This window comes from Ceratotherium simum, chromosome X, assembly GCF_057802395.1.
Source record: "Ceratotherium simum simum isolate JZ-2026a chromosome X, ASM5780239v1, whole genome shotgun sequence".
NCBI lineage: Eukaryota > Metazoa > Chordata > Mammalia > Perissodactyla > Rhinocerotidae > Ceratotherium > Ceratotherium simum.
The window spans coordinates 123,686,617-123,830,795 of record NC_141940.1 but is presented as its reverse complement, the minus strand read 5'-3'; the positions used below and the strand labels follow the sequence as shown (position 1 = coordinate 123,830,795).

At 38.3% G+C, this 144,179-nt stretch overlaps 1 long non-coding RNA gene across 1 annotated transcript; it reads left to right on the top strand.

The window, feature by feature from the left end:
* The first annotated feature begins 24,497 nt into the window (after positions 1-24,497).
* LOC147912024 (uncharacterized) lies at positions 24,498-116,783 on the top strand. Its single transcript, XR_015550659.1, has 4 exons — positions 24,498-24,532; positions 26,915-26,986; positions 92,204-92,428; positions 116,695-116,783. It is a non-coding gene; the product is annotated as an uncharacterized LOC147912024 (long non-coding RNA).
* The last annotated feature ends 27,396 nt before the right edge of the window (positions 116,784-144,179 follow it).

The following is a 144,179-nucleotide window of genomic DNA, read 5'->3' as shown; positions in this document are numbered from 1 at the left end:
GAAAATGATGCCATGTGAAGTCAACCTGAGGGCAAGAACACTCAACTTGTTACAAGTGTCCTTCCCTTCCTGGAAGCCCCATTTGACAATTTGTCTTATTGAAGCAAGCAATTAAGTTAATGTTTTGCTCACTCAGTACCTTCATAGCATTTTTTTTTTTTTATCCAAAACCAGGACTCAGATATTTAATTTTTCTATTCTTCTTGATGTTGGTGTTATTACTACCATTATTAGCAAAGACATTACCAAAGCCTTAAAAGAGTGAATGGGTCTGGTATTTTAGATCAAATACTCAGTTATATAAAAATAATTTTTTATTTTTCGGAAGCCTACATAAGCTAAAATTTGAGTCCTCATTCTGCCAGATGGCAGACAATTAGGCTGCAGCAAAATTCTAGATAAACTCACTTCACTTTCGGTACATTAAATCATTTCCTGCTCTCTTTCTCCCCTTCACTGAGATGGCATCTGAAATCCTAGGCTATTTATAATCCTTATGTTGGGGTCAGGCATGACTTCTGGTCATTGGCTTATCCCTACCTTGTCTTCAATTCCCAGTCATTGGTTGGTCCCATGCTGAACTGCAATAGAATTTTCTGTCCCATCTGAACCAGCCAGTATCTGGTTGCTTGTCCCAGCTCTATCGCAGCTAAAATTGACACCATTTCAAGAATCGGAATTTTGACTGCTCTCTCTTGTCTCTCAAAGTCTGTGGGAAACATGGTGGATGGTCGGGGCTTGTCCTTGCCTATATAGGCCATTTCTTCTCCTTTGCTCCCAGAGCATACCAGAGAGATCTGGATGACCGACAAATCCTCGGCCCCCCTCCCCAGGATGTGAGCACGTGTTCCCTCTGCCCTAGGATCCCTGAGTTCACATGCAGGTTCAATCATCTTGTTCTCCCATCCCTGGTCTAAGGGAGTCAGGTGACAGCAGCCTCTCTTGGAACTGAATCAGCACCTCATTTTCTTGTTCCCCTCTACTTCTCTGTTTTGTCTCCAGCATGGAGTTTTCTCTTCTCTTTTATGGGAAGAGAAAAGAAAAAGAATGAAGGAAGAAGAGGAGGAGAAAAATTGACTCAGCACTGGGCTTACTTTTCCTAAATCCTTTTGTCCTACATCTGCATTGTTGCTTTTTTGTGCAGAAAACAAGACTGACATTTTCAGACTCTGGTTCCAGAACAATAGTCTCCCATTTGGGCAACGGCAGCCCCCTACCAATGATCCCAAATGGCGGGGATGAGAAAAAGTGGAGTTTCGGCATTTTGGGGAGAGGACTTTATGGGCTCAAGGAGAAAGAACACAACCTGTTCTATTTTTCATTCTTACTGTATGGGCATTCTGACCATATCAGCTACAGGATCATAAGAGAGGGAGACATGTTCCTTGCTCCATGGAGCCAAAGAGAGTCTGAAATATGTGACCCCTGGAGCAGACTAATAAATGGGCAATCTTTGTGACTAATATTATTTAAATACATTTCATGGTGTATTTTGTGACAGTGTAGAAATGTAATTTTCTTTTTCCCATTATTTTATTATAGTTTTTAATCAAAAGTGTAATACATGTTGCATGCATCAAGTCAAGCATTATGGAAGTGTACAGAGAAAAAGTAAATACTCCCTTATACCGGACCCCCACCCCCAACTCCTCCTCCCACAATTTTCTCTATGGCCACACAAAGGTCGTTGTCCCTTCGCACTCCCAACATCCTCTATCTCCTCATCTGATCTATTCTTCATAGAAATTATAACCGTTGACATACCATATACATTTTTATTTATTGTTTTTCTCTTCACACTAAAACCTGTCCTCAGTGAGAACAAATCGATCAGTTTTGATCATTGCCATATCACCAGGCTGGTACACGGAGGGCTCAGTAAATATTTACTGAATGAATGAGTTGCATTGCATTTATATATTCATTTTTCCAGAACTGACTTTTTTAAATGTAACCCGTGACACACAGTAGATATCCAATAAGTAGTTATTACTCGATCTGTGGTATGTAGTTATTATAACTTTGCGAGCATGTTGTATCAGGTGGAGAAAATGGGAGGAATTGCTGCAAAGAGACATCCGTGGTTATCTGTGGTTTTTAATATAGAGAGAATAAGGCATTAAACAATGGATGCGGAAAGGAAATGAGAAAACGATTACGTATTTATCTGACTTTCTTGTGTGACAATATTAATGTCGATGGTGCTCACTAGAGTTGACTTTTACTGAGAGCTCATGAAGAAATGCACTGTGTCAGATACTACTGATACCTGCGTGCTCAGCATCTCACATATGTTAGAGAGTTCAGTTGTCAAAACAACCCTACAAAGCAGATATTATTATTAATTCCTGAGGCTTGGGAAGTCTAACTGACTCAGACACACAGAGAGGGTGAATGATGTCAAGTTGTTTTGAGAGCAGTCTGGCCCTGGGACCTCTTTTCCTAAATCAAGAACTATTTCTTGAATACAGAATAAGTTCTGGATACAGATAGTGTTATTGATTCTCATGGGGTTGCATGAGTGAGTCTGAGGCTGATGGCCACGTATTTTCCAATTGAAGTAAGAGGTGGGGTCTTCAGTTAAGGATGGATTTGGGGGTTTTGAAGACAAATCGTTCGAAAGGATTCCAAGAGTCTCAGAGAGGGATACAACACAAGGGACAGAACAGATTAGGGCAACTTTGAAAAGTTTGAGGGATGTCAGCTAAATCCCTTCAGGAAATATGCCTGCTTGAGGAGTTATAGAGAGATATACAAGTACCTGCAGACTTACCTCAAGGAGAGCCAGGAATCCTGTTCCTACTTTTGGTAAAACCAATGATACAACTGCTAAGATTCTGTGAATAATGACTCTAATTTTTTTTTTATTCTTATTTGAAGACGTGGCTAAATGTTTTATCTTTAAATCATCCCAGAGCACTTTGCAACCAGTCTGTATATTTCTTTTCCTGGATGATAACGTTATTTTGTTTGGTTTGGTTGGCGTCATTGGCCTTGGCTAACGTCTGTATTTCAAGCTCTTCTTCATTTTCCAAGCTTCCCTGACTACTTAGCCACATGGTGCATTGTTTCAGCTCCAGTCCCATTAATCAGGCTCTTGCCAACTTTTCACAGCTTGGGAAGAATTTTTACTCAAAACATTCAAAACCAGCATTTCACGGAATTCAGCTGTGGTTAACAATGGGCGGCCTTGTTGGTGGGGACCACATTCAAAGTTAATGGGCTTGAAGGTGCATTTCGGTGCCTGTTGGAACGCGTGGGAGCTGGAGCCCGGGATGCTCAGTTATCAGCAGCTGAGGGTGCAATTAGGTTGATCGGGGCTGGCTCACCAGCCTTAGAGACAGCTCTGCCAGCTCTGAAATGTTCTCAGGGCCTGGGATGGGGGAGAAGCAAATGCATCTCCATACGGACTATTGTGAGCAGTCCTCATCAAATGCAGGGATTCGCCATGAGAGGAAGACTGGGGATTGTGCCACTGGAGTTTTGTGGTACCCTCAAACTGAGGTCACACTGGCCTGATTTTTCCCCCTGCCATGGAACAAAGCCCTCTAATAAATTTATTAAGTCTACGTTATTTGCAATTCATGTGCTCTTTGGAAAGCAAGAGTAGATTATGAAGACGATGCCTTCTTTACACAAAAGATTTGAAGCAGGAGGAGGAATCTAGGTAGAGGGCAACGACAGGGCCCTTCTAAGTCATGTTATAAGCACTCCAGGTAGATTTTTATACAAATCATGTGAAATACCCTCTTTGTCTTCATACTTTGGAAAACTATATATTTTTGAAGTTTCTGATTGTTCAATTCAAAATTATATTTTACATACTGTGATGTAGTATGTCATTAATTTAAAATATCTCAGCAACTTACTGATTAAGGCATCACTTAAATTTTCTACCACCATAACCATTTCATTTTCTGAATTCTACAGATGGAATTGTTTTCTTAATTAATAGACTTTATTTCTTAGAGCAGTTTTCGGTTTGCAGAAAAATTGAGCAGAATGTACAGAGTACCCACATACTCGCCTTTCTCCCTCCGGCCAGTTTCTTCCATTATTAACATCTTGCATTAGTGTGGTCCATTTGTTACAACTGACGAACCAATATTGATACATTTTTGTTAACTGAAGTCCCTAGTTTACGTTAGGGTTTTCACTTTTTGTGTTGTTCAGTTCTGTGGGTTTTACCAAACTTACACTATCAGGTATCCACTATTACAGTAACATACAGAAAGTTACCCTGCCCTGAAATCCCCTGTGCTCTGCCTATCCATCCCTTTCCACTTTGTCCCAGTCCCTAGAGACTGCTGACCTTTTTACTTTCTCTATAATTTTTTAATCTTGTACATTTTTGCCATCCTTGCATCTTCTTTTATCAAAACTGTGTTTATTTTCCTGAAATTGACCAACACCGAGAGGTTGTGACAATAGTTTTCAGTTCGGATCATATATTTAGTTGTGATATGTAACAAGATTTTTAAAAAAACACTTTCATCAAATGTTAATGGACTCATTTGTTTCTTTAATAATAATGAAAATTATAAAATATTCCTAGACAAAAATGGCAAAAGCATTACATAAAGAGTATTCTAGAAAGAAAATATGTTATAGGTTATTTATGATTTAAATTTAAGGAAATACATTCTGAAGGACCTGGATGAAATATGGTTTAAAAAAATATGTGTATGATCCATTATATGTGTCATTGGCTTTTGAAAAACACATAATTCTAATTCACCTGAGATGAGAAAAATGTTATATTCAGGCACTTATAATTGAATGACTGATGACTCACAAAATGTATAATGATTTTAAAGAATATATTTACATACCTTTGCCTTTCCTGAGGCCGTGAGTATGGGTTGAAGGAAGGGTAATCGTGTCTCAGAATAGGAACATTGGGAGTGAGGTCAGCCTGTCCTTGCCTCTGAGTCTTGCCTTGAGAACTCTGTTGGATGCAGTCCAGCTGTGGTGTTTGTGTGTGTCAGGGGTTTGAAAGCTTTCCTTTGCTCTTCCAAATCCACTCTCTACTCTTCTCCCTGCCTTGTGCCCTGATAAAGGTCACATGCTCTTGGTAGACTGGCAGTGGTGGAACCCAGATACGCCCCTGTGAGGAGAAGTCGATATTACTGACCCCATGAGGATCCGCCATTGCTGTTGCCCTCCATGGCTCCTCTGTGCATAGAGCCCTCATGTGGCTGGGGAAGACATCCACCTGGTTATCAAGCCCCTCCTCTACAATAAATTCCCCCTGGTGAGCCTTGACATAGGGCATGAATATATTCATACCCTGTGCCCATGTGACATATCCACCCACACACCTCTTCTCCAGGCATCCTTATCACAATCTTCCAATCTTGTGTTTCCCAGAACCTGAGCAGCCAGCCAAACCAGTAGACGCTGCCCCCTACATCGCTTGAGATCCATACCTCAGGCCGTGTTTCCTGCCAAGCAAAGGGGACAACTAGATGTATTGCTTAAAGTCTTGCCTGCATGCAAGATTCAATTCAGCTTGTGTTTCACCGTTCCCATTTCATAGGGAAACCCTACTGTGCATGTCTACTGTCAGGATTTGGGGGTGGAGTATGTTAAAATATAGGTTTTATTATTATTCAGGTATGCTCAGGCTATCAGATCAGGAGACGATGGCCATGGAAAAGATAATTTGTTACTCACAGTACCCTAGAGAACAGAGCACGCCATGCCGTGCAAGGCCATACAGGGAAGCACCAGGGTTGGTCAGGAGGGGGTGGGGAGTGAGCGGAAAACATGGACAAGAGCCTTTATTGTGGGAAGGAATGGGTGAGGTAAGCAGGCTAAGCAGCTTTCAGATGGGCTAGTTTGAATAATTTCACCAGGCTCTGGGGTGTAGAAGCCACCCCTAGTTTTCTGACACCTGACCCTGGGATGATTTGGATAAGGAAATAGTGGCCTGGAGTGTAAGAGCCCAATGAAGGAAGCACTTGGGGGGTAGGTGGGAAATGGGCTCTGGACTGTTAATTTGCATATGAAAGGTGCACTCCTGGGTGAATCATTGTCTAGGTGAGTCTAGGATTTGGCTAGCCCTGGGAGGGGCAGTTCCTCCAAGGTCAGCAGGACCCCTAGATGTCAAAGCATCAGAATACAGAAATTAAAAAGGTGTGATTGACACCTGGGCATCAGATGGCACCCAGTTTATGACAGCTTGCGTCTCACGGCTGCTTGCTGTCTCATGACCAAGTAGGTATTCGGGCTCCACCAGGATTCTGTAGAGAGCCAGGAGTGGTTCTCAAAGGGATAAAAACTGCAGGCAGGAGAGAGCGTGAGTTGCTTCTAGACACCATTGGGGCTTTCCAGATGCCTGATTCAGCATCCTTACCTGCAGCGGAGCAGTTAGAGGGCAGAGGACAGTCTGCATGGGAGGACTGGTGGTGACAAGCAGAGAATATCAGAAGAACCATTAGTGTAGCTCTGATGTCTTTCTCTCTTGGTGCTCTGCCACTCAAGTCTTACATTATCAGGAGAAAGAATGTGATTGGCTCAGCTTGGGTTAGTTCTTTACCCCTGTACCTAATGGATCATGGTGTTGGAACACAAATTGCTGGCCCAGAGAGGAACACTTTCATCTTTTTTAGTGTTTCAGAAGATTATATGAATATGGTGTATCCTATGTCCTATATCACAGGAATTAGCCTTTTCTTGTATATTTGATTTTTAAAAGTTTGTAACAATGTCAGTGTTCAGTGCGGCCATCTTCTCTTCTCCATCTTCCAATGTACCACCCCTGGGGCAGCCCATGCTTCCTTCCACTGGGACATGGCCCATACTCTGGAAAAGGGCTATCCTCTGTGTCCACCACACCAGTTCTGATTCCCGCATGCAAATCCCCCATCCTCTCTCTGCAGTTAGAGTTGAGCATATGACTAAGTTCTGACAAATGGAATCGAAGGAAGGTATGGAAGCCACTTCCAAGCCTGCCCTGGAATAAGGTCCCACAGATTGCTTCACCTCTGGTTTCCCCAGCTTTAGGGACCTGGGAAGTCAACGTGTTCTAGGGATGACAGGTGGTAGATGGAGAAGGACCACGTGAGCATGCTATGAGCAAGAGCTACATCTTGGTTGTGTTGAGTGACTGAAATGTGTGGGCCCAGGTTTGTTACCATAAGGTAGTCTATCCTGTCCTGACTAATCATACTCATCATTGGTATATTTGTGAGTTTTTATCTTTGTATGTTTGGCTTTTTGCTACTCTACTGTGAGTAAGTTGAGGATAGGTTTTTGGGTTACTGTTCCTAGGAACTTATAAAGTAATTTTCTGCTTTTCACTTACTAAGGTCACAGCAATATTTTAGGGAGTAAACCTAAAGTGGAAAGAGTAATGATTAAATATGTGATATAGATATAGATATATAGGTATACATATATAAATATATATATCACACACACATATATACATATATATCTGTATGTCACAAAGTAGGAAATACATATATATTTGGAATACAAAAAAAGAATGAAAGTAGTGCATTCTTTGTTTGCCTATTCATCTATTAGCTTTTCCTTCTTCTGAGTTTTTCAATGATTTATTTCTAGCTTTTTTTTTTCACGAGAAAGATTCGCCCTGAGCTAACGTCTGTGCCAGTCTTCCTCTATTTTGTATGTGGGTTGCCACCACAGCATGGCCGCTGATCAGTGGTGTGGGTCCACACCCAGGAACCGAACCTAGGCCGCTAAAGCAGATAGCACCAAACTTAACCATTAGGCCACTGGGGCTGGTCCTATTTCTAACTTTTTCAAGCTTAGATTGGATTTAACTAACTGTTAGATTAAGTTCCTACATTTCTAAGGAAAACGACATTAACTGTAATAGATGTTTACAAAGGTAGTGAACAGCAAATTGGAAATGTATTGCCATGTGCGTGGCAACTCAGTCAGCAGACTTGATTGCAGCCTGGATGTTGAACACATCCCACATGGGTCATTGTGGTAATGAGGCCCTGAGTAAAACAGGTGATTCTGGAGGAAAATACATGGATACATATCTTACAGGGTTTAATCTTTATAAGACATCTTACTTTTGCATGACATCTGTGACAAGACGCTTTTTAGCAGCTGTAAAATCATCAACAATTGTCTGTTCTGGGGACAATAGCAAAAGAGGAGGCTCTGCTGGAGAAAGGAAAGTTCAGCTCCTTTAAATGGAAAGACTGACTTAGACCATTTTTCCTGGACCTTCATCCTATCACAATGGCAGGGCTTGTCTTACGTGGGAGTGACGTCCCCACAATGGGACAGGAAGTGTCGCTCACTGGACAAGGAGAATGAGGTAATGAGATTAGGGCGATCTGGCCAACCACACTCTATGTCTGGCTGAGAGACTAGCGGAAGGTCAGATGCGTGGAGAGATGTAAAACCTAGCCTCCCGCCAACTCCACTGGGGAGCAAAGATCAGACCATCTTACAGTCGAGAAATCAGAGTGCCATGGTAGTCAGAGAAATATCCTGAGTTTACACTGCTAAAAAACTCACTGCATACTTTCCATATCACTAAAGAAACAAAAATCAGAAAGAAAGACTCAGATAGACACCAGACTCTACATAAGACAACATATACAATGGCACAATTTAATCCAACTACTTTTTGACAGTAAATATAAATAGGATCCCTGTTAATATAGAAAGACAATCATATCAGATTAAAATCAAGTGATAAGTTATCTACTAGAGACACACTGAAAACAAACTGATCCAAAATTTTATTGAAAAAAAAATGCAGTACATATTAGGGAGAAAAAGTTAGTATTATAAAGAACGAAAGAAAATATAGGTAAAAGCCCAAAGCAGTGAATGGTAGGGGAAGTGTCCACAGCATAAATAATCTCTGACTGTGTTTCACCATCATGACTAAACATGTTAGAAAAACGAGGAGAAAAGAGGGCTTTGACACACTTCTCAGACCTCAGAAAGCATGGCAACAAAAATCCAAAAAGTTTCTGGAAGAACCAGATAAAATAATTAGCAGGAGTTAATACTGTGGGGGGGTCAGAATTGGCCACCTCAAAATATGACTCTTTTCCTTGATTATTTTCAAGAACAAAAGACTCTGAAAGAAACTTTGACCTCCCCCTGACTAACTGCCTAAAAGAAATTTAAGATAGAAGGTCTGTCCCCAGGACAAGCCATCACCATAGATAACCTTGAGTACTGATAGCCTGGGAGGGTCCTTGCTAAGCCCATTCTTATAAAAGTTCTGTTTACCAAACATTTGCTTTTCCATCTCCATGTGAATTGCCTTCCTCCCCTTTGAAGTCCCAAACCACTACCACCAACATCCTCCTTTGTCTTTAGCTGAAGATAGTATTTAAGATGAGAACCTCTGCCATTTTGGCAAGTTGCTCAGTTTTCCTGAGTCTCTCCCATGTATACATATTATAAATCTTTGCTTGATTTTCTCCTGTTATTCTGTCTCATGTCAATTTAATTTGTAGACCAGCCAGAAGGGCCCAGAAGGTAGAGGAATTCTCTTCCTCCCCCACAATACCCATGTATACACAGCCAAAGTTAGGCAGGCCACACCTTCCTTTTCAGGACCTACAAAACATTTGCAAAATTTGTCCTTATATTTCGCCACAAAGAAAACCCCAATAAATCAAAAAAAAGAGCGGTAGTAGATGCCACATTTTATGACTAAGGAACAATAAAATTAGAACTTAGTAACAAAAAGATGCAATAAAATCCTAAGTGAGTGTGTTCTTTTAAAAACACTCTTTAACAAGAGTTAAAGGGGACATTTAAAATGTAATTGCAAGCTATTTAAAAAATACTGCTAATGGACAGAGTACAAATCAAAACACACTGGAGGCCATCAGTGGTGAGCTGAGAAACATTTCAGCTGGTTCCCTAAGTATAGATCCAGCAGGAGTGTTCTTTGTTTATTTGTCTATATTAATAAGTAAGACAAACATAAAACAGTGGAAATGTACATCAGAACTTCACTTGTGCATCAGTAGCTGAGCAGTTTCTTTGTTGAATTAGTTTATAGATTTTGAATACTGGAAGATATTTCCTCTATTTTTTTGGTGTGTGTTTGTGCTAGTCACAATGTAATGGCTATAGACTCAATACTCTTTGGGTTAATCTGCACTATTGTCATTTTCTCCAACATTTTCTTAAGTCTAGAAAATCAACGGAATAATACATTAAGTCCTGATTTGTAGCACTTGCTGGCTTCTGTGATGTGAATACTCCCACCATGGCCAGTTTCAAGCTATCAGTGTGGTCACTGAACCTAGAAATGGGAAGAGATGTGCAGTAGCCACTACATAGCATTTCCATCATAGGTGTATATAACCTCAAAAGCAGAGATAATGTGTAGTGAAACAATAAGAGAATTATAGGTTTGAATAGTTATTACTATGGTTTTAATACAATTTTGACTTTAAGTTTATATAATTTATTTATTTATTTTTTGATGAGGAAGATTGGCCCTGAGCTAACATCTGTGCCAATTTTCGTCTATTTTGTATGTGGGATGCCGCCACAGCATGGCTTGATGAGTGGCGTGTAGGTCCACGCCCGGGATCTGAACCTGCTCACCCTGGGCCACTGAAGCAGAGTGTGTGAACTTAACCACTAGGCCACCGGGCCGGCCCCTATATAATTTAATTTTTAATAAAGACAGCATTAAACAACAGGGTCCCCAAATGCCTGAAAATTTAACAGATCAGTGTGAGCCAACTCCAGCACATCACTGGCAGAAAGTCCAGTTCAAAATGTCCTTAGAAGAAAATTCAAAGAATATAATGTTTTCATTTCTAACCCAATAAAATAAAAATAAACTTTACAATAATTTAACTAAACAACCCTAAAAATAGGAGGGAGGAGAAATTAATAAAGTGAAAAACAAAACTAGTAGTTGGAAGATAGGAAAATAGGGTAGACTTTATAAATAAATACTATACCAGTTTCTTTGAACAAACTTGCAATGTGTACACATTAAATTTGTCAGTACTATCATTGCTCCAGTTCACCCTGGTCCTCTTGAGAGAGAAGGTCCCCCATGTGGAGCACAGAACACATAAAGCCAGAGCAGGAAGCATGGGAGTGTTTGTGGAAGATTAAGGGGATGCATTCGGAGTACTCTGAAGGGTAATCGGCTGTCCACCTGTTCTGGAACTAAAGTCGGTTTAAGTGCCGAGTATTTTGGCCTAATTCTAGGAGATGATAAAGTTCCACTATGGTCACAGCATTCGATTTGGCTCAATGCAGTTTCATCTGGCCCGTGCTGGAGCATCTCACCAGAGCATAAATCCTGCATCTGGTTCCAAGGATGTGGCAAGACCCAACTACACCAGCTGTAGGATCAGTTATACTAATCTGGCTTGTTCAGATCCCCCACGTGAGCCGACTAAATTAAGTATTTTGAGGAATCCAGACTCTGAGCAGATTCATTTATTTAGGTGCAGAGGAAAGCGGAGGAACAAATGGACCCAAGGCATAATCTGTCACTTAGTCCCAGTGCTGGGCACCCTCATGATCCAGAGCTCTACTTGGGATGTGGGTGTCTGACGATGGTTGCAAGTGTAATGTTCTCTCTTGGCTTGACTGCAGCTGGGCACCCACTGCAGACTCATGTTTGTGGGAATTCTGAGAGCAGAGTCAGGTTTCAAAGCGTCCCCTGAACGACAAACCCAAAATATCCACTGTGGGAGCCTCAGTTCTACCATAGCTCAATGTTGTTTGTTTATCTGTAACTTTGTTTGTTTGCTTTCTCAGCTCTTGTCATTAGGTTTGGGAGCTTGCTTCTCATTATCTTATTCCACAGTGAGATGGCCATATAAGCTTTGGTGATTGTTTCATGATGCTTCCAATAAATTTCTTGGTACAATTTATGATAAGCCAAGGATTAGTAGGCAGTTGCAGATGAGGACAAGATTTACATTTGCTGTCCTAGAACTGGCCTTGTAGTCTAGAAATCAGCTTGATAATTACTCATAGGGTAATTATCCTAAGGCAGGATGCATACTGCAGAACCTATAGAGAAAATCCTGTGTACACTAGTCTAAGTGAGGGAAAGAGAGAGGACAGAAATGGAAAGGGGAAAGACAGAGACAGAGAGAGAGAATAAAATAGAAAGGATAAGTAAGAATGTAAAATTGGCATATAAAGGGAAAACAATAAAATATTGATAAGTGAGTATGAGGTGCATCTTTTTCTTGGTAAAATTTTAGGAAACTTTAAACAGACTGATAGTCATGGTCTCAATAGATAAAAGTTATCCAAGATTCTCTCTACTCTCTCTACCCTCCTGCAAAGTGACAGATGAAGGTTATTTCATGGGTAATTTTTCCCCATAATATCAGGAAAGTGAAATTTCTATGCTATTGAACTTTAAAGGAACAATTAATCCCTCTGGTATTAAAACTGACCAAGGCCATATAAAAAGAAGGAATACTTGTATTAACTGTTATAAAGGTAGATTAACTCTGATATTAAAATCTGACAGAGATGAGAAAGTGAGAAAGTTATATGCATATATATGTGTCATCTCAATTATATAAATATTAATGCAAACTCTTTCTTTAAGTGAACATTTAAACCAGCAATATATTAAGAAATCATACTGCATAATAAAATAATATCTATTTTAGAAATACCAGAATGATTCAATATTAGGAAATGTATTAATGTAATTCACAACATAATTAAGTTAAATGAAAAAAAATAACTTCACTGTTTCAATAAATGCCAAAAAAGATTTTGATAAAATACAACTGTTATTTTGGATAGAAATTCTAAGTAAAATAGAAATGAAAGTAATAAAAATAGCTTCAAACAAATGCCTACATATGTCTTGGTGGTGAAAGAGACATTCCACTGGATAATATAAGAAGTCACTTTTATTATTTGCTATCACTTTTATTATTAAAGTCAGTGTGGAACTACTAGCCAATAAAATTATTTAAAATTTTGGAAATCAAAAGTAATATTGCTTGAAGATGGGAAAGCCAAACGAATTAATAATAATAATAATAAACTAATAGAAAACACACGTGTGTTAAATAAGGTAGCCATTTACAAAATAGGCATATATATGTGGATAGCTTTCCTACAGTTAAACCATATTGAATTGATAATGGAATTAAAAATTCCCTTTATAATAGCTCAAACTATTGTCAACATTCAAGGACTCAGGGAATATTGTTCCCATACATCTTTCCTGAGGAACCTACTAGTGAACAATCTTTGGACAACAGGAATTACTAGAGACATCACCTTAACAATAGTGTTGGCCATTAATTACAGAGTAACTTGTAAGACTAAAGCTAAATATGGGTTAAAATGGAGAGAATTAGTGTAATTGCCATATAATCTGACACTGTAGATATGGTATAATGATTGAAAATGAGAGAGAATGGCAATAGCAAAAGCAAAAAAATGAAGGTGTTTTAGCAATGATAATCGGTCTTAGTACCATTATACTGATACTGTAGTGTATTGTGGGATAGAGTGCATGAATAATGACAAAGTATTTTAGTTCTATCATCCCATGTCCTTGAGAATGAAGATTCTCAATGTGGAACGAAGATGTGATACAGAAGAGATTAAGTAAAAGCCTTGCACTCCTAAATTTCCATGAGGAAATATTAGTATGAACTCTCAAGTTTGATGTATACTTTTCAACTATATTGAAAATTCTGGGAAACAATGACCAACCCAGTACCAATGGCATTCCTGGCACCCAGATTTTGGTTTTGATATACCATTTCCTATTTCAAGAAGCTAGAGTTTTTTGGAGAAATGCCTGATTCTTGTTCAGGAGCAGAGGGTGCACAAGATGAAACTAGAACATCTGGACTAATCAGAGCAAGAAAGATGTCAAAGACTCGTAGGATTATGTCAAAAGGACTCAGTGACCAACTTCATGGAGCTCATACTGGCCAAAGCTGAGCCAATGTGAGCTCCAGTAAGGATAAGACTTGTAATGAATTGAAACCCATCAAATATATTTAGATCCATGAATTTATTTATTTATTTATTTATTTTTATAATTTTATTTATTTATTTTTCCCCCAAAGCCCCAGTAGATAGTTGTATGTCATAGCTGCACATCCTTCTAGTTGCTGTATGTGGTACGCGGCCTCAGCATGGCCGGAGAAGCGGTGCGTCGGTGCGCGCCGGGATCCGAACCCGGGCCTCCAGCAGCAGAGCTCATGCACTTAACCGCTAAGCCACGGGCCCGGCCCACCATGGATTTATTTATAAAGATAAAAATATAACTAGTTGGTCACATTGTGAAGATGAGAGGTAGCCAGTTTGTTAACCTTGAAAATCTAACGTGTATCTTGCTTTTTCTGTGTAAGCAACAGAATGTTAGCCGAGAGTTCCTACAGTTAAATAAATGAATAAATAAAGTGATCAAATTAGAATATCACCATTTTGCAGCCCTCAATGAATTAATGGATGTAGGCATTGAGTGCTAAATGCTGATAACATAGAAAAGAGTGAAAGCCAGAAAATATGTGCCTCCTGATGGAAGAATTTGACTCCAACTACGGTATTGCCGAATGGATCAAATCTGATTTTGGTTAAGCCTCTGAATTCGTCTGATGATTATCAGGAAATGCAAAGAACAGAACAACTTGTTTAACCACAATATAAATATACAATAAGTAATACTCAGATTGTGGTAAACACTACAATTCAAACAACCCAGGTTCCTCCACAGATAAATTGTGGTGGAAAAAAGAGATAGAATAAGCAAGACTGAAATTTAAAAACACACAAATCAAACACTAACCAGCCTACTCCCCAACACCAGCAGCATGCAAACAAAGGAAAGGATTTATGACCAGCGTGTTACCTAGCCTGACGTTTCCAAGTGTCTGCAAATCTCACCTTGGTGCAGTTCCAGGTAGCTTCTCATTCCCACCTCCATTGAATCTGTATAAAGAGAGAGGTTAATAAATCTAAACCTGTTAAATGATCAGCAGTTACCCTCAACTGTTAAGAGTGGCATTAGGATAGACAAAGGATTTGGCCCGGGAGGGAGTAAAGGAAATTTTCTAAGAAGACGAGCTCCTTTATGAAGATTCCTGTGCCATCAAAGGCATGAAAGACCAGTATAGTACACAGTGTGAGAATATGGGAAAGGAATACAACTATATTTCTTTCCTTTCCCTTGGTTTTCTGATTACCAGGAACTTAGGGAAAAGGAAGACTAAAGGGAAGTCTAATCATTCAAGGTCTTCTAAGTAACTTGGGCCCCCCGGAGAGCCCCACATAAAGTTTACCTCCCCATCCTTGGAGACTGAAAGCTGGGACCGGGTACCAATTCTCACTCAACTTTTCATTTTCTGCAAGGGTAGATGGAACTAGCTCAGGTGAGGTGGTTGAGCCTAGCCAGAAGGAGAGCCAAGCTAACTCTGTGACAGAAGTAAAGGCTCCAAGGTTTTCGTCTGAATTCAGAGAACAATCGGATGCCTGAGAGTAGCGTCCTCCTGAGGGAGAAACCATCTGCTACAGAAAAGTCGAAAGAGCACAGATCTGCCACCCAAGAAATGGCATGCCCCAGAAGAACATAAACCGACACTCCTCAAATCCAAGGGCTTGAGAAAACTTAGTGTTTCAATTACATTCGATAGCAAAAACAAGGGGAAAGGTGTTGAGAAGCATTTGTTCATGCCATATCAGTAAAAGTAATATCTCTGGGCAGGGCTACGCATGCCAAACATGGTCAGGATGCAACAGTAAACCAAGAATCTGTGAAAATGTAAGAGGCTGTAAAAATGTCGAGGAAACTGCTCTAAGAGGCTGGAAAAAACTGTGACCATGTTATGTGATCCCAATATATTGGTAAAATTGTTGTCTCTGGTAGCTTTGGAAGATAGAAAAGGTACCTAACAAATTGTTGCACTGGGACAAAGACATCTTCGTGCAATTTGCTGCAAGAATCATCTGGCCCCTGCTAGCTGCATGTGAGAAGGTACTACAATAAAAGGAAAGAATGCAGAAAAAGCAGAGCAATTTGGAGACAGAATTTAGAGAAAATATAGAGTCTGAGAATAGCAGAGTTGGAAAACAAATATGTGTCTTAACATCAGCCTATTTATTAAGAAAATGATTCCCAAAATAAGTTAAAATCCTGGGGAAAAGGTAAAATCCAAGGCACTCCCAGAAAGTTATGGCCTCAGGGTGAAGATCAAAGCAAGAGTGTTGTGTAAGGCCTGATATTAAGACTTCTGAAATGAGTAAGATAGGGCCTGGTAGAGGCCCTCAGCTGGGCAAAATAGCTACTAAGAACTTGAGGGCATTGTTCTAGCACAGCCTTACACACCCAAAGAAGCAGCAACTGAGTCTAAGAGGAAATAAAGTCTCGAAAAGAAGTACTAATTCCATTCTAGCACCAGCATGGAATCAAATTCATAGGAGACCCTCCAAAATTTTGAGACAGTTGGATTGGCAAAAGTGTTAGCAGTCTGGAATAAAAGGGCTTGACTTAGTTTAAAAGGTAAATGTGAGCCTCAGCATCCCCAACTATGTATGGGCAGGAAGCGGGTTGAGAAATTTGTTCAAAGGGCGTCTTTTCTTGTTATAGAGCAGCTAGGGAGCATGTTGGAAAAGAAAGAACGTTCCGGAAAGTAGAGCCAAGAGCACTGGAGAGCAATAGACTAGGGAGCCACTTCCAGGAGGCTGACTTAATCTAGGAGTATTTCCAACCCCTAGAGAGGGGTCCTTCAATAATTCATAGCCATTTAAATAGTGAGTTAGATTTGCATATGCTCATTTGGGCAGCTCTCCAATCTATATATTTCATGAAAAGGAGAAGAGGGAAGTTAGCACTTGTCATTTTGAATTTTTCAGTGCTTTATGAATTTTTTAAACATGTGTCTTCTTTTTCAAGTATCAGTGGTGTCATCTGGATGATGACATTAGGAATCATTTTCTGTTTTCTTTATTGTACTTCTGCATGTTAAAAAATAAATTCATGTTATTGTTAAAGAGTATAACTAATGAAAGAGAAATTCTGATTCTAGGATTTTCTATTGAAACACGTCAGACAAAAATGCAAATTATATGAAAAATAGCTACGATAACGTTACTTATTTTGGAAAAAAATTAATCCTTTTGTTGCCCCAAAGTTGAGGGGTGGAATTTTTTTTAAAGAATATGTATACACAAAATACTCTTTAGCCATTAAACTATGTGGATGCATTTTATCATCATGAGCTTATATTTCTAATATCATACTCAGTAGTTAAAAAAAGATTATCTGTTATCATATGTAACTATGATCCAGTTTTTGAAATGTGCATGTTTATATATTTGTAACCACCCAGGCAATGGTCTGGGTACACAGAAGAATGTTCAAGATCTTAAAAACTGGCTCTCCCTCAAGGAAGAAACTGATACTATTTACATGTTTTGGCTTTTGGTTTTGCATATCTGCATTTTCTAATTTTGCTACAAAAACATGTATAAACAAATGGGAAATTTTATTTTAAGTCTTTGCATACACTTCTAATTTAATTACATTAAAAAAATAAATCAACTAGATAAAATGTCATAATATTAGAAATATTCCACAAAAGTAAAACAAGTCTAATTAGATTAATTTTCAATCCTTAACTCTGCCTATTGTTAGAAGCCAATATGAATATTAAAAATTAAATAGATTATAAAAGGAAATAATTCACATATTAATTTTACAGATGAAAATTGAGCATCCCTCACTGTCAGTATGGCGATGATTTCCAAATCTACGAGCCCAACTTTCACTTCCCATTTGTGCCCTAGAGCTCCTTTTCTGATGCTTCTTAGGCACCTCTACCAGGATATCCCATAGACACTATGTGAAAAAAAATTCTTATTTTTTCCTTCCAACCCTATCACTTGCATTCTCAAGTATTTATGTATTTTCCCAAGACTATTATCTGATAATCACCATGGAGAGTTGCCATCACAACCAAGTTACTCAATATCTCTGTTGAGTAACATCTCTGGTCAGTAAAATGAGAATAATAATAATATTTATCTCACAGGATTATGGAGACTACTTAAATGCAGTGCCTCTACTGTGCCCAGAACAAGTCCTGAGACAAAATAAGCACTAAATGAATGTTAGATACCATTAAAATTGTCATCATTATTATCGTTCTCTTTGTTTTTCACGTCATGTTGAGCCTTACAAATGTGTGTATTACTCCTTCAATATCTGCTGATATTTCCTCAGGACTCCCTTCTCTTTCCCAGTACTACCTCTGCCTTGCTTCAGGCCTTTATAAATTCTCACCTAGACAATTGTCATGACCTTCAAATCAGTCTCCCTTTCTCAAGGGTCATGCCAATGAAATGTATACTTTACATTCTCGCCAGTAGAATCTTTCCAAATCATTCTGGATAAAATAATTTGCTGTTGCACCATGACCCACAGAAAACACTCAGCATGGTAAATGATACATTATTGAGATGACATTTGTCTACCTTTCCAGAATTTTTCCTGCCACTTTTCCACGTATACTTTGTGGTAGTTTTCAAGGATGGCCTGCAATGAACAATGCCTCCTAGTATTCATGCCCTGTGCCACTCCACTCCCTCCTGCATTTAATCTGGGCTGGCTCTGTGATTGATATCAATCAATAGCAAATAATGGAAATGATGCTCTGCCAACTATGGGTCTAAGTTAAAAAGACTGTACACCTTCCCCATGTGTGCTTTTGAGAGCTCTGAGGTGCTGTATAGGAAGTTTACACCACTAGAAAAGGCTGTAGAGACACCATGTTAAGAGGCCAGTAGAGAGGGAGAGATAGTGAAGTTACCAAGAGAGAGAGGGAGTCTAGCACTGCCAGTGTCCCAACTGAACATGGGCATGCAACTTGTGAGTGCACCATCTTGGATGTTCTAACCGAGTTGAGCCCCCAGATGATGGCACTCCTAGCCAACATCATGTAGAGCAGAAGTACTCAGCTGAGCTCAGCCAACCCATTGAATTGTGTTAGATAATAAAATGGCTGTTTTAAACCACAAAGTTCTGGGGCAGTGCATTACTCAGTAGCAAATAATTGAAACAAAATTGTTACCTGAAGTGGGGTGATTCCACAACAAAATATACTTTGGGGTCAGGCAGCTGGTGCAGGCTTAAAATGTCTTGAGGAATATGTTAATGGAGCATGGAAGCCCATTGAAGAAATTGTTATGGGTTCCTGGAGAAAAGATGCCCCATGTTATGTAGTGGGTGGTGGAGTTTGTAAATCCTGTAACTTGTAGTGACATAGAAAATAAGAAACGTGTGGATTTGGTTAAGGAGATTTCATGCCAACTGGTTTATTTTAGCTTCATATGATAGAGATAGAGAGAGAGATAGGTAGGTAGGTAGGTAGATAGATAGATAGATAGATAGATAGATAGATAGATAGACAGACAGACAGACAGATAGGTGATAGATAGATAAATAGATAGATAGATAGGTGATAGATAGATGATACAATTGTAGATAGATAGATAGATAGATAGATAGATAGATAGATAGATAGATAGATAGATAGATAGATGGATGTACATTCTGTAGGTTTGGGAAAATGTATTATGAGATGTATCCATCATTATAATATCATACAGAGTATTTTCAGTGCCCTAAAAATCTTCTGTGCTCTGTCTATCCATTCCTCCTCCTCCCTAATCCCTGGGAACCACTGATCTTTTTACTGTCTCCATAGTTTTGCTTTTCTAGGATGTCATATAGTTGGAATCATACAGTATGTAGCCTTTTCAGATTGGCTTTTTTCACTTAACAATATGTATGTTAGGCTCCCCCGTGTCTTCTCATGTCTGGGTAGCCCCCTCCTTTTGAAGGGGAATATCTATTGCAGTTCTCCGTCTCTGTCTCATCCTCATATGTTTATATCTGAGAGGCAGATAACTCACCTCTTTGGTTCACGTATCTTCAGATCGAGAGGAGCTGCATCCAAGTAAACCCATCTGCACCTGGAGATGATTTAGGAGACATGATATTCTAATTTAAGCCTGATCCTGATGCTGGAATGAGGTGAGACTTCGGGGTCTTGGAAGAGAATTGAATATTTGGAAACAGGATTTTGGATGCTGCTCACACGTTTCCAAAGACAATTCCCATTGAACCACACCGTCTTGTATCCATACCCTTGTGTAGTCTCCTCCTTCCTTAAATTTGGGCTCTCTCTGACCCTACTTAACCAATAGGATGTGACCGCATGATGCTGTGCCAGTCCACGCCTAAGTCTTAGTAAGGTGTGGCAGATTTTACTTCTGTGATTTTTCAATCCCTGAGCCTACCATGTAAGAAATCCAACTTCCCTGCTGAAGAGACCATAAGGAGGGGCTCAGGAGAAGGCCCTGAGACTATGCGGGAGTCCCTGATGCCTCGTCATCCCAGCTGAGAGCAGCCTTCCAGGCATCCCTGACAGGCTGCCGAGAACGTGACTACACCATCCTAAATGTTCCCGTCCAGTCGAGCCCCTTCAGATACCTGCAGCTTCAGCCAATATCACACTGAGGAAGAACTGCCTAGTAGAGACCAGCTAACCCACAGAATCATGCGAGATAATAAAATTATTGTTTTAAAAAACACCGAGTGTTGAGACAGATTGTAACACAGCAGTAAAAAGGCAATACTTGCCTTGGCTGGTGGGAAAAGCCTACTTATCACTAGTGTGCTGAAGCCCAATCTGACTCCCCCTAGAAGGAGGTGACTTCCCTCTGTGTCTCTGTAATTCTCTTGATATGTATATAGCTAGGTAGGAAGGTAGATAGGTAGGTAGGCAGATACATAGACAGAGAGAGAGAGAGATGGATGGGTAATAGATCTTTCCATCGAGATTGCAGTGATCTCTTTATAGGCCTGGCATACTCATTCTTTTTTTAAATTTTGTATCCCCACTGCTTAACACTGAGTAGGTACTCAACAGCCTGTGTTGATTGAATGAATAAACTTTCTTTCCGGAATTGTTTAGAACCTTTATGTGGCATTTTGTAAAGAAGAAACATGAAACCTATATTATAGAATCACTTATTATCAACACATGTTATGAATGCATTGAATATGTGCCATCCATCTGTTAAATGTATACTTCACCTCCACTTGAGGAACCTATAAATAGACGCGGGAGTAGGTGAGAAACTTGACTCAAGTCTGCAACCAACTTTTATATTTAATTTAATTATTACAGTCAATTTTTAACATCCCTTTTAGTTATTTTTGCAAGAAAATTCCAAATGAATTTGGGAAAATGGGAACCATAAGTTTTCTTAACTTATATCTTCTGAAGCCAGAGTACTGACTACTGCTCTGTTTACCTCTTCCTGTGCCTGGGTAGCAACAACTTATGGCATAAGAAATAACAAAGTCATTCCTTATAACATCAAAATAGTTTAGTAACAAACTGCAAGAAATAACAAAGAAGGGTTGCTATAATAATAATGTTAATAATCAATTATAATTAATTAGTTAATAATAATAATAATCTGCTTGCCTCTAGTCCCTTTGCATTTGCAAAAACAAAAATCCTACATTTTCCATGTAAGCAGAATCTTCATTAAAAAACAAACAAAAATAAAGTGGAAAATTATCAGCTCTTTAAATAAATGTGGTTGCACAGATATACACTAAATATCCAGTTTGTAGTTCTATCTCAGTAAAATTTCGTCAGCGTTATTGAGTCAATCCCTAGAATCTCAGTTCTCTGTATACTGGATCCCTAGAAATAAAGGGGAGACTTTTATTCCCCAAGGAGGATTCAAAATGTAAATCAAGCAATAGCATTGATCCTTAGACTCACAGAACCTTAGGATATATGAGCGTTGGAAGGGAAGTTAAAAGTGTTCTAAACTAAACTCATGCCACTGTGTGGAGCTTCCTATTACATCCCTGTTACATGGGCATCCAGCTGTCTTGGAACAGTTCCAGGATTGAGGACCTCCAAAGTCTGGGGAAATTATCATTCTAAGTGGCTAAAAAGTCAAACTTGATACTAAGATATGAATAGTTGGCATTTGAAAGAGTTTTTTGCCTTACAGTTTTAAGGCACAAATATACCAGAAAATAAATTATGTATACTACATGTAAATTATTTTTCAAATTAAATTATTTGAAATTCATAATGGCCACAACAAGAGGATCAGTATTAATCCAACACCAGTAGTGAAATGTGCCTGATATTTCAAAAAGTTCGAGAGGCCACTCAGACACAAGCAATGAAATGATTGATAACTTGGAAAATAAATCCTTTGTAGACTAGTCAGTTGAAAATCACACTAAGAAAACAGACTCTAAAGATGAAAATAAGAAAAATCAAACTTATATCAAAGATAAACTCACTGTGCTCTCCAGTTACAAAGAGAATGAGGTATAGATTTAAATTCCTGCATAATGATATTCAATTAAAGGCTATTAGGGATGATCCTAAAGAGAAGATTTGGAAGTCTTAAAACACATACACCTTAAGCACATTCTCGTCTGAAAGCCTGAAATTATGTCACCACCATAATATATATTTTTCTTAGCTCACAGGCAGGCACATACCACGTACTCGGTATATTTGCTGAAAGAAAAACTGAATATGGGAATTTTCATAGTGGCACCCTGAAGATGGATAAAATGAAGATGAAATAAATAATGGGACTGAATTGAAAAAGTTAACCATAGTGGTCATTTTACATTTTCAGAGGTGATGGTCTTTGTTGGCAGATTCTACATGCAATGTGTCAGCATTCCTAAGAAGGCAAATTGAGAGAAAAGCTTGGAATTGAAGATCTCTGCTGTAACACACTTATTTCTCTCAGTTTGATGCTACTAAAATATAATACCTATTTGGTTTTCAAATATAATGGAGACGTTTAAAAATCATACTGTGCTCTTCAAACTGTTTATGTAAAACTTATGTAAGTTATTCTGTTATAAATTCATTTCTTGGCCTCTTAGTTATTTCCTGTTATTTTAGTTTTCAGACAAGATGAAATTCAATCACTTAAAAAGAAATTTACGTCTAGGCCACTACACAAACCCAGAATTCTGAAATTACTTTTCTTCTTGGCTTCTGTGGAAAAATGTGTCAAGTTCATTCTTTCATATAGGTCCAGAAGTATGACCAGAATGTTGGGATTGTTATTGGCCATTCTTTAGAAGCTCCTAATATTAGACTGTGAGGTATGGACACCATCAGACTGTGCAATTTGTAAACTAGCAAGGTAAGAGGAGAGGGCTTAACTCTCATCTGAGACTGAAAAGAGCATAATTAATTCAACAGGGTGGGTGTTGATTGTGGCCACTGAAATCATATGCGTAGAAGTGTGATTTTAGCATCAAGCATAATCTATAGATACATAGAATCATCTTTTAAGTGTCTATATGACTTGTGGTCATGACAGATGGGAAGAAGAAGAAAAAGTATTCAGAAGAGAGTGTAGCTGCGTATAGATTAGTTCAATATATCGCGTGGTGTAACTGCTTTGTTCGAACATCCTGGAATTGATTTGCATACTTAGTTAATGTGCAATTCAGACATGGCAGCCACGGCTATAGACCTCCCCTCTTTTAAAGGGTTTGGATATATAACTACTGTCAAAAAATAGGATGTTCAAGGTAGCAACGAGGGTTTGAAAAAATTCATCCTGGACGACTGCATCTCCATCCTCCGTTTCGTGCCTCACTTTTTTGGCCATCGTTTACTTGTGGTGTTAGGTCAAGGAGCAGATACGCACATGAAGTAGAATTTCCATTTGAATTTTTGATTTCCAGCCCCAAACTGGAAATCATCCAAGTATCCATCTTTAGAAAAATAAATTCTCGTATATTCATGCAATAGATAATTATAGCGAACACCTCAAAGGGATGGATAATGTGGAGGAATCTTATCAATCTGACAATAAGCACAGAAGAACATAAAGACGTGGCTTTTATGTTTCAATCAGACAGCAGGAATCTTCTGACCAAATAAATTCTAAAGATAAGCTTACGTGAGTATAGTTGTGTAATACTGCAGGGGATGGGAGAGCCAGGCAAGCAAAGTACAGTGGAAGGATGCACATGAGGAGAACTGCAAAGGCCAGCTCTCTGGTCATTCTGAACCTTTTGACCAGCATGCTGAGGAGAGGTCAGGAGAGCATTCATGGGAATGTACCTGCACGTCATTTTTACCACACAGACCAGGCCATCGCCATGAACCACGAGAGCCTCGTCTCCTGTGTGCACCTGGGAGCTCAATGGCATCCACAGACTGTCCCCTTGGAAGGAAGCTAAAATGTTAATACATCAGTATTTGGCTGAAAATTTAGTCCTAATGATCACCTGTTTAACCTGCTGTATACAACAGACTTGTCAACCTGGCTAGTACCTAAATCTATATAGGGCTATGTAATTTATCCTTAGCTGAAATTGTCTAAGTTCAGTGTTTTTGATGATCTCAATGATCATTCCAAAACTGTTCTCTTATTATTATGCATAGTGCTATGCAGTGATTTTGCTTCTTGTTTTATATTTTCTTCCTAGGATTTATAAATTCATAGAATATTACTACTAAAGGTAAGTTAAGAGATCATCTCCAAATTCATCCTTTTTCAGGTAAGGAGACTTATATTCAGAGAGGCTACACCAACAATTCTAAAATGCAAAGGTTGTTTATAGCAGAAGATATCTCACTTTCTCAGACTTTGTTAAATGGCAAAAAGGTGTATTAATGGCTTTATGGGTTTATTTCCATTATAAGACTCAGGCTCTGTTTTGTTAATCACGTCTAAATTGGATTCTTTGAAGATTTTCATTAAGTTCAGATTACACACAACTCACACTAATATTTTCAATGTCAGAAGCTATAGAATATTTAAATTTCAAAACATCAGAATTCTCACATACTAAAATCACATTTTTAATGCTTTTTAAATGTTGCCTTAGAATTATATTTCATATATTAGAAATTATAGTCTTCATAAAATGTTTAGTCTTGTTTTTCATTTAACACTTGATCAGCATCATTTTTCATAATACTAAATGTGTTTAAGAATTATAAATTATAAGTTAGTGGTTGTCTTTTGATGAACATACCAAAACCTCATCTATTAATCCCTTTTGTGAGCACTTCACAATTTTTACTGCTATGAATATTTCCATGCACATAGCCGTGATTTGTTAAGACGTAATTTCCTCTTGACAAAAGTTTAGAAGGCAGGTTGTTGGGATTAATGTTTCAAGAATGAAAACAACATTGTGACACCAGAACCGATAGGTAAGGAGAGGCCTTATAGTGGGTCCCCTCTCATCCCCCTACAGTCGTGGGACCTCAGCAAGTTACTAAGCCCTCTGAACTTGGTTTTCTTGTTATTATAGTGAGTGAAGCCACACCTACCTAACAGGAATGTTACTAGGACATTTACACTAAAATATTCTATCCGGTGGCAAAATATGGCAAATACACCATTAATGATGTTTAACACTTTCTTTATGGGTCTTGACATTCCTTTCCAAAAGTGTTATGGTATTTTCCTCTCCTACCGTCCACCTGAAGTATATCCCTTTTTAAAATACATGGCTTATGTATAAGGCCTAAAATTATACCTTAACTTTGCTTTGATTTTGATTTCTTGCATTTTCTCTGATTTTATCCTTCTTAAGTGAATCAAGTCGTTATTAGGTTAGTAAAAAAAGGTAATGCATAAAGAGAATGTCCACCCTATCAATTGATTAAAACACCAGATAATATTTTAATGAAAATTTATCAGGCCTAAATGCCCATTAGAATCCCCAGCTGACATATCATTTCTCTAAACATATGAAGTAAGCATATAATATTGCATCCTAGACCTTTGGAATCTAGAAAAAAACAAGGGCATTTAAAACCCAGCGAATCAGAGGAGATGTTTAGGGGTTCACCCCTTGTGTTTGAGGAAGGTTGGAAATACTGTAATGATGGGGAGACATTGTACTGTGTCCGATCTGAGATATTGAGATCCGCTATGTATAATGGTAATTTCAAGAGCTGTGGCTCAGTGGTGTGAGTCAGCCAATTTCAGCAACTGTAAGAGCAGTGAGTGATGCTGATGTACCACGTGTGACTATCTGCTGCTTGAACTCAGAGCCACCAGGCCTGGTGATTTTTTAAGGGTTTTATTTTTTTTAGGGCAGTTTTAGATTTGCAACAAAATTGAGAGGGCGGTACAGAGATTTCCCATATACCTCCTGCCCCCACACATGCACAGCTTCTCCCATTTATCATCATCACTTGCCAGAATGGCACATCTTTTTCCAAGGATGAATCTACATTGCCCCATCGTAATCACCCGAAGTCCATAGTTTATCTTAAGGTTCCCTCTTGGTGTTGTATGTTCTGTGGGTTTGGACAAACGTATGATGACATATAGCCATCATTATAATATCATACAGAGCAACTTCACTGTCCTAAATATCCTCTGTGCTCTGCATATTCATCTCCCCTACCCTCTAACTTGGTGCTTTTTAGAAACGATATTTTTTTCATTAAAAGTGACACATGATGGGGCTGGCCCTGTGGCATAGCGGTAAAGTGCACACGCTCCCCTGCTGGCAGCCCAGTTCGGATCAGGGGCGCACACCTACGCACCACTCATCAGGCCATGCTGTGGCGGCGTCCCATATAAAGTGGAGGAAGATGAGCACAGATGTTAGCCCAGGGCCAGTCTTCCTCAGCAAAAAGAGGAGGATTGGCAAGGATGTTAGCTCAGGGCTGATCTTCCTCATAAAAAAAAAAAAAAGTGACACATGATAAAGAAATACAGAGAAAAAGAAGAATCAGAAAATCATCCATGCCCTCATCACTTTTAGAGTCTGTTAACACTTAGAGGTATTTCTCTCCTGTCTTTTATATAAGCATAGATTTTAAGGAATGGGCTTGTGTGTTTACATTGTGTGGTCATAGTTCTGTGTGCTTCTTAGGGCAGCAAAAGAATGGCTTGCACAGTGACCTCGAGTGAGTCAGATCATGTCTTATGTGCAGAAAATGTAATGGTAAGTATTGTAATTATTTTCCTTTTTTTGTTGTTGTTACTCTTGATATGTTTTCTTGTGGGAATATAAGGCAAAATATATTTATGTATTTAATTGGAGATGTATATACAGTGCAATATGACACATAGTTACTGATTTTACTCTTAAAATATCTAAGTGTAATTTGTAATCCTTTCCATGGTCCACCGAAAGTATTTTGTATTTTAATGTATTTAATGCAATGTGCCCTTTTCACAGAGTCATTATGTTTTAAAAAGATACAGAGACTTTAGTACTTTGAGGTAAGTTAAAGTAGAAAAATTAAGTCAGCAATCAAATGAATAATTACATATCCTTCCCTTTCTATTTAAATGTGTAAAAGTATACAAAGATTTAAGATTTTAACTTTAAATAAGAAAAATAAAATATTCTGCCCCAAGATGCTTGTGAAAACGACCATTTTTCCTTTCTGGCGCTGCCTTTTGGGTGGATGCATATTACTGTCATCTCTTAAAAGAACTAAATACAAAGTGGAAACTAAGTGAAGAGAAAGAAAATGCCACAAAAATTGCAAAGGAAGATTTATAACTTGAATATTATGAACCATGTTGCTAAACCTTGTGATCTCCGCATTCCTCAGTGTGTCCTTGGATGGAGCCTGACTGTGAATCTCAGACATCAAAGACTAATAGAATTGAGATTGGCTGACACATTTCAAAAGAATCAACTCTAGAGATCCTTAGATAAGATTATGTGAACAGGACACATTACCATTAAATCTGTCACTGACTTAAAAGTGTCTAAGTAGTGCTACAACATAATTGTTTACTAGTATTTTCCAGTGTGAAGGATGGAGGGGGGAAAATAGAAAAATAAGGAAGAAAGATTCCCTTGATCTTTTCAGGTAATGTGGAATGCTTGCTTTAATTGTATTATAATTCAACTGCATGTCTAACACTGGGATCAAGAGCTAATCAGATATTTGAAAATCTGGGTAATCTGAAACTATACCAAGGATGAGAAAGATGAGAGAGAGGTGGGGAAAGTCACCCAATTAAATAAGCAACACGCACTGGCGCTTCTACAAAATGCAGCATGGTCAAGATGATTTTATCATGGAGAAAATGTTCCAAAATCCAGAAAATAATTAGATCTTTGGAGGAGATATGGACCAAAATTGGAAATTATTAGGTTGAACCATATTTTTGCAAGGTCCTGCATTTAGAAATCAACTTTACTTATTTGTGATACTTGTTCAGTTGTATTGATTCAAGAGAATGGCCAACTGATTTGAAAAGCAAGTTCAAAAGGTGAATGAAACAGTTTCATTTTGTTTTTTAACTGAATGAAATATTTTGAAACCACTGTAATACAATTCAATTTTAACAAGGTTAACTTGTGTGTCTAATTTTGGCTTCACTGTGTTCTTAGGGAGATCCAGTCTTACAATTTGTAAATAGGCCCGATATGCCCATGATATGATTATGAGTCAATCTCAAGGGTAGATTTTAGAGATGGATTTAGTAATATCTATAACGTTTATAGAGCACTTCGTGTGTTAAGGTGAGACATCAAACATGAGGGACAGCCTTTAGCTGAAAGGAGGGATGAAGCATAGGCCGATGCTGGTGTTATAGGTATGAAGAAACATGGCCAAAAAAATCTTCATATTCATTGGACAATACGTCATGTGTGTATGGTATCAATAGCTTAGTTGCTTGGAGTCATTTTTTTCTAACCTAGTTGCACATTATGGTCAACTAAAGTTTGTTTGTAAAGATGCTCATGGAGGGGCACCACACCCAGAGATTGTAATCCAGTAGTGGCAGGGGGTGGGAAGGCTGGGGGACGATGCCTCTCCCTTTTTTAAAGCTCCCTTAGTTGATTTAAATATGCATCCAGAGCTGAAACTACTGCCTTCAGTCATAAGTAGAATCCAGTTCCATACTTAATGTCTTTTTCTGGTTTACTTCTATGAGATTAGCAAGACCTGGTTTGAGGTATAAGGTAGAAATATACAATTACTTCATAATATATTTTATAAATAACTTTGCATATTGCAATTTAATATCACAACACACGTAGTTTTTTCCCTGAGCATTTTCCCTGAGCAGCGACCCACAGTCATGGTCTGAAGAAAATGTTTCAGGCACCCCCTTCTTAAATTAATAAAAGGTGGCTATGGAATGGCAGAGGGCCCGATATTGACTTTCAACTAAGGATGTCAATGGGCTGGGTTTTGTTTCTTGTAAAGTGGCCAGTATGTGGTTTGGAGCTGTGATGATGGGAAATTTTGGTACTGTAAAGAAACCATCAAGGGAGAAGTCAAGATGGCAGCGTAAGCAGACTCTGAACTCACCTCCTCCTGCAGACACAGCCAATTTACACCTACTCGTGGAAAAATTACCCCTGAGAGAGAACTGAAAACTGAATAAGAGGAACTCCTGCAACAAAGGACAATCCTAATTGAGGTGGAAGAGGCAGAAACTCCCTTCTGGAGAGAAAAACGATGCCTTCACGAGCTGCAGTGCTTCACGGCCACCCAGGTGCAGCCCAAAGGTATGCAGCCCTCCCTGGAGGAGCGGGGGACCTGAGTCGGGGAGGGCCCCCACTGTGGGCATTTGGTGGACCCAGCACAATCGAGACAAGTGGCATAATATCCGACTTTGCCTGCTACTAAAACATTGGGAAGTACCCCCAGAAAAGCTAGTTCACAAAGAAATTAAAACCGGCTCTTAAAGGGCCCACGCACAAACTCACCCATTTCGGAAAGCAACCTAAAATCACCAGAAAGAAAGGTGCACGGTGCTTTGTTGAAAAGAGACTCACCTGATACGCTCTGAGGGCATCGCAGTGAGGGGTGAGACCTCTCCAGGAACTGGGACGTTGGTGGCGGCCATTGTTGTGGCCTGGTGTGGGCACGCTGACACAGACAACATTGGAGTTCTCCCTGGGGCCTGCTAGCCCAGGGTCTGCCCCACCCCCCACCCACTGATTTAATCCAGCTCAGCCAGGGCAGGCAGCCCACCCTAGGGACTGGCCCACCCAACAACAAGCCCTCAGGCAACTTGTGGGCCTGCATAGATTGGTGGCTGGATTCTCTGCAGCCTGGCGACTGAGCCCAATTCAGTGGGGCAGTGCGTGCACAAGGAGTGGTTGGAGAGTGTGGGGCGGTGGGGAGTTTGTGGGGCTCCCGCCGTGGAGAGGCTGGTTCCACTTCAGGAGGTTGGGGCGTGCACACGGAGCAGGACTGTGTTGACTGTGTGTGTGGACCTGTGGGCGGTGGGGCTTGTCAGCTGCAGAAGACTTGTGCTTCTCAAAGACCCACATAGGGGGTTTGCCCCACCTTCCAAAGCCTGAAACAAATGGGTGCTCCCATGCCTGAGGCCAGCCCCACCCAGGTGCAATCCTCAGAGAGCTGACAAGAGACCTAATGGCTGGAGGTTTATAGTAGTTGTAAGCCCCTGAGCCTAACAACCTGCCATGCTGGGGGCCTACTCACTTAAAAGAAATACTGCAACACAAATGTGGTATTAGAACTTGAGGCCAACCGTGCTGGGGCCTCCCACACATGATAAAGAGACTCGAGGGCCCAAAACAACTACAAGCAGCTGAGCATTACAACAGCTGGCCAGGAGCATAACTCAGCCTCCCTGGGCACCTACAGGGAGAGCAAACACACCACAACAGAAAGACACACGTAGCCCACATAGGGCTCACTCCTGGAATATTGAGAACTGAGGGAAGCACACTGCAGACCTCCTAAGGCATCACTTGTATAAGGTCACCTATCCAAGAGCAGGAGACATAGCTGACCTACCAAATACACAGACACAAGCACAGGGAAAGAGGCAAAATGAGAAGACAAAAGAATACATTCCAAGTAAGGGAACAGGACAAAATCCCAGAAAAGGAACTAAGTGAAACAGAAATGAGCAATCTACCCGACAGAGAGTTCAAACAAAGAGTGTTAAGGATGCTCACTGATCTGGGGAGAAGAATAGATGAACTCAGTGAGAATGTCAACAAAGAAATGGAAGATATAAAAAAGAACCAATCAGAAATGAAGAATACAATACTGGAAATGAAAAATTCACTAGAGGGACTCAAAAGCAGAGTAGAGGATACAGAAGAACAGATCTGCGAGCTGGACGAAAGACTAGAAGAAATTACCCAAGCTGAGCAGGTAAAAGAGAAAAGAATTTAAAGGGTGAGGACAGTCTAAGGGACCTCTGGGACAACATCAAGCGCACTAACATCCGTGTTATAGGTATCCCGGAAGGAGAAGAGCGAGACAAAGGGGCAGAAAATCTATTTCAAGAAATAATAGATGAAAACTTCCCTAACCTAAGGAAGGAAACAGACATCCAGGTACAGGAAGCACAGAGAGCCCCAAACAAGATAAACCCAAAGAGGCCCACACCAAGACACATCATAATCAAAATGTCCAGAATTAATGATAAAGAGAAAATCCTAAAAGCCGCAAGAGAAAGTCAAGTTACATACAAAGGAAACCCCATAAGGCTATCAGCTGACTTCTCAGCAGAAACCTTACAGGCTAGAAGACAGTGGCACGATATAGTTAAAGTGCTAAAAGGAAAAAACTTACAGCCAAGAATACTCTACCCAGCAAGGTTATCATTCAAAAGGGAAGGAGAGATCAAAAATTTCCCAGACAAGCAAAAATTGAAGGAGTTTGTCACCAAGAAACCAGTGCTACAAGAAATGTTAAAGGGACTGATTTAAGTGGAACAGAGAAGACCACAAATAGGAAAAATTATCTATTTCCATGATAAGAGGGTAATGGATACAAATGCACAAAAAAGAGGTTATATATGATATCAAAAACATAAAATGAGGGAGGAAGGGAGTTAAAGAGTAAAGCTTTTAGACAGAGGTCAAACTAAAGAGACCATCAATTCTGTATAGAGGATTACTAAAACAATGAGAAAATAAAAGCTAAAAAAATGGCAGTAAGTACATACTTATCAATAGCTACTTTAAACATCAATGGACTAAATGCTCCAATTAAAAGGCATAGGGTGGCTGATTGGATAAAAAAACAAGACCCATATATATGCTGCATACGAGACACACTTTAGACCTAAAGACACTCACAAACTGAAAGTGAAGGGATGGAAAAAGATACTCCATGCAAATGGCAATGAAAAGAAAGCTGGGGTACCAATACTCATGTCAGACAAAATAGACTTTAAAACAAAAACTTAAAAAAGAGACAAGGGCATTACATAATGATCAAGGAAACAATCCAGCAAGAGGATATAACACTTGTAAATATCTACACACCCAGCGTAGGAGCACCTAAATATATAAAGTAATTATTAACAGACATAAAAAGAGAAAAAGACAGTAATACAATAATAGTAGGGGAGTTTAACACTCCACTTAGACCAACGGATAGATCATCCAAACAGAAGATCAATAAGGAAACATTGGCCTTAAATGACACACTAGAACAGATGGACCTAGTAGATATATACAGAGCATTCCATCCAAAAAACGAAGAATACACGTTCTTTTCAAATGCACATGGAACATTCTCCAGGATTGATCACATATTAGGCCACTAAACAAGTCTACATAAATTTAAGAAGATTGAAATAATACCAAGCATCTTTTCTGACCACAACGGTATGAAACTAGAAATCAACTATAGGAAGAAAATCAGAAAAGCCACAAATATGTGGAGATTAAACAAAATGCTACTGAACAACGACTGGGTCAATGAAGAAATCAAAGGAGAAATAAAAAAATACCTGGAGACAAATGAAAATGAAAATACGACATGCCAGAATTTATGGGATATAGCAAAAGTGATTCTAAGAGGGAAGTTTATAGCAATACAGGCCTATCTCAACAAACAAGAAAAATCTCAAATAAACAATCTAACAATGCACCTAAAGGAACTGGAAAAATAAGAACAAACAAAGCCCCAAATCAGTAGAAGAAGGGAAATAATATAAATCAGAGCAGAAATAAATGAAATAGAGACTAAAAAAACAATAGAAAAATTTAATAAAACCCAGAGCTGGTTCTTTGAAAAGATCAACAAAATTGACAAACCTTTAGCTAGACTCACCAAGAGAAAAAGAGAGAAGGCACAAATAAGTAAATTCAGAAATGAAAGAGGAGAAATTACAACAGACACCTCAGAAATACAAAAGATTATAAGAGAATACTATGAAAAGCTATATGCCAACCAATTCGTCAGTCTGGAGGAAATGGATAAATTCTTAAAGTCATGCAACCTTCCAAAACTGGATCAAGAAGAAATAGAGAATTTGAATAGACCAGTCACCAGTCAGGAGATCAAAACAGTAATCAAAAACCTCCCAAAAAATAAAAGCCCTGGACCAGATGGCTTCCCTGGTGAATTCTACCAAACATTCAAAGAAGACTTAATACCTATCCTTCTCAAACTCCTCCAATAAATTGAGGAGGGGGGAAGCTCCCTAACTCATTCTACGAAGCCGACATTACCCTGATACCAAAACCAGACAAGGACAACACAAAAAAAGAAAACTACAGGCCAATATCACTGATGAACAGCGATGCAAAAATCCTCAACAAAATACTAGCAAATCGCATACAACAGTATGTTAAAAAGATTATACACCATGATCAAGTGGGATTTATTCCAGGTATGCAGGGATGGTTCAACATTCGCAAATCAATCAACGTGATACACCACATTAATAAAATGTAGAATAAAAATCACTTGATCATCTCAATAGATGCAGAGAAAGCATTTGACAAGATACAGCATCCATTTATGATAAAAACTCTGAATAAAATGGGTATAGAAGGAAAGTACCTCAACATAATAAAGGCCGTATATGAGAAACCCACAGCTAATATCATCCTCAATGGTGAAAAGCTGAAAGATACCCCTCTAAGAATGGGAACCAGACAAGGATGCCCACTCTCACCACTCCTATTTAACATAGTACTGGAAGTCCTAGCCAGAGCAATCAGGCAAGAGAAAGAAATAAAAGGGATCCAAACTGAAAAGGAACAAGTGAAACACTCACTATTTGCAGATGACATGATTTTATATATAGAAAACCCTAAAGAATCCACCAAAAAACTTTTAGAAGTAATAAACGAATACGGTGAAATTGCAGGATACAAAATCAACATACAAAAATCAGTTGCATTTCTATACACTAACAACAAAGTAGCAGAAAGAGAAATTAAGAATACAATCCCATTTACAATTGCAACAAAAAGAATAAAATACCTAGGAATAGGTATTTTGTTACTTAACAAAAAAGGTGAAAGATCTGTACACTGAAAACTATAAAACATTGCTGAAAGAAATTGAAGAAGACACGAAGAAATGGAAAGATATTCCGTGCTCTTGGATTGGAAGATTTAACATAGTTAAGATGTCCATACATCCTAAAGAAATCTTTATGCAATCCCTATCAAAGTTCCAACAACAGTTTTCACAGAAATAGAACAAAGAATCCTAAAATTTATATGGAACAACAAAAGACCCCAAATAGCTAAAGGAATCCTGAGAAAAAAGAACAAAGCTGGAGGTATCACACTCCCTGATTTCAAAATATACTACAAAGCTATAGCAACCAAAACAGCATGGTACTGGCACAAAAACGGACACACAGACCAATGGAATAGAATCGAAAGCGCAGAAATAAACCCACACATCTATGGACAGCTAATCTTTGACAAAGGAGCCAAGAACACACAATGGAAAAAAGAAAGTCTCTTCAACAAACAGTGTTGGGAAAACTGGACAGCCACATGCAAAAAAATGAAAATACACCCTTACCTTACACAATACATAAAAATTAACTCAAAATGGATTAAGGACTTGAATGTAAGACCTAAACCTATGAAACTTCTAGAAGAAAACATAGGCAGTACGCTCTTCGACATTGGTCTTAGCAACATATTTTCAAGCACCATGTCTGACCAGGCAAGAGAAACAATAGAAAAAATAAACAAATGGGACTACATCAAACTAAAAAGCTTCTGCACAGCAAAGGAAACCATCAACACAATGAAAAGACAACCTAACGATTGGGAGAAGATATTTGCAAACCATACATCTGATAAGGGGTTAATCTCCAAAATATATAAAGAACTGATGCATCTAAACAACAAAAAAACTAACAACACAATTAAAAAATGGGCAAAAGATCTGAACAGATGTTTCTCCAAAGAAGATATACAGATGGCCAACAGGCACATGAAAAGATGTTCAGCATCATTAAATATCAGGGAAATGCAAATCAAAACTACAATGAGATATCACCTCATGCCCGTCAGAATGGCTATTATTAACAAGAGAGGAAACAACAAGTGTTGGAGAGGATGTGGAGAGAAGGGAACTCTCATACACTGCTGCTGGGAGTGCAAACTGGTGCAGCCATTATGGAAGGCAGTATGGGGATTCCTCAAGAAATCAAGGATAGAACTGCCATATGATCCAGCTATTCCACTGCTGGGTATTTATCCAAAGAACTTGGAAACACCAGTGTGTAAAGATACATGCGCCCCTGTGTTCATTGCAGTGTTATTCACAATAGCCAAGATTTGGAAGCAACCTAAGTGCCCATCAAGGGACCAATGGATAAAGAAGATGTGGTATATATACACAATGGAATACTACTCAGCCATAAGAAATGATGAAATCCAGCCATTTGTGACAACATGGATGGATATTGAGGGTATTATGCAAAGTGAAATAAGTCAGAGGGAGAAGGTCAAATACCATATGATCTCACTCATTAAGTAGTAGATAATAACAACAACAAACAAAGACATAGAGACAGAGATTGGATTGGTGGTTACCAGAGGAGAAGGAAGGAGAGAGGAGGGCGAAAGGGATAATTCAGCATGTGTGTGATGATGGGTTGTAATTAGTATTTGGGTGGTGAACGTGATGTAATCTATGCAGAAATAGAAGTATAATGATGTACACCTGAAATTTATACAATGTTAAAAACCAATGTTAGTGCAATAAACAAAAAATTAAAAAATTTAAAAAAAAAGAATTTAACATAGAAGACCTGTTTCAGGAAGGAGTTACTATCATATGATGGCTGTACTATAATGTAAAATAGATGTTACAATAGAAAAGGCACCACAAGCCCATCTTATCAAAAATTCTGTCTCTCCCAGGCCACATTCTCTAGCTGGCCCTGCAAAGAGTTGCCAGACAAACATTTACATTTATAAGGGAAATCTCCATTTGTAAAGGTGTCTCCTCCTCTGTATTGGGAAGGGAGGGTTGGCCTTATCTGTGGAAACTCTTATCAGTACTGAAGGAGAAGAATGAAATCTGCATACCCTTGATTACCGTAATTTCTGTCTCCCTCCCCACCCGCAATGTGCTCCTTGTCTTTAGCTGAAGATAATATTTAAGATGAGAATCTCTGCCATTGTGTTGAGAAACTCAGTTTCCCTGGTTTCTCCCACATATACATGTTATTAAACTTGATACTATTTTCTCCTGCTAAAAAAAAAAAAAAGAAAGAAAGAAAGAAACCATCCTTCTGCTTCGTAACAAGCCAGGAATGTATAAATACTCAAAAACCAAAAACAGTTTAATATGATGTCTTAAAACAAATACCAAGAGGAGCATCTTCTCTCTGTTGCCTTCCACTTGTTTAAATTAATGTACACAGCAACGATTAAAGTAAATTAACATGCAGAAAGAGAGGACAGGAGGAAAGCTATCAACCAAACGTTGACAGTGTGTCCAGAAATGGTAGATGTATAAAACACATAGTCATAGTCACCCTGGCGCCTAGGTGGTTCTAGTCCCTGTTTAGGGAGACACCCTATGCAGTCAGCTCTATACATTCACTTATTCGGCCATTTATTAATCCATGTATGTATTTGCATTCATTTCCTATTGGTGCTATAACAAATAAACACACAGTGGCTTACAACAACACAAATTCATTATCTTACAGTCCTAGAGGTTAGGAGTTTGGAATCGGTCTCACTGGGCTAAAATCCAGGTGTTGGTAGGGCTGCATTCCTTCCAGAGGCTCTAGGGGAGAATCCGTTCCCTTGCCGTTTTTAGATTCTAGAGGCCCGCTGTGTTCCTAAGCTCGTGGCCCCTTCCTCCATCCTCAGAGCGCATCACTCCAATCTTTGCTCACCACTTCACATCCTTTTTCCACCCTTGACCCTCCGCGTCTGTCTCCCAAAGACCCTTGTGATTACGTTGGGCCCACACAGATAATCCTGGATAATTTTGCCATCTCAAGATCCTCAACATAATTACTTCTGCCAAGTCCCTTTTGCCATATAAGGAAAGAAATTCACTGGTTTCTGGGACACGTCTTGGGATATGGACATCTTTGCCAGGGGACATTATTCTGTCCACAACAATATTCTATAGGCACTTACTAAGCACTTTCTATCTAATAAGTATAGTCATTTTTACTGATTAACTTTTGAGCTTAAAAAGTACACATATTTTTCCATTTGACATTTTCTTTTTATTCTCCATAAGTAAGGTGAGAATTTTAGCACCCTTCTTTTCACTCCAATTCTTATCTGACCTTCTATCTCTTGAAGATATATATATGTTTTAATTGTCAATTGTCAAATGTTTGGGGCATCTAGATTTTGTTCTGGAAATACAGTTAGATCTTTTGTGCTTTTTCTATAAGTGGATTCTAAAACGGGAAAAATGAGAAAAAAGCATTCATGCGGCTACAGCCTGACTTTGCTGGGATCTAAGCTCTTTTGCTTGGTGAGCCCCTCCCACCGTAATAGATATTTTGCCCCTCAAAAATTTTTTTTTTGCATGTGAGAGGAAAAATTAAAAATTTTTATTTGACCCTAAATATGTGTTTTTTTCTTCTGATTTTAAAGGAAATCAATGCATTTTTGTGGGCCCCTGGAAATACACTGAGCCCCCGGGCACTGTGTCCACCATTGGCTTTGCCATTCATACCACTATAGCTACATGAAAACTGTTAATGCCTCAGAATACACCACTTACCTTCTGTAGGTTTCTCATGAACTGTGCCTAGCATCCCACGAAAGAGTTATCAGAGTTAAAGTCTCTGCACGGATGCTTTCTAGTCTTAGCATGTCACCATTTAGTTCACTTCATATTTGAAACTTAACAGTTGTCTTTCATACAATTCTTAGTTGGCAGTAGGCCTTTTTCTGGAATTTCTAATGGTCTTTGTTTCTTGTGAGAATAAGCATGTGCTTTCTAAAGCATACACTAAATTATTTATCCTTTTTGTTCATTATATGAATTTCATGGAATCCATTCCATTTTTCTTCTATTTTTTTTTCTTAAAGGTCTGTGAATTTTTAGTCCTAATTTGGACTGCTTGCTTCTCAGATGTCGTTTTTTTTAAGACTCCTGGGTTAGTTCAACCATTCCTTGAAACCCATATTCTCTTCTTTATATCTGTCCCTTGTTTTCCTGAAATATATCTTTAAGTTATGTCATCAAGAAGACTATGTAAGACCTAAGTTTTATGAAGTCTGAATATGTTTAGCCTTTGCCTCAAACTTGATTAATAGTGGGACAGGGTTCGTATCATTTTTCCTAAGAACTCTGAGATAGTGCTCTTTGCTCTGCACCCACATCACATATGAAATGTCTAAAGCACACCTTAATCTCATTCATTTGTGGAAAATCTATACTATTATATATCCCACCATTTATGAAGTTTATTTTATTCTTGGTATTCTGAAATTTCATAAGAACGTGAGTCCTTTTTTGTTTATTTTACCTTTGACCTAAAACCACATGTTTCTAATTTTATATTTTTAAAGATAATTTATTCCCTTTTGTTTTATTTTTCTAAAAGTCCTACTGGAGGGATGTAAGCTCCTTGATTGAGCAATTTGATCGCTTATATTTCAAATCGTACATATATTTATTTTTTCCTTTACATTCTAGGAGTTCCCTTACTTTGTTTTCTATCCTTCCAATGAATTATTTCCACCTTATATTTTTAATTTTCAAGAATTCTATCTGGATTTCTCATTATTCCCTTTTCATATGAATCTAATGTTTGTTAATGGATGCAAAATGATATGAATGTTGCTGAGGGTTAGGTCAGAGTGGGTGTGTGTGTGTGTGTGTGTGTGTGTGTGTGTTTTACATTCTTTTCCCTAAATCATCTCTATTTCCTTTGAGATCAGTTTTTTCTTTAATTTACCTTATCTTCTGCCTGATTTCTTTGTGATAAATGACCTTAGGTTTCCAGAAGGTAGAGTTGATTCCACTAGGTGGTTGGTGTGGGTTTCTTTCACTGTGATTTCATAATGTTCTGTTTTCCCATTAGTTTCCTCCAGTGATAGTGACAGCTGTCTAGATATTCAGTATAGATGAGGAGAGTTTGTGGACTATCTGTTTTGTTGGATTGAGCTCTTGAGGGTTGCATTTAATGTCATAGAGTTCCTAAATGATAGGATAAGGAGATCCTTTACTCTGGATTACAAAACTCACCCTAGTTATTGGTTTTCTCCAGATAGTCTTTCAACTTGTAAAGAGAGGAACCTTTTGGCTCTTTTATTTGTTTGTTTGTTTTTGTGCAGGCATGAGGAAGGAGGGTTGAGAAACTGACTACGAAATCTCCCCTATAGCCAGCCTTAATCACCCAGTGTCTTTTTCCCACCCACAAGCCTTCTTCCTCTTGTTCTCTGAGTTTGATCATCATTAGATAATGAAACATGTTCTGGAAGGTGGGTTTCACTGCTCAGTTTCTTACTTTAGTAGTCCTTCCAGAAATCTATTGAAATCTGTTGTTCAGAGTTGACTTTCTTCCACTTTTCCTTCTTTATTATTTATTCCTTATTATGGGTTCCTTTCTATTTTTTTCTTCTTTTTAAATGGGTGTCTGGGAGAGAGATACCTGTCATTGTTCTCCATCCACAATGTTGAACCAGAAAATGCTGAGAGTTTATTTTTAAATAATTTAATTTAGAAGAACTTTTGATTTCATCAACACATTTTCATACATTCAGTGCAGTTTGGTGATTGCCAAACCTAAGACACAGAGAACACAATTTGCACAGTAACCCCAGATTCCACTGACTTTTGTTTTTTCTCTTGTAAAATGAAGAGATTGTTTAAATGATATGTAATATTCCTTCTACACTGATTCTATATCCTTGCACTCTAATATATTATAATACAAGGAAACATTTAAAACACTAAATAAAATGTGTGTCATTTTTGAAATTTGATTCACAAACAAAACATATAATTACTAATGATAGCACATGTCACATGAAATATTTCCATTTTATGTCACATTTATGCTAATCACTTATAACTTGACTTTATTTTATTGGGAACAAGTTTCATAAATAAAAATATAGCCTTACTCCTGAAAGGACAGAATATAAGAATAGTTTTTGCATAGACTTTAAGAAAAATATTTTGATTTTGTAAATATGAAAGCACATCTCAACACCTACTTTTTGAACAGTTTTATTTTAAATGTGAATTGTTTTGTTTTCTCTGTCTTCTGAAATGATGGAAATGGAAGGTTAGATCCTGCCTCATGAATTCAAGGCCACAGAATTATGTACTATCTCTTTTCAAATAAAAGCAAAGAAAGTGCAGACTCTTACAATTTGGAGTTTGTATCCATTCTACTTTCATCAGATGCATTTTATATCTGACCCCTACTGTTTGCCTAAATTAGACTGGAAATTAAAGAGCAAAGGATACCTGTGGCAATAAACAGCACATTTTTGGAAGTTTGAGAAAAATAGCCGAGGAAACATCAGCTGGGCATTTTGACCTAGGATTCATTAAATCAGCCTGGGAATGGCTATTAGAAATAGACGTAATATGTGAAATAACAATAAAACAATTTGTGAAATATGTGCAACATAAAAATAAGATATTTTATATTTCATTTAATCTCACTAATAGGAAGTGACCACTCTTAGCATTTGGTATTTTTTACATTACATGAGTCCAATCTTTCTTTATTCTTTCCTTTTTTTCCTTTCTTCCAAAACTGAACAAAGAACAACCACAACAACAAAAACTCAGATCATCTTGTGCATGATATTCTGTAATCTGGCTTTTTTTAACTTAAATGCATATTGTATATGTGTTTTGAGGAGACTCCTATGTCATTAGATATTCTTTACTCTTGCACAAATTCATCATTTTGGGGAGTCTACATGACATAATGCATTGAGCCAAATGGAATACTGTGATGAATCTAGTACAGATTTTGCCTTCTGGGATCTTATGGGGGCTACAAGACATGCTAGATCATGAAGCATAGACTTCCAAGGGCCACATTCTTGTGCTACGGAAAGCAAAAGAAAAGACACTCATACCACGCAAGAAGGCCTGATGTTGTAGGTCACATCTGAACCAAGCTGTGAAGAATGGGCAATGTCTTGGCATGTATACCCCCAACACACCTGTGCAAAGGCACAAGTTAGAACATGCTAGAAAAAGAGCAAACGCGTCAATTTGACTGGAAACAACAGTCTGTGATGTCAAGAGAAGGGAAATGATGCTAGAAAGGTAGACTAGAGATAGGTCTCAGAGAACTTGGGTTCCAACAGGAGAGTTAATACTTAATAAAGTACGTAATGATGATTCATGAATAGTTTTTGATTGGCAGAATTAGCATGGTCACCACTGTGTTTCTGGAAGATGAATCTAGCAGTGATTCATCTATATAAGAGGGAGCTCACAGCAGAGATTGGAGATGAGAAGAATGAGGAGATTCTTACAAAAGTTCAGATAAAACTCACCAGGCTGAAAATCAGAAAGGGATGGTTTTGAGAAATGTGTAGATGGTAGAAGCACTATGACTTGGTAATCCTAAAAGACGGGATAGAAAATTAATCTCAAAATGGACGTTTATAGCCCAAGCTGATCTCAAAATAGCAGATCCTAACTTTTAATAGAAGACATGGGTATTAGTTTTCTATGGCTGTGTAATAAATTACCAAAAGTTTGGAAGCTTAAAACAACACCAGTTTATTAGCTCACAGTTCTTTAGGTCAGAAATCCAGCAAGATGTTGCTAGATTCTGTGCATAGGGTCTCACAAGGCCAAAGTCAAAGTGCCATGCAGTGTGGATTCTTATCTGTGGGATCTGGAGACTGTCTCCAAGCTCATTCATCTGGTTGGAAGAATCCAGTTCCTTGCCATTGTAGGGTAGAGGTCCTTGCATTGTTGCTGGATGTTGAAAAGGGGCCACTCTCAGTTCCTAAAGACTTCTCACCTGTCCCTACCTGTGGCCCCCTCTATCTTCAAAGCCAACAATGATGTATTGACTCTTCGTGTTTGCAATATCTCTGACTTCCCCTTCTGCTATCAGCCTGAGGAAATGCTCTGCTTGTAAAGGACTCATGTGACAGGATTAAATCCATTAGGATAATCTCCCTTTTAATTAACTCAAAATCAAATGATAAGTTACCTTACTTATATCTTCAGAAAACCTTTTGCCTTGTTCAGGGTGTGAAAACTTATCTTCCTAGTTCTGGGGATCAGGGTGATACCGGCTCAACACAAGGTTGATGTGAGGGAAGCCATATTGTAGAAAAGAAGCCCTATTGTAACTTTGAATGACCTCTGACGAACTAACGCAGCTGGATCTGCACCCTCCAGGAGATCTAACTGCTCTGTAGATTTTACAGCTCTGCTTGTGCACATACCTCCCAGCCGCAATAAGATGATGACTTTGTTCTTTTGAGTTCCTTAGGAAGGTGATGACCCCCGAAGAGAGAGTCTATGCTGATAGCCATCACCAATGAAAACTGAAAGATCTGGTGTGGCACTCCCAGTCTGTAACACCCAAGGGTCAACATTCCTAACCCCCGTCCCTCTAACCCACCGGCCTATATAACTGCTGTAAGATCTTCTGCCCACTTAAGATGGTTCTTTGAGATGTTAGTCGGCCATCTTCCCCCTTGCTAGCAAGCTGTAATAAACTGCCCTTTCTTTTCCACCATCTTGCCTCTTGACAATTGGCTTTTGTCTCGTGGCAAGCAGATCGTGTGCTTCATGCGGTAACAAGGGCAGGGAATCTTAGGGTGGGAGCATCTTAGAGCTCTGCCTGCCACAGCATCTCCTAAGGAGTTAACTCTAATTCAGGAGCCACTCAACATCTCTGCCACTTTCTCCTTCGCACCAGCTGTGTGGTTGGTTGTCTTTTACATTTTAATTCAAGAAACAAAGGGAAAGGAAATGCACAGGTGAGGAGATAAAGAGCCGCAATCAGGCAAAAGCATTATCTTAAAATAGTGCTCTCTTTGAAAAGTGTGGGATAAGCACATGTGCTGAGCTGGTGCAGAGTGGAGCTTGTCACGCTGGGAAGGTATTCAAAAATGAAGAAATCTGTCACCACTCAACTCATGCCAACAAAAACTTCAGACCACATCAGCAACGAGTGTATGAATTGGGTTGCAGTAATAAAAATACATAATTATAAATATAGTAGAAGATTTTGGAACTGGCCAGATCTACAACTCGAGAATGATAGTGCTTGTTGTATGGCTACAAGATTAAGAAGACAGTCATTTGAAATTTATAACAGTAGCAAGTGTAAAATTCTGAGTCTTCATGTGTGTGTATGTGGCTATAATAGAGTCTTCTGTCTCCTAGTGATAAATTAAAATCCATAGACTATCTGCCTCCATATATCTGTATTTGTGCTGATCGTGCTGCGGAATCATTGCATTTCATTGAATCTTCTTTTTGTCTTTTAATCTCCTGCTGTTCACATTAAGAGAAATGGCTGAAGTAAGTTCCATGATGGGGAATCAACTTGGCTCTATATTTAAAAAAACAAAAGGAGTAGAGAGTCAAAAAATGGAATTGATATTGAATGGAAATGGAGTTTCTAATGGGACTTGTTCCTTGAGATTATTTTTTTTTACTTTAATAACATAATACCACATTACAATGGTGAGTCATAGTATTGGAACCAATGCTATAAAGACAGCTGTCTGACGGGACAGTCAAGAGGGCTCCCCAATGATGTCGAGACAAATCAGAAAGCATGTCTTCTTTGTAATTTACTTTTGTTCTTTCTCTCTCTTTATATGTTCTACTATCTATTTTTAAACAAATATTTATCATTTAATTGTTTAGATTTTCTTGGAGTTTAAAAACTCTCACAGAACCTTTGGTTTTTCTTTTTCACACATTATGTGAAATCTCTTATAGTTCTTGTTTTGCTCAACATGGTGTATTTATTCTCAATATATTCCTTCTAGGGCCCAGATACTTTGCAACAAGCTATGGCTTTCATGACAACCGTTTATCCGTTTCAACAGTGATGCAACTATACAACTAGCTTGTTTCAAATCAGTCCAAAGTGTCCTAAAATTCCAGATATGATATTAATAATAGACCTGTACACAACTAAGGGACCATTATTTATGTTTTTAAACTTAGTTTACTGGAAGCTAAATATGTATAAAGACTGACAGACTAAAGAAGTCATGTTATCATGAAAGACATTTTTGAAAAGTGTGAATTTTTCTTCTTGGGAAAACAAATTTCACAAATAGATACAATGGAGTTAATTACTTTTTAAACAAAATGTAGATTTATTGTCCATCCTCTTTAATATGAGAATGTGGTACAATTAAGAGAGTTATATCCCATTTTAAATTTAAATCACATTGTTTCTGCTTACCTCAAATCTTGTTTTAGGCATTAAATGTTTGATAGAATGAGTGAAGAAGCGAATTATTTCAGTATAGATACTCCGTAATCTCTAACAAATTCATAGATGATGGCATAAAAGTGACATTTGCTGAATATTATAAACATACTAATCTATACAATATTTCTTAGTTGTCATGAGTTTGGATTTGAAATAAAATTCCAACATTAAATTTGAAGTAATTCCCAGGCTGTGTTCCACGTTTTGTTCTTGGCCCAAGGGAAAATCACTTTGGAATGAAGTCAGTTTTTTACTTGTGGGAATGGGAAAGATGTGTATAGGGGTATTTGCCTACAATTTCCCAAAGTCAACTTTAAAACCTCACAGGCAGCATTCAGTTAATGGCTGTCTTAGTTTTCTAGAACTAAAGCACAGATAAATTGTGAACCCAAGAAGCATGTCTTCATGCCCAGAGAAGAGGTGGCTCAAAAGCTTGGGAATGCCCTGGAATCCATGTGTAGATGCCTGTCGTTGGTAGAAAGAACAGGGAAGTGAGAATGGAGAGGGGAAATTCCAGCGCATGGAATAACAAGTGTGGAATGACAAATTAACAGTCAAATATTGCTTAAGAAATGATTTTACCCCAGAGAAAAATTAAACCTCTCTCTTCTCCAGATTCCATGGAACAGCAAAGTCCTGTGCCGTATTTCCCAATTCCTGAGACAATTATTTTTTTCTTAAAATCAGATGAAATTTGTCTTGTTAGAGATGAGACCCCAATTATGTTGTGACTGTGGCTGAGAGGAGCCCATAGGTGACCTCATAGCAAAGGGGACGAGCAGCATTTGAAAACCAAGGGGTGTGAATATGGCCATCTTGCTGGTGATCAGCACCACAGGATACTGGACAGAGCCCAGGATTTGCTTATATCCTGAAAAGATGACAGCACCTAAGGTGTAAACAGGGAGATTCAGGCCTATAAAGACAGGTACAACCATATAGGTATGCTGTGTAAATAGGAAAGCATGAGCTTAGAAATTTTAGGGTACAATCCCCTCCCCCAAACACCAGTCAATTTCAATGAATAATATTACACAATACTCATGGTTTTGAAATCACTTTGACTCTCAGTGATTATAGATTACTGACATATGTTTGTCTGTGATCTCTCAGTTTGGTCCTAAAAATTTCAAAGCATCACCCATTCAAGTGTGAACCATTGGATATGACAAATGTCTCATAAAAGATGTTAAAGTTCTTAGAATTACTGGTATGCATTGTAAGAGATGACAGTATTCTCTAAATAAGAAAGGTTTAAAATACAATCTTTGAAAGATACTTATAACCTGCATGTTTAGTAGTATACCCTCAGATTATATAGCCTCACTTTATGGGCTTACAATTAGGCTGAGGATAAATTGAGTACATGTTGGTTCTCTTTGCAGTTCTTAAATCTGCATCTGGGTTTATATATCCTCCCCCGGAGGATTCTGACATAAGCAGTGCATGTTTTCCACTCTTTTTTTCCATTTTATTTCTTCACCTTTTAGAAGTGAGACAAATCCCACTACTTCTCAGATGGAGCACAAACAATGTAGGCAGACCTGAAAATATGGCCACAGGTTATCTCAAAAGAGCTGGGTCCACACCTGTTTTTTGATGTCACCATACAGTTTGAATTTCTTATGAGTGTGAAAAAAAATGTCTCTTTTTTGGGAGAAAAGCAAATGCTGGCTAAGGATTAAGTAATGAATCCACATGAAAGCCTCCATCCAATTACTGCCATCTTGAATGACCAAATAGGTGTGCGTCCTTTAGAGTCATGGCTTAGATCTCAAACCAGCCACAGTTAGGAGTTGGGAGACTGCTGTGAATAAAGGAAAGAGAAAAGAGGGCAGTCGCATAAATAGCAGTTGGGGGGTCAGTGAGTTAAATTTCAGCAAACATTTATCCAGTAGGCATTTAAATTAGTAATTAGAACACCAAAGCTTTTGAACCTTCTCTCTCTTAGTTAACAGAAATTTACCATCACCGTGTAATTTCAGATCCCAAAACAGCCGTTGAAAAAGAACAGAAGCAATTTTTATGCATTGTAGCACTTTTGAGAAATAAAATTGAGCCAAATATGTTAATGGTGTTGAAGGACATAAACGTTTGTTACATAGACAGGACCTAGTGGGCTCATTTCCAGATGACAGGTAATGGGCTCTGTACACTTGGGTCTCTAACTTGTTGGTGAAGCCAATTTCCTAGTTGTTGGAAGGCTTCAGTTCCCCACAGGTTGCTAGACTGCGAGGTTCAGTTCTTTGTTGGATGTTGGCTAAAGGCTGCCCTCAGTTCCTTGCTGTGTGGGCCTCTCCAACGTGGCAGCTTGCTTTATCAAAACCTGCAGTCCTAGAACATAATATAGAGCATCTGCTAGCTCGATGGAAGTTACAGCGCTTTGTAGCCTCATCATAGAAGTGACCTCCCATCACCATTGCCACATGCTATTCAGTAGAACCAAGTCCCTGTTCAAGCCCACACTTGACCAGGAGAGGATTATACAAGAGCATAAATACCAGAAGGTGAATCGCTGGGGGCTGTCTTACCAGTTGGCTCACACATTTGCATTATGCCCTCCTACATTTCATGTTATGGTTTTACAGTAGACATCTCTTTCAGTGGAAGCAAATGGAACACTCTCCTGAAATAGATTGGTCATAAATAATAAATGTAGCAAGTAGATGAAAAACGCAACTCCGAATACCCTTGCATATTCCTAGAATAAGGACGTCTCTCTCCCTTTAGGATTATCTGGTTCCATGCGACTCAGAGTATATTCCATGTATCACCTGAGAACTTAAGATATAGAATCTCAGGTTTTACCCTGGAATTAGAATCAGCATTTTAGCCAGTTGCCCTAGTGACTCATGTGCATATTAAAGCTTGAGAGGTATTGATCTGGCCCAGTGCTTCTCAACCTGGCTGTACAGTGGACTCACCTGAGAATTTTTAAAAGTACAGGTGCCCAGGTGTGAGGGATTTCCATTTTTAGTCCAGGGCATGCCCTGGGCAAGTTCCTCCTGTGATTCCAGTGTGTGGCCGGGATTGAGAAGTGCTAATATATCCCAGGGTGTATTGTAACAATCGGTGATAGAAAGGAAAATTCCAAAACAGTTTTGTGTATATAATTTTTTATCTGTATTTCTGTAAAATGAAGTTACTTTAAAAATTATTTTCTTTTGTGTCACATAGAACAGTTGAGGGTGCCTTACATCAGTCTGGTGTAATTTTAGTGTTTAATCTTGATCACAAGTGAATTAAGACAAACGTTTCTGGAAATTCTTGATAATCTACCTATTTATTAAAGATTCTAAAATCCTAAGTGACTACCAACCACTTTGAAGAGGCATGTTTTCACTTCTTATTGTTGATATTACCTAGTAATGCAGAAAACCATCAAGCTGAATACAGGTCCCATTGCATAAGATGTATTGGTGCCATTCTTAGGAATTGTAAGCTGGATTTGCACTTGTCCAAGGGGCATTTAAATTCAGGTCTGAAAATTCACTCAACGTGAAGTAGTAGAGTTGCCATCAATTGATAATTCGTTATTCATACACATTTATTTATATAAATTGATACTATAGATATTAATATTCAATTAGAAAAAACATCCTGAACAACTACTCTGCACCAGTCACTCTGCTTGAGGGTTCAGAATAAAGAAGAATATTTACAAGAAATGTGTCCACTTTTATGCACCCTGCAGTCAGTTTGGTGAAATAGATATGACTCACACTATCATTTAGCACTATGTTTAATTGAACGTTGTGATAAATCCTGGGACAAAAAGATACAGGGGATCATGTGGCACAAAACTGGGGGACACAACCTACTGGCCCACAGGAAAGACTGCCCTGAGGCTTAAAGTTTAACTGGGGACATGAAAAATAAGTAGATGCCTCCCTGGTGACACAGGTGTGGCAGGGTAGAGTAAGAGGGAAGAGTTATGGATTTATATCAACATTCAGTCTAATGTTTATGAATCTCAGCTCCATTTTAAAGTTAGTGTTTTACCTGTTTTGTATTTTAATTTTTTTTCCACTGCTAAAATTTTCTTTCAGTTTTGAAAAGAAAATAAGTGGTGACATCCAGGAGGAAACCATTTCTCAAGAGTAAGAGTCTTGGGGAAATGATGCATTCAGAGAGAACTCACAGCTACGTCCACAAGGAGGCATTTGTTTGCACATTTTCCTCACCAGTTCCATGTGCCTTGGACTCAGTGGTCCAATTAGAACACAAGAGTCTTAGATAGTCTTAGTCACAAGTTGCCTTGCACTGTAGTTGTTGCGTGAATCTATGAATCTCCTCATGGATAGAGGCTGTCTGTTATTTCTTGGTCCTTATGCCAAATTCCTGGGCATACGGCAGCCTCTCTGCAAACACTTGTCAATCAAATTAGGCTCCAACCATGGGAACACAGAAATAAGTCTCAATCCAATTCACTGGAGACTCCTTGGAAACCTGAGAAAAACCATCAAAATCCTAGCATAACCAAAGACTAAAAGGGTGGCCTGGAACGATCCTGCTCCAATTGTACAGAACTTTAGGGAAGTCTCAGACATATTTTTCATAGGGAAAACACCCTGTAAAAAATATATATGCACCTTTTAATCATTAGCTAAGGGAATATTTTTTATTGCTCCCTTACTAGCTCAAGTTGGCCCAATTTAACAAAGGAAATAGCCAGGAATAAGATCAAACTTTGACTTGTAGACTTTTTAGATTAAAGAAACAGAATTCATATCAGTATTTAAAATTAAATTAGCCCATCATTTCCGTAAGATGAATATTACTTGAAATTGGAATTGTTCATGTTTGTCTGTATCTTAATATCTTTATATAGGATTTTTTCTTTCAAGGCCATGCATGCACGTGTTGCTGTTTTACTAATTAAAAGGAGATGGTCTATCTTTTCAAATCTATTGGGAAGAGAAAAAAGCTATTAAGTTCAAAATCCTTAGCAATATTTTCTTGGTCATACACACTAAGATGAATATACAGCTTTTATGTGTCAAAGGAAAAATAGCCAAGATTATACGTCTCACATTATCCCTTTCTGTCTGGAAAAAAAAATCATATGTTAGAACTTAAGAGGAGAGAGTGTGACTAGATGGATAATTTATTTAAAAATTATACATGGAACCCTAAGAGTAAAGAACAGAAACACCACCAGCCACTCACATTAGAATCACACAGAGGGCTTTTGAATATGCAGATTCCCAGGACATAACCCTGGATATTCTGGTTCAGAGAGTCTGAGATGGAGCCTAGCAATCTGTATTTTAAGAAAAAACGCACCCCTACCCTCATGAGACTTTGATGTGCTGATAAATTTAGGATCCACTAATGTAATTCCCAGTTCTCCTCTTAGAGTTGAGGAAACTGAAGGCATTCAGAGTCCATGCCTTGTTCAACGTTACTTATGCTGTTTGTTGCAAAACACAAAGCCAGGTCTTAGAATCCTAGTGTTTTTAGTTCCTGCTGAAAAATTCAATGAAGAGACATGTAATCGTCTATTCTGAGCATAACGTTACACACGTGCTATAAAGGATATAAAACACAAAGACATCTCCCTCTTCCTTTGAAACATTCTACATCTCAGCAAATGGAACATGCATGTGTACAAAAAGTTATAATGATACAATCAAATAATTAAGAAATTAGGCAAACTGCTGTGAGACTAGAGAATGGAGAACGTTTTGACTGGGATGGGAATCAGATGAGTCTTAAGAGAGAAGATGCATTAAGCTGAGTCTTGAAGCAGAAGGAAGATGTCCAGATGGGAAAATGGGAAAGGAAATATCTGACTATGGACAGAGCAAAGGATCGTGAAGCTTCCCCTGTGCTCAGAAAAGTGTGACTTGTAGCATGTGGCAACAGGAGCTGAAACAAACAAACAAACAAAATTGTTGGATGAAATGCATTTGAACAATTAGGTTATGGTGATTAAAAGCAGAGGTTGAAATTCAAGTGCCTACAGAGACCAAGGAGGTAACAAAAAGAGAGGAGCTGGTGAAGTTGAGGATGAGACTGGGAATTGTCGGGACGTGGTAAATGGGAGATAGCATGGCCCATCCAAAGCTAGTCAAAACACAACATTTTTATAATGCCCTTCTGGCCAAAGAAAACACACCTGAGGGACAGATGTAGCCCCCAGATGCCATTTTGAGCACCAGAAATTTGCGAAGCTCAGGACTAGAGCTCTTTCCTGCTCTGTATTCTCTTCCCAGGCAATGTCCACCATGCCCAAGGCTTCGACTGCAATCTACATGTTGATGTCTCCAAAATGTACTATCTCATTTCCTGATGTCTCCCCTCACATCTCTGCTTAGATATCTCAATGGCACCTGGAACTTAAACATGACTGCATGAACCAATAATTCACCTCAAAGAAGTCCCTTCCAATCCCTCCCCCTTTCTACTAGTCATAGCGTATCTATCACCTAGTCCTGCCCATTTCACCTGCTAAATAGCTGTCAAACCCATGGCCTACACCATTTCCAGCACCGTATCGCAAGATGCCATCAAGTTTTTCTTGGGAGAGGCTCTCTCTGGTCACTAGTGATCAATCCCTGCGTAATACTGCAGAAGTAGTGATCTTTGCAGAGAGGATTATGTCCCACCCTCCTCCCCCATCACCTGAAAAACTGTTTAATTTTTCACAGTGCCCCTACCCAGTTACATAGGATCTTCCTCCAAGTTACTTCTCTAGGCTCACCTGGTACTGGTCTCCCGCTCTTTCTGTCTGGGCAACAGCACAGACTTTTTTAATTTCTTAAGCACATCATGGTTAAGATGCTTCCTCTGACCAAACCTCTTTGTAAATACTGTTCCTTCTGCTGTGAACACTCTTCCTTCTACTGGAGTCTTCTTCCCTCCCTTCTCCTTCTTCAAGGTTAGTTGTATGCATTTATTAGATCTTTGTTTTAAGGTCAGGTTCCCCTAAAAGTACTTCCTGAACTCCTAGATTCAGCCCCTAGGCTACATGCTTTTTGTCAGCTAAACTGTTTAGTTTCCTTTGTACTATTTATCACAATCTATATTTTTTTTGTATTTTATCAAACTTTTTTCTTAGCATCTGTCCTGATTATTATTAATCCATGATGATCAGAATTGTGTGTGTAGCCAGTCAAAGATTTTATTTAAGGAGTTAATGAATGAATAAACAAATTAATGTGTTGAAGGATATAAAATATTCAGCTAAAAAGGAAAGAGTTTGTCTTTTATTATAAAAGTAAAGTTTTTGTACGTGTTTTGTTTTTTAACAGAGTAGATCCTGATTTAATGTGAACTTTAGAAAGAGAACTGGTGACGATGTCTTGTAGAGGGTATAGAGTAGAGGCTGGTGGGTGTTGAGAACATCCAAAAATATCTGTTGTAAGACAGAACCACAGCAAAGGCCATGGGGAAAGAGAGAATGGACAGATTTCAGTGAAATTGTGAGATTCGGTTGACAGGACTTGATGACTCTAGGGATTTAAGGATATGAGAAAAAAGATGAAATATGAATCAAACTGGCTTTCCAATATCTAGGTTAGAAATATAGAAAAATAAGTGGACCCATAACCTGAATTAGGAAAGTCATAAGAAACCCCAAGACTGGTACTTTGAATTTTCTGTCATAATCATAGCTGAAGAGATGGACCCTGCTGTATCTCACATACACCATTAGTTGTTTCTCACTCAATTAAAAAATACACCAAATAATCAAAAGCAATATGTCATTAACTTGTAATAAATCTTACTAGCACATTTTACTAATCTAAGGGGAGTAGCTTCATATAAAGCAGACTATGTAGAGATTTATAGGATTGCAGTTATTTTATTTATTTATATACATTTTATATTTGTAAGCTGATAGATACAAACAATCTTCAGATATTTCCTGTGTTCAAAAATATATGTGAACCAACCAGATAAATGTGGTAGAGTTTAGCTTAGAGCTGAAATTACATCAGTTACTTTTGAGAAGCTTTAGGGTTTTAGTCCTTGAGTTTCTTTGTAGGACACAAGGTAAGCTAGGCAAATTTTGGTTTTGTCCATGCGATGCCTATAGGCATTCAGAGTACAGAACTGGAGAATTTTATTAATACAATTAATACTAGAGAGTTAGAAAAGATAGCAGGCATGGACAGCAAACATAGACAATGAGATGTCAGAATGGATACATGCCAATGTCTGTCTTCCAAAGTCTAGAGCTGCTTTGTCTAAATGTAGCCTCTAGCAACCAGGGAGTACATTTGCATTATTTAAGATAAAATAAAATTTAAAAATCAATTCCTCAGTTACACTAGCCACATTTCAAAATGTGATTCCATCTTGGAAAGTGCAGTTATAAAACATGTGCATCCTTGTAGAGATATCTGTTGGACAGTTCACTATCCAACTCAAATAACCAGTGTGTTCGAAACTAATTTTATTAAAAGTAGCAATTACTTTCTTACTGTCAAGTCAACCTCCTCAACCCAGTAGATTTTTTAAGGACAGTTTCCATTTTTTTTTCTTGATTCCACTCTTTTGTAAAAGGTCGTTTCTTGGATCGTTAGCCTCAGATCCATGAACTTCATTCTTGTAGCAAGTAGTCCCCATCCTATAACCAGCCCAGGATCATCATCCATATCCCTGTTGTCTATAGAGGAAACAGGGTAAATATGTGTAATGTTGTGATCTTTTTTATACATTTCTTCCAACCACAATTGTTAATTATATTATTATAAGTGAATTATGTCTAAAACTTTTGCTAACCTTCTAGGCCTCATTTGAAAAATAAACATAATGATAATATCTACAAACATATTTTTGTGATAATTACAATAATAGAAAAATTAAACAATTTATATAAGAAGTATATTTTATAAATTGTAACATATTATATTAAATATGGTTAATTAATGTTACTACCACCAGTAATATTTATAATAAGTGGGGCATTACTGCTTACAGTGATCATGATGCAATTATTATTATGGGCATTGCCATTTTAATATTTTAACCAAAACTTATGTAGAATTTTCCAGCCAATTGTTTGTGATGACTTATAAAGCCTAAGTTAATTTTGGACGTTGTACATATTTTATTTTCAAATTCCCATGACCCAGCACAAACATTCATTTGTGGATTTCTTGCAATTTATTTTATTCAGGGCATAATTTTTTGATGTCTTGTAAAATCTTAAATATGCATTTCCATGGTTGTTAGAGATCTATGAATTGTTACTAGATGGTAGGAAAAACAAAACAAAACAAAATAAAATAAAACAAAGTAGCTCCTTGTCCTAATTGTTTCATGAGCAAGGTAAACACTCAATAATATGAACTGGAATAAACTAAATTGTTGCAAAAGTGTATCCACATACCACTGTGATAAATGGTCTATTTCCCAGCATGCGGAGATATGTTGAGATCCTCTAAGAGGCAGGGAAGCTGAAAATGAGAATATCTACATTGCCATCTGCCTGGTTTTTCCACTCTCAATTCAATGTATTTGAAAGGTTCTTTCCAAGGTGTATTTGCAATGCATTTTGCATAACAAGTATTCACATTTTCCCTATGATTTCAGAGGTTGAGAGGGAAAGAAAAGGATGGATAAACAAATCTTACTAGTTCCCAAAGGGCACCGTGTCTTTTCTTATTTGTTTTAACTCATTTATTCAATTACGTTTACTTGGCTTAACTCAGTCTAAAACAATTAGTGGTAACTTGCAGAAACATTTACAATAGTCTAGGGAAAAGAGATGTAATCAAAGGAAAGGAAAGGAAGGTTAGGATAATAGACCCAAGTGTGAGCACAGTGCTTGTTAGAGTAGAAGCCATCCTGCCGGATCCCCTTTCTAAAAGCGGGGACCAAGGATAATCAAGAAGCACAGAGAGTTGGCAGAGCCTTCAAGTAATTCTCCATGAATACTAAAATTCACAGCCTCGTTTGGGTGGGAACTGGGCAGCAGAAAGTATGATGTTAGCCACTGGTAAGAAAACAGTTTGGAGGGTTTTATGTTAGCAATAAAGGCCAATCTGTATGACTTCCCTAACTTTGTCACAGAGGGCCAAGTTGGCACATTCTTAAGAGAATTAAGGAGCCTGGTTATGAAAACACACAGCTTTAAAGAGTTCCTACTCCATCGGCAGCCCATCAGAGCTGCTGAAGGACCACCTTCAGACGGAAGGGATTCCTAGGGAAGAATGTGTCATTTGTAATGGAATGATTTTATAATTTATTTCCCAATTACCTACATTCATATTACAAATTAACTTATCCTTTCCCCCAATAACATATTTATGGATATATATGTAAATAATTATCATTGTTTTCCTATATTTTAATAATTGTTGTCCCTAAGAAGTGTATTCTGAAACAGCTGAAATTAAAGGTGCATTTTATGGCCCTGGATCAGAGCAAAGTTAGCCACCCACTTGGGGTTTAACCTACCCTTGACCTGGTTAGCACAGTGTTATAACTGACCTACCTAACGATCAGCAGAGAGCAGATTCAGTGTGGTACTGTGATTTGATCTCCTTACATAACTTCTCTCTCAACGTCATTTACATGCCAGTCGGGGCTTCTCTTTCAAACAAAGCAGTCGCTTTGATAATTTGGGTCAAACTTTATTTTTCCTGTTAACTAGATAATTACCTTCCTCTCTGTTATAAGTACACAGTCATGTGTAGATGCTAAACTCGAGAACTAATAGGTTACAGACAACCTGCACGAAATCCTCCGTTTTCTGTCTAAAGATCGTCAACGGTTAGCGCCGCAGAACACTGCCTGGGGGTAAATTAAAAGCAGGAACTCATTTGCTGTTTTGCAAAATCTATAGTGAAGTTAAATTTACATTAAAATCTATATTTTACATTAAAATATAGATTTTGCAAAATCTATAGTGAAGTTAAATTTACATTAAAATACGGCTTTTTCTGCCTCACAAGATTATGAGTAACTCGCAGGCTTAAATTATACAACCACAGGATTTAAAACTTCAAGCGTATAATATTTCTAAACATATAAATTAAAACTAGGATTTCTTAAGAAAGGGGAATGCTGCTTTCAATATACATATCAGCAAATTGACCGGTGAGTTTAATAAAAAGTCATATATCATTTTAACATTCAGGAATGCTGCTTTAAAGGGCATCCAAAATAAAACTACTGACTCAGAAAGAAGCACACCGCATATTGGAGTTATAAAATGTCATTTCAGGGATCAAGAATGTGAGCTGTAAGTGAAAATGATTTTTCAAGCTATAGTGATATTTTCTAAGGGACATTGATATTTAAAACTAAAATTGTAGTTTAACCCAACAACATCTTTTTTCCACATTCGTAGAAATAGCTATTTTTGAAAGGAAATTCACCAGTTTTTGGACTAATTTCTTCATCAATGTTGGGCAGACCTTTGTCAGTTACTTGAGAACCTAAAATCATGTAATTTAAAGGAATGTGTTTTTAAGATGCCAGGTGAAACCAGGAACTTTGTAAATGCAACTAGAAAGCCCTAATATTAAAAAAATATATTTTAAATATTAAAAATAAAAACACACGTTTCTAACCAATAAGATATGGTATGCAAGTTAGTCATAATAAATTTTATGTGTATAAATAACACATTTTCTTTTGTAGAGCCAAACACTGTCAGTAAATTTCTGGTCTAAATACTTTCATAAATACTTTATGACATTTTATCTGAGAACTTTCAGTATGGATTTCGGCAAAGACACATTAATCATCTGAGTTGAAATAATTTCCACTTCCATTTTGCACCACATCAAGGGCTGGTGTTTATGTCTGTTTTCCCACTAATTGCTTAGTGTCTTTGAGCAAATAACTTTTGGCCTTGATTTTGTCTGGAAAATGAGCTGTTTCAGCTAAAGGATCTCTAAGGTCATTTGACTCTGAAAATTTCTACAATTCTAAAGGATAGACGAATTCAATGCCAATGCCATTAGGACTTAATAAAAATGACAGTAATTCCCCCAGATAAATTCATTTATTAAGCGTAAAACACTGTAGTAAAGTAAGCCTTTCAGAGTTCCAGTGGGGCAGAGAGAAGAGCAAATACGTGCATCCAGAATGAAGTGGATTGTGAAATTGTTATTGCTGGTAACAGAGGCCCGCAGGCAGGGATGTAGAGGCAGGAGAAAGGGAGAGATGAATTCGAACTATGGAGATTCTTGATTGCTTTTTGGAAGAGGTACGAATTGGTTGGGGCCAAGTGGTGAGAAGCTTTGAATGTCGACTTAAGGAGTTCAAATTTCAGTCCATCCTCATAACTTTATGAGAACCACATCCTGGTTAGCATGATGGGATAAAATGCAGAGGCCTGTGCTTTAGGATGAAGATCTTAGTAGAGTTGTTTAGACTGAACCGGGGCAGAGAATGATGGGGATGGTTCTGATGGAGATACTGAAGGTGAATATCAGAGGTCCTGGGGGAAGGATGTCCAGGATCCCTGTTGTTTAATTCTTCCCGGTTACCTCTTCTTATGACCCAGCTTTCATTTTCTATCATGACGTTTTTTTTCCTTCTGCCTCTTCGGCTCTTCCTTCTCAATTTTTTTTTTTTTTTTTTTTTTTTTTTTTTTTGCAGCATCTACTTGCTTACAAAGTCCTATAAATAGTGCTGTCACCAGAGTGGCATTCTCAGCTACATTTTTACTCTTAAGACTCTGAAAAATATTCCATATTTTCCCAGTAATGGGAAATTTCTCACAAATCTCCATAGTTCCCAATAGCATATACACACCAAAGACTGATCACCAGATTTCTAACTGTGTCACAAAACTCTCTAACTTCCTCATCTTTATAGTCTAGAAACTGTTAAATTTCTCCTCTGGTTTTACCAAGGGTCCCTTGGATTAAAGATGCTCAAAATTCAATTTTTTATTTCCCCCATATTCACACCTCCTTCCACATTCCTGTGCTCGATTAGGAGCACCACCATCCACATAATCAGTCAAGCCTCAAGTCTTGCCTACACCTTCCACCTTCCCCCTTGCATTTAATAAATTGACATTTTATCATATCCCAAGTCCTGAAAACCCACTTGCTTATTATTTCTCTTATTATTTCCACTAGCTGCTTTTTTAAAATTATTATTGCAACACACTCCAAATTGTGTCCTATAGCTTTAAACTATCCCCTCACCAAATCATACTCCAGACAGCTGTTGGAGTGAGCAACACGAAGAAATTCAGCACATAAATCCCTTTGTTCAATTCCTTCAGTGGCCCCTTATTAACTTTAAGATAACATCTAACTTCTTTAGCACAGCAGAAGACATTTCATAATCCTGTCCCTGCTGGCATCTAAATTTCCACCTGTCCCTCTTTGCCTTCTGTAGTCAGATGTTCTGGTCGTTCTTAAGGACCTGCAGTTTCCCCTGTCTACCTGTCTGTGCTAATTCTCCAATTCCCCCTTAAATCTCACCTCCCCTGGATAGCTTTCGTAGGTGTACAGACATCCACACTTGCATCAGTTTTGCCCTACACATACCTCCACCAAGCATTTATACTGGTGTTTATAATTGTGCATTTACTTGCCTTTACTTCCTCCTCTCTCTTACATCCTAGAGTTCTTCTCTGTCTAGAACCCGCACTAATATGGGCACCTTCTCAGTTCTCAATTAATACTTGTGTGTGAATAAATACATAAATAAGGACTAGTCCAAGAGACTAGTAATAATCCTGACTGGGTGCTGTTGGAGTGCCTGCGAAGAAGGAGGAGAGCTCTGAGACAGACTGACACGTGACTCATTAGAAGCTGAAGGAGAGAAGTCACAGTGATGTAAGTCCTTATCTCTTTTGGGGCTGGGGTGTTTAGTTGTGCTCGTGATCCTGGCATGCACCAGGAAGAGTAAGATGTTTGGACAGATGAATATGAATTCTCCCTCCAGTAAAATGCATCCCAGTCATCTAGGGCACATCCATATGGGAATGCCCAGGAGGCAGCTGGAAAGAGAAGTCTAGAAGGAAAATATAAGACTTGAAAGAGGAAGTTACTGGCCTGGAGATGTAGTCGTAGCCATGGTGGTAGGTAATGCTGCCACGAGTTTCTAGTGAAAAGATGACTGGATAAATCTCAACATTAAGGAGCAGGTGGAGGCAGAAGAGAGAGGGTCCAGCTGGAAAGATTTTAAAAGGGCATTCATAGAGAAAGATAGAGAGCCAAGAAATTGGAGAATGACAGAAATCAAGGAGAAGTGTTTCAAATGCTGCAAAGCTGATCAGGTTAAAAAATGATTTAAAAAAAGGTCATCTGGAAAATTCAAAAAACGGTTTCACTTCTACAGTAGAAGTGGAATGTGTTTTACAAGAAGCTAAGAGTATAGGAGAGGGAAAAGAGGAGGCATTACTGATGTCAGAATGTAATTTCACAGGATTATGTGATCCTTGAATGGAAGAAGAGTGAGTGCAAAAATTTAAGAAAAGAAAATGGAATTGAGATAAGGTTCTTTGAATGCAGAAAAGTTGAGCATGTCTTGAAATTTGGGGAAAGTTAGCAATGGAAAAGTAGAAACTGAAGATGAAGGAGGGAAGTCAGTTTGTAAAAGGAGGAAAATTCAGGGAAATATTGAAGGACCAGGAGACGATGGAAAGAGATGGAGGTTTTGTGTTGATATGGGGAAGGGTTGTGTATTATGCTCAGATATGAAGGAGGGAGAAAACAATACAGGGAACATTTGATGGAATGGGTAATGGTGAGTGACACAGGGTTGGATGACGATCATGATATTAAAATACAAAATTCAAAATACGAAAGATCCATTTTTTATGGGTGAGAGACCTGTGTAAAAAAGAATGGTCTCAGGCATAAAAATAGAATTAGTTTTGTACACAAAATTAAACACTGATGATTAGCACTGCATATTCATTTATTTATTCAATGATATAAAAATTGTTAATTATTATGGCATGAAATAAGACATAAAGGGACACATGCTCACTTGAAAAATTAGTAATGTGAAGAAATGCTAGTAACTATTAGATTTCTTCAAGCACATTATTAATTTATTCCACTTGATATGATAAGAGCAAGCAACAGTAGGGAGAAATTGGCACGATTTCTATAATAAGGTGATGTTCAAACAGTATTGCATTTTTCGAAAAAGCAGAACTACATAAATTGATTTTACTTTGATGTTAAAAAATGTGTCATATTCTTAGGCATTCCATCAACTGAGAGAAACATATTTTGATTCATTATCACTAATTTTCAGGAATAATCATGAGTTAGGACAGTAATGAGATTCAACCCCTCGTTAGAAAGGAAATCAATAATGTCCTACACCATGTAAAGCTAACATGGAGAAAGCAATTAATAACATCACAGACTAGTCAGATAGAAAAGTGCTGTATGTATCGGCGTTCTGAAGAGGAGTAATAAAAATGCTTCAAAGTGTAGTTTGCAATTGGAAAAGCACAGTTTCACAGCATTGTGACGTGCATCAGTGAAACATATTTCTGTGAGAGATCAGAGGACAATAAGTAGAATCTTTATTGCTTCTGAGCAAGAAGCTACCTATTTCTAGCAAAAAAAAAATCTTTAAAACACCAGGAGTAATTTTATTCATCTAAAATATTTCCTTTATAGTAACTCTGCATTTCTAAAATTATCTTTGTGGGATGATATTACAAATTGAAATGTTAGACACATTTATGCTTTTAGTCATGAACAGAGAGACATACAGTTTAGCGTCCCAAATTATCAAATCAAATTAGAGAATCCTAAAAGTTTAGAAATCCACACTATATTAAAGATGTTATAATCCAATATCTGCATTTTGTAAACTAAGAAAGGAGACCCATTGAGATAAAGGGACTTGACCAATGTGGTGATTCAACAAACAAGATGACAATAGACTGCTTTCCATGATTCTGTCCCTAGTTTTGAAGGGTAGAGTTTACTAGTGTTTATTATGTCACTTTCAAGCTAAAGTGTGGTGCATGCATTCACTCTTTAATTCATTGAGGCACAGTTTTTACATTTCTTCTCTGTGTAAATGTGATGTTAGGTTCATATTATATCATGGATTGGTAGCAAAGTGCTTCAATGTTATCTTGCATATTTCAAATCAAGTGGATATGATTCCCTTATTAAAATCTGCCTCATTACATTGTGTAGGAAGAGAACGGTCACTAACACTTATGAGCACCTACCATGTTCTTTTAATCCTATTCTTTAAATTATGCAATTAACTATTATGTCCCAAGTTTACATAACAGAAGACCAAGTCTCAAAGAAGATAAGTTATTTACCAAAGTTTCTAGCCAAGAAAAGATGAAACTAAGATTAAAAGTCAGGGCTGTCTGATTTCATAGACAATGTTGTTTCTACTATACTCTTTAGTTTATTAAATTTTAACTATCTTGAAAGATAAGCGTGTATGAGATTAGAGCAGTTCAGGTGCAAGGGAAGTGAAGATAGTCATTAATTCCAGGCTTTATTGAGATAAACATGCAAGATAAGTCCCATCAAATAACCACTCAAATCATATAAATAAGATGTAATGAAAGATCAGGCAGGCAAGAAAAAGACAAAGAGAAGTCACAAAAAATCGTATGGTTTTACAGCCAAGATATCAACTGTCAGAATAAATGTATGCATCTACACAAAGGAATGAGAAGCACTGGAAATAGTAACTATGGCAGTAAATAGACAGTATTTTTTCTTATTTTTTATATATCTTTAAAATATAGTTGACTCTTTTAACTAAAACAATAAGAATGGATTGTGAGGTTTTTAACCCCTGCAAAAGTAAAATGCATGACAACAGCACAAATTCCAGGATGAGAAATAGAAGTAAACTATTTTCAGATTCTTATAGTAGATGTGAAGTTGTATAATATCATTAAAGGTAGACTATAATAAGTTAATGATGCATAATATCAATCCTACAGCAACCACTGAAATAAAAGGAGTTATAGCTAGTACCCTAAAAAGGAGGTAAAATGGAATCGTAAAAATGATTAAGCCAAAATGAAGCATATAAAGAGGAAAAGGGAACAATGAATAGATGGGGCAAATAGACAACAAGTAGCCAGATGATAGCCTTACGCCTCAACACGCCAACTGTCACACTAAATATAAATGGTTCCTTGGTTGGACATATTGTCAACATTCTTTGAACATTGCACTTGAGATGAGTGAATTCTGTTGTCTGTAATGTATGACTCAGTTTAAAAAATGATACCAGAAAAGAAAGAAATAAGCCAGAAGCTGAGAGGAAATATTTGCAATCCATATGGCCAACAAAAGGATTTTTCTTCAAAATGGATAAATACCTTCTACAAAGCAATGAGGAAAATTCAAACAAACCAAGGGAAAAATGAGAAGATACATGAGAAAGCATCTCAAGAAGAGGAAACACAAATTGCCATCAAATATAAGAAAAGATGCCCATTCATATTATTAATGGGAGAAATGCAAATTAAAACTATGATGAGATATCATTTTGCGTTCATCTGATTGGACAAAATCTAAATGTCCTGATGAATATGAGGGAGGATGTGGAAGATGAGACACCAGTATTGGGAGGAATAAGTTGATAATAACATTTGGGAAAAAATGTTGAGTTACCGAGCAACTTGGAACAGCACGTAATGTAGAACAAATTCCATTCAACTCCTTAAATGATTTCTGTATAGGTGCACCAAAGGCATTTGCACACATTTTATAGCATTATTTCTAATAAATAAAAATAGGAAATGACTTAAATGTCCACTGACAAAGAGAGTGGATAAATTGTGGTATTTTCTTATAATGCATGTTATACGGCTATACATGTCAACATGGATGAATGTCAAAAAATATAAAATCGAGTGAAAACACAAGTCAGAAGCATAGATTTAATATGATTACATTTATATAAATTTCAAAAACATGCAAAACTGAAAAAATATTTTTAGTGATACATATATTGTGAAATATTAAAAAAAACCTCTGAGAACTATGATCAAACATGAAAAAATATCAGTTTAATGACTACCCCTAAGGGGCAAGAAGAGGCGTGATTTTTATATTTTGTGTATTTCAGTTTTGGGCTCTATATATTCATGCACATGCATGTTTGTGTATCTGTGTGTGTCCGTGACCCAGATCAATTGTTTAAATGAATGAATGCCACAGTGAAATGAGAAATTATTAAATATTTAGTATAAAACCTAAAAAATTTCAAGCAACTGGAAGTTATAAACGTGCTACAATCATGAACTTTACAAGTGGGGCCAGTTTATATTAGTTTAATAGATGTCTTCTTCCTTGAAAATACATATTTAATGTCCCTTATTATAAAATATGACCCGCCTCTTGAATGGTGAGCAGTGTTATAACGTACACAATTCACACACTTAACGATGGTAGATCCTATGATTCAATAGTAATAAAGCACAACTGCTGAATTGACCAAAGCATAGTATCAAACAGATTGGATTCAAGGGATAGAGGAAAAAGAAAGGTTGCATATTCACATTCAGGTTCAGTCGTATAAATTGTCTCAAGGTTGAGGCAGCAATTTATGTTAGAGTTGAGTGTTGTGTGACAGCCCCCTTGAAACCATATTTGGCTGTTACTCTTGATGAGTGCCTTACACAATACAGTGGGGGTTTGTCACAGCATAGGAGAAGAAGAGAAGGCACCGGTGTTTCACTGCTGTTTTGTTTATTCCTTTTCTGTTTATGAAAATGAATATATTATATTTTAAATCCCAGTTGATAAGACTTGCTGTGTATAATGAATTCACACACACCAGTACCCCAATCCAGGCTGTTTTGACACGTCACCAGTCATTCCTTCCCCCGAGTTACCCATCCAGTACTTAACTTAGCAGAGAAAGGGAGCACGTTTAACTCATTGTTGAATTTTTTAATAAGGAGCTAAAGCCTTTATAAACTTAAGGGAAATAAAATCATCACATTTTTGTTTGCAAAATTTCTTAGTTTTAAAATGCACAATAGATGTATTACAATAGAATAAAAACATTTCAAAACTTAACTTCAAATTGGCAACTAGTAATACAGAGAATCTCATTTAATATCAAGTGCTGTGGTTGCCAGTGGCTATTCTTAATTATATTAATTTTATGTTATACATATTATAATACTAATTAATTATATCCTTCAGTCATTCTCTTTTATCTAAATATATCCTATGTTGTACAAACATCTTCATCTCTCTGGCTTTGATAATGTCACTTTGCTACTCAAGAAAAATCTCATTGCCTACAAAATTAATCCAGACTCCTTAACCACATGCTGGCACATCATGCTTTTCCATCCTCACGTCCCAAGATTGCCTTCACATACTCTTGGTTTGGATTGCTCACTGTGCCTCATATCTACCCTACAATTACCTACCTATACCTAGAATTGGTCCCTGTGCCCACACCCCAAAGTCAGTCTGTTCAAATGTCATCCATCCTTTAAGATTTGTGCCAAACACTTTCATTTTCATCAGCTTGATGGTTTCAACCTTGCCCTTCAAGATGAAGCATCAGTTGCTTTGTCTTCTAAAATGTTGTGATGATAAATTTTATGTGTCAACTTGGCTAGGCCGTGGTACTCAAGTTTTTGTCAAACACCAATCCAGATGTTGCTATGAAGGTATTTTTTAGATGAGATTAACATTTAAATCAGTAGACTTTGAGGAAAGCAGATTACCTTCCATAACATGGGTGGGTCTCATCCAATCAGTTGAAGGCCTTACAACAAAAGACTGAGATCTCCCTAGAAAAAAGGAATTCTGCCTCCAGACTGCCTTCAGACTCAAAACTGCAACAACAGTTCTTCCCTGGCTCTCCAGCGTGCTGGTCTGCTCTGCAGATTTGGGACTTTCCAGCCCCCACACTCACATTAGCTACTTCCTTAAAATCTCTCTCTTTTTCTCCCTCTCCAATCTCCCTTTCTCTCCATACATATATCCATATATATATATACATACACACACGCATTCTACTGATTCTGTATCTCTGGCAAATAAAAATCTCAAGTCATTTTTTCCTGTGCCTCTCTTGTATCGTACCTTGTTATCTAAATCCACTCTTCTCTCCCCTCTGCCCATCCTTAACTCCTAGTATTAGACTAGAGCTCAAATCATTGTCCCTTATTAGTGGGATACTTCTCAGAATCCCTAACCAGGGCATATCCCTCCACTACATGCTATCAAAGTACTTTGGCCCTGCCACTGCAGAGAATTCATCCGAGTTGTAATTCATATTTGTAGGATGGTTTTATTAATATCTGTTTCCTCCATTATATTGTAGAGTCCATGAGAGCATAATTCACATCCTATTTTAGGATAGTGTCTGCCATATAATAGGTGCTATTTATCTTTATAAAATGTGTGTGTATGTGCGTGCATGTGTATAGTATAGTAATGAATCCTTTATCGTCCTATATATTTTAATTTCTTTATAAGACAATATGCTTCATGAATTCAATATTCATCACTGATTCACTTCTCAATCCCCAGTAATGGTGTCTTTCAAGCAGGATTGGTAAAGGGACATAATAATTATAAAGAGGCTATTATGTGCTATGTACTATTCTCAAGATAGATTTTCAATGAATGCTTAGATGAAAAGATGGATTAATTACTTTCTTTGATTTAAAATTAGGTTCTGAGGTTGAGGATGACATCACATTACCCTGTAGAGAGGACTGAATAATTCATGAAAAGTAATCAATATGGGGAATAAGAGTATGGTTGGCAGCCTTCGATCAATTTAACAATTTTGAGAGTTTAAGGATATTTTATACATGCCCACAGCAACCTTAATGTTTCCAAATTATCCATGAAGATTCCATCCTAGCACATGGAGGAAAGATAGTCTTTCAAGAAGGAAATAGTGGTCAACAGTGATGTTTCCTGCTAAGGAAATACATGAGATGAGAACTGGAAAGTGTCCTTTAAGTTCAGTGAAATAGAAGACACCAGTGAACTCAGGAAGACCTGCATTGGCCCAGAAATGGGGCCTGAAGTCAGATTGGAGAAAGCGATGGAAGGGAGGAGATGGAGCTGCATGTCTGGACTATACTCTTTCGAGTAATTTGGGGTGAAGGATAGGAGTTTGTGTTAGTTAGAAGAAAATGAAACACTTGGTGAGGTTTTGCAGATGCTGTGATTGCAAGTGGAACAACCGCAAAGAGGTTAATGGCCCTGTGTATATGGGGGTGGGGTGGGGGAGGTTCTGGCTCGTGTACCCTCTTATGCTCCTGGGAATAATAAGATGGGTTGTTGGAAAAGTGTTGGAGGAAAGATGTTGAGGTTCAACCTGGAAAATCTATAATCTCATATAAAATAATTTTATGACATTTTCATAAATGTGAAGAAACATTTTGAAGGGCTATGTATAAATTTTGCTGTTTTTTGGTGGTTTTGTTTTGTTTTTTGCTCAGAATGGCCAGGCAGCAAGATAAAGCAGCCTTCTTGGTGAGTTAATTAATGTGTATGCCTCTACAGAGACAGCAACATTTCAACCATGGCCTGGAAATGTTTGCACAACAAGCACAAGCAAATTTATGAGAATAGGGGCACAGGCAGATGAACCCTGAAAATCTTATGAAATCTCTCTGTAAATGAAAGAGATGATCTCAAAACATCCCTATCGTGAAGAAATTGAGCAGTTAACCCAGCTGGAAAGAACATGTCAGCAGAATTCGTACAATAGATTGGATAGCTGTCACAGCCCAACATGAAACTGAATGATAGAACATTTTAGTGTTCACCACTTGAACAACCACAGTTGAAATTTTTAAGAAGAAAATCACAATCAATGAAAAGACTATATTTTCACAACTTATCACTGTTTTATTTCATGGAAACGTTTTATAGGTCTTATTTTTGCCTACAAATGTGTACCAAAAATTGAATTCAAATAATTTAAAGATTGACAAAGCTGCCTCTCTCTGTTGAATTGTTCCACTCAGATATTTTCAAGAGAAAGCTAGTACTTGGATTAAAAAAAAAAAGATAAACAATGGTATGAAGATAATGAGCATGGTATGATATTAGAAGACCCAGATCTGATTTTCTTACATAGTTTTTGTAGTTTTCAGTTTCTATCTAACATTATCCAAAAGTGTTCTTGAATATATTTTCTGGAAAATATGTTTCCACTAAAATCTTAATATCGATGAAATATTGCTGGTAACAAAATCGCTTAAGAGATATTTATGATGAGAAAAAGGAGACGTTAAAATAAAAATTGTCCATAAGTAGTTGCATTCTGATATCTAGGGTTATATAATAACTTTTGTGAAGGTCCATTTTTAGAAGATTAACATTTTGCAGTATTTCAAAGTGGTACGTAGAAATTATCATTTCAGGTCATGTTAGTTAAATGGATGTGACAAAGGGCAAAGAGCTGTCATATCTACTTGGACTCAGATAGTTAAAACTCCTGGCTTAAATTAGTAAATGTCCTTTGTAAATCATTCCAGTTAAGTACAAATTCGAACCATTCCATAAAGTGCCTAAAGGAGAAGATAAAAATTTAACTTTTAACTTTTACCACAATGGATAATTTTATTATTCAATCTGTCCAATCTACCCATCAACGAGGTTTGTCCTAACAGCATGGGTAAAGGAAAGTTGAACACCAGTACCTTTTGAATGTTTATAAATACTTCATAAGGTATAAATTTTAGAATTGAAAATTAATCACAAGTTCAAACATTTTATTTAAAACACATTTTTTGTTATAATTTGATACAGCATTACACTTATTTCTATGAACTGAAGCAGAAAATTGATTGGGTGGTTTGGCCTCTAAGGAAATATTGACAAGTACGTGAAAAGCAATACAAGACAAGACAGTAAACTTTAAAATGATTCAAATTTAATGTAGTTGCTATCTTATATGTATAATATGTGTTATATGTAATGTGATATATATATATAAACCTACATATGACTTTGTAATGGGATATACATAAATGTATAGTGTCATATGCAATGTGATAAATATAGTATTACATATGCATATATAATGTTACATATGAATATATAATATTATGCATAAACATATATATACATCCCATTTCAGATTAAAAATTAAATGGTAGAAAGACAATGAGAAAAGATGTACCTGGTCTGACAAGTGGCAATGGAATTTTTCAAGGCCAACCCCCTTGCAAGAGAAAACAAACCTGAGCTGTGGCCAGAGTTAGGGAGCCAAGGACTGATCAAGAAGTTACTGGAAGAGAGAAAGTTGTCCTAAGGGTACATGTGATAGAAGACAGTAAACCTCAGCCTGAAGGAGGGCTGGGGAAGCTGAACCTCTGAGCCCATGCTTAGTCAAATCTTGAGGAGGAGACTGAGAGCTTCCCAGGTGTGTGTTACTCCCTGGCTACCAGTAGAGACAAAACCATATCTCAGATTAGGCCTGCAGAGTGTCTACTGATTCCGATCGACCGTGAGCTCACAATTGGAGGTGATTGGGCGCACAGGACGGAAAGCCACTGTTGCGGAAGTTCAGAGACACAGCAGGGAGTAGATTTCTTATAGATTTTAGATATAGGTACAGAATATAGAACAGATGGATTTAAGATGTTCAAAGAAATAAGAAATATAGTGTACAAAAATATGGATGCAACGAGAGGTTATTAGGAATGAAGATAAACTTTTGAAAATTTAAAAAAGAACTCCTTGAAATGTAAACTATGATGGCTGAAATTAAAAGAAGCTTATTGGCAAGTTAAAAAAAAGGCTTAACCCAACTGAGAGAAGACTAGTGCACTGGAAAGGATAATATATTAGTCAGGGTTCTCCAGAGAAATAGAACCAGTAGGATGTATAGAGATTTATAGAAAGAGATTTATTATGAGGGGTTGGCTCGTGTGGTTCTGTTGGCCAAGAGGTCCCACAATCTGATGTCTGCAAGTTGGAGGCCCAGGAAAGCCAGTGGTGTAGTCCAGTCCAAACTCGAAGGCCCAGGAACCAGGAGTGCTGATGTGCCAGGGCAGGAAAAGACCAATGTCTCAGCTCAGAGAGAGCAAATACACCCTTCCTCTGCCTGTTTGTTCTATTTGCGCCCTCAAGCGATGATGCCCACAGATCTTCTTTATAATTCCAATGATAATCTCTTCTGGAAACACCCTAGACACCCCCAGAAATAATGTTTTACTGGCTCTCTGGGCATTCCTTAGCCTGTCAGGTTGACATATAAAATTAACCATCACAGTTATTTAGGTAAATTCTCCCAGAATGCATCACAGAGAGGAAAGGAAATGAAAAATATAAGACACAAGTTAAGAGATTCAGGGTATTAAATGAGAAAATGTGACATTCATAAAAGTGGACAGCCCAGAAGGAAAAAATAGACAATGAGGAGGAACAACATTTAAAGAGAGAAAAGCTGAGAATTTTCCAGAACCAATTTCACAGATGCAATTTATTTAGAAGTCAATAGCATAAAGATACATTCGAAAATATCCACATGTTTGGAAATTAAAACACACTTGCATAGACACACACACACACACACAAGTAAAACAGATATCAAAAATATATGGAAGACATTACTAAAGTTTCTACAGGTGTTAAAGGAATATTATTTTATTAAACACATTATGCTAATAACATTTACATCTTAGATAGTATGGACAAAATCCTAGAAAGAAACATAACTTACTAAAATCAATGGAAGGAAAGAAAAAGGAACTCTGAATATTACCAAACCGGGTTCGTTTTTGCGTGTCGCCCAGAAAGCCAAACACCAAGACAATGAGATTGCAGGAGAGAGAGGGTTTAATCAAAAGGCAGCCAAGCCAGGAAATGGGAGAACAAGTCTCAAATCCGCCTCCTCAAAAATAGGGACTCAGGAATATTTATGGGGTAGCGGGCAAGATGGTCTGAAATGTGGAGACAGATGATTGGAGGTGAGGAGAGGTGAGACAATTGATGATCTGCACAAGCGTAGTCAGACATCGTGCCTCTTCATAGGACGCATGTTCACAAAATGATGGCATTATTATGACCTGAAGGTGGAGTTTTTAGCCTCTTAACGTCAAAAGGTCACTTATCAGGCATCTACATGGGCCCAGTTGATGCGTTGGTGGTCTCAACTGGCCTGAAGTGGACAAGTGGTTCTAATTCCTGAAAAACCACTCAAATACCTATTACCATGGTGACCTGGTCGCCAGGGAAATGTTATCTATAGGAAGCTAGTGGGAGTCAGATAGCATATTGCCTAAACAGCACAGTTAACAATGGGTGAGTAAATAGCTAAAAGCTATAACCAGTAATTGCAAACAGGAAAAAAACTTTAGTTCCTAGCTACTTAATCATCATTGGCTAACCGTTTGCCAGTTTCATGAATACTGCTCCATCTGTAAAATAAATTTAATTTTTTAAAAAAACCTTAATAAAAAAATCCAGGCCCAGATTTCACTTTAACAGTTCAAATTTATCAGTAGTGAACTAACAAACATTTAATTAACAACACCAACTATAAAAACACATTCTTTCAGAAAATAGAGAAAAAGAGATCCCTTCCTATCTTGCTTTATGAGACCAAATAACACTTGATACCAAAACTTGACAAGGACTTTGCAGGAAAAATGAGTTGTATATCAATATCTCTCATAGACACAAACATCCTAATAAAACAACAAATTGAATTCAGTGATAAATTTAAAACAAAGTATCATGACCAACTGGATTTTATCCCTGGAATACAAAGTTGGTATAGCATCTGAAAATCAATCAGAATAATTCACCTCCTTACAAAATTAAGGAGGAAATTCTCAATGGATCCAGAAAAAGCAATTGAAAACAGTTAACACCTGTTTATGATATAAACTTTCAGAAAAGCCAGAACAGAAGACAACTGTCAATCTGATAAAGGATATTTTTTTAAAAAGCTACCTTCATATATAATGTTGAAGTAGTGAATATTTTACTCTTAATTTAGGGGAGAAGTCGAGGGTATCTACTTTCACCACTGCTACCCAATGTTTTACTGACAGTTCTAGCCAGTGAACAAGGCAAAACAAAAATAGTAGAAGGCCAAATTTATGAAAGGAAGAAGTAAAACTGTCATTAACTATTATTCCCAGATATCTCGTGCCCATAAAGTCCCATGGGAAAAGGTGTATTTACTATTCAAAATATTAAGTGAATTTATTAAGGTCACAGAATATAAGATCAATATAAAACATCAATTGCTGGCCTATAGAACAGCCGCACATTGTTGGAAAATGGTTTAAAAGTGGTGTCCAAAAGAATACTATTCACAACAGCATCAAAAAGCTTTAAGCGTCACAGATAAAATTTAATGGAAGATGGCAGGAATTCCACACTAAAGACTCTAAAACATTTTAGGGATTAATTAGAGAAGACTGAAATAAGTTGAGAGATGTTAGAATACTCAACATTTATAATACTATTTCTCTTCCAGTTGATATATAGATTCAATGCAATCCCAATAAAAATTCCCGCATTTTTAATGAAAATAGACAAGCTGATGCTCAAATTTATCCTGAAGCGCAAAGGAGCTACTTCAATCCAGACAATGATTAAAATGAAGAATAAATTTGGCGCACTTCAATTGTCTGATTTCAGTGCTTACTATAATGCTACAGCAATAAAGAGATCAACGTAAAGATCAACAATAAATTGAAGCAACAGAGTATAGCTTCAGAAGTAAATCTCGTCATGCATGATCACCTGTTTTTCCAAAGGCACCACAGAAATTCAGGAGAAGTTGGAAGGTTTTTTCAACAAATTGTACTATAGAAATCGGATGCCTATAAGGGAAAAACTAAACCCTGACCCTAATTCACAATAACTAATTTGAGGTGTAATAAAGACCTAAATGCAAGGGCTGAAACTATAAACCTTCTAAATGACACAGGAGTATATGCTTTTTTAAGTTAGCATAAGTGGCAATTTCTTTGCCAGGGTGTAAATTGCACTGTTTATCAAAATAATAAATTGGACTGCATTGAAATAAAAAATACCAACTCAACAAAGGCACAATTAAAAAAGTAAAAGAAGACATCCTCACACTGTGAGAAAATATTCACGTTCATGTATCTAACAAAATACTTTCAATCAACATTTATAATAAACTCTTACACATCAGTAAAAAGAGAAACAACTCATTTTTTAGAAGGGCTAATTTTTTAAAATGGGCAAAAGTTTTTAATCAGGCAATTTATATAAGAAGATATCCAAATATCCAGTAACATATGAAAAGGTGCTTAACATCACTCATCAATCATAAATTAAGAGTTACAATGAGATACCAGAATATAAGCAGCAGGTAGCTAAAAATTAAAAAAAAAAGAGTTGACAGTATGAAGTGTTGGCAAGGATACAAAGTAACTGGAACTCTCCTACTTTGCTGGTGGAAGTATAAAATGATACACTTTGGAAAATTATTTGGCAGTCTCCAATACAATTAAATATATGCCTACTAAGTGATCTGGCAATTCTACTCCTAGATGTATGCTCCAAAGAAATGAATGCGTTTCTCCACAAAAAGAGTTGACAAGAAGATATAGAGAAACTTATTTCCTAATAAGCAGAAATAAAAACAATCGAAACGTCCATCACCTGGAAAATGAATTAACAGTCTTTCGTAGATTCATACAATGGAATGCTACTTAGAAAAAAAAGAGGAAGAAACAATACACGTGACAACGGTGATGAATAACAAAAATATGATGCCGTGTAAAAGAAGATAGACTCAAAAGAATGCAGACGTATGATAAACTTTTACATGAAATTCTACAGCAGGCACAACTAGTTTCTGGTGATACAGTTCAGGATCGTAGTGGCTCAGAGAGGGGATTGTCGACTGGGGAGGGGCATGAACAATCATTTTGTGATCATGGAAGTGATCTCTGTATCTTGATCTGGGTGAGAGTTACTTGAGCATGTTCTTATCTAAAAAGTTCCTGAGCATCACACTCAACATTTGTGCATGTTACTGTATGGAGATTGGACCTCAATAAAGATGCACACATTTAATGAATAAAAGATAAGATGGAAGGAATAAAGGCCAATAATTCAGCTGTCATTCTAAAGGTGAGTAGAGTGGAATGTCCAATCGAAAGGTAAAGGTGGTCAGATTAGGTTAATGTACCAAATCCAGCAATGTTCCTTCTGTCCAAAGACCACATCTAAAACTAAGCAATGAAGAAAGGTCAAATAGAAAGGCCTGGGCCTCTCTAAACCTAAAGAAAGCAAGAATGGCAATGTTAATATCAGATGAAGCAAAACCAAGCTCAAAACATTATAAAAACCAAGGAAAGCTATTGATAAAATTAAAATCTCAAGTATCAAATTTGATTCAAAAAGAAGTCAAATCTCCGGATAAATTTCAAACAGTGAAGAAACACAGACTTATTGGTAACTCTCTCCCAAACAACAGCAGGTCCAGTGTTAATAAAAAGATAATCCCCGTTGTACATCTTTGTATGTAACTTGTTTTAAGGAAAAAATTAAAATATCAAAAAGCTGCATAAATCATAGAACCATCTCACCTAAAAAAGCAATTGAACCGTCTCACTTGTGAACATAGATCCCATAGGGACATTTAAATCAAAACAGTCTATTAGTTGACTCAGACTTCTAAACTCCCTGTAAGGGTCCACGTCCCCGGCAATTTTCTGCTACAAATCTCCTTTCACGAGAGAGCCTCAGGAAGCCCCCTAGGCATACACTGTAATATTGTTTTCCTTTCCTTCATGCAGTTGCTGGAATTGCCTAAGCAAGTACTGCAATGATTTCTTTGTGCTTTTCTACAAAATAGAGTAATAAAGAGAAGATGCAATAAGGAAAGAGAATGTATGTTGTAAGATTTCAGTGGGAAGTATCTTCTTGTGAACTAAGCATGCATTCTAGGTGTGTGATGGCTCTATTGGAGAATAGAGGACATTTTGCTCCGCAGTGTTAGAAGAATTCTGACTGCTTACAAAAAGATGAGAAGCAGTCTTTAAATCGTTCCCATGGAGATCACGTGAAACATTCCTTCCTGGGGTCCCGGGTCATGCCACCAGCCGATTCCCACCCTCAGAAGGAATCGGCAGGCAGGCAGCTTCTGGGTCCTGATTCCTTAACAAATAAGGTATGTGTAGAAATGCTGGACTGTTCTTTCACTCTTGGTAGCCACACACATCCATTTCAAAACTTTAAGGTCCTCCCAGGAAGGAAAGGCATTCCTAATATTGGTAGGTCCTCAACCCTCCCAATTCCTACACTATTTCAGGTGAACAAGAATTAGAGACAGCAGAAAGGTTTGACCTCTGGAAACCTTCCCTTTGGATGCCCCAAATACCAGGCACTCATCAGTTCCATGTCTACAAACAAGGCTCTGGAATGCAATCTACCTATTGTGATGACTATTACAAAAGTAATGTGAGAACTTACACAGGGAAATGAGTATTTTCCTTCAAAGGGATCCCCTCGAGTGGCTACACATGTATTCCAAAAATGTTATTATGGTCCTAAACAATGTTGAAGCCCTTTTTGTTTGTTTGTTTTTTCATTGATATCAGAACCAGCTTAGGAGTCATGTGAAGGAAGAGATAACTGATATTCATTTGGAAAATATGTCCCAGACACTGTTGAAATACTTTCTCATAGAATATCTCAGATGAAGTAAATATTATTTTCTCTTTTCTATAAATGAGGAAAGGAGTCCTGAGACTTTAAGTTGTCAAAAAAGTCAAATTGAAATGTTTCATAGTTGCTCATTTTCTGTTAACAAAGTTAATATAAAATAAAATCACTTTCTTCATTCACCTCCCTGTCTTGAGGCCTAATTAGCTATGTCTTTTGTAGATCCAAGCTTGCCTCCAAAGATGAAGACTTTCACAGTTGTGAGAGTCAAAAGTCTATGCCCCAGGGGCTGGCCCGGTGACATAGTGGTTTGGTTCACGTGTTCCACTTCAGCGGCCCAGGATTCACAGGTTCAGATCCTGGGAGCAGACCTACACCACCCATCAAGCCATGCTGTGGCAGTGACCCACATACAAAAAATAAAGACAGATTGGCGTAGATGTTAGCTCAGGGACAATCTTCCTCAAGCAAAAAGAAGAAGATTGGCAACAGATGTTAGCTCAGTGCCAATCTTCCTCACCAAAAAAAATAAATAAATAAAGACTATGCTCCATAAATTTCAATAATAGTATTTAGCATAACCAAATATAATTTATTCAAAAATTAATTGTACTCACTAAAAGCAGAAAAATAAGTGAGGATAAAGTCAGGAAACTCTTTCTAGGGTTTCTGGATGATTCCAGAGGGAATATTTATTCTATCTTATCTAAAAAATTCGCCTCCATTTTTACTTCTTAATACCTTAAATCACTGTTACAGTTTTATGGGAACCTCAAGTGGCTGAATTTAAAAATGATCAAGAAATGCACACATGAAATTTAGTCATGTTCTTTTGAGATTGTCTTCTTTGGAGGAGGAGAAAGCATCTTTTAGAATGTACTTATTGTTCATGCAAAGGTCTCCTGGCATTTGACACCGTATTTACTTGAAGCTGAAGTCAGCGAAAGCCAATGATTATGCCATGGGCTTTCACATCACAGGGAACAATTGAAAATGATTACATCTTCTGGGAATGTTGACCAGAGATTGTAGGAAGGAGCTCTTGCTAAGATCCTAATATCCCACTTCCAGGAACCAGTACTTTCTTGTTGCTAAAATTAGCTTGGCTTTGCTGTGCTGTGGGAAACAATCTCTTTAATCATAAAATAATAAATCATGATTTTTATGTAATGAAAATGATACCAACCCTGTCCCCTGATAATAGCAGCAACTTGTAATAGAAACCCAAATCTACCCTGAGTACTGAGTGTCCCTTCTCTGAACGTGGGATTCAACCAACATTTTACAAAAGATATGTCAGGCACTTTCGTAAGTTACAATTTCTTTCATCTTCAAAGCCATTGGGGACTAGTTTGGACCAAGTTACACAGATCCTAAGTGATAGAGCTGGAATTTATTTCCTGGTTTTTTTTTTGGCACCAAAGTTGGAGTTCTTTCACTCATTATCTAAGGGGATTTGGCTAACACTTCATACCAGGGGGAAAAAAATCAATGATAAAGGAGAGATTTGGGAATGTGATGGTGGTGGTGGTGGTGAGGGGGCTTGGTTGGGGATGGTGTGGTAGATTTCACATCGTGAGTGCCATCATCAACAAGCTCAATTTTCCCTGGCTCCTCAGGTTTCTGTCTACATGAACATTTGCTTTCTCCGTCCTCCACCCAGTATATGAAGGAGTAATGGGTCTCTCTTACCCCTGTCAGTCCTCAGTAGGACACACATTCAGACCCAAGACACAGAAGTTGGTCTCCTCTAGTTACTAATTACCTTGGAAGCATAGCTGTCTCAGCATCTTATCCCATTCAAAAGTGTCAAAAGTCCCCTCCAAAAATACTCATTTATGGCATTTCAAAAGACGTAGTTCATAGGTTAAAACAACTTTTAAACTCACAAAAGAATGAGGAAAAGAAACTCCAGAAAATTAGAGAATAGGAAGGTATTCTGCAGTAAAATGCTTTCTGGATAATTAGGACTATTTTGCTATTTATTTTTCTCTGGGAAAAGTGCCTTTTATTTTAAAAATCAATTTTTAAAAATTTCATTGGTTCTGTGATGTGAAGGGGTTGGAAAGGTTGCTTCCCATTTTAAACTTCTATAATTCTATGATCATTGAATTGAAGATTTAGAAATAGTAACTGGATATTGAAGTGCTGTAATGTTTTTTTCTCGTAAAATGTCCACTCTGGAAGTCTTTACTTTCATACTATTTTTCCTAATTGTGTTGTCTTCTGAAGAAGTTTGAATACCAGTGAATACCATTCAAATCATTAAGATGATTCCAAAAATAGTAAAATTGAAAGTCTCATTTGTGATGACAGAGAGAGTGGGGAGCTAATGAGTAACAAAAAGAAAAAAAGATTTTAATTTACTTAAAAGGGCACTATAAGGGATGATTTATTCAATCTAATTTTATATTAGTTTTTTCATTAAATTCTAAATTTGCACTGCTTTTGAGACATGATTATTTTATGTTACATTTTTAAGTTATACGTACTTAATTTCAGAGTTTTAAGATTAAATTGAAGCCATAATATGCTGTTTTCTCTTTTACTACTAATGATATTCCGTAACAGATACTTACAAAGATTTGAAGCTCTTTGTTTTACATACATTTCAAAAAAATGTAAGTGAAAAATTGTATTTCACAACTCTTTCAAGGAGGTCAAACAAAAGTCATGAATATTCAAAAGTAAGTTTTATTTTTGGATCACTGGATATGAGAACATTTATTCACACTTTAAATTATCTCACCCATTGCTATTTTCCATTTGTAAGAGAAGATATTTCTTAATCATACTGGTGAGAGAAGATAAGTTTCTTCTGATCTCTTGTGCTAAGGAAAGTAATATTGACCCTGTGGTTTCTGGCTTTGAAAAAACTAGTGCTGTGAAATGCCAACATTGCGCATTATCGAGTAACCCGACTTCAGCCAAAATCTATAATTTTACTGTGGACAATTTGCATAATAATTTACTGTAAGGTTCATAGTCAATCTTTACTCTAGAAATACCAGGTATTTAAAAATAAGTCATCAATCTGATTTTTGCATAATGGTCTACTTTACCTCAAAACATAATAATAGTTCAAACACACACCCTACAAATGGGGAATCCTATTAATTTAACTTGCTTTCGTTGACTTGCCAAAGAAAGGGAAAACATATTTAGTGGTAATCTGGTTATCCCAGTGGGAAATATAAACTGATGTGTAGTAGGCAAGTTTATGTGGCAAGGCCAAGTGTCTTTTTCAGTGCGTTGCTTTTGGTGTGTATATGTGCGTGTGTGTGTGTGTGTGTTATGTGTTTTTGATACTGGTGTTATGACTTTGGTAAGTACCCTCAAAACTCTTCAAAAACAACCAAATAATATCCCTTGATTTCATGGTTCATGCAGCTGCATTATGTCCCCACAGAAACCTGCATGCAGATGTTTATTGCAGCTTTATTCATAATTGCTAAAATTTGGAAGCAACCAGGATGTCCTTCAGTAAGTGAGTGGATACGTAAACTGATACATCCAGACAATGGAATATTATTCAATGCTAAAAAGAAATGAGCTATCAAACTCATTTTCTGTGTGTTTCCGTGAAAACACATAGAAGAAACTTAAATTTGTATTACTAAGTGAAAGAAGGCAATCTGAAAAGGCACATACTGTATGATTCCAACTATGACATTCTACAAAAGGCAAAACTACGGAGACGGTAAAAAGATGAGTGGTTGCCCGGGGTTGAGAGGAAGGAGGGATGAGGTGGAGCACAGAGGATTTTTTAGGGCAGTGAAACCACTTTGGATGATACTGTGATGGTGGATACATGTCATTATACGTTTGTCGCAAATCGTAGAATGTACAACACCAAGAGTGAATCCTAGTGTAAACCATGGACTTTGGGCGATAATAATGTGTTAATGGAGGTTCATCGATTGTAAAACATATACTTTGGTGGGGGGTATTGATACTGGGGGAGGCTAGGCATGATTGGGGCAGGGCATTATGGGAAATCTCTGTACCTTGTGCTTAATTTTATTGTTAACCTAAAACTCCTCTAAAATATGAAGCCTATTAAGTGTATATATTTATAATTTATATATGTATATAATCTCACAATAGTGAATTCTATCCCTTTTACAAATGGAGACAAAATGAGAGCTTTATGTGCTATGGCAATGAAGTAGTAATTTACTACAAAGACAAAAAAGTCTTTCACCCCTGATTGAGATTCAAGGAGTATGTAGTGTTACTATCTTTGGGAAGCAGATGAATAATTTACTCCTTCTTTCAAAAATGGGTTCTCTCCAGTTCTGCCTTTATTACATCAAGGGATGAAGGCAGAATTGGTGCTTGGTAGGTGCTCATTGTGATACACACTAAAAGAAGAGGAATTGTGCATTAGATACACCCAGCTGACTTCACTATGACTTTGATTGCCTATCTAGTTCAGCTGAGATACACAATCTACTTTTCAAATAACTTGTTACTAAGTACTTGGATATATAATGGAACTTGGATAATAATGAAAAAAGTACTTGGATATATGACGTTCCTTGGTACAAATGGACAATCCCATCTCTTCACTTCCCAATAGTCACTGAATTTTTATAAAAGCCTATTCTGTGTCCTATTGTATAATAATCTTTCATACATCCTTCAACTCATTCACTCATTCATCCATCCATTCACTCATTTTCTCATTCATTCATCCATTCAGCAAAAGCTAAGTTGTTCAGTGCACTTTTCTATCTTTGATGAAAAGGAATAGGAGGTGCTGCTTGCCTTAAGAGAGGCTTTTGCTTTAAGAAATGCTTGTTCTGAAGGAGATATATAATATTTAAATAAATTTTTAAAAAGTCACATTCCTGTTGTGTAACTCCGTATCTAGCCAGAAGCAGACCCTCAGTGGTTTCGTAATTCATGTTAGTAGTAAGTACACACAGGTGCTGTAGACATTTAATGAGGTGTTTTGTGTTATGTGCTTTCTTCTTGGCTGCTGAATGGTTTATTCATGTCACGCATTCTCAATGGGACCAATATTGCCCCCAAGGGGGTTAAAGTTGATTTTTAGGGGTGAAAAAAACCGAATTCTTTTTATGTATGCGGTACAGATATATAGAGAGTACATAAACAGATATGCAGAATATCTGAAGGATTAAAATTTCATTGGGAATGGCAATTAGTGTAAATAATGCGTAAAAAGGCTACTTAGAGAAGCAATAATTAGAAAAAAGACTGAGAAACACCAATATATGTACTCTACCTAGAATCGAAAGGCACATTCAAAGTAACCTACATGAATCATCAAAGGTAACCACCATGATTCTTCCAGATATCATTTCTGTAATAATTTTCTCTGGCTGGGTAATGGAATAATCAGTTTAGCACTACACTGGTTTTCATGATTAAGAGTAACCTAACGAGTTAACCCTCCCCAAAACATAATTGCCTTTCCTCAAAGACATGACCAATGGAAGGGGCTTCAGACACTGTACAACCATGGGACAGAGAGAGAAGAGAGAGGTTTTATGACTTCATTTGGATGATGAGTCCATGACCCATTTTGGGATTATCCTTATAGTTTTGTTCAGTCGGTGTAGCTGGCATTAGTCATGTTCCTTGGAAGCATCCAGCCTTCAATTCATGCCACATATACACACTAAAGGAAAAGACTTCTTTATCACAACCATTAACCTTAACATATTTATTTAAAGCTTGGCATACTTTAATGCAATATGTATTTATTTATTTATTTGTCATCTTTCTTCTCTAAGAGAAAGGACTGTACTTTATTAAAAGTCTCCATTTTCCTGTTTTACTATTTTCCATTTTCCTTACATACAGCTCACTCAGTAAATTCTAGTTGAATTGACTATGCATAACCAATTAGCCACAGCTACATCTAACTCTGTTATTAACTCCATGCTTGGAGTAAAATTATTTATTTTCATGTAACTAATTCCATCTTTAAGTCAGATCCATCCTGAGGTTGACGTATAATTTGAGGCCTGGAGGGAACACGGTGTCTTTAGTATTTGCTGTCATTTAAATTATATTGAATTGACTGGACGCACTTTCTAGAGATGGGTTCAGCTTCCTTCTGGAAGGAAGGGATGAGTTATGTTATGGATGAGTTAGGCCTCTAACTTTGGGTTACTGCCAATGTGTGACAATGCTTCCTTTGAATTCATGGGGCTAGAGCTAATACCGAATAATTTACATGAGATTTAAGAAACCTGATCCATATTTTTTTCAAAACTTTATAGATGAAGTAGATTTTTCCATTTACAAATACAGTCACAATATTTTTGCAGGAAGTAGAGGGATAATTTAGTTTGACTCCTAATTTTACAGTTGAAGGAACTATGATCTAGCAAGGTTTTAAAAAATAATATAGGAGATAACATTCAGAAAGAAATAATTTTAGAGCAGGGATGCTATTCTGCATGATACTGTAGTGGCAGCATTTAGAAGCTGACAATAGCAAGGAAATAGATCCTCCCCTAGAGCCTCCAGAATAACCCAGCCTTGCTGCCGCCTTGATTTTAGGAGCCTGTGAGAGCTGTGTTGGACTTCTGATGTTCAGAACTGTAATACAATAAATTTGTGTTGTTTTATGCCACTACATTTGTGATAATTACTTATGACAGTGATGGAAAACTAACACAGTGAACATCTCATTCAATGGTTCAAAAACATTTTTGAGTGTTGGATAAATGAGACATGGTACCGACTCATTTAATTATGTAGCATGGTAGGTGTTAAAATGGAAATGTGAGGAAAATGCTGTGGGGTACAGAGAATAGAGTCCCCTAAATTTGGATAGTGGGAAAAGACTGGACAGAGGAAATGGGTTTTTTATTTGAAGCGTTAGAAAGTTGCCGGGAGGAGAAGAAGAAAAGAATAAAGTTGTTTGTTTCCTCTTGTGGCCCACACCTAAGCATGGAGAATTGAGAAGTAGTGTTAAAATTTGGTGATAATAATGATATTGAATAATCTGTATTATTTAGCTCTTCTGTCATACCTCTGAAACCAGAGGACCTTATTCCTTTGTATCTTTTGGTACCTGCAGCTGTCTATGATACTGCCAACAGAATTTCAGAAAAATCTCAGGAGTTTAAAAAAAATAGTGAAATCTTAGACATTGATGCTTCAGGACACTTGACTGTAGGCTAATCAGGTAGCACTAAAAACCAAACAAACAAAAACCACTAGATTGTGTCTAGGAAGTAAGTGTGTACCGGTGGATTGTGTTGTGTAGAACTCCTTTGCATGTTACCTAAACATGGAAACACTTCTGCTCCTGAAAGTAGTGCATGAGGGAACTCATTCCTGAGGCATTTCAACAGTGCTCCAGAGGGCCAGCCAACCCATTTAAGGAAATGTCAAACGAAATGCCAAGACCCTATTGATTGATTGAATGATCCAGAAACCATAATTAAGGCATTACTCTTATAATCTATTTATTACAAATAGAAAACACGATTTTTATGTGTTTAGGAGTTATATGGGCTCCTAAAATAATTTTCAACAATATTTATAGAATCCAAAAACTAAAGGGGACCTCAAAAAGTCATTTTCTATATTTCTTTGCTACAAGGCAGAACTATTTAACTCTTACAAGACAAATGGATATCGCTTAAAGTCTTGAAGATTTACAGGCGAGAGTTTCCAACAGCAATATTGTAATTTTGTTTTTGAATTTCAGTGAAGAACAGATGCTCAAATTTTATGATAAATGCATATAAACATACAAGATAATTTTTATATGATGCCAGTATTTTTAAAATCAGATGAAATAATACCTTTACTCTCTTTCTTACTAATTTTTTTCCTCCTACACATTTTTCATGATCTTTTGACTAATGCATAGTACCTAGCATCCTGTGGACACAGAACTTGAGTAAGAACTGAAAAATGCCTAATAGTAAATTTCAACTTTTGGAAAAATATTAGTAACCTTCCTATTTTCTTGTGATACACAAAGTTATGTCAATCCTCTTGGTTGTTGGTGGAGTCTAGAATGAACCCTATATATTTGCATTCCTGTTTGAAAACTGAACTTGAGAAATAGACCAGTGATTTTATGCTTCTCTCCATTTTCTTAAAAAATGACACAATAAAAATGTCACCCCCGTCAGAAAACATCATAGATTATCATTGATGAGATGAATATATTTATGATGTAGACCATTTATACTATAGAAATTTCTATCAATTTTAATGACTAGAAAAGTATATTTTTCACCTTAGTTTTCTGCTGATGGATGTAGCTTAGCAGTAACGGCACAGAAATTCTTCCAAAGGTGCCCCTGACCTTTTCTCTCTCCAAGTGGAGTGCGGAATCTCCTCCTAGGAGTGATGATTGTGGAGAAACAAACTTGAACATGCAGTCTTCATGCCAACGCCACTGTCAACAGGAAAAGCAACTCTCAGGAATGAAGAGACTGTACATTTTCGCATGTTCTGTATCCCACTCTTCCTTTGGACAGCCACACATCCACTGGCCGCCTTTGGGAGCCCAGCTGCTGCTGTGTTGAGCAGCTCCTGGCAGGTTTGAGTCACTCTTTCCCGACAGCATTGCCCTTCCAGTGCACATTGCTCGTCTTCTGTGTTCTCCCTTGGTCCTTCTCAGACTTGTGCTTTGTAGGACTCCAGGGGAGACCTTTGAGCGTGCTTGCTAGTCCAGAAATGAGGTGAACTAATACCCCTGCGACAACCCGCAATGCACAGGACATGGATGCTGTTGGATAAATCCTTCTCCCTATGGTGACATTCCAAGGGTCCACCTATACACGCCTAGGCAGAGAGGGGCGGATTAACCCAGTTACCCACAACTCTTTCCATTCTTTACCCTGATTCCTGAGATCACCACCTCAATTACCCCCCTGCACAAACGTTCTTGTTTGAGGCTTTGCTTTTGAGAGAAACCCAGGAAGACTATTTCTTTCTTCTTTTCTTTTCATTTTTTCTTTCCTGTCATTTCTTTCTTTTGTTTCTTTCTTTCTGTTTTTCTTGCCTTTCTGCCTGCCTTCCTGCCTGACTTCCTTCCTTCTGTATTTCTTTCTTTTCTCTCTCTCCTTCTCTCTCTGTATCTCTAGCTAATCTGTTATATAATCTATCATCTTATCTGTCTTATCTACCATCTACCATCAAACATGATAGAGATACAATGTCGTTTTAAAGGAATGTTTGTGTATTAAAAGCGACTTTATCTGAATCAGTAAAAGCAAATGATTTCTATCAGTGATTCTTCTTTTAGTTACTGAAGTTGATTAAAGACTAAGCATTATGGACTGAATGCTTGTGTACCCCCAAATTCACGTCTATGAACCAGGAAGAGGGCCCCCACCAGGACCTGACCATGCTGGTACTCTGATCTCAGACTTCCAGCCTCCAGAACTGTGAGAAATAAATTTCTGTTGTTTATAAGCCCCCAGTCCATGTTATTGTGTTATAGCAGCCCAAACGGACTAAGATATCAAATTTCTCTGTATTTGAAGAGGGATGACATGGTGGCTATAATAGGAAAATTTTAGTAAATTCAGGAACAGAACGTAGATGACAGAGCCTCATTACAGTGTAAGTTTGATTACGCCTATCGTTTAAAGAAACGACAGACACAAGTAAATTAGGATAACATAAAGTACTCTCTCTGCCCCCTCCCCCACTCTGAAAATCTGCTCACTGGCATTAGTGAGTTATGAACAAATTCTTCTAGATCTCCTTCATCAGAAACACAATCCTATATTATTTTCATAAGCATAGTGCTATGACTTTCCTAGCTGCTTGTTTTTTCACTTATTGATATACATGAGATCACTTTTTTATATGTTATTTTTTTCATATGATGAGCTGCCTGTTACATCTAATATGAACATGGACCACCAGCCAAGTCCAGCTCAAATTAGATCATCTTTGGCATCTCCCTATATTGAATGTTATGTCTATAAGCTCATCAAAGAATAGCATCCAGTTCCATATGATGAGCATACATTCCTGTCTTGATCATCTGCTCGAGGTTTGTCATTTCCATTTAACAGTGATTGGACAGGCAGCTCTGGTCCATGAAATCATTTAGCATAAGTCATGTCCAAACACTAGGCAGTAAACCTCTTGAGAAAGAGATGTATGGAAAAGACTTTAGGTTTGGAACTGGTTCCACTCTACAAGCTATTTCATCAAACTATTTATTCAACCTATGCTGAGTGTCTTTTGAAATACATTCTCTTGAGTGGCTCTCAGAAGGTCATAAGCAGCTGTGGGCAACATCTTGTAATACTCTTTCTCAATCAATGTGGACAAACACTAAGAAGAAATGCTGGAGGCTGTCAGAATTTAAACGTAAATGAGTTTATGTGTTTATGCTTAAGTTATTTACTTGATAATATAATGCAATGGATGACTTCCAAATCATGAGTTTTAACTCTTTCCATATGTGTAGGCACTAGGTATGTTCAATATTTCAAGTAATCCCGCTGTGAACCTTCCCATAAAGTAAAGGCATTCTTTTAGGTAAAGAAAATTTTCTTATCAGTCTTTCCGTTGATAAACTTAGGTTTTGTTCCCTGTATTTAATTTTCTTAAGGAGGAGCCACTTCAAAAATTAATTTGATTTTAATAATCTCAAATTATTTTTCATGTTGGAAGAATCACAACTTTGCTAGATATTGCAAAGAAACAAAAATCTCTACTTTTGTAAAGATGGAATAATTTTAAAGATGATTAAATTGATGGTACTGTTATCAAGTAATGGAGCTTGTAGAATTCCTTCCCCAAGAGGCATTCCTTCGAAACCCCACCCTGTGATCCTGCTATCATGTGTGCAGTTTGAAAATGTGCACATGGATTTATGTTTTAACATGAAGTTATCTATGAAAATACAATATAAATACATAGTTGTTGGCAGAGATCTCACAAATGCTAAGAACTTTTCAATACAGAGTATACTGCTCATGGTGGAAATTAGATTTGTGGAAATTAGATTTATGGAAATGCTGAGACGCATGCTGCCAAACGGTATGTACTACAGCCAGCGTCTACTGGTTACTACATGGGTGTGCAGAGCTCATATCCTGGTTCCTTAAAGTCAAAAGAAGGGAAGAGGACTGAATTAGCCAGCTGGCACAAACTATATTTAGAGCAAAATCTCTCCATCAGTCATTGAAACGAAAGAACCTTGTAGCTTATTAGTTACTTAATTGTATTCATGGAGATTCAGTCTAGTACTTGACGTGATAGAGCATACACTTGATAGTTGTCTGACCTGAGATATGTAGGTTGCTGATTTTTTTTTAATTCTGCAATTTTAAAGTCTCTTTAGGACTCTGCCTGAAGTGTTTTTTCTGCATTCGGTATTTCACTGCTCTTGCCCAGGATTTAAATTCTGTAGGTTAATTCAGAGTTCAAACTTCTCACTCAAAGACACACATCAGTAAATTAAAATAGCATAAAGTCAGTTGTTTTTCAAATATAGCAATAGATATATAGATATTCTCTTTCTCTCTGTCTCTCTGTTGATTTACACCTATGTCTGTATGCATGTATCTATGCTCAAGGAAATACTTAACACTAAGTATTCGATCACTCATATCTAAATAATTTGAAATGACTTTATTATAGGCAGAACTTAATCATATTATTCTCAATAGAAATCTTGGTGAGACTCAGTTCAGTGGCATGAAGTTCTGCATAACACAGCATAACATTGACTCTAGGATATGAGAATAGCCACACCTAGCCTTGATACAATCATACTACATGAGTTTTTACTGTCTACGTATTCTACATTTTGTACAGCTTTGGATTGCCAGTATATTGAAGAACAACACCTCTCTCCCTTGCTTAAACCTTTCGGGGACTTGCCATCACTTAAAGTGTGAATCTCAAACATGTTGGCCTTGTATAAGAAGTCTTGAAAATGGAGGAGAGCATATTTAGTAGTTTCTTTTCTCCACCAGACCTACTCCCATCTCCCCCTCTTCTTGCTATGTCTCATACCAACTTCGCCTGAAGAATCCAAGAAGTAGATGGAAATACCATCTGCTATAAGACTCCTGGGACATGTTAATCAAGTGATCAAGTTATTTCCTGTATCTGGAATCTGATTCCATTCTCCTCTTGGGAAGGCCCTACAAAACCCAGCTCAGAAGTCACCTGACTCTGTCACAAGAGCGTCTAAGCCCAGTTAGTCTCTGTTTCTCCGTAACATTTCATACATTAATGAGTCAATATATCAAACAGCTTTTTACAACAGGGCAAGAATTTCAGTTAGACTTATGCCATGTGTCTATGTCTACAGTTCTGTTGTGTCAGATGATAAACTGAATAATGTGAATGATTGGATCATCATGCTGCAAACTGTACAAATTGAAAGAACAGTAAAAGTTACTATGGTATTGACCTCTTGTATGAAACTTTTTTCACCGTAAGGCCCAATATCATAATCAAGTTTCACAGTTGCTGTATTTTAATTTCAATTAGCCACCTTATATTGCATTGAATAAAATGTAATAAAATCCAAAAAAGCTACATGCTATATTATAGGTTTAATATTTTATTTATTTTTTTTTTATTGATGTTTTAATGGTTTCTAACATTGTGAAATTTTGGGTTGTACATTTTTGTTTGTCCATCACCACATATATGACTCCCTTCACCCCTTGTGCCCACCCCCCACCCCCACTGCCCTGGTAACCACAGTCCAGTTTTCTCTGTCCATGTGTTGGTTTATATTCCACATATGAGTGAGATCATACAGTGTTTGTCTTTCTCTTTCTGGCTTATTTCACTTAACATAATACGCTCCAGGCCCATCCATGTTGTTGCAAATGGGACGATTTTGTCTTTTTTTATGGCTGAGTAGTATTCCATTGTATATATATACCACATTTTCTTAATCCAATGTCAGATGATAAACTGAATAATGTGAATGATTGGATCATCATGCTGCAAACTGTACAAATTGAAAGAACAGTAAAAGTTACTATGGTATTGACCTCTTGTATGAAACTTTTTTCACCGTAAGGCCCAATGTCGTAATCAAGTTTCACAGTTGCTGTATTTTAATTTCAATTAGCCACCTTATATTACATTGAATAAAATGTAATAAAATCCAAAAAAGCTACATGCTATATTATAGGTTTAATATTTTCTTAAAAGATCTATAAAGCTGTAAATATGCATCCCAGGCAGGACTATCCCATGAGTTAGTGGAGTTGGGCTTATCAGCAAACTGCCAATGGCAGTGGTTTGAGGGGCGCACAGAACAATCTCCATAAAAAATGCATTTTCCCTGTCTGATAGAATCCCACAACATTTTTGAGTCTTCCTGAGTACATACTTGCCTTTCTATTAAAATTCCAATATGCATTAGGACCTTATTAACCACAGAGCCAGAATCTGAAAGTAGGGGGGACATTCAGGTATGTTGAGACAAAAGGATTTTTCACTTGTCTTTTCGAATGCTGAACCATTTTTATGAACTGGCATATTGCACAGAACCCTCATGCAAAGGCACATAAAAAGAGAGCTGTTCAGGTTGAATTGGAAGGGCCACTCCATTGTGTTCCAGTATGGTATGGATTGTGCCCCTTCCCGGTGAAGGGCAAAAGGGCGCCTGTTCTGGTGCCTCATCCTCATCCCTTTGGGTGTCCATGGAGACTACTCTGTGCAACCCTATGGTTCCTTCATATATAAAATGGAAAACCGTTGGCTCCAAACTCACTTCTTTATTTTACCTGAGGCGGAGGGAGTAAGTGACTTGGCTGAGGCAGGCATTCTCAAAAAATTTTCTTGGGGGTAGGGGGTGGCAAAAGAACTCTTACTATATTCTTGTATAAAGCAAGATATAATACAGTACATAAACAGATACGAGTATATCTGTGGTATTAAAATTTCATGAGGTGTTGATTAGGGAAAAATGTTTCAAAAGTCTCCTTGCAGGGTGATAAAAAAAAAAAAATGTTCTTTGCTCGATATCGTAGCGGATGTGGTAAGGTTGGATTGCATAGAAGGTGAGGTGCAAGAATGCCCACTGCTTGGAGAAGTTGGACTGACGGAGACACCAGAGAGAAGAAATGTGCCCAGGAGTCTACTAGGATAAAAATGGAGGCAGTGAATTGTGCGAGTCTGAACTCAGTGAGCAACACAGAGCAAAAAGCTTTATTTTTCTTTAACGTGCCCTCGATCATGTTACATCTTAGGGACCTTTTCCCAACCATTAAAGACATCTTGACCATATCCTATTGCTTTCCAGACATTTCCATTTATGAGAAAAAGTCTCACCTTGTAATCAAGTCTCATTTTCGGGTATTAAAAAGTCTCATCCAGTTTCAAATTTAGATCCAATACTAAGCTTCTCTTCTTCCCCCAACCTGTAGCTCAGGAATAAAAAGGGTATATGGTTGACTCTTCCCTCTGCCTCCTTCTTTTCCACTTTGCCTCTTACAGATTTGGAACAGGGAAAAAAGGAGAATTTGAAAAAGGAGGAGACGTTGATCCGTGGAACTCGTCTTGCTCTTTCAGGGTTTTCTTTGCTTATGTTGGCTGGTGTCAGTGCCGACTTTGTGGCAGGTGTTTGAGTGTGGAATGCTGGTCCTTTCGTGAGTTGCCAGTGCTAGTTTTTGGAGAGACCCGGGGGTCCTTGGCATTGCACAGCTGCGTCTTACAGGCAAAGTATTCTCTAGCTCGCTCCCATTGACCTCCTAAGCTCCCTCCCCACGTGTTCCACCCGCAGGCTCCCCCAGAGGCTGGAGCTCTGTGGAGTTGTACCACTTGAACATATTAACTTTAAGATAGAACCAAGCCTGGCGCCCTTTCTCATTGTCCATGTCACCTAAGGAAAAACATATTCCTGTCATACCAACTTGAGGGATGTAGGCAATCCCACTCGTGTACTCTCTTCTTGCTTTTGATTATCCCAAGCTTCTCTGGCCCTCAGAATTTTCCAGTTCATCAGCAGGCAACACTCACTGTGTTCATGTAGACCACCAGACTCTCAGGGACATAGGCAAGGCTCCCAAAACTTGACAACACAGATGGCCATGCTCAAAGAAGTCAAGTTCTGCAAATCAGCAAGGACTCAGTCAAGAGGATGCCTGGCTATCATCCTCAATCCCTGGGAACGGCTGTTTCGGAACCCCTCTCACATAGTATAGAATACTGCAAGCACTCTCCTCCCACCTAAAGCCACAAGATGTCTGGGAGGGTGATAACCCATTATAGGCACACCTTCTCTGTTTCAACCAACTTCCCTTGAATTTCCAGCTTCTCTTGTTATGGGCTAGAGGTGGGTGATTGGGAGGTTGTCACAGAGTCTGCCGTCTTTATTGTAAGTCATAAAAGGATGTGTCCAAAAATCCTTCTTATGAAGGTGGGGGTACCTAGTGACCTCAGCCCCATTCAGCTTCCTGGTACATTGACATTGACATTGACATGTTGCCAAGGACTGCTTTTCACTTCAAGGTTTGGAGAATGGAATTTAACTCTGCATTACATAAAATATTAGTTACGAGAAAAAAATGCCATTTTGATTTATGAAAATTTTCACTCTCTCTCATTTAATTATTTAGGCCAACTGACTTCACTATGAATTTTCAAATCCAGTTTTTAAAAACCTTCATTATGCCACTTGGAAGCATTTCAGCCCATGGGGCCAATAAATTCTAGATTAGTATAATAAGAGTTCAACTATATCCCAGCTAAGTGAACTTCTTTTTAAAATTGTTGAATCTAACATATAAGGTGAGTCTTTTTGAATGAAAATTAAAATGCACTGTTTGTTATGCAAAATAAATTAGGGTTCCATCCTAAAGTAGCCAAGCCTGCCTCTACCGGGCATAAGGAAGATCATGAAGTTTGGCGTCTCTGATCTTGGAACTCTGGTTCCATACACTTTTCCTTTTAGCCAGCACCTTCTTAAGAACCCAGATCCCCTTGATCAATTCTATGGTCTCTTTTGAGTCATCTGCTTCTAGCAGCACCCAGCTTTAACTTTCTCAACTTTAAATTTTCCTGAACAGGACCTGTCCTCTCAGAGCCACCATTTATCTGTCATTTGCAAAACAACCTTTAAACTTCTTCACAGAAGGTATTCATATTTACTGTATTGCTTCTTCCAGAAGCCACTGTGTGTTCCAAGGTTGACAGAACTACCTCTGCTAAAGGAGAGACCTGCTAAATATAAGACTCCAATCCCAGTGGAAGGATGCCTGACCATGCAATTCTAGGCATACTGTCAGGGAGATATTTGGAAGAGCTTTCCTCAAGCGCTCTCAAATTCCAACACAGAGGGGAACCTGAGTCTTTCTTTGTGCTCATCTCGTCCCAGATGCACCTTTTTTCCCCTATATCACTTGGGCGTTTTGTTTTGTTTTGTTTCTTAATATGACTCTAATTATTGAGTTTATTATTATGCAACACAGTGCAATTTTTTTTTCTATGCATAGAATTACTTGTTTATTTTGAAAGAAAGAAGATTATTTTTTTGGTAGCCTGAAGGACTCCGGAGAAAATAAGGGGTTGAGTTTGGTTCATTGCTCAGATCTCCCCACTGTAGAATAAAGGAGAGATGAATTCAAGATTGTAGCTCCATAGAAATATTACCAATTCATGCAGGGCTTCCATCATAGATATGGTTCTCTAAAATGAAACAGTTCTCTTAGAACAGTTTGAAATAGTTCTCTTAGATGTGAGTTCTTTTGCTCCTCTGTGAACACAGCAAATTATCTAAGATCCAGGAAGTAAACATTCTTTTGTTCTGATTTACTACATAGAGAATTAGTGTAGCTACTGCAGAGTCCTTATACACTGTTTGAGTAATTAACTGTCATCCATTGCATAACCCACTCCATTGTTGAGATGGAGAAATCACTCTCTCTTTCTTCTGTTCCTTGATCTCTTGGTTGCAACAAAACTGATACCATCTGAAATGTTCCAGAAGCTTATTCCAGTTGAAACCAACACAACACTTTATTTTGGGGAATCGCTTCTTGAATTAGCAGGCTGCTTTTCAGATTAGAGAAGAGTGGACCTTTCCGAATGGAGACTCGTATTCACAAAGGAAGCCTATAGATCTCACTTGACAAGATCTGGCGGAAGAAGATGAATCAGGGAAGCTGATTTGCATGTGTTCCCGCTTCTTCTCAATTATTTATTTCGTATTAAACTCTATTTGTTTTGTATTTCTGCAAGTAAAGAAAGCCTGAAAAAAGTCTGATTTTGAGGAGATATAAACAAATTGTTCCAGATGGGCAAAAGGAAAACAGACATTTTCTTTAGAGAAAAAGATACTTTTCTTCCAAATGAAAAGTGATTCTCCTTTTTCTGATGAAAAAGAAAAAAAAATAAAGAAATGTAGACAGAACAGTCAAACTGCTGTCACCCTCCTCACCTCCAGGATTGTGAGTGAGGTCGCCACACAGCAACGAGTTCTATGAGATGTAGCATAGAAGGGAGAATTTGGCAGACCCTGACCATGGTCTCTTCAGAGCTCTCATAAATCAAACCAGATTTGCTTACGATTGTGGCATGGGAGAGGCCAAGCTCAAACAGACCTAACTGAAAGTGGATTTTAGAGAATTGAATCACTGCAGCTTGAACATATTCTTAAATGTAAACGTTGGATTAGACAGAAGTTGCTTCAAATTGTTTAATTAGCAAACTGCCAAGCTTGATTACTGATGGGATAAATGAGTTATCTAAATTTCATTGAAGTTTTTCTTTTTTTAATGAGCGGTGTATATATATATGTGTGTGTGTGTTAACTGTTATGTATTTTCTTTTTTAATCTCTTTGATGCTTATGGAGAATGGCCATATTATGTTTATGGCCATATTGTAAATGGTTCCCATCAGCAGATTCTCTGCTAATTTGAGAAGTCTTCTTCCAAGGGACTATTCAAAAAGTTAAATTTCCATTTGAAGGAAAAGGCTCTTCCACAAATCTTGGTCATTGACTTAAAAATGAATACATGTAAACTGCTACTAAGTCTTTTTCACTTTCCTATTTTGCAGGTATTCTGGCATCAACAGAGTTCTCCTCCCCCAATCTTTGGCAAGTTTCACATTCTGGGCACCTCCTCTCCTCACCCAACAATGATGTCTTGTGTCTTCATCCCAGTTGAAGAGACTGGCACACAAACAGCCTTGCCTATTCATTCGTAGAGCAATTTTACATATGCAAGACTGAAGCCAAGATTACTGTCTTCATCCCAGACGTGCTCATTCAAATACATCCTGGTAAGTTCAAACACTGAGATTCTTAAGATAAGAAGTGGGGTTGAACACATGTTCCTGATCAATAAGTCTGCTCTTGCTCACACAGCTGTCTCTTTGTTGCAAGTCAGTCATCCAAATGGATTTTAATAGAATGACATTTATTTCATCCAAGTGGAGTTCTTCCAATGGGCCAGAGATGGCGTCACCTTCCCGGGTGGTCATGTTGGCTCCCTGCTGGGGCAGGGCCACTGCCAAGCTTGACAGAATCCCTCACATTGACTCCCAGACTCCCCAGCCCGCAACTTCAGAATGACGTCCCATTGGAAAATAAACTCTAGAACTCTACATTTTCACTCACCAGATATTTTGAATAAACTCTATGTCCTGAGCGCTGGCAATTCTTCATAGAGTTCTCTGAGGTTTTGCATAGTGTGTTAGAGAAGTATCCCTTTCATTTGCCACAAAGATGAAGGTTATGCAAATGAATATTATTAAAGGTGTACAAGAGGGACCAGAAATGTCAAACATGAGAGATGACCACTAAATGAATGAGTTAAGGAAAAATTGTTGGATTCAGTCCAAGAGGCTAGAGGTGGCTTTATGAAATGGGCAGGAGCTGTGCCAAAGACAGAGCCATCTTCTGGATGTCAATGCTAAGACACAGTGGCACAAGAGAAATAACAAAGCGCAGGCGTGGGTGAGACTAGCCATACTGTTGAATGGTTTTATGCAAGGCTGTTTTTAAAAGAACTGGTGGCTTGCCCCAGCCTCTGTTGCCCAGTGTCACAAAAAATAAAACTCAAATCTAACACCTGACACATATTTAGTGTGTTTTTTTTTCCTTTCCAATATATTTTATGATGATTTAGTAACTTTTGTTTTGCAATTTTTCTGTTTCCAGCTCCATGTCACCTTTATTCTATTTAAATTGTACTTTATTATTTAATGTCAAAGATTAATTTCTTACCGTGATATTATTCTCAGGAGCCCATTCACCTAAACATATAAAGAGTAAGTTATCCAAGTTGATTTTCCATTACATCTTTACCTATGTTTGGTATCCAATTTAAAATAAATTTTCTTCTCCAAAAATTATCAGAAAATTTAGTGTATGCCTATTGTCATGATATAATTTATTAAACAAAATCCTAGTTGGGAAATTCTCAGCTGAACCTTCATTGGGTGAATATTATCTTGAAAACATGTAGCTGATCCATGCAGAAGCACACTGACTAAGGACATCTTTTTCTATGTTTACTTTTCTCTGAAATAACACCCATTTTGAGAGGTATGGAAACAATGATTTGCTTTTTCTTGAATTATCTACATAAAGGATGGGAAAATAACTGCCATTTGGTGAGCAACTCGCATGCTGTGGGCTAGGTCTAGTTCTACATATTTGAATCCAATCAACAATACCAAAAATACAAGATGTAATTATTGGCTGGAATTGGAATCTTGCACTGGTTCCAAAATCCATGTGCTCTACCTGCTATGCAGAGGTCAGTATACTTTTCCTATAAAGACTCAGAGAGTAAATATGTTAGGCTTTTGAGCCATACAATCTCTATTTCAACTACTCAATTCTGCTGTCATAGCAAGTAAGCATCCAGAGATATATAATATGTAAACAAGTAGATGTGCCTGTGTGCCAATAAAACTTTATTTACAAAACTAGATGGGGGCCCTTATCATAGTTATCTGTCCTCTGCCTGATACCATTATGTCTCTTTAAGACAATACACTTTTTTCTTCTCTCTGATCTGTCTACAGTTTCCATCTTTGCAGCATGCTGCACTGTGGAGGATGGCTTTTTCCTCCCAGTCTCTTCCTCATGAATTTCGAAATATAAAACCACCTTCATAAGTTTCTGCTGTCTTCATACTTCATGGCAAGTTTAGTCTTGTTGTCTCAGAAGTTTATTATCCTGTTCAAAATTGCCTATTAAACAGTCTGCACTGTGGGTGTATTTGGGGAAGGAGGCCTTCGGCATGATTTCTGGAGAGATTAAAGAACTGGAGAAGTTGTGAAAATGTGTGTTTATTGCAAACACAGGGTGAGCTAGTCACACCGAGAAATCCGAATCATGAGAAGTGGCTACAGTTGGAGCAAAGATTCTGAGAGGAAAAGATGACAGATGTTTCATGCCTCTAGGAGTTCAGACAGAGAAAGATGATCATTCTTGTCTGCAGTTATTGGGGTGAAAAGTGTGACGTAGGCAGTCCTTTTTTATGTGAATAAACACTATTTCATAAATCCGCATATTTCAGTGAGAAATTCCAATTGGCCGTTTTCCTGCATACAAGTTTTGCATTTTGAGGTTTAAGCTTTTGCAACAAGATAAACCTTCTCCGCCAGAGTAACATGAAGTGGCTGACAAGGTTGAGTGTGATATTTTTGTCTGTATATCCCTGTTCCATCTCCTCCGATGGCAGGAGAATGTTCTCCTGGTTGATGATGCTGTGGATACATCATCTTAAACATGAGGAGACTTCATATTCAAATAGATGTGAAATCAAGATGTCAAGAGGAAGGATGGTCCCATCACCCTTTGTGTCCAAACGTGGAATGGCTTGATATATTTCTTTGTTTTTCTTCAATTGTTCTCTCCTAATTGGTATCAAGCAATGTTGCTATTTCTTTCAATTTATTCATTTTAGCTTTTACATCCATCTGCTAAGAACCTAGTGTTCTCTATAACACATAAATCCCTTTCATGAAGTTTAGGTAAGCAGCAATAACTCTAACGGTTAATATTTTGTGAGTACTTGTTAAGTGCTGGGTGATGCTTTGCATATGTCCAGAAATAATCTCATTTAATCTTCTCTATATAAATATGGGATGTGTACTATGCTAATCATTGTACGGACAATGGCAGTAAACTGATCAAGGTCACTGAGTTGAATCAAAACAGTTCAGCTTCATGAACCCAGGGCTTTAAAGCATGACATGAAACTCAAGAGGATTCTGCCTCTGTGTCACGGAACTTGGGGTTTCAGGGAGCAGTGAAGAACAAGGGGAGCAAAGAGCTTGTTTGCTTCTGGTCCACTAGGGTGTCTTGGGAACAGAGGGTTGACTTTATGAGGAGGCTGAAGCCATTACTGGGGATTGCATTAATTATCTATTGCTGTGTAACAAATTACCACAAACCGAACAGCTCAAAACGCACTTGTTATCTCTCAGTTTCCACAGGTCAAGAGTCTGGGCAAGACTTAGCTGGGTCCTCTGCTAGGGTCTCACATGGCTTCAGTCAAGGTGTCGGCCAGCGCTGTGTTCTCATCTGGAAGCATGACTAGGGAGGGATCCACCTCTAAGCTCACTCTGGTTGTTGGTAGAATCTAGTTCCTGTGGTTGTAGAATTCATGGCAGAACTGAAAAGGCAGAACAGAAACATGAAGGTAACATAGAGGCAGTAATTTCCGGAAGAAGCTACCATCCTTTGGCTGAGCAGATGAAGGAAAGAAGTTGGGATTATTATTTAAGCCACTAAATTTGTGGTAATTTATTACTCAGCAAGAGAACTAATATACATAGCAACATGGTTAGAACTGAAAAACGCAGTTTGGGGTGAAAATATGAACACATAATGGGAAATTTATCTATATTATTACATAAACATGAAACACACATTAAACAATACACATTGCGTAAAAACAGGTGAGCAAATAACTCATGTGAAACATATTACGTAGTTGCCAATGGGACAGGAAGGGGAACTGGGGTAAGGAATCGGGATAAAAGGAACACATCATAAAGAACAGAAGATCTTTATATGGACTGATGGTGATAATGCAGCATGATCTGAGGAGTGTGGAATATAATTTACCCAACCTTCTGCACAAAAGCGGGGGGATTCAGAGAGGGGGAAGGGGTATATTTTAAAGTATTAGTTAATATATTTTTCCACAAAAGGTGAGTAAAGTAAAAATAAACAGACAAAAATAACTTCCTCTTGTAGATCGGTTTAAACTGTTAGAATAGAGTTATTTTGGTGACCAAAATCATTATTATGTGGAATATTGCCAACCCTAGAAATTTATATTTAAAAAAATACTGACTAGCTCACCATCAGTTTTCTCCTCAACCCAGCCAGACAGCTCACTGCTTCTCACAGCTGGATAATTACTTTTTACATTATTAACTGTACTCTGTTTTTCCATGCTGATGCTATCATGATTTCTTTGTTGTTAGTCTGGGCAGAAAAGGGCATAGAGAAGCAATTTTCCTTATAAACTGAGAGTTATAAGAAATGAGTATGTCTTGGCTAGTGATGAGAGGAACTTCTCACCAGAAATTTCAAACTTGGAAACCAAGTTCTCTGTCCGGGCTTTATAATCCTTACACATAAAGTCATCGCCACTCAATTTGTTCATGCATTTGTTATGTTTCCTGAGGCTCCACTCCTGGCACCGTCCTGGGGGAAACCAGAGGAAGCACAAGCGAACTGTATCAGGAATCCACATTTGGTGATAAACACATTCTTCAAGGAGACACTCCGGCTTCTCCTTTTCAACTCGCAGTGACGTCCCGGGCACTGTTTATTCCCTGATGTTGAGTGGAGCGTCAGCATGAGCCCGTGACCTCATCACCAGAAGATATTTCAGGAAATGCATGAAGGATGCATGTCTGTGTTTTCCTTTCCAGACAGAAGCTCAGAAGCAATGAGTATATTTGAACCATTCTAAATCCCTTTTATGTGGGACTCTCAGGAAATGTTGTAGCCATTTCTCATCATTAATGATGTTTTGGAAACCCAGCCCTATTTGAACTCCTGGGTCTTCAAAGTCGATCATTTACTACAGTGACTCATTTACTAAGTTTAGATGCAAATTAAACAGCAGTTCCCCCAATTTAATGTTTGGAAACTGGGAGCCTGCAGAAGCCACATTAAATCTTCCAAACAACTCGTTTATCGCCTTTAGTGTTTTGGTGTGAGGTAGAAGAGGAGGTGCAGATAGAGAGGGCTAGCTTTAATCAATAAAAATGACTTTAATGATTAAAGATATTTTCATTAGCAGTAAGACAAACTTTTCTGTTGTTTTTTCCGGTCTGATGTTAGTTCAAGGTGGGAGAAAACCCCAGATAAGATGTCAGTTCAACATCCCTTTTTTCCTCTGAGGAAATAGTAGGCATTGTGCTTGGTATACACAAAACAAAAAGTGATACGAAAAATAAAAGGTCCTTTCATATGAAAATAAAACAATCTAAAATGATAATTACTCAGTGCAGGTATGTTTAAGGTAAAGAAAAAAATATATGGGGTTACATAGTCACAGAGAAATTCACTGAGAGATGGTTTTGAGCCAAGCCTTAAAAGTTGTCCAAGGAAATGGGTTTTAAGATGGCGGGAGGCATATCTACACTACCCATGGGAATCTGTCAGGCACTGGAGACTTAGAGATAACTAAGTATGCCTATCGCTCAAAACATATGGGCAGGCCATATGTCTTCTCGTAAGTGAAAGAAGTACTTTGATAGACCACCTCGTGAAACATACACTATGCCATAAAAATCCACCTGGACTTTATCTTTATTGGCAATAGGTAGCCATTGAAGAATTGTAAACCAGAGAATGGCATAGCCATATCTGCATACTAGAATGGTTATTCTATTAACAATGTAGAGGATGAACCAGTGAAAGATGGGGAAGACCTTGCTATCTTGGGAGAGTGGGAAAGAGAAACTACAAGTACTCTGTATGCAAGGGAGTTAGAGAATGAAGAGGCACATCCAATGCAGAATCTGAAAATACATACGAATGTACATGTTTAGAAGATCTAATCAATAGGACTTGGTGACTGATTGGATTTGGAGTGTAGTGAATATGACAGCCACTGGAATGATTTGCAAGTCCATGACTTAGGCCAGAGATTATCAGAAGACTAAAGTATTGCCTACTTTCCTCAGTCTGGCCCAAGTAGGGGACAGAAGAGGGATAGCACGCATGATGAAGGGGGTGGAAGTGAAGGAACCAGTTAGATTTAGGATATAATGAATGTGAGGCATCTCTTGGGTGCTCAGGTAGAAATACCTTGTTGATAAATTGAGATATGGATCTGAAAATCAGAATAAAGTTCTAGGTAAATTTAGAAATCAATCATGTATGGGAATGAGGAAAAGACATCTGTGGGCTTATCCATAAATTATGTAGGGTGATGAGAAGAGAAGAGCAGTCAGGGCATCAACTTTTACAGGCTGGTGAAACATAACCACAGAGAAGGAGCAGGAGAGAGAAGAAAGTGAAGACATGGTGTAATGAAAACCTGGAAAGAATGGATTCATCCGTACCAAGCACGGTATATTCTAGCGAGATTGCTTTATTCCAGCTTCTGGTCAAACGCTTACTTTGGTAAGAAATATGGTTCTGATGCCATCAGCAATCTTTACATAAACTTTGGCTCCTGATATAAAAAAAAACGACTTTACTTTTCTTGACCCTAACTCCTTAGAACCCACAAATGCTTATCTCTCTCATCTGAGTCTCATTATTAATCAATAATCAATCATTAATAATCAATATCATTATTATTAATTATAATAATAGTTATATATCTAAATCCCTTCTATGTGGAACTCCCAGGAAATATTGTAGTATTGTATTACTATTATTATATTGTGTTGTAGTATTATAGTAATATTAATTAATATAGTTGTAGTGTTATATATAGTATAATATATTGTAGTATTATAATAATATTAATTAGTATTAATAGTTTATTAATAATAGTCATTGCTATCGATATTAATAATCAATAATGAATAATGATTAATTAATCATAAATCAAAGGCACTTTGGTTTTCAAACTGTTGTTTCTGCTAGAGGCAGAAACATAGTGGTGGCATAGTGGTAAGTTTATGTGCTCTGCTTCTGGTGGCCCAGGTTCGCAGGTTCGGCTCCCGGGCGCAGACCTATGCATCACTGGTCAAGCCATGCTGTGGAAGGCGTCCCGTGTAGAGTAGAGGAAGATGGGCATGGATGTTAGCCCAGGGCCAATCTTCCTCAAGCAAAAAAAAAAAAAATTCAACCAGATAGTCAATGGGCTTCTGCACACCACGTGCTCTCTTTGACCTCTCACGTTAAATTATAAGCTGATGTTGTTTCACGTACACAAAAGAAAGGTATGGATAGAGAAAGAAAAGGAACATCAATCATGTTTACTTTTTGCAAATGATTAATTCAAAAATAATTCTTGAGACCTACAACCAGCCAGAATTTGGACTAGGAAGAAGGAGTACAACCATGAACAAGATAGTCATAGTTCCTGCCCTCAAAGAAATTATTGTCTACAGTTAGCTACTTTGGAATCCCAAGAATAACACTGACATAGTCTGGATTTTCTCAACAGTAGAACCCAAAGCAAGGATTATAGTACAGGTAACTTATTTGAGAGGTGACTCAAATTAGTGGTGAAATATTTGAGTCACCTGACACTTTCTCAGCTAAGGTTGAACAAGGTGACACTCTGCCTTCTTGTTTCCTCTTTTGTACTGTAAACAAGTGTCCTTTTTGTGGTCGATTTAGTGCCATATTTTAAAAGTTTGTTTGCCTTATTTCAGTGATTTTGCTGTTTATAGTGACCCCCAAATGTTGTGCTGAAGTGCTGTCTAAAGACTGGCAGGTCAAAAGAGAAATGACACAGAAAAGAGGAGACCCATAAAGGGTGCGTTATTGAGAAAATTACCATTTGGGCGACTGAGGCTCAATCCCTCTAGAGAATTCTGAGAGCACGTAGCATACACCTGGCTCCAAAATGCTCTGTGAGTTGGGAATCAGACCAAGGTGTTTCTGCAGTACCTCGTAGAAAATAAGTGCGAAGGACACGTGTCCATCTATGAGAAGTAAGTTTAGTGCACGCGCTATGGAGTCAGATAGATCTGGCTTCCAATGAAGCTCTGCCACTGGCTGTTTTGTGATGTTGGGAAAATTCCTCACATTCTCTCAGCCTGATTTTCCTCATCGCTAAATTGGGGCTGTAAGGGAGAAATGAGCTAATGCGTTCATACAATGTGGATGGCTCTTTGCCTGGCACGCGGGAAGCAATAAAAGATTTCTTTAATAATTAATAGGATTACCCATTACTCGCCTTAAAATCTCATTACCCTCCCCTTCACGTAGAGTTTTAACCGTTTCCTCGTTCTTTTGATTCTTTCACAAGCATTCTTCTCTTGTCACCACTACACCAACTTGCTAACACGTGACTAGTGTATGTTTCCAAAAGGATGAGCAGAGAAAACAGAGAGGTGGAAATATCAAAGAAATGAGGCAGAGAAAAGATATGCCTGCAACCTAGAAACCTACTGAGAGTGAAGCATGGTGAATAAAAACAGAGCCACTTGCACACATCACTGTGAGATTTCTGAGCACCGAGAAGAAAGACAACATACATTGAATGCTAATTATTCATGGATGTCGTATTAGTGCTAAGATTTATTTGTAACCCCAAAATCAATACTCACAGAGCTTTTGCAGTCATTTGCAGACATGTACATGGTGGTGAAAAATTTGTGTTGCCTGACACACACTTTCCCAGCTGAGGTCACACAAGGCAACACTCTGCCTTGTTGTTGCAGCTTTCATACTGTAAACAAATGTCTACCCTTGCGGTCTACTTAGTGCCATGTTTTGGCATTTCTGTGCTTTATTTCAGTGATTTTGGTGTTTAATATGGCTCCCAAATGTGAAGTGCTGTCTGGTGTTCTCAAGCACAGAAAGACTGTGATGTGCCTTACGGAGAAAATAAGTGTGTTCCATAGGCTTCCTTCAGGCGTGAGCTACAGTGCTGTTGGCCGTGAGTTCAGTGCTAATGAGTTAACAATATATAGTCAGTAAGGTGCCTTTAAACAGAAACACAGATAAAACAAGATTATGTGTTGATCGGTTGATGAAAATGTTGTGACCAGAGGCTCGCAGGAACCTAACCCTGTATTTCCCTACCCAAGCAGCCATTCAGTATTTACAAATTCAGCGTTCATGGAGAGTTTATAGAACATCATTACCACAAATAATGAGATCGATTGCACATATATTTTAAATCCAGACAGGAAGAAAACAAAGCAAAGCAAAAGAAAAAACTTACAACAGAATAAAAGCCAAACTTTTCATAGGCAAGACTTCATTGCAAAACACAATGGAGCGAAATCTACAGCATTCTAAGTGAAAATGACACTCAAATTATAATGTAACACCCCCCAAAGCTCCTCATCAAATACAAGGACAGAATAATGAATTATATGGTGGCTTTAAAACTATATGCACAAATTCATTGATACTTCATTCAAAAGGTGAGGCCTAGTCCCCCTCCCCTCGAATATGGGCTGGACCTAATGACTCGCTTCTATTCATCAAATGAAGCAGAAGTGATATTGTGTGAGTTCTGAGTCTAGGTTATTTAAACCACTGCATCTTTCCTCTTGTTCTTGATTCTCTTAAATCACGTGATTTGTGGGAAGCCAGGTGCTACATCATAAGGCAGCCCTGTGGAGGGGCCCTCGGGGTGAGGAACTAAGGCCTTCTGCCACCAGCCAGCAAGGAATGGAGGTCTCCAGTTGTTTGCCGTGTGAGTGTGCCATCTTCGAAATGGATCCCCAGCCCAGTCAAGCCTTCAGTTGACTGCAGCCTTGGCCAACAGCTTAAATGCAATTTCATCAGAGACCCTGAGCCAGCCACCCACTAAGCCACTTCCACATTCTTGACCCTCAGAAACTGTCTAAGATAAATGTTTGTTGTTTTAGGCAGCTAAAATTTGGGGGTCATGTGTTATGCAATGATAGATAACTAAAACATCTTCCATTAATCCTTTTTAAATGCACACTTCAATAAAATGAGTAAATTGAGAAAAAGAACCCTTGTGATCTAAGAAAACTTAAACATAGAAGAGTAATGGAGAGAAGTTATAGGATGTTGATGCTCCTGATAAGCAGTTCTGATTTCAACAGAAAGCAGGGTCTCCAGGAGGGAGAACTTTAGTTTATTGAAAAAAGAAAAATCCCGTATCTCTTAGTATATGATCGAGAATCATGGAAGAATTTTAAAATATGATAAATACAGAGAAATCAAGAAGAAAAGGAAGACAATTATGAACCCAAGAATGTAAATACTTCCTACAAAAAAATACTTTATATCAAAAAATATTGTCTGATGCAGAAGTAAAGTAGTATTTATAATGCTGATGTTGATCATGTTTACTGATTTTCCAGTGTATAAAATTAACCTACCTATTAGGCACAGAAAATATAATTACGATTCCAGAAATAAACATAAATGATCTCAATATTGACAGTATTCGAGGACTTTTTAGGTAGGGGTTGAGAGAAGGTCAGGGAAGAAGGACAAGGAGTGGGGGCATTAACATGCATATCTGCTGAAGTAGGGGTCATAAGCCATCCTCTATATGGATTTGGGTAGTGGCCAAAATTTAAAGTTACACGGATAACCAAAGAATTTCTAAAATTATTGATTTAACTAAATTGTGAGGATTATGGGAAGGGAGACAGGATGATACAGGAAGCTAGAAAAGCTGGAATTTAATAGCCTCTATCTCAAGATAATACATCAAGAGATAGCTATATACACATATTTAGAGTTAGCGAGACAGAATTGTAGTTAATTAAAAATGTTAATTTTTAACAGTGTTTGTTCCTTGGAATGACATCCACAATGGCAGGTGTAGGGAACAGGGATTTTTTTTATCCTGAGCATGCTTATTTTAGTAAGTAATTTTTTTACACATGTCCTAGTTCTTGGTGCAGCAATTGCATTAGATTAAAGACCATTAATTTCTTCAGTCTGTCAAAAACAGCATGTAAACAAATCATTTCATTCCAGGTTTAACCAAACTGAAGATTTCCTTCCCTGGATGCATGAGGATCTAAGAAATGCTAATAATCTTTTGTTTGTGCAATCCGTATCATTATACCTGTAACCACTGGAAGGAATGAAAACATTTATCAAAATTATACATTTTCTAACATTAGCTACCATTTCAATGTTGCAATTCCCATATTTCATATTTATCTTAGAATCTTAACATATTTTACTCCCTCAAACAGTTAGTTTTTAATGATGTCAATCTAATGTTATCTTTTTGTAGTTCTTTAATGTATGCAGTGGAATAAATACCATAGATGGTTTAGAGATGATGCTTCCAGCAAGTTAAAAATCAGTTACATGTAAACGTGCCTGTGAGAGTGATGCTGTTAGACTCCTAGTTGTGCAGTCTACCGGTACTGAGACTCACTACTCACAGAGAATTCTCTTTTGAGATCTGTTTCTTCTCAATTAATTTTTAAATGAAGCATAGCCTAGAAACGATGTTAAATTATTAAAGTGTGTGTTGGTTAGAAAACACACTTCACGACAGAAACGTTTCTTTTTGATCACATATAACATAAACAAACCTTAAAAGAAAAAAACAATGTTTGTATTTTTTCTCCCAAATCCCAAGGATGATCAAAAAGTCTACTGGGGAAAAAATGTTATTTTTAACAAAGATGAAAAGGAAAAACTTCTTTTATTTGGGACTTCTTTAAATTGTGTGTAGTGATTCACACACCTTCTTTTTCTGATCTAACAGTTGATCTTGTTTTTTGGCCTCATCCTTGGCCAAAAGGGAGGCCCAGGCATACTCTGCAACACCAGCACACCCCTCACACACACACACTACCACCACGTCTATATTGTACTCACATTCGAAAACTCTGTCATTCTTTAAACACTAGGGTATCGTTCCAGCAAATAAATTTTAGTAATTTCTGAGGGGCCCAAATCCCCTCTCATCTCTGGTCTTGGGGATATGTCCACAGACTTGACCTTTTGTCATCAATGACTTAGAGTAGAAGAAAATAGATGATTTTTTTTTCCAACTGTGTTGTCCATTCCATTTTCCCCCTTTTCCATGACTGCATATTTGCAACATAGAATGTGTTGAATTTTAACTGTTAAAATTTTAACTGTGACCTCAAATTGAATGCTAACAAGGCTTTGAAACTATACATGCCTACCTCCTACATTGGCCATTTTGATGTTAATCACTATTATCATAATACAAATGGTAAAATGGCACTAATAGAAAATGGCTTCTTAAGCTTTAGATTGCCGGTGAAACAATATCTCTGCCCATTTGCTGCTTATTGTCTGTTGCCCCAAGAAACCAGGAAGGAGATGCTATGGTGGGACCACCCATCTTGTGACTGGTAGGCAAGGAAATGCTATTGCTACACTGGCGTCAATGACGCTATGGATGGTGAGTGTAAGGGCCAACAGGGCTTTGATCAGCAGGTTTACATAATCTCCATTAACTCTTCCTGCCAATCTGTTCATTCCACTCCATGCTGGGCTGAGAAAGGGGTTGTTCATCTTTTCACCAAGACCAATAACTCTGTAGCTATTGATATCTGAAGTTTGGTCTGATATGAGTTAGGATGCTAGGGTCTAGACAGCTGTCTCCATTTGGAGTTGGTTCTTTTTCTTTTTTTTTTTTTAATTTTATTTATTTATTTTTTCCCCCAAAGCCCCAGTAGATAGTTGTATGTCATAGCTGCACATCCTTCTAGTTGCTGTATGTGGGACGTGGCCTCAGCATGGCTGGAGAGGCAGTGCGTCAGTGCGCCCCTGGGATCCGAACCCAGGCCGCCAGCAGCGGAGCACGCACGCTTAACCGCTAAGCCACGGGGCCGGCCCTATTTTTCTTCTTCACGTATTGATAATGCTCTTATTTGGAATTATGAACAAATTTAAGCAGGACCAATTGGGGTCTCAAGGGAAAAAAAATTCTCTGTCACTTGCTTCATTTATCTTTCTATCTATAATGTATATAATTATTAAAGTTATGTAAAATGAATACTAAAACAGTCACATCTACTAATTTTAGTCAATTTCATAATTTGTTACAAAAGTCAGAGCAAAACAAAGGATTGAGGTAGGCTCTAACCCAATCTGAACTGATCTGACCAGTTTTAATCTTAAAATACTAAAGCTTTCCCAATATTCTTTAGTTCAATATAACACATCCGTTAACTCCTTTGAGGTGGAGGGGGTTCAGGGCAGGCCACCCCAAGATATCACACTCTGGTATGCAGGTTATTTTGAGCTAAAGACAATAAAGACTCAGAAGACTCAGAAAGAAACTTTGACCTCCCCACCACTAACTACCTAAAAGAATTTAAGGTAGAAGACCTGTCCCCAGGACAAGCAATCACCATAGATAACTCTGGGTATGGATAGACTGGGAGGGTCCTTGCTAAGCCCATTCTTATGAAAGCTCTGAAAACCAAGTAAAAGTAGAAGTTATCCTTTGTAAGAAACATTTACATTTATAAGGGAAACCTCCGTTTTTAAAGGTATCTCCCTCTCTGTACCAGGAAGAAAGGGGGATGACCTTATCTCTAGAAACTCTTATCAGCACAGAAGGTGAGGACTTAAATCTGTGTATTAACCTTACTCTGATTTACTGTGCTTTTCTGGTAATCTCCCATAGCTGACTCCCCCCACCCTCAACATCCTCCTTTGTCTTTAGCTGAAAATAGTATTTAAGATGAGAACCTCCACCATTTTGTCAAGTTACCCAGTTTATTGGGTCTCCCCCATGTACAAATGTTATAAAGCTTTCTTTGATTTTCTCCTGTTACTCTGTCTCATGTGAATTTAATTCATAGCCCAGCCAGAAGGACCCAGAGTGGGTAGAGGATAGTCTTCCTCCCCTACAAGGTAGAAAGACAAATTGCTTGCATCCTGCAGACTTCCTGGCACCAGTGCAAGATCTCTAGGGGCTGCCTTCACTCTCTGTGTTGCCCTCACTAGGGTTTCTCTTCTCATCACTGATAATAAAGCCTGGAGCCACCACTCCCCCTCCTATCAGTAGAGCAGAGCCACATTTATTATGTAGTTGGACATTCATTTCCGATGATTCCAACAGCGTCAAATCAGAACTTACCCTACCTATGGGAGCTATAGAGATGACCATATATCTTATTTAAACTTCCTTAAAAGGCAGCCCCATCATCTTAAGTTACTGTTACTTTGATCACAGTCCAGAATGATTTACATTTTAGAACCGTTTGAGACTCTGGTGTTTTGCAGAAATGGAACCCGTTTTGCTTTTATAATTTAGACCCTATAGAGGAGGAAAAATAATTTTCCCTTTACCCTTCCATGTCCTTGGCTGAGACCCGCCCCTGTAATAAAAGACAGATTAACATGAGAAAAACAAACAGAAGTTTAATAACATGTATACCTCCTGTATACCTTGGAGATATCCGGGAAAATTGAGTAACTCCCTGAAATGGCACAAGCCACCACCTTAAATATGATCTCCAGCTAAAGACAAAGGGAGGTTATGGGAGGTTACCAGTAACCTACAAACACAGTAAAGCCACAGTAAACAAAGGTAAAGTTGTTATGCAGATTTAAGTCATTGCCTTCTCCATTGATAAGAGTTTCTAGAGATTTAGAGTCATCTTTTGCTTCCTGGAACAGCCAGTGAGACACCCTTACAAATGGAGATTTCTCTTATAAATGTAAATTACTCTTACAAATGGATAACTTCCACTGGGTTTTCAGAGCTTCTCTTATGTCCGCTGTTTCTTAAAAATAATCAGCCTCAAGATAATCCTTATGCTAAATAGGTGTAGGGGAGGAAGAACTTATTCCTCTACCCTCTAGGTCCTTCTGGCTGGTCTAAGAATTAAATTGACATGAGACAGAAGAAAAGGAGAAAATCACAGTTTAGTAATATGTATATATGGGAGAAACCCAGGAAAATTGAGTAACTCACCAAAATGGCTGAAGCTACCACCTTACCTTACATACCATCTTCAGCTAAAGATAAAGGAGGATGTTGGGGGTAGTGGTTTGGGACTTCAAAGGGGAAGAAGGCAATTTACATGGAGACGGAAAAGAAAATATTTGTTAAATGAATGTTTGCTGGGCCATCTATAGACAAATGTGACCCAAGAGAGAACTTTGATAAAAATGAGCCTGGCAAGGTTCCTCCCAGTCTATCACACCTAGAGTCATCTATGGTGATAGCTCCTTCCTGGGACAGGCCTTCTATCCTAAATTCTTTTAGGCAGTTAAGGGAAAGGTGAAAGTTTGTTTCTGAGTCTTTGTTCTTGGAAATAATCATGCCAGAGAGACACATTTTGGGGTGGCAAATTCTGATCCCCCACATAGGCTTATTTTGGGATGTCATAGTCTGCTTCCCTTCAACCCATCAGAGACTTCAGAAATCATTGCCTGAAACTCTTATTTGTAAGGAAAAATGATTCCAGAGAAATCAAGTAGTGTGTCCTGAGTATGCCATGAATTATTGTTAGCAGTAGGGCTGGTTACCTCATGCATTGCTGTTTTCATAACATGTGCTAACTCTCTCTTTGTCAACATTTTAAAACACATACACAACATCAAAGATCATATTAAATATTTTTAATCAGTAAGTCAGAAGAGTATCTGAAATGTTAAATTCTCCTTTAGCTATTAAGATGAAATTCATTGGAAAAGTTTTCTGTGAGAATGAAAGATTCTAAAACATGTGAGCATTTAAGTATGTTTCTCTATTTAAAAAATACAATTCTTGGGGCCGGCCCTGTGGCATAGCAGTTAAGTGCGTGTGCTCCACTGCTGGCGGCCCAGGTTCGGATCCCAGGCACACACCAATGCACTGCTTGTCAGGCCATACTGTGGTGGCGTCCCAGATAAAGTGGATGAAGATGGGCACAGATGTTAGCCCAGGGCCAGTCTTCCTCAGCAAAAAAGAAGAGGATTGGCATGGATGTTAGCTCAGGTCTGATCTCTCTCACAAAAAAAAAAAAAAAGTGGTACGATCCTTAAGGTTTGTTTTTTCTTTATTTTTCTTTTACTTGCCTTTGCACACGTGTGTGCACGCACACACACACAAATACAATGGGTTCAACAAAGCATCATGTTATACTAAATTAATTTTGTATTTAGGGAATTTTAGTCTAAAAGAGGAATTTAAGCAAAACCATTTGATGGTAAAACACTTCAATTCTGATAAAGCAAAAGCAGGTGATGAGCCATTATGATAGAAGAAACAGTTTGAAATTCTGTCAAAGATAATGAATTTCTGTACAGAATTTCTTACATAGCACATTTCAAATTGTCTTGGTGTAGAAAGTCAGAATCTCCCTTGAAAAATCAATTATGCCTATCTTGACGTAATGATAAACAGCTTAAAAAAAACTTAAAAATTGTTTTTTCCCTTAACATGAAGCTTACTCTTAAGAACTTGGAGATATTTCCTAAAAATGATTTCTTCCTGAAATCTTTGTGAATTATTACCAAGAGCAAAAGCCAATGTGGTTACCTCTCTCTTCTTTACATAAGAGAAGAGGTTCACCATTATTAAAGTCTGCATTAAAAAACAAGAGTATTGATGGGGTTCAAGGAAGCCTGCCCCCAAATATGCCATTTTGGCATATTGATTATTTTGAGTTAAAGTTACTTAAGAAAAAGCCAGTGCAAGGACACTCTGACCCTCCTTTGTCCCCCTGAAAGCAGGAAATAAATCTCTCATGTAAAAGGTATCCTCCCTGTACCAGGAGAAAGAAAGACATCCTTATTACCAGAGATAGGGAATTTAGGGCTGAGAAGGCTGTATAAACTAATCCTCTTACTTTTTACTAATTTACTACCCCAAGCCCAAACTCCTTTGTTTTGTCAATTCCTCACAAATTTATTGTTTCTTTGTCTAAAAGGTATAACAACTGCCTACTTTGGTCACTTCTTCGAGTTTCATAATTTTAGGAGCTCCCATATGTACAAAATTAAATTTGTTTTTCTTCTGTTAGTCTGCCTTGAGTCATTTAATTATCGGGCCACCCAAAGAACCTAGAAGGGACAAAAGGAAAAATACCTCCCCTACAATATAAAGAACAAAAGAAAAATGCAAATTAGCCTCCTTTTCAAATAGTTTGTAAAGTTTTCTTACAATCCTTTTGAGTAATAGTTTCTAGCTCTTTTTGTTTAGTAGAAGGGCACAATATCAACATTTTTTTTTTTTTTACAAAATACCTCTGAACCGCCTTCCTTTTTATTACCATTATCAAAACTCTATCAAAAAAACACATAGTGAAAATTTTTTTAAAGAGTAAAAACTAAAATATAAAAGAAAATATAGCAAAAATAGCAGATATATCTGTCACAGCAATCATTGTAAATGAGTCCTCACCACAAGAAAAAAAATTTTTGTAACTATGTATGGTGACAGATGTTAACTAGACATTGTGGTGATCATTTTGCAATAATACAGATATTGAATCATTATGTTGTAGGCCTGAAACTAATATGATACATCAATTAAAAAAATAAATAAATGTAAATGAGATAAATGTATCCACCTATTAAAAACAAAAGATTCTGACACTTAAATACACACACACAACTTAAAAGATTCTGGGGAGTAGAAGTAGTAACTATCACTATATTGCATCACAAACAATGAGAAATCAATAGCAAAAATAGAAAGTAAATAATAAGCACCCTGAAGATTAAAAGTAAAATAAAATCAATTACAATCTGTCTTAACTTTTGAATAGAAGAGAAAATAAAAATTCAAAATGCAGAATTTATAGAAAATAACATTTTTATTGTGGTTAGCTAAAACATACTTAGAAGAAATGAATAACTTTCACCATTTATATTAGTGAATAAGAAAGAAAAAATATAAATGAGGAACATTCAACTAAAATTGTTAGAAAAAGCAATTGAAAATTAAACTAATGCTTTCCCTCAATTTTGCTGTGACCCTTTACTCTAGAAAAATAAAGTCTAAATAAAAAAAATAAAAGAAAAATATATAAAACTAATAAAGAAAAGAACAAAAATGAAATTAAGTATTAGAAAACAGACAAATGATAAAACATAAGTAAATCTGAGTATTGACTCTGGGAAAATGAGTAAAATGAATAAATCAGTCAACATTATGATTTAAAAGTTGGTGATAGCATAAATTCAAAATTTGAAATAGAATTAAAGAGATAAATAGAGAAAATTTTAAAAATTATAGAAGGCATTATTTTACTCTACTCTATGGAAATAAATTTGAAAACTTTATAAGAACAGATAATTTTCTAAATCAATACAATCTATATTTTTCAAATAAAATGGGTTTAAAAAAAGCCCATTTAGACAGTAAATGACAAGGTGTCTATATTAGTTGGATGATGTAGAAATATTGCCATTTTTTCAATCAAGAAGCGGGTGTTGGAAGCCACGCAGAGCCAAGCACTGTGTCAGGCCCTGAAGCTTCAGCAATTTGATAGCAGAAACCAAGATTTGGTTTCTGAGAGGCTCACAGCCTAGTGTCGGAGGAGAGAAACATCAAATAATCACACACACACACACAATTGCACTAAAGACAACGGCAAGGAAGAAAAAGTACAGGGCTCTAAGAATATTTTATAATAGAACTTATATCATTGGGAAAATAGACCTAGCCAGAACATTCAAGGAAGGTTTTCCTGAAAGGATGATAAGACCCCTGAAGTGGAAATAAACCCACACATCTATGGACAGTTAATCTTTGACAAAGGAGCCAAGAACATACAATGGAGAAAAGAAAGTCTCTTCAATAAATGGTGTTGGGAAAACTGGATAGCCACATGCAAAAAAATCAAAGTAGACCCTTACCTTACACCATACACAAAAATTAACTCAAAATGGATTAAAGACTTGAATGTAAGACCTGAAACTGTGAAACTTCTAGAAGAAAACATAGGCAGTATGCTCTTCAACATCAGTCTTAGCAACATATTTTCAAGCACCATGTCTGACCGGGCAAGAGAAACAATAGAAAAAATAAACAAATGGGACTACATCAAACTAAAAAGCTTCTGCACAGCAAAGGAAACCATCAACAAAACGAAAAGACAGCCTAACAATTGGGAGAAGATATTTGCAAACCATACATCTGATAAGGGCTTAATCTCCAAAATATATAAAGAACTCACGCATCTTAACAACAAAAAAACTACCAACCCAATTAAAAAATGGGCAAAAGACCTGAACAGACATTTCTCCAAAGAAGATATACAGATGGCCAACAGACACATGAAAAGATGTTCAAAATCATTAACTATCAGGGAAATGCAAATCAAAACTACAATGAGATATCACCTCACGCCCGTCAGAATGGCTATAATTAACAAGACAGGAAACAACATGTGTTGGAGAGGATGTGGAGACAAGGGAACTTCATACGCTGCTGGTGGGAGTGCAAACTGGTGCAGCCACTATGGAAAACAGTATGGAGATTCCTCAAAAAATCAAGGATAGAACTACCATATGATCCAGCTATTCCACTGCTGGGTGTTTATCCAAAGAACTTGAAAACACCCAATGCGTAAAGATACATGCCCCCCTGTGTTCATTGCAGCGTTATTCACAATAGCCAAGACTTGGAAGCAACCTAAGTGCCCATCAAGGGATGAATGGATAAAGAAGATGTGGTATATATACACAATGGAATACTACTCAGCCATAAGAAACGATGAAATCCAGCCATTTGTGACAACATGGATGGACATTGAGGGTATTATGCAAAGTGAAATAAGTCAGAGAGAGGTCAAATACTGTATGATTTCCTTCAATAAGTAGTAGATAATAACAACAATAAACAAATGCATAGAGACAGAGATTGGATTGGTGGTTACCAGAGGGGAAGGGGGGAGGGAGCAGGGCGAAAGGGATAATTCGGCACATGTGTGTGGTGATGGGTTGTAATTAGTATTTGGGGGGTGAACATGATGTAATCTATGCAGAAATAGAAGTATAATGATGTACACCTGAAATTTATACAATGTTATAAATCAATGTTACTGCAATAAACAAAAAATTAAAAAAAAAAAAAAGACCGCTGAAGCAATATCTGGATGTCAGAGACAACAGGACTGTCAAGTCCTTGACAGGAAGAAAATGAATTTATTTAAGAAGAAAAAAGCTTATGGAGGCTCTCACTCCCATCCCTTTTGTCTCTACTGTATTCATTAGAGTAGAATGAATACCAGCCTCACCCATTATAAATAACTCCTTTCATTAGTTTCTTTATGCAAATATAAACAAATACTACTCTCTCCCCTCATCAATATATAAAGATTTTACAGTTTCTTTTGTATGGATGCATAGTATTTCCTTGTGTAGATTATTTAGCAATTCTTGTTAGTAGGTACTTATTGCCAATCATTTCAAGTTCCAAAAATTGCCTAGATCTTGTACTACCATCCACTAGGACAAATCACACATTGATAATGGCCATTAGGAAAAGTGATGCTGGCTGTTCTCCTGTGTCTTTGGTTAAATATAAGAGAGTTTCTCTACCTATCAGTAACTATATGTTTTCAACTTATGTGTGAACTTTTGTTTCTTCCATACGTGAATGTCACTGCTGAACTCATTACAATTTTTCAGCATGTGTCAATTCTCCCCCGACCACAGAAATGGTCATAAAATGAAAACACAAATAAAGCTATGCTAATCCATCAAGCTTGACACTGAGTTTGTTATTAATAAACGCCTTTGATGATTTTTAAATCCTTGCCAGCTGTTTAGAAATCATTGAGGAAGTGAATCATGCAAGACTGCTTCAGTTCCCAAACTGAATTTTATTGATGGTGTGTAAATTTCTCCCACTGTTATTTTTAGATATGAATATACTGAAGCAAATTAACACATTTAGACCCACTCAGTCCAATTTGGAAACGGGAAACGTCTATAGTTCACAATTTCTATTGAAGTCTTGAATTACTAATTTGAACTCAGCTGCCTCTTTGGATTTTGTAAAGTCTGGGTTGAGATGAAGCATCCCTAGAAATATTTGATTCAGGGCTATCCCACCTGAATGGGTGTACCTGTCGTCTGTAGTGGATGTTATTCTGATCAAGCCTATTCCATTATGATCATGGTGTGCCCTTATCCTATTAGTTATTTAATATTTGAAATAACTCCTGATTATTAATACTCATATTCATGCCTATGTTCTCAATAATATTTCTGAAGGCCAGGTATGCCCTTTGAGTCCAGAATAAATAAAGATTTGGCAGCACAAGTACCCTGAGTAACTGAGACAGAAAAGTCTTTTGATATTCACCAACTCCTCAGAAAGGGCAAATATTTTAACCAAATTGAGGAATTTTATCATCTGAAAATTGTGACTTGGCAGATCCTACAAAATTGATTTATGAGATATAAATCTATGCATACTCATTGTTAAGCCTAGGCTGTGACATAATTGGATTTAGGAACACTCCGTTTTGAGGAAGAAGGCATGAGTTTCATTTAAAACAAATGGTGCAAGTCAGTGGGAAGCAAGGGTTTCTTAGGGATTGTTTCTCTTTGTGACAACGGTGTGGAGGAGCCCAATTCCCCCAAACGTAAGCAAACTTCAGTTGAAATTTATATTCACTCCACCATCATGAATCTGCTTTTCAAAATAAATAATATCAGATTAAAATGATTGATATTCTAATTCTTTTGTAATTGCTTCTACATGTTTATATCCAATAAGTACAGAAAGTCTACTAACTTCAAAAGCTTTAATAATATGACAAACTGGATAGTACGCCATCTTGCAATTATAGATGAGCTCTAGAGACATTTTAAGAGCAGACGAAATGTTGACCCTAGATTGAATCTTTGATTCTCTGCTATCTCTATGATTTTAGGAAAAGTTCCAAAGTTAAAGGAAAGCAGAAAAAACAATATGTAACATATTATTACACATACATATTGCGTCTCTCCCTAATCAGGAATTGTCTAATATCAGTCACTGTCTTCAATATGTGTAGGTTATATAGTGTGAAGTGGAGGGAGCCAGAAAGACTTGCATTAAGGTCTTAGCTCTCCCATTCACCAAATGATCAGCTTCAGGAGGCAGTTTGATCCCTTAAGTCTTGGGTTCCTGATCTGCACAATGAAGACATGTGGGGTTTAAAATAAACATGATGCATCACACCTTGAACGAAGTACAGACTCGACACAAGTATTGTCTATTTTGAGGCAACTCTCTTGACTACCATAAAATACATAATGAATTGTTTCTTTTCCCGTTGCCCTTTGATTTATTATTCCTAATCCAGGTCTCTTCTCAAAATGTATTTGAGGCAATACATAAGACACATGCTGTTTTACAAAATCTACAAAAATTTAGGATAAAACCTCCACATTAACGTAGGTATGAGCCATAATTACAAAAGAAATGTAAAGGAAAGATAAGTGATTAGAGGGCAGCTGAAAAGTTAACTTTGAGTTCTTAGGAGCGATGGCAAGGAGAGAAACATGACGAAGGTGCTTGTTTTCTGATAAGATGACGCCTACTGTATCATCAGAAGAGACAAATGCTTTCTTGGGTCTGAGTGGTGTGTATGGCACATACTTTTATATAAACTATGCAAAGACGATGTTGTCAATGATAATTTTTCAAAAACCAGTATCATGCTGACTTCCACTGGCTCTTATAATGAAGCTCCTTATGCCGCGTGAGTTCACCTGTAGCTTGGGTTCTGGAATGCTGATACTTTGCCCAGGCTTGGGTTACTTTTCTGTTGTGTGGAAGGTCTTCTCCATGGGCTCATTGAGCTTAATCCACCGTAGGCAGTCATGACCAGCAAGAACAGAGGAGCTAACGCCCCTGAAATAACCGTCAGGGCTTAAACAACCTTGGTGGGACAATTCTGAGTTTTGTGAGTCTTCAGTTGGAAGAAGCTCTCTATACCCATGTAAGAACTTTTTCTAGCTTTTCTCCCTTCTTTGTTGAACCTTCTTACTTCCTCAGCAGTGCTTCGTAGGATTTCTTTCCAAATAAACTATCTGCCCTTAAATCCTGGACTTGAGGTCTCCTTTGGGGGAACACAAACTAAGACAGATTTCAGTAACACTCAAAGCACAGTGATAAAGTACAGCTTTGTGAAGACTTCTGTGGGAAAAAGATGTAAACAATATAGTGTGATCCACAGTATCTGGGCAGTGATCCACGATGTTGCAGAAATAAAGTTTAAATAATCTCAAGTAATGAGTAGATAGCATGCACTATATCCCTGCATCATTTTGTTAAATCAATTAGGCTCATGTCAAATGTTTTAGAGGAGTGAATAGAAAGAGACATGATGGTAGCTTGAGGGGTGCTGGTAATTTTCCATTTTTTTGATCTGCCGACGTCCCCTTTGTGAAATTTATCTATGAACTTAAAATATTAGTGCCTTGTGAAATTCGTGTTTGCAATTTTCTATATTATGTTAGACTTCAGTGGAAAGACTTCCTTTAAATAAAGTTATTTAGGGAACTATCCAAATTGGAGATTTCTAGTACAGACCTAAAATTCAGGCATGTTGTGTTCCTCTTCTATAAGATAGACAGAATAATCCCTCACTGGTAGGACTATGGTGAGACATCAGTGATATGGATAGAGTATTTAGCCATGGATTGGCACATGTAGGAACTCAGTTAATTGTCCCTTTGCCCTGGTATTTTCAAGGGGCATCATTCATCTCCTCTCAGTGTCAGGATAATAGGTGGTACAGTTATAATTTATTATGAAAATTAAAGATCCTAACATAAATTCTTATGGATGGATGCCCAATGTTCTAACAAATGAACTCAATTTGGCTTCAAAAAGTCCTTGAATTAAATCAGGGTTCCTTGAAGGCTGGCAGAGAAAATCTGATGATTTTGCAGAGAAAAAATACCAACATCTGCCCATACACTGGTTGTGTTTTCATCCTTAGACTCCTTACAACATCTAATGTTGAGCACAACTCAACAGTCCCTCCATGGTGAAACTTTTCTTTCATCATAAATTGATCGTTTCTGAGCTTCATGGAGTCATAGTTATGGAATTCAACTGCCAAATTGATCAATAGCATCTGTATTTTATAATTTTCATCTGACCATAGGATGTGCCTCAAATTCTTGTGTTTTAAATGACTGTTTTGCAAAACCTGGATGCTGATCAGACTCAGATTGGGAGCATTTACTAACTCATAAGAGCCCATAGGGTTCTATCTCAGGATGCCAATTATGTGACCCAGACTTTGGATCTTTATTTAATTCCACATGTAATTCTGAAACGTGATCTAGGTTGAAAAACAATTGTTAATATTTGAATTGTCAATGCCTCAATCAATAATCAATGTTCTTAAATGTACACATGCACTTAGACTGCTTTATATTTTCCTTCAGTGAACAAGAAGACTCTCTAAAAATTTCACATGAAATCGCAGTCAAGATCACTGGATTGAGAAGGCATACTTTTCTCTAATTTTCTCTAATTTTCCTTCAGATTATACCCAATGAACACAAAATTCAGCCAAATTCTAGAGAGAGAGAACTCCTGGCTGCTCAGTACACATTCTTGGTGTGTTCACCCAGGTGAGCTTTTTTTTATTATCATTATTATTTTATTTTTATTTATTTATTTATTTATTTATTTATTTATTTTTTATTTTGTGAGGAAGATCAGCCCTGAGCTAACATCCATGCTAATCCTCCTCTTTTTGCTTAGGAAGACCGGCTCTGAGCTAACATCTATTGTCAATCCTCCTCCTTTTTTATTCCCCAAAGCCCCCGTAGATAGTTGTATGTCATAGTTGCACATCCTTCTAGTTGCTGTATGTGGCACGTGGCCTCAGCATGGCCGGAGAAGCGGTGCGTCGGTGCGCACCCAGGATCCAAACCCTGGCCGCCAGTAGCGGAGCGCACGCACTTAACCACTAAGCCATGGGGCCGGCCCCAGGTGAGCTTTTAAAGCCATCTTTTATGTATCCACAATGGACCAGGTTCTTGGAGAAGTACATTGGCAGCTCACTGTGTGTGCACATTGCAAATAGAAAGACTGTGTTTTACAACGTACAACATGATCAGGCGCCAGACAGGGTGGTGTAAATAAAACCTACTGGAGATCAAGAAGGGCACTATGAGTTGGAGTGCTTAAGAAATCATCACCAAGACTAAGTTGATCTTCAAAGGGAGGAGGTGCTTGGGTTTGGATGTGTGGTCAAGCATCAGGAAGATTCTTTATAAAACAGGGCACAGCCTGAGTAAAAACGTGGAGCCAGTAAGAAAGGACATTATGTGGGGTTATTGGAGGACTGTGGAGGTCAGGGAGCAGAAATTTGCTCACTTGACCAGAGTATTCTAAGGTTGGTAAGAGGTGTGAGGACTTGAGACAAGGAGCATGGGGGCTGTGGATTCCAGTTTAGGAAAAAATTGCAGAGATTCCTGACAACAGAGACTGTGCTCCATGAATTGTGTCTTCTTGGCACCTGGTAAAAGGCAGATCCTCAATACCAGTACTGACTGACTGTTTGGAATCTAATCTAATCATTTATGGGATATCACCCTATTTAGCAGCAAAAAAGGGATGCAAAACAACCATAGCCATTAAACTAACAATAAAAAACATTAAGTAATACAGACTGAAGGCACAAAAGCTGTTAGCAGGTACAGGTGACAGATAAAGTCTTTCGGGAGCATTAGGGAAATGTGAGTGCCAGGAGACATTTTAGAGCTGGAATTCATCTTGAAAACCATTGAACCCACTCCTTAGTTTTCCAAATGAAGTATATGATGCTACAGATGAATCTCATTTATGTTGTGACTTCCTGAATATCAAAAATCAACTTAGGGATAGGACAGGATGGGAACCCTGGCATTCCAAATTTGCCACTGAAGAAATTTTGTTTTCGCCCAATCTGTGTGATTTAAACCCCTTCCCAAAGATCAGGAAAATTATGTTATTTTATGACAGGGGAATGTTTAGGGAAATATACATGCATATGTATTTTGTTCTGAAGAATTTTTATTTAAATAGTATCATTTGTATAACAAAATTGTTACAAATATACATGCAAATCTGTTTCATTTTTAAATAAGAGCAAAGCTTACATATTAGCATTTTGGAAAGATTCTAAAAGTAACAGAAGCCAGTATTTATTAAGCATGTATTATGTACCAGACAAGGTAGTTTGCATGAATGATCTCATTGAATCCTAACAACACAATCAGGGGAATATCAATTTTTATTTTCCCAATTTTACAGATAAGGAAACTGAGGCTTAGGTGATTTAACTAATTTACTTCGGATTACCCAGCCAAGAGTGTTGAGCTGGAATTTGAAACCAAGGAATCTCTCCAGCAGCCAAGCTCCGAACCATTCTGCGATACTAAAGGGCCTTCTAGGCTTCAGTAAGTGGGCCCAAAATGAAAAGCTTTGCATGACAGTGCATAATTAGTCATCACCCTCCTGTGGTGTAATGTTTGCTGACGATACATCTGTTTCTGCTTACAAGGTTTGAGATTTTCCATTTAAAATGGTTTCAAAACATTTTATTTATATGCAGCTTAGTAATTTGATTAAAGAATCTCAGACTATTTTCTCTGTAAATCAAGCAGAGTATTTTTATAGAGATGTTCTAAATACATTTACCCATAACAAAGATACTTTTAAAAAGATGGAATTTCATTCTCTCCTTCATTGGGATCTGGTTAATTTTTTTTTTTCCTACGTAAACTTTTGATGAATGTGGGAGCTGGGCAAAATCTTCCCTCCGTTTTCTACCACATTATTCTTGTTTGTCATTCAAAAGGCAAAACAAACACATCTTCTCTGAAATGTCTCCCCTTCCTGAGTGGTCCTCAGATCTCCCCTTTCCACTGCCCTTTGCCAGCCTGGGTAGCCAAGGATGTGTTTGGCTTGAGTCATCTTAAGAAGGAAGCTTTGGAGACAGGGAAAATTTCTGCTTTCATGAAAACACAAGTAGGGGAACAGAATCCTTTGTACTCAATCACTATAATTTTAAGATATCATTTCACAAAAGAACAATATTTCTCAGCGTTTTCTGTTTGTTTGTTTATGTTTGCTTGTCTGGGACTGATGAAATGTGGAACTCTTGGGGGGATCATTCTCTGTATCTCATCAACAATTTTTTTCTTTGTCCCACTAACTGTATCCTCTTTACAGCATAACACAGAGTTTGAGGTTTGGCTGCTGTCTATTTTTTTTTTTTTTTTGCTAAAAAAATTGATAAAAATGTTAACTCAAATACTTACCTTTTTTCTGATTACTGCCCCCTCCTCCCCCTGCCGGCAAATGCCTCTTCCATTAAGTGAGTAGTTATTAAACTAATAAAATATTCAGCCTTCCTTGTAATTCTGAGTATTGAAAAGAATGCCTCAACACAGGAAGGTTTTAAGCTGAATGCTTTGCTTTATGATTACCACGTCTAGAAACACTTCTGCAACATTTATGGATTTTTTTTCACATCTGGTTATTTCAAAAGGCAGATTGATGAACTTGGAACTTTTTCTCTTTTTCCCTCTTTTTCACATGCATACAGGTGAGGCTTTAGGCAGCGGCACAATCAGCAGAGTAATTCACTGACAGAAGGAGGAATGGTTCCTTCAGCTTCTGTTTAAAAGGAAAAACTATTGTCTCATAATCAGAAATCCCATTCACGCTCTCTCCCTCATAAAGCAGTGGCTGTTGTATTTGGTTGGTTTGTTGGATAGAGTTTCAAAGCGTGCTGGTGTGTGACGTACACTCTTTAATGATTAAACCATCAACCTCTATTCCTCACGGGGTACATCACTTCAAAAAAGAGTTGCTACCCTGCAAATGTGACTCTTAAGAAAATTTCTAATTTCAGACAAACTTTTCTCTAGATATAAGGAAGAAAAACAAGGTGGAATAAAAATGCATGCAAAAACTAATTTGACTGTAACTTCTCTAGCCTGATTTTCTATGAATTTGTAATTTAGAAATGTACAGTAGATGTGGACATGCATGAAATGTACCTTAGATCCATTCTATATGGATATGAAATGTTTGACAGTAGAGCCCCATTTGGATGCAAGGAGGAATATTTTCAATTGTGTCACACAAAAAATACCATAGATTTAATTTTTCCTTGGGATGAAAAAAGGTGGGTTTGGCAGATAGTCAGGAGGTTCAGGAAATACTCTAGACCAGAAGGATCACAGCTTGGGCTAAGCCAGCAATGGTGAGGAACAAGAATAGAGAAGAGGGAGCAAGAGGTGCTGAAAGAGAAGAATATACAGCATTTCCTGAGTGAGCAGTCAGCCCTCAGAATGTAAGGAGAGAACAAACTCCAGGTCCCCACCTGGGTTTCTGTCTTCTTTGAAGGAATGTAAACGAGACTTTCAATGGGAAACAGTGCAGTTTTCTTGTAACACTGGTAGGAAGTAGGAGGCTAATTAAAACTTGAATATAAAGCAAGTAGACCTATATTTAGTGCTTTAAAAAAATACTGCATTGTATTGGATTGAATAATGTCACCTAAAAATTCTTGTCAGCTGGTCCTGTGAATGCAATCTCAATTAGAAACAAGATCTTCACCGATGGAATCAAGTTAAGAGGCGGTCATGCTGGATTAGAGTGGGCCCCAAATCCAGTGACTAGTGTCCTTATAAGAAAAGGTAACTATGGACAGAGACATACAGACCCACAGAGAACACTGTATGATGACACAGGGAAAGATTGGAGTGAGGCTTCTACAAGCCAAGGAGCACCAAGGATTGCCAGCAACCACAAGAATCTAGAAGAGGCAAGGAAGAATCCTCCCCTGGAGGCTTCAGACAGAGCACGGCTCTGCTGACACCTTGATTTAGGACTTCTGGCCTCCAGAACACAGAGAAAAATAAAATCCCCCTTGCTTTAAGCTCCCTATTAGTGGTACTTTGTTACGGCAGCCCTAGGAAATGAATACAAATATAACAGAAGTTTCCATTCTGATGTGTCTAACAGGAACACTTAATGTCAGAAGCAGGGGGCATGATTTCCCTTGTCTTCCCGGCATACATGGGATGGAACACACTGTTCCTTAATTAAATGCCATATCCAGTCATTGTCAAGATGATGAGTGACTCCCATTTAGAAGTCTTTTCAATTTGATTCCATTCGATTAGCTCTGCCAGGGAGCCCAGAGCCTCCTGAATCTAATGAGGTGATAGAGTAAACAAGAGCCAATATGAGTCGATGCTGTATTCTTGAACAAAGCCTACTTTTTACAAACGGGACATTAATCCAAATACAGAACTTTTTAGGCAATACACGGTGTCAAAATGACCGGGGCACATCTTGGTGCTGAGAAGTATACATGGTTTGGGATTTTTGAAAACTAAGTTTACAACGTGGCCTGTGTGAAGACGAGAAAGGAACTTAGCCCTTTTGAGCATCAGTTTTCTCATCTCGGCAATGGAGATAAAATGTACCCTTTGCAGAGTTGTTTTTGGGGATTCCTGGAGTTGACATATCCCTGGGGCATAGTAAGCACTCAACGCATGTAAATCTTCTTACTCCACACCCTCCTGAAAATGTTTAAGGTAAATCAGCTTAAAGAAGACTGCTGTGTTAACAATTATCCTACTGACATATCTATGTATTAGTTTCCTAGGGCTGCCGTAACAAATTACCACTAACTTGGTGGCTTCAAACAGTAGCAATTTATTCTCTCCCAGTTCTGGAGGCCAGAAGTCCAAAGTTAAGGTATCAGTAGGGCCGCGCTCCCTCTGAAGTCTCCAGGGAAGAATCCTTCCATGCCTTTCTCTTAGCTTCTGGTGTTTGCTGGTAACCCTGGCGTCCCTTGTCCTGTAAACACATCACTCCTATCTCTGCGTCCATCATCCCATGGCCCTCCTCCCTGTGTGCATCTCTGTGTCCTCTCCTCTTCTTATAAGGAGACCAGTCATGGGGTTTAGGGTCCACCCTAATTCATGAGTATAAACTCATTTTAATTTATCCAATTCCATCTGCAAAGACACTATTTCCAAATAAGGTCACACCCTGAGGTTCCGGGTAGACACGAATTTGGAGGGTACCCTATTCAACCCAGCACAATACATCAACAGACTCCTGGTAGAATGAGGGGAGCGGAGCTTCGGGACACGTACGCATCATCTGGCAGATCTCTGTGTCTCTTGTTGGTGAATGTACTGTTTTTTGTCTGTCTATCTGTTTGAGTTTGTGTTTGTGTTTTTATTAGAGGAAGCCCCTGAGGGACAGAGAGCTTATTTGATCTGCCACGTTGAGGATGCTGCTAAATTCTTAATGGATGTGCTGCTGCCTCAGCCCTGCAATTGGGTATACTTTTTATGCACGGATTTCATCCTCTTATTGATACAAAAAAGTATCTAAAAGGGTGTGTGCACACACGGTATTTTACCACTCACCAGCCATACCTGGAGTCTAGAGGATGCAGTGAAACATCCCTCTCTTCTTCTCATCACGTTGCCCCTCAGGTGTGGAGTCTACCTCACACTAGCTCGCAAAAGTTACTTTCTCTTTGGGTTTCCAGTTTTCCTTCCTCTTCTGCCTCCATCACTCCCCCCGCACCTTGGTGCTATCCTAGGAGCCACGCCCCTTCTGCTCAGACCCAAGAGGCCTCTGTTCCCTGCTTGTAGCGAAGCGGGGCAGACCTGTTTGCTGCGGACCCCACGTTCTTCCACGGAACACCTGCACATCAGCATCCCCTCCATTGCGCCTGTTCTCTGCTTGAGAGCACGACCCTGGGGCCCTTCTGTTCTGTAAGACCCCCACCCTCAGAGGGGAGGGCTGGACTTCAGAGAAAGATGCTCTTTCTCATTCACATCAAACTATGGGCAGCAACCATTTCCTATTCGTTTTTATACGTCTACACCACGTATTAGGAACTCAACTGATGTTGCTTAAATGAGTGCACGTGGGGCCAAAAATGACTCCTGACATTTTTGCCAAGCCATTTACATCATTGCAATTTTCTCCTTGCATCTCTTGCTGTTTTATATCGACCCCTCCTCGAGCCCAGGGAGTAAGGTTATCTCCACTCTGCACAGAAACGTGCAGAAAATCCGGTGAGAAGGAAGCAAATCAGTACATATAGTACATGTTACACACCTAGCTTTGGCAATTTGATGGTCTCAAGCGAAAAGGTGCATATGACCATTTAGATCCCTAAGCATAATTATGTTGGAGCAGTTTGCATTAGCGATACATGTAGTGAATACACACACATATATGTATATATGTATATGTGTACACGTGTACATATAGTACACATGCATGTATATGTATATGTACATATATATGTATTTTTAACCATCCACGTTGGGACACTTTATTAATTACTCTAGGACAACAAGCATAAAGTGGAATTATCCTGGGGAAACAGAATGTCATAGTCACTTTCATTACGGAGGGAAAGATTTATGCCATGAATTCCCCATCCTGAAGATGGTTGGATCCACAGTAAAACAGTTTTTCCAGCCTGGGCCACAAGGCAAAATGGTCTCTCTGTCTGTGCCTAAGGGGCATGGCAGGATGAATTCGAGGTGCAAGGAACGGGCTGTCCTCTCTCCATTCATGAAGCCTGCCAGCACTCTGCATAGTACCTCCCCCGCCTCCCTCAATGCCCACAGCCCCCCAGCAGTTCCACCCAGGGCTCCCTGCCTCCTTCCATCCTTCCCATCACCCTTGTCATTCACTCGTCCAAGCCTTTGTTCATTGTCTTCCTGGCACAGAAAGAAGTGAGTTTTCCTGGCAGCTCTCCAGTCCATTCTCCATCCTACAGTTGACGGGCCTTCATAAAAGGCAGATTTAATTCTGTTCCTCCTCTACCCTAGTCCTTCAGCACAATCCAGAGGCTGCCAGGACCAAGTTTTACTTTTCTTTGCTTCTGCAAGATTTTACTGAAAGGTAATATAGAAAGAGCACATATCATAAGCAGAAAGATCAAGGAAGCTTCATAAACTGATCACACATGTACAGCCAGCCCCCAGATCGTGAAACAGATTCCAGTTGCAGCCCTCTATTTATTCCAAACACTGTTCCCTTCTCTAAAGGTCACCACTGTCTCAAGGTGAAGTTCTGACTCCCTTGTTAGCCCTGTGGTCTATCCTCATGACCTGATACTTCTTTTTTATTTTCACCAGTAAAACCAAACCACCTGATGTTTTCCTCTTCTGCCAGTGAATGTCCCCAGACCCTCACAGTGCCCTTCCCACTGCCTGGAACACTGTTCCCTCATTTCTCTGCCTAGCTCCTTTGTATTTTCAAAACTCATCATAAGGGCAACCTCAGCCAAGGACTTTCCCTGATTCCCCAGACTGCTTCCTTGGTCCCTCCTCCTGTTCCATAGCTCTCTCTCCATCCTTATAGAACACCATGGTATCATTCTTGGTGTGGGGGATCAGAATTGGCTACCCCAAAATGTGTCTCTTTGGCTTGATTATTTTTAAGGACAAAAGACTCTGAAAGAAACTTTGACGTTCCGCCAAACTGCCTCAAAGAATTTAAGATAGAAGGCCTGTCCCAGGAAGGAGCTATCACTGATAACTATAGTACAATATAAACTAGGTGTGGTAGACAGGGAGGAATCTAGCAAGGGCTTTTTTTTTTTTTAATTGATGTTTTAATAGTTTATAACATTGTGAAATTTTGTTCACAATGGTTGTGCATTTTTGTTTGTCCATCACCATATATATGTCTCCGTTTCTCTCCGGAATCTCCATGCTGTTTTCCATAGAGGCTGCACCAGTTCACATTCCCACCAGCTGTGTATGAGGGTTCCTGTTTCTCCACATCCTCTCCAACATTTGTTGTTTTTTGTCTTGGTGATTATAGCCATTCTAACGGGCGTGAGGTGGTATCTTAGTGTTGTTTTGGTTTGCATTTCCCTGATGATTAGTGATGTTGAACATCTTTTCATGTGCCTATTGGCCATCTGTATATCTTCTTTGGAGAAGTGTCTGTTCATCTCCTCTGCCCATTTTTTGATCGGGTTGTGTGTTTTTTTGTCGTTCGGTTGTGTGAGTTCTTTATATATTATGGAGATTAACCCCTTGTCAGATATATGTTTTGCAAATATTTTCTCCCAGCTGGTGGGTTGTCTGTTCATTTTGATTCTGGTTTCATTTGTCTTGTAGAAGCTCTTTAATCTGATAAAGTCCCACTTGCTTATTTTTTCTTTAGTTTCCCTAGTCTGGGTAGGCATGTCATCCGAAAAGATTCCTTTATGACCAATGTCAAATAGTGTGTTGCCTATATTTTCTTCTATGAGTTTTATAGTTTCGGGTCTCACCTTCAGGTCTTTGATCCATTTTGAGTTAATTTTTGAGAATGGCGATAGCAGATGTTCCACTTTCATTCTTTTGCATGTGGCTGTCCAGTTTTCCCACATCATTTATTGAAGAGACTTTCCTTTCTCCATTGTATGTTCTTAGCTCCTTTGTCGAAAATTAGCTGTCCATATATGTGTGGTTTTATTTATGGGCTTTCAATTCTGTTCCATTGATCTGTGTGTCTGTTTTTGTACCAGTACCATGCTGTTTTGATTACTATTGCTTTGTAGTATGTTTTGAAGTCAGGGATTGTGATGCCTCCTGCTTTGTTCTTTTTTCTTAGGATTGCTTTAGCTATCCAGGGTCTTTTGTTGCCCCATATGAATTTTAGTATTCTTTCTTCTATTTCCATGAAGAATGTCATTGGGATTCTGATTGGGATTGCATTGAATCTGTAGATTGCTTTAGGTAGTATAGACATTTTAACTATGTTTATTCTTCCAATCCATGTGCATAGAATGTCTTTCCATTTCTTTATGTCATCATCAATTTCTTTCAATAGTGTCTTGCAGTTTTCATCATATAGGTCTTTCACCTCCTTGGTAAGATTTATTCCTAGATATTTTATTCTTTTTGATGCAATTGTAAATGGTATTATCTTTTTGAGCTCTCTTTCTGTTAGTTCGTTATTAGCATACAGAAATGCAACTGATTTTTGTAGATAGATTTTGTACCCTGTGACTTTGCTGTAGTTGTTGATTGTTTCTAATAGTTTTCCAACGGATTCTTTAGGGTTTTCTATATATAAAATTATGTCATCTGCAAATAGTGAGAGTTTCACTTCTTCATTGCCTATTTGGATTCCTTTTATTCTTTTTTCTTGCCTAATTGCTCTGGCCAAAACCTCCAGTACTATGTCGAATAAGAGTGGTGAGAGTGGGCAGACCTGCCTCATTCCTGTTCTCAGAGGAATGGCTTTCAGTCTTTCCCCGTTGAGTGTGATGTTGGCTGTGGGTTTGTCATAAATAGCCTTTATTGTGTTAAGGTACTTTCCTTCTATACCCATTTTGTTGAGAGTTTTTATCATAAACGGATATTGTATCTTGTCAGATGCCTTCTCTGCGTCTATTGAGATGACCATGTGGTTTTTATTCTTTATTTTGTTGATGTGCTGTATCACATTGATTGATTTGCGGATGTTCAACCATCCCTGCGTCCCTGGTATAAATCCCACTTGATCACGGTGTATGATCTTTTTAATGTATTGCTGTATTCGGTTTGCCAATATTTGGTTGAGGATTTTTGCATCTATATTCATCAGCAATATTGGCCTGTAATTTTCCTTCTTCATGTTGTCTTTGTCTAGCTTTGGTATCAGGGTGATGTTGGCCTTGTAGAATGAGTTAGCAAGTGTTCCATCTTCCTCTATTTTTTGGAATAGTTTGAGAAAGATGGGTATTAAATCTTCTTTGAATGTTTCATAAAATTCACCAGAGAAGCCATCTGGTCCTGGACTTTTATGTTTTGGGAGGTTTTTGATTGCTATTTCAATCTCTTTACTTGTGATTGGTCTATTCAGATTCTCCATTTCTTCTTGGTTCAGTTTTGGGAGGTTGTATGAGTCTAAGAATTTATCCATTTCTTCTAAATTGTCCAATTTGTTGACATATAATGTCTCATAGTATTCTCTTATAATCCTTTGTATTTCTGTGGTATCTGTTGTAATTTCTCCTCTTTCATTTGTAATTTTATTTACTAGAGGCTTTTCTCTTTTTTTCTTAGTATGTCTGGCTAAGGGTTTGTCAATTTTGTTTATCTTCTCAAAGAACCAACTCTTTGTTTCATTAATCCTTTCTACTGTTTTTTTTTTTTTGTCTCAATATCATTTATTTCTGCTCTGATTTTTATTATTTCTCTCCTTCTGCTGACTTTGGGCTTTGTTTGTTCTTCTTTTTCTAGTTCTGTTAGGTGTAATTTAAGGTTGCTTATTTGGGCTTTTTCTTGTTTGTTAAGGTGGGCTTGTATCACTATGAGTTTCCCTCTCAGGACTGCTTTTGCTGCATCCCGTATGATTTGGTATGGCATATTTTCATTTTCATTTGTTTCCAGATACTTTTTGATTTCTCTTTTAATTTCATGAATGATCCATTGGTTGTTCAGTAGCATGCTGTTTAATCTCCACCTTTTTGTCACTTTCCCAGTTTTTTTCGTGGTTGATTTCCAGTTTCATAGCATTATGGTCTGAAAACATGCTTGTTATGATTTCAATCTTCTTAAATTTATTGAGGCTTGCTTTGTTTCCCAACATATGGTGTATCCTTGAGAATGTTCCATGTGCGCTTGAGAAGAATGTGTAGTCAGCTGTTTTTGGATGGAGTGCTCTGTATATATATGTCTACTAGGTCCATCTCGTCCAGTTTTTCATTTAAGTCCACTATTTCTTTATTGACTTTTTGTCTGGATGATCTATCCATTGATGTAAGTGGGGTATTAAGATCCCCTACTATTATTGTGTTGTTGTTAATGTCTCCTTTTAGGTTTGTTAATAGTTGCTTTATGTACATTGGTGCTCCTGTGTTGGGTGCATATATATTTATAAGTGATATGTCTTCTTGGTGGAGTGTCCCTTGTAACATTATATATTTCCCTTCTTTGTCTCTCTTCACCTGTTTTATCTTGAAGTCTACTTTGTCTGATGTGAGTATGCAACTCCTGCTTTCTTTTGTTTGCCATTAGCTTGGAGTATTGTCTTCCATCCTTTCACTCTGAGTCTGTGCTTGTCTTTAGCGCTGAGATGTGTTTCCTGGAGGCAGCATAGTGTTGGGTCTTGCTTTTTAATCCATCCTGCCACTCTATATCTTTTGATTGGAGAGTTCAATCCGTTTACATTTAGGGTAATTATTGATATATGAGGGCTTAATATTGCTATTTTGTCATTTATTTTCCAGATCTTTTGCATTTCCTTTGTTTCTTGTCCCATTTATTTCGGACTGCCAATTCAGTTTGGTTGTTCTGTCTTATGACTCTTCTAGTTTTCTCTTTGTTTATCATATGTGATTTTGTTTTGATTATTTGTTTAGTGGTTACCTTGAGGTTTGGGTAAAAAATCTTATGTATGAGATAGTCCAATATCTGATGGCCTCTTATTTCCTTATGCTAAGTCAATTCAATCTCTTTCCTCTACCTCTTCAAAGTCGTTCTTGTTATACCTTATTCTGTCTTGTGTTGTGGGTGTGTGTTTACAGTGATGAGGTTATATCTATTTTTGGTGAATTCTTTCCTTTGATCTCTGATTTTGGTATTTAAGTGCTTGCTAACCTATTCCGGTAAAGATCTATTTTTCTGATTTTGTCTACCTATTTTTCTCCTTGCTCCAAGCTTTGTATTCCCTTTCTCTTCTTTTTCTCAGGCCTGAGGGCCTTCTTGAGTATTTCTTGTATTGGGGGGTCTCGTGGCCATGAACTCCCTTAGCTTTTGTTTATCTGGGAAAGTTACTATTTCTCCATTATATTTGAAGGATATTTTTTGCTGGATAGAGTATTCTTGGCTGAAAGTTTTTGTCTTTCAGTATTTTGAATATATCATTCCAGTCTCTCCTAGCCTGTAAGTTTCTGTTGAGAAATCTGCTGAGAGCCTGATGGGAGTTCCTTTGTACGTTATTTTCTGTTTTTGTCTAGCTGCCCTTAATATTGTTTCTTTGTCATTGACTTTAGCCAACCTTACCACTATATGTCATGGAGTGGGCCTTTGCCTGTTGACGTATTTAGGCAACCTATTGGCTTCACTTACTGGTATCTCCTGCTCCTTCCCCAGATTTGGCAAGTTCTTAGCTATTATTTCCTTGAATAGGCTCTCTGTTCCTCTTTCCCTCTCTTCTCCCTCAGGAATACCTATAATTCTTATGTTACATTTCCTCATGGAGTCAGATATTTCTTGGAGACTTTCTTCATTTCTTTTTAGTCTTAGTTCTCTCTCCTCTTCCATCTGGAGCATATCTGTATTAGCAAGGGCTTTTTAATCAAAGTCCTCTCCATCTCTCGTTGTCTTTGCAAGGCATGGTCAACATTTATTTATCAAACATTTGCTTTTCCATCTCCATGTGAATTCCTTTCCTCCCCTTTAAAGTCCCAAACCACTAGCCCAACATCCTTCTTTGCCTTTAGCTGAAGATGATGTTTAAGGTAGTCACTTCTGCCATTTTGATGAATTACTCAATTCTTGAGTTTCTCCCATGAATACAAGTTATTAAATTTGTTTGATTTCCTCTTGTTATTCTGTCTCAGGTCAATTTAATTCTTAGACCAGCCAGAAGTACCTACAGGGTAGAGGAATAGGTCTTCCTCCCCTACATTGCTATCATTCTTTGAAGGCTTCTTGAGGTTAGGGTTTATGTGTTTTTGTTAACCTCCAGCATCTAACAATATATAGAATATTATATATTCATATATACATTCTCAAGAAGCATTTATGTATCACATAGAACTCAATATGCATATCATGTTCTAGATTCATATAGAACTCTACGTATGAATATAGAATGTAGTATATAAATGCTTATTGAGTAAATCAATCAATAAATGAAGCTCACCATCTTAACCCTCTGCATCATCCTCACCCACCAAGATTATCAGTGTAAAGTTCAATTCCCAAGTCGTGCTCTTCTTTTAGTATTTACCAACTGGACAAGAGTGTCGGGAACTCCGTATAAACAAAGATCCAAGCTGAAAATTTTACTGGTGACTCAGCATGCCGAATAGATTGAGTGATAGGATTGCTCCTCTTCTTCACCTAGAGAAACCACACATCACCCCAGAAGCCAGTGGTGGCCCTGGCACACATCCACAGTGTGCCAAATTGTGTTGTTGGCCTTCACAGCTGCCTGCAAGCAAACACCTTGAGTACATTGCCTTCCCTTCCTCCTCCTTCTCCTCCTCCTCCTCATCTGATTTCTCAAGTTTCTTGCCACCAGCAGTACCTCCACCCCTCTGGTTTCTTCAGCTCCTACATTTCTGGTTTCCTGTCTGCTTTAGGGCTTTCCAATTAAGGTCCTGACAGCTTCCATTCCACCCTGGGTAGAGTTTAGGTTTTCTAGTGCCAGGTCGCACTGACTCATCAGACTTCCCTCGCCCACCGACTTACGTTTCTCCCCAGGTACACGTTACCCAAGCAGATCATCCCATATTTACTAATCCTCCTGCACTCTCCACAGCTTTCCCCGGGCTACACCCCGTGCTACACTGGGACGCTCCCCAGTCCTCATGCACAACCTGGAGGTAGCTCTCTGCAGCCCTTGCCTTGCTCACTAATTAGAAGGAGAGTGCTGATCTTTCTGAGTTCTTTACTGTGAAAATACACCACTCCCTCTTCACTCACCACCTCTCACAGCACACGCAGCCCTAGGACTTGGATTTCATTATGTAGGCACCAGAAGAGCGTTGGTTCCAACGTGAGCCCTGGTTCTACTGCAGCAACAAAATGAGGCGTGCTGTGGCTTGTCTACGCTGCCCCCACAGCACTGGGCACTGGATCCTGACCAGAGAATACAATTCCAGGAAGGATCTTAGTGCATTCCCTGCACTTGGATTGAATAAATAGGTTAATTCTATTCAGTGGAACCTATGGAGGTAAATTAAGATCTGGAGCAATTATACAATGTACACAACTAATGTGTTGCAAGTGCCTACTGTTTACCAGGAAGGGTATGCCATGGGTGACCCAAAGACTCATGTCTACTGTCCTTGTTGCTTGTGGCTCACTGGGAGTCAAAAAGTAATTATTTAAATAAATACTTGAGTACAAAATGGGATAAAGCCAATAGCAAAGGATAAGAAGGAGGGAGCCATGCTAAGAGCTGGAGGGAGAGCATTCCAGGCAGAGGTTAACATTGTATGTATGGGAACATGCATGGGCCCTACGGTGAGAGAGTCATTTTATATATCGTATTTGAAGCAAAGGAAGGCCCAGTTGTTGGGTGGAGGGAGGGTGGGCCAGGGAAACAAGACCAGCTTAAGTTCCTTCAATTTCTTATTTGCTCAGACTCATTCATTTGCCACTCATATTTTAACTTTCCTTTATCTATGTTGACATATTCTTAAAGCATTTGAACACAACAAACACAGCTGCCCCAAAGGTTTTCCTCTTGTGTCTTTATTTTTTTGTAAGAAAGCTGAACTGATTTTCAATTTTCCTTCTATCCATAAAAGTATGTACTACAAAGACTCCTTCAATATGGTCCAAGAGAAGAGAACTAATAGTTTTTGTAAACCTTCTATATGTCAGGCACAGAAATTCGTGATTTACGTGGAATATATCAAACTAGCCCCAGAAATAATTGTTCATCCAAAATCCAGATGAGCTGTGTTTAACACAGAGGTAGTTTGTCTTGAAATAAATAAATGTATATACTATACTTACATGCAAAATTCTTAGGAAGGCAGAAGCTTCATTTTTATCTAAGCATGAATAATCATCTGTTTGATTTGACATGCTCTTGTTTCCTGCAATAGTAAAATCCTGTAATGTTTAAACCTGCCGCAAATTAAGGTCCCCAGGGAATTACGAATAGGTCATCCGTGGGATATGATCATGTTCTAGTTTCTCAAACCCATTGAATCCATCCTCTAGAATACTTCAGGCTTAGACATATAGTCCAATTTGATATTATACTCTTCTATATGCATGAGATTGCGTTCGTGAATTTACAAGTTTTTTTAAACTATCTTTAGCATTCAAACAACTAAAAATTTTGGGAGCCGTAATTCTCTGTTTTAACCAACCTCTCCACATATAATTTGCCTCTCTGCCAAGTACTTCTGACAAACTTCGTGATGTGTGGCGAATCATAGCCCCGATTTTCATGCCGGCTGAGTTATTCATGCGTTTCGGTCATCTGTTTTATTTCTCAGCGTGGACGCATGTAAGGGAAATCCTGAGCTTTCTGAAGGGGGCATTCGTGCTGCACGGACTCAGCAGAAAACGTGTGGCTCTGTCATCCATAATTCATCATTCGAGGGCCGCGTCCTGCCCAGGCAGATCCGAGCACTGTAGCTCGCTCCCACAAGATCAGACAAGGCTGTTAAATCACCGTTTATTTTTCTGCAAACCAAAATCACCCCTCCGGCTATCCAGGCTGCAGTTTGTTTATTTGTACCTTCGATGTCTAAGCCTCCGACTTGGGGAAATATCAAAGATGTTGGTGACCTCCAAGGTATGAAATCACTTTAGTTTAACAGAGAGAAAGAGGCGCTGGAAATATAAGAGTCTTTCATTGTAGGAAATATTTCTGTGATTAATATTGTGTAATGGGAACATAAACACAAGCGGAAAACTGAGCTAGATCCTGAGGATGCGGGAGGAAAGTACCAGCTGGGAAAGTTTAACGAGGGCCAGACTCCAGGCAAAGGCTCTTGACTGGGCTTCCCGTGGCTTCGTATCAGGTGCTGGAGGACAGTGAAGGGGGCGCTGGATTATCAACATCCACAAGTCAGGGTCCTGGTCCTGGCCATGACCCGGACGGCGTGAGCATCCGAAAGTCTCATGACCTACCTGGAACCCAGGTGCATTCTCAGTGAAATGAGCACTCTGCTTAGATGCTCTCCAATGTGTCATTCAGTTCTAACATTCTAAGTATCCGTGCCATTCCTCTTTCCATAGCAAACGTCTCCTACTCAGGGAAGCCTTCTCTGTCCTGGAATTCAACTCATCTTCCCATGACGGGGCTCATCACCTTGATTTTGTCCCTTGCTCACCATTCTGTCTCCTCTGCTTGACTTGACATCTGGCTGAGCGCTGCCCCTTGCCCCCATGCCCAGCACCCACCACCACATAAAAGGTCCGACAGCAATGCCTCCTAGTGGAAGCGAGGCCCGCCTCTCTGTGCAACAGACTCAGACCCTGATGCGGGACTGAGGGCTTCCCTGTCACCAGGCAAAGACTGCCATTTGGGAAGTGAGGCAGAAGTCTCTAGTCCAGGATCTGACAGCTACTCAGTGAGCTAAATCAAGCGCCAGGCCAGACCATCCAGCATCTTAACAGCAGGTTTTCTCTCAAAAGGCTGCTTCCCATGAAGAGTCCCTTCAACTTTTCACTCCACTATTTGTATTTATATATCTTCATTGGTGCAGAAGGGCAGTGTGGAAACTTCTAGGCAAAACCCCTAGATTAGGGCCTTGCTACTCAAAGTGTGGTCCCCAGACCAGCAGCATCCATATCCCCTGGGAGCTTCTTAGAAATCTAGAACCCCAGGCTCTCCCCAACCTAGCGAACCAGCATTTGCATTTTAACACCAGCTGTTGGCTCAGTAGGGGAGGGTCAGTGCTTAGCTTCTAGCCAAGCCTGAAACCAATTTTTGTGATTTCAGTTGTTTTAGGATCAACTTTCAGGAACTTCTCAGTCGAGCTCTCTCTTCTATTTTGCTTGGATGAGAGTAACCGTATGGACAAGACGTGTGTGTATGTGTGTGTGTATGTACATGCCGGGGTAGGCGAGGTTGGTGAGAGTAACTGCTTCTTACAAGTAGCCTCACAGCTTTCGTATCTATTTCCAAAGGCACCCGCATTGTCCATCCTACAGCAGACCCCCCAAGTGAATCTTCCTTGCAGCTCGGCTGGCAGATCTGGGTGGCTGCACCTACTGACAGCACTGCACTTCACTTCTACTGCCTGAGCATCTGTTTTGTTCCTAACTTGTGTACAGAAAAGCCTGCTTCCATGTAACATTCCTGTGTCCGTGGAACCCCTTGCTTAGTTACCATAAAAACAATTCTATTGTGATACGGTATGAACCTCTGCTAACAATTTTAATAACTGACTATTAAGAGATGAGGAAGCCTTTTCTGAAACCCACAAAATGGATGTGGCTCCCTATTAAATACCTCAAAATACAAAGTGCCTACTTTTTCCTTCAACTTTCTTCTGCTTGAGAAAAGAATCTTGGAATTATCTTTGCACGTTCCCGTCTTGACTACTAGACGGTGAAGTCTGAAAGGAAGCGATTGCGTCTGCTTCTCGTTCCAGATCTGGCGTTGCCAGATTTAGCAAACAAGAGTACAGGACTCAGTTGAAAGTGAAGGTCAGAGAAACAATGATTTGATTTGACTTCAGTAGAAGGATACCACATGCAATGTTTGAATCACGCTTATATTTAAAAAAATTTGTTTTCTGTGTCCTTCAAATCTACCTCAGCATTTTGTATTTTATCTGGTAACCCAACCTGACCTCAGCACACAACTCAGTACCCAGCCCAGAATGGATGTTCAATAACTTTTGACCATTCACATTCTGATGCAGAAAAGCACATGTGTGACATGTGTAAAGGGAGCAGACAGGGAGGGAAGAACACTGAGCCCTGAGAATTCTCAACCCCGCTTGTTTTAAGCAACTTGGGAAACCTTCAGGAGTAGCTTTTTTTGTTTGTTTTTTGGTGAGGAAGATTGGCCCTGAGCTAACATCTGTTGCCAATCTTCCTCCATTCTGTATGTGGGGTGCCACCATGGCATGGCTTGATGAGCGGTGTGTAGGTCTGCACCCAGGATCCAAACCTGTGAACCCCAGGCTGCCGCACCCAAACACGCAAACTTAACCACTATGCCACCACGCCGGCCCAGAAGTAGCTTTTAAAGGGGAGCATTGTGGATGGGTCCCTTCAGTAGGAAAAGGAGGGGAAAATGCCCTCAGGGAAGTTAACCATAGGCCCTGAGCTCGGAGAAGAGTCAGACTTACTTCAGGGAGATTTCCACAGGGAAAGAAGGGGAGGGAAATTAGCTCGGGAAATGTTGGGTGGCTGCTTACGCGACATATGAAATTATTTAATGGCAAAATCAGAGACATCAATAATATATACTTGTTTCTTTGGTAAAATCAAGAAATTTAGAGTTAAAAAGCAGAAAAGTTGAGAGAAAACATGGTAAAAGAAAAAAAATAGAAGCTCCTGTGAAACAGAAAGGCAGCTATAGATGAAAGGGCTGTGTATTAAGCTGAGAGAGACTAATCTTCTGACACCATGTAATGATTTAATATTTAAGCCATGGGTAGTAGATTGCATTATTATCCTCAGCTCCTCCCCCCCCCCACCCCCGTCTTTATCGTGTACCTGTGAGGCGCTGTTCGACTGTGGCCAGGATGTTCTTCTCCATCCTGGACTCTGGTCTCACCCATGCGATTTGCTTTGGCCAATGGGATGTTATCAGACTTGATGCAAGCAGAAGATCAGGAGGTGTTTGCACAATTGGGCTGGACCTCTCTCTTGTGCCTCTGCCAATGGCACAAGAATGTGTTCAAGCTAGCCTGTGGAAGGATGAGAGACAGCTGGAACACAGCCGGGTCCCTCCTGTGGTCCCAACGGAGGCCAGGCAACAAACTAACCCCTAGTGGTGAGCAAGCCCAGTGACATCAGCAGAACCACCTAGCTGACCTCCGTCGCCATCAGACACAGGAGTAACGGGGGTTGTGGTTGTTCATTATGCAGCAGCATCATGGCGATAGATAACTGATACAAGAGCAGAACAACCTGGAAATAGATTTAGGAACACAATGACAGTTATAAAATCCAATTTCTCTGGTTCTTTCCCCTCCCACTCTGTGGGAAATCTAGTTCCTCTCAAATATCACCCAATGGTTCTGGTAATCCGAAGCAAAGTGTTCCTGTGTGTTTGGTAAAGAAGTCCTGCAGGCTCTCCGAGCACTTCCACCACTTTGATTGTCCTGCTCCAGGTAGCTGTGGGGAGGTCTCCTAATGTTGAAAGGCTGCAGGTTCTCCTCTGTGAGTGGTGCCTCCCCAGGGAGCCCCCAGCTCTCTCCAAGGACGGCATCATCCCTGCTATTCTAGTGCCCATGGCAAAGCTGCCCTTGCCAGCTGCCAACAGTTCTGAGGCCACTTGTCCTTCCTGCCAAAGGTCTCTCCATCACTCCTAATGCCCATCAATACTCATATAGGTGCTGCTGAAGACCACAGACAACCCTCAGTTTATATTTTTCTGTTTAGCAAAGTCAAGAATGAAGTGGTAAGTTTCAGATCCCTCCTATATGCATGAGCTATTCATTATACATTTAATAACCTTGTATCAGTTTCCAGTGCTGTAACAAATTACCACAAACTTGGTGGCTTAAAACCAGACACATTTATTCTCTCACAGTTCTAGAGAGCACAAGTCCAAAATGAGTATCACTGGGCTGAAATCAAGGTGTCCGCAGGGCTGCACTCCCTCCGGAGGCCCTAGGGGAGAGTCTATGTTGCCTCTTCCTGATTCTTGTGGCTGCCCGTGTTCCTTGGCTGTGGCCCGGTCACTCCATCGCTCTGGCATCACATTGCCTTCTCCCCTTCAGTGGGTGTTTAAAATCTCCTCTGCCTCTCTCTTATAAGGGCATTTGTGATTGCCTTTAGGGCCCACCTGGCTAATCTCCCCACCTCAAGACCCTTAATCACCTCAAGACCCTTAATCACCTCTGCAAAGCCTTTGGCATATAATGTAACATTTAGAGGTTCCACGGATTAGGACATGACATCTTTGGGGGCCGTTATTCAAACCTCTCCAAATCCTATTCCCACCCAAAAACTTTGTGAGAAAATAATCTGTGTTAAACTTACCAAGAGTAAATTTTCCTCCAAGAAAGCCAGTCAAGCATTCAACTAGTATTTATTGAGATCTTATGATGACTCTTAAATATTGACACTCCCACTCCAAGGCTTAATCATGGGCTCTCTTGTTTTTGTCTCTTTCCTTGGGTGATCCTATCTACAATTGTGGTATAAATCAACAACCAGACACCTTTCAGTCCCAAATTAATATCTCTAGTCCAGACTCGCCTTTAAACTCCAGATCCACACATCAAACTGCATCCGTTTGCAAATCTCAAAGGCACCTCAAACTCAATATTTCCCAAAACGAAACTCACACTCTTTCCCTCCCAACGTGCTTCTTGTGCATGTGTCGCTGAATGTCACCTCCAAACAGCCAGTTGCACAAGCCAAAAACGTGGAGGCCATTCTTGACTCCCCTCCTCCTCCCTCCATCTGTTGCATTCACAATCAGTTGCTATGTCCTGTGGATTTTATTTATCAAACTCTTTATTCCTGTCAATCTTCTGTGCCATCGCTTGGTCAAAACTGCCATCATGCCTCACCTGGAATACATCACAGGCCTCCTAACTGACCTCCCACATATTTTCTCCACTCCTCAATCTGTTCTCCACTAGTCAGAGAGATTTTTTTGTGTGTGTGTGAGGAAGATCAGCCCTGAGCTAACATCCATGCCAATCCTCCTCCTTTTTTTTCCCCAAAGCCCCAGTAGATAGTTGTATGTCATAGCTGCACATCCTTCTAGTTGCTGTATGTGGGACGCAGCCTCAGCATAGCCGGAGAAACAGTGCGTCGGTGTGCGCCTGGGATCCGAACCCGGGCCGCCAGTAGCAGAGCGCCCGCACTTAACCGCTAAGCCACTGGGCCTGCCCCCAGAGAGATCTTTTTAAAACCCAACACTTCATCTTGTCACTCCATGACTAAGAGCTCATCAATCACTTTCCATTGTTCCTGGGATGAATTTCAACATCCCTCATCTCCTGCCCTGATTTCAGGAACCTGGTACTCGTCTACCTTTCTAGGATCACTTCGCATTGTCCTTCACTTTTAGAATTATGTCATTCACATTTGAATTCTTTAATTGAATGAGCCTGGCTAGTTCCCACATGAGTGTCACTCTCAGCATCTGGAATAAGCATTCCATCCATCCTATTTGCTGAATAATCCCTTAATCTTCCCTTATACTCAAACCATACTTCCTTAGCATGGCCATCATTAACCCCATGGCATGATTTATTTCTTGACAACACTTTTCATTATTAGAAGTAAAAATTAATTGGGTAATGATTTGTTTAGTGCCTGCTTCCCAGTAAAAATCTCTTTTTTCTCTGTTGTAGCTGTGTTCTCCAGCATAGTAGCTTATACATAATAGATGCTCAATAAATATGTCCTTAAAGAAAACAAATGAGTGCATCCTGGTGAATGAAATAAACCTAATCCTTTAACTCTGAACTAGTGTGTCTCTACTCCATTCACACATACCTTGCTTGTATAAAGTTCTTTCGTCAAAGTCCTGAATACATTGATTTTTTGCCTTTTGATGTTTACCAATGATAGTTTACGTGGCAGATCAACTTCATTTCATACTGTTATAAATTTATTTTACTTGATATATGAGGCACTGTCTTTTTTTATAATTCAATTTTTAAAACATTCTTAGAGAATGTGGGTGTATTTTCATTAATTATGCCAAGAACTCAACGGCTCTGTTAATTCTATATACACATTTTATTTTTAAGCTTTAGAAAGTATTCTTCAATTATATTTTTGATACTTTTTTTTTTTTTTTTTTTTTTTTTTTTTTTAAAGATTTTATTTATTATTTTATTTTTCCCCCCAAAGCCCCAGTGGATAGTTGTGTGTCGTAGCTGCACATCCTTCTAGTTGCTGTATGTGGGACTCGGCCTCAGGATGAACGGAGAAGTGGTGCCTCGATGCGCACCCGGGATCCGAACCCGGGCCACCAGCATCGCAGCGCGCGCACTTAACCACCAAGCCACAGGGCCGGCCCTATTTTTGATACTTTTGAGAGATGAAGGTAGGAATAATATCAGGTGCCTTTTGGTACTTCAGTTCACTAGAAGCTTCTCTCTCTTTCCTTTTTGCCAGTTTTTGAAGTTTATGGAACGTATTTTCACGTTTTTTGTTTTTCACACTGGTAATTCTGTTAGTTTTGACTTTTATTTGCTTCCTGTTTATGGTGCTCATTGGTGCATATGGTGTTTATTGGCTTCCTTCCCTTATCTTTATCTATTTTCTCACTGCATCTCAACTTTAACCTAAATAGTGCATGGTTAAAATAACAGGATGTTCCTTCTGTTAATAAAATGAATAATCAAATAAAAAACAGAAGGCTGTGGAAGGATCAATAATGATAGTTCTTTTGGACTAAGGAGCATAATTAATCCAGTATGTAGTGTTAAGATCCAAGAATATTTCAATCTTATTGAGTATACTGTTAACAAAATACTGTCTCAAATGCACATTTAAATGCTCCCTGGTTCTTCTCTCAAATTTAATATAATTATTTGTATCTCATTTTGATTGCAGTTAGAGTATACAAATTTCATACAAAACTGACAAAAAATGAATGGTAAGTCATTTTTATTTGAGTCATAGCTAAGAATTATGATAAGCACATGCATTATGAAGATAAATAGAGCATTATGGTAAGTAATTAGCAAGCAAACCTACCACAGTGAAGGGGTTGCATTCTGATATAAAATATAGCCTACTTAGCACTCTAATTTATTCTTGTGACTTACTTTGTTTTGCCTGTATTTATCACTGGTCTTAAGGAGAATGACTAAAAATCATCAATCAAATTATTAAAACAATAATGTCACGCTTACCAGCAGGAATTGTTTGTTGAAAAGTTCTTCAGTTCTTCCTGGTTCACCTTGTAGCACAATCCAATGAGCACAAACGTTTTGGTGAAACAAAAGCAGGCTTCACATCCCACCTACACCTCTCACTAATTCCTTTAACTTTGGGGATCCTCTCTTAAATTCCTCGTCCTCATTTGTAAAATGGTCATCAAATTACCTATACCAGTGGCTCTTAAGGGCTTGTAAAACAGAGGTCTCTGGGCCCCACCCTCAGAGACTGAGTTGAAACTCAGAATTTGCATTTCTGTTGAGTATTCCTATGATGCTGATATTGTTCATCTGGGGGCCACAATTAGAAGAAATAACCTTTTAGTATTTCTGAAGCCTGGATAAGGAGCTTTAAAATAGACCCGTACCCTAGAGATCCCAGTTGAATTGACCGGGAGTGGCTGGCCTGGTGGTGATTGAATACACTGAAGGCTGGGAAACCATCTGTCTGTATAAAGCTTTTGACTCCCTGTCTGGTGATTTTGGTTGCTCAATGCATGTCAGTTCCATGTCTTTGCACATGCATTTGTTTTCATTCTATTTTCATAGTTAACTAGTCTCAGTCCCTGAATGAACCCAAATTGGTCAACAGGTGTTTGCTTGTTTGTTTGATGACTACATACATTTCAGCCTTGACTAATTGAATTTATAACCCATCTCCATGCAGAATTCAAGATAATTGTCTAGATTAATTGATGGTTGGTTTTTTCCACACCTGTTATCTATCTGGGCCCACTTTATGAATCATTACAGTGCTGGAGTTTCGTAAAGGCATTCCCTAGACAAAATTCACTTAAATAAAATCTTTTGTGATTTTGGTTGGAGTTTTAGGATAGGCACTTTTTACTTAAGATCTTATCTTTATAAATGTTTCATTTATTTATAATAAATCCAAGATTCTTGAGTTTGATAATCATTTGCATAAGCTTAAAGTGCAATCAAATACTTATGCAAATAGATGACCAGAAGGGCTTGGAAAGGTTCCCAAGTCATTACCCACTTCTGAAATTACAAACAATTATCCTAAAGCTGATCCAGTCCTATTTCCTTAAAATGTAAAGAAATCTCCAGTTAAAAGAGCCTTTAGGAATAAACAAACATTCAACACTTCTTTTGACATTAAAAAAAATTTGAGGAGGTCCTTTCTTGTAATTGATAATTACAGGAGAAGGATCTGGTTCTAAATAGAAGAGTATTGAACTGTTTTCAAAGATACTCATAATGGCTCTTGAATATTAATTCCATATCAATTCAGTATTATACTTTTCTTCAACAAACTTTGATAAAGGCTACCATAGTCTAGGCACTGTGTTAGATTTGGATTATAAAGATCAATAAAGCACTGACTCTGGACTCAAAATAGTGATAAAGTGATTGGATAACAGTCATTTAGTTTTGGCTATTCAGTATGTTGATGTAAATAATCCATAATCAATCTATAAATCAAAATTGGAGTGAATTTATTATGAGCCAGGTTTGAGGACTATAGCCCGGGCCTTCCTTCCCAAGGAAGGAAGGGCACCAAAGAAGTAGGGTGTACAGAGTGGTTATATACCATCTTGGAACAAAGAGCATACATTACATGTGACAAGAATATCTTTTACTACTGTCCCAAGATGCTAAGCTGGCACAGCAGGTCAGTGGTCATAGGGTGAGCACAGCAGGTTGATAATTAATCCTTAGTTTCCAGGAAGAGATGATTACCCTTAAAGAAATGCCAATATGGGGAAGCTACATCCCTATCTTTAAGGGCATCATTCTTGTCTTTGGAACATAGTAAATGGTTAAAGCAGATATACAATGCATGCTCAAAAGGACACTTCAGGCCCTTTTGGAAAAATAAGATCAGGCCAAATTAGTTTTAAAGCAAATGGCTTCCTCATAACTCCAATATATCCTATTGCTTTTCATTTATTTATCAAGTAGGACCCTAAGAAAGTGGACTGTGAACAGGATTGAATAAATAGAATGATGGGGTAAGGGGATGGATTGAAAAATTTGGGAAAAATCTAGACATTTAGAGCTTAAGAGATCTCCAAAATCATCTACAACAGCCTTTTTTTAATAGATGAGAGGATTAGATATAAATGATTTGTTCTAATTCCTATATAATAATTATATTCAAATGACTACAAACTGGCCTGTTGACAAAGCTTATATCATATCTGGTGATGATTCTGTGTGGCAGGTCAGTGTAACTTCCATGATGATGGGAGGTGGTCAGAATTTTCAGTAAGATTAAACAATTTTAAGGATCAAGGAAGGGAATCTAGTCTAGTCCTCCATGAACAAGATGGCCTTGTATTCCCACAGGAAAATAATAGGTGGTAGGGGGTGACCTTGAGAGGTTATTGCCAAAAGAACTGATTAGTTAAGGCAGGCAGAAGTTAACACGAGAAAAACATGTCAGCAGGTAGTAGGGTTCCACTTCCCGTGATAGAATCCCGGGCTGGGCCACAGGGCGTGGATGGTGACTGACCAGAGCAAGTTGATCAGCAATATGAAGAGGACTGTGGGGTCCAAGATTTTCTAAGACAAGCACACAGGCCCAACAGGCTAGTTACCCAATGTGGGATGAAAGGTTAGGCAGGGGTGTTACCACACCAGGTCCATTTCCCCCCTCCGCCCAGAAAGCCAAACATCAAAATGATGAGATTGCAGCAGAGAGAGAGGGTTTGTTAATCATAAGGCAGCCAAGTGAGGAAACAGGAGAATGAATCTCAAATTCGCTTCCCCGAAAATGGGGATGCATGGATATTTATGGGGTAGGGGACAAGGTGGTCTGAAATGATGGGAGGTGAGGAGAGATGAGGTAATTAATGATCTGCACAAGCTTAGTCAGGCTTCGCGCCTCTTTGTAAAATGCATGTTCACAGAATGAGGATGTTGGCATGCCCTGAGGCTGGAGTTTTAACCTCTTGATATCAAAAGGTCACTTATCGGACATACATCTGCATGGGCCCAGTTGATGGGTTGGTGGTCTCAACCAGCCTGAAGTGGACAAGTGGTTCCAATTCCTGAAAAAAATGGCTCAAACACCCATTACCATGGTGATCCAAGCTCCAGGGAGATGTCATCTATAGGAACCTAGTGGGAGTCAGACAGCATATTGCCAAAACAGTGCAGTTAACAGTGGGTAAGTTTATCATGCAGATTTAAGTCCTCACTTTCCATTCTGATAATTTTCTAGGTAAGGCCAACCCCTGCTTCCTCCTGGTACAGGGAAGAAGACACCTTTACAAATGGATATTTCCTGTACAAATGTAAATATCTCTTAGAAAGGGTAACCAGAACAAAGAATGGGCTTAGCAAGGACCCTCCCTGATACCTGGAGATGTCTATGGTGATGGCCTGTTCTGGGGGCAGGCCTCCCATCCCAAACTCTTTTGGTCAGTTAGTGGGGGTGGAGATCAAAGTGTCTTTCGGGCAGAGACATATTTTTTTTTTTTGTGAGGAAGACCAGCCCTGAGCTAACATCCAATGCCAATCCTGCTCTTTTTTGCTGAGGAAGACTGGCCCTGGGCTAACATCCGTGCCCATCTTCCTCTACTTTATATGGGACGCCACCACAGCATGGCTTAACAAGCAGTGCGTCGGTGTGTGCCTGGGATCTGAACCGGCAAACCCTGGGCCACTGCAGCCGAGCGCACGCACTTAACTGCCTGTGCCACCGGGCTGGCCCCCAGAGACATATTTTGAGGTGACCAATTCTGATCCCCCATAGTTACTAGCTGCTTAATCATCAATGGCTAACTGTTTGCCAGTTTAAGGAGGAGACCCAGGCGGTGGTCCAATGAAGACACAATCTGGGAGCCAGCATAGCCACAAAGCAACCTGATGGAGACCTCAGAGTATTGGACCGGGCCTCCTTGAATCCCTCAGGGCTGAGGTCTAGATTAGTGCCAGACCCCAGGACAGCCAGATCTGTAGGAAGATGTCAAGATTTCTAACAGGAGGAGAGGAGAATATGGAGCCAGGCAGGGCTACATGGATTTCCCTTACTGTATGTGTCTCTACAAACAAGATCTAAGACTTGTGTAAAAGTGGCAGAAGTCAACTTTAACTCCATATATGCAACCACTTTCTTATATAGTGGTTCTTAAAATACTTAATAATCCCATAGAGTAGTAAAGCTATAATAACGTTCCATGTAAAAAATCACATGAAAACAATCTCACAGGATGAATATACCATCTCAGGGGGCTCATGGACCTCTGTAGTCCATCTGTATGTTTCAGCCAGCTTTGATCCAAGGATGCCAGGC